The following is a 121896-nucleotide window of genomic DNA, read 5'->3' on the forward strand; positions in this document are numbered from 1 at the left end:
TGCAGCGAAATTTAGATGAAAAATGTATCAACCTCACATATCTTTGTTTTGATAAATGATATGCAACATCATCAAGCCCAAGGCAAGCCATACAATGTATGGCTTGCCTTGGGCTTGATTTACTCGTGTATCAAGGAGCAAAGGTCTATGTCACAGGCAGTATTTTCATGCCATGATTTTACACCAATTCATGAAAGCATACTTGCAGAATTTCAGATACCACCATCCGGTAAACCGGCCAAACCTACCGGTACGCCAGCCGCGCCGGGCATGCATGCTCGGTCAAACCACCATGGCGCTCGATTGTGTAGGCGCATTGATGTGGTGCAGCGAAATTTAGATGAAAAATGTATCAACCTCACATATCTTTGTTTTGATAAATGCAACGTCATAAAATCAAAGGCATCACCACTTAATATTTTAGGAAAAATACAGATATGAATGATTCATATTTTTATACATGATATTTCATGTAAAAACTTTTATAACAAAAATGTTAAAAATTAAGAAATTAAAAAGAAATCAACTCTACAAGTACATGGTTCTTTGAGTGAGGGGCGGAGCTTAAGAGCGGTCACAAAATGAGCTTGGCAAAATCGGGGTGAAATTAGGAGATTGGTTTATATGATGACAGAATTCATCCTATTTACTGAAGATTAAAAAAGATTAACAATAATTAATTAATAATTAACAATGATTTTATTTCAAAATTATTTTTGAAATGAGGTACATTTTTACGAATTTGTTAGGATATTTTTATTTTTCTATTATTTGAATGGAGTCAGAATATTTTTGTTTATCTTTAATTTGCTAGTATTCTCTGAGGCCCGAATTCACAAAGGTGAAAACCCACGGTTGAGTCCATGGTTTATGTAGATTTCCTGTATAAAATGACGCCTGTTACCGTGGATATTTGAGCTATTTTATTCATGAGTCCACTGTTTGTATTCATGACATGCATACCAAATTGTTCGCGCACTTCAATTGTGTGCGCGTATCGATTGGACCTTCCTAACAGCAACACTGATATGTTTGTTGCCCTCTACGTTCGTTGGAATAAACTTAAAATGGGGCAACTGGCTATTTCATCTCCGCGACGTTAATTTCTAAGTAAATTAAATTTCTATGTATTTCTATGTAAATTAATTCCAAATGTTGGCATGAAAATGAAGAAAAATTTAGAACAACACCTCATCATTATTCATCTACAATCAGGAAATATTTCTTAAGACTTTTCTTGACTAATATTGTCTTTGAAATGATGCTTGAAAAGATGCGATATAGACTTCGAAAAAAATAGATGAGAGTATTGTTTGAAATCAATAAATTGACGCAATATCACTCATTTGCTACACCTCCTGGCGGATCGGATGTCCATTGGTTGAGTTACATGAGAGAGCTATAAAAGCGCGTTTCTAATTGGATAAACTGTAGGTTTGACTTACAGAGATAAAGTGAAGATAAAATTGTGTTTAGAATACCAATTTGGAGAGATTTTAAGGGTATTTTACCTCATTGATTTAACGGAGATAAACTATTTTATTTTATCTAAGATAAAATGGATCTCAGAATACCACCCCACAGTGGCATACCGTGGATCAAGGCTTCGGGGAGGGACACCAGCTAAATTTATGAGTCGCTAAGTTGCTAAGTATACTGACCTAAGAGACTTCTTAAGGGCAGTGCCATTAAACAGATATATGTATGTCACTGATCAAATAATGCGAGCGCGAAGTGCGAGCTGAAAAAATGTTGATATTCTGACCTAAAAATGGACATTATAACAAAATTTGTGTAATCATTGTAATTTTTGCAACTGTCTCGCTAAACAAGCAATGTGAGCGCGAGCTGATATTCACCCAAAACAGGGACATTAAATGACTATATTTGAGGAATCCATTAAGAGTATACATATCTCACCAAGGTCATCTAATGCGAGTGCCAAGCGCTTGTTGATTTTGTTAGAATTACATCTAAACACATGAAACACTTGTAGTCATAGTAATCATGATTAACATACGCATCTCACTAATCAAATATTGCGAGCGCAAAGCGCGAGCTGAAAATATAGGAAATTCAGACCTAGAGAGGGGCATTCTAGGGCTTGTTTGTAGGAATTCATTAAGACCATACGTATTTCACTAATCAAATGATGCGAGCGCGAAACGCGAGTTGAAATTTTTTGATATTCAGATTAGAAAAAGGGGCAGTCATGAAGAACAGACGTATATTACCAATCCACTATTGCTAATGTAAGCACGAACAGGAAATGTTTAATATTAAGACCTTAAAATGGGGCATTCACTTTAAGTAGTCGTGAAAAAGAAGCATATGTCACTACATAAAACAATAATAACTAGAAGTGCGATGAATATTTGGTGTATATTGACTTGAAAACGGGAGGTTTTAGTACAATTATAATAGCAGAATTATTCATGTCGTTAAACAGCAAATGTGAGCACCAGGAACAATGGAGACATAGGCAAAGAGCAAATTATGTTTCATAAAGTTATGAAACAAATATTTATTATGTTACATAACATAATTATTATATGATATAACATTATAATGAGAGCAATAATATCTTCTTTCCCACAATGTTTCTCTTCCTTTCTTGTTGTTTTTCTCCTTTTCACCCTTCTTTTTTTTCGGGGGGGGGGGGGCAGCAGGCCCTCTCCCCATGCCCCCGTGGTAATTACGCCACTGCCACCCCAGACTTTTAGAAAGCGATGTCCAGGATTTTTTTTTAATCCTAAATTTAAAACCGAATTGCTTTATGCTCAATATAAGCATCTGCGAACACACGAGTAATTGAATACCTGTAAACAATACGGCTTTAAACACACACAAAAAAACACATTATTTTCTCAACTCAGAACTATCCAGTGCCTCCTTATTTGCCATTCAAACATTTTATCTAAGATCACTGACTTGGTTGTATTGCCATTGGTTAAAATAAACATATTAAGTTACATCCATACGCCTTGTTGGCTATTTAAGGTCATATGTACCTATACTCCCCTTGCTACATATCATATGAAGTGTATACCAGAGAGACATTTCACATATATGGTTCACCCGTAGATAATATTGACTGAGTTTTAGGGAGAAACCACATGGATTGCCAAAATAGCCTCGTATTTGCCCGATTCGTGCTAATTGGAATAAAACCAGGAAATAAAATCAAGGACGAGGGGATATTTTAGCAGGTTTGTCCAAATTCATACGCCGGGTATCCTACCTGGGCCATAATGACGAATTTTGTGTCATTAGACAGGCAAAATTTGTATTTGTTACCTCCTAAATGCCGATTCCAGGTAATAGTTGAAATAAATGTATCATAACTTCAATTACAGATACGAAAAAGAAATGTCCTACACGAGATAATTGTAAGACACCCTCATTTTTGGTATATCTGACGCCTTTGAGGGATAAGACAGGTCACTTGGCGGACAACAGTACCTGAATTTCAAAAAGAAAAAAAAACATCTTGAAAATAGATGCAATGTCTGCTATATATCAATTTGTTTTATTGAATAATGACACATCCCTGCTGCTTCAAAATACAGCTTAAATTTCGAAATTTGATTGTCATGAGTTTTAAAACTTTGATTTGCGTAATAATTCATTAATTTTGCAATCATAAAACGTAGGAATGTCACTGAATAACATAAGGAAAGGTCGAAACGACAAAAGTATCTTATCTACTGATTTTGAAAATGAAATAATTTAGGCGCTATTTAATCCCCTTGTGGAGAACTTTTTTTGTTTGCATTTTCTCTAGAACATGCTTTAAATACCCATAATTTCTTGAACAATTAGATTAAACTTAGACAGGTTTTTTTTCACCCAGGGGGTAAGACTTTGATTATGACACATTGAACCCATTGCCTTATCATCTTCTGATAAACGACCTCATGAACACCTTGTCATTGGTGGTTCAGTGGTAGAATACACGCCTCATGAACGTGAAGTCACTGGTTCGATCCCAGGCCGAGTAATACCAACGACATTCTGAGGATGGAACTTCTATCTTCTTGTCAGGCATCAGCATGTGAAATATAAAGGCTAATATTAACATGTTATTTTATGCAGGGCTTTCTGTCAGAACAGCTTTCAGATGAAGTTGCTACCCTGAGTAAACCAAGTAGTATTATTGATATCATCGTCATTACAAACTATGCTTTCTAGTTGAAATAATCTGCGACCATGCACTGCAGTCCAACCATGGACCTACCAGCAAATGGTCCAACCAACAAACGAGAATCTGAATCGACCTATGGCATGTATGGAATGTCACAGGAAATATCGTTTCTACCGGTGTAACTGCCGCGTAACCCTTGAAGAGCTGTGGCGTAAAGTGGTTCAGACTCTCGCCTCGAAAACAGGTCTAGGGTGCTTTAGCAAGGCGTTTATCCACACTTTGCTACACTTGGCCCAGGTGCTAAATGGGTACCCGGTTGGATGTGAAAATTATTGTATCTTGCTTGTCCAGTATTGTGTGTGCCTCATACTATAGGCAACTGACTGGAATACTCTTTAGGGAGTGGATGATGTGCATACAATGTGCGCTGGAATGACTAATTGAATTCGATGACTGAACTTTGTATCTGTAAGGAAATAAACAAACGTCGATGTATCAAGTGCTATATACATGTAGAATATTATTATTATTATTATAATTATTATTATCATCATCATTTGTTATTATCTATCAAGATTAAACATAAGAATGAGAATTTTATATCCTTATCTGGTGCTCAAATAATATCAATTATTCTGTTTCCTGAAGCGATGTAGGCTTAAGTCTGCGAATGTATCATTATAAATTATGAATATTTCTGTGAAACATCTGTAAAATTCAAGAATGATGAAATAACAAGAATTAAAGTACTACTGGACTATAAATACATTAGCCATAGATATTTTTGTTGCATAACAGCGCAGATTATGCTAAGGAAAAGTGAATTTGGAATAGTATGAAGGTGTGTTTATTTCTGATAGTTTAGGGGTGAGAGTAAGATCTATAAATATCCCAATGCCCATGAATGTTATCAAGATGATGAGCCCATTATCACAAAATACAGCGCTATAAACGTTTAAAGATGAAAATTATTGTTTCACACATGCCATTTAAATCATTCTCAGCAGATTTGCTCGTCTGCTGACGAACCCTGATTGTATTTGTTTAAGACATAACCTTTGCTCATTTTTTTTTCATAATACTCTTAAATATTGATAACCATCATCGCCATATTTATGCAAGCCAATCTTTAAACCCATTTCTTTATCATTTTGGCCTGTATCATCGTAATTATCTCCCTATTTAGCAAACTTGTGCATGTACAAGACGCGATCTTTGACTTGTGAGTATTTGCATTATTATCTTTGAAAATTGTTTTCCATAATCATCCAAATTACCAAACTCTTCTCCTCCTTGTACAAAGGCGTACCTTACCACCTGCCTGATAACGGCCTCTGATAAAAACAAAACTTTTGTCCTCAATAAATTCCGTTGCTCCTATTATAGTTTTAGTAATACTGTAAACAGGTATATCTGTTCATTGAATGTTGCACGTGAGTCCGATTCTCTCTCCGTCTTACGAAAATATTTATCACTACAATGTTATTTATATATTTTCTTTGCGACAAATTGGACAAATATCAAAGGAAACGTATCTCGGTGTTTTAATAAGTGAGGAAACACGGATTTATTTTGGAAGTTAAAGGAAATAATGGTCCTTGGAGACTAGTTGCTCACTTAAGGAGCTCTATGACCGATGGAGTCATCCAAACTACTATCAATGTAAAACTCTATATACATATAACTTTATTTTGTGAAAAGGTGCAATAATTTTACAGTGGTTTCTTGGACCTCAATAGAGGGTATTGTTTAGAAAGTCTTACATCCAGAACTTCAATCAAAATTGTGTAATGGCACGATGAAGATGCCTTCGACGATAAGTTGTCTCATCTATCTGGCCTTCTCGTTGTCCATGATCAAAGCCGATAGTAGCGTACCGGACTTTGACTGTGACTTCGAGGCGAGCTTCTGTGGCTGGGTTGTGGATCAAGCAGGTGATATCCAATGGACAAGGCTCTCAGGACCAACGCCTACTCCAGATACTGGACCATCATCCGACCATACATCAGGCAAAGGTAGGATAATCTAGATACAAATCTTGGGATGCTTTATGAGGGTTTATAAGTTACACAACTAAAATAGGGAATTACTAAGGTATTATTACGTCTCGTCTCTTTGTCACGACGGGCACTTGACAATTTATTTTTTAAACTCTCTGTAATATCCCCGATAGAGGTAAGCTCTACGTTGGAATTCAGTTAGCAGTGCACATACAGGTAGTATATAGCGTGTAAACACTGGCTAACCACCCGCCCCCCCGTTGAGAAGCAAAATTAAAATTTTTAATTAAAAAACATAGTTAAACAGAAGTCTCCCCCCCCCCCCTCTTTGAAAGTAAAGACTTTTTGAGGGGAGCGGCGGTTAAATCCATTTTTTCTTTCCTTTTTTGTTTTTGCTTGTCAAATTTTTCATCGGAAAAATGTGTCCCTTTTTGAAAATCCTGAGTCTGCAAGGATGTCTTATATGCAAAGCGTCCTGTGTGCAAGGTAGACGACTCCTTTATCTATTCCGAAGAGAGGTTACTTTTTTAGTCCAAACGTCGTGAGAATGCACTCGATGGAGAAGTGTAGGATCTTCCGTTTCCGCATGCCGGGAGGGGGTTTTCTACATGTGTGTGTGTGTGTGATAATTGGTATTTTATCATAACCAAGAACTTTCAGACAACATTCAAACCCAACACTTAACTCAGTCTTCCAATTTCATTGTAATCAACCCCAAATTATTTATTGCACAGAGATCTTTAAGACACCGTGGTCCCGATTTATAGAACTCTCTACCAGAGTTTATAATGATGCTCCTCTCTTTAATCACTTAAAGCGAACGTTAAATAAATGTTATTATCAGAATATTTGAAATAAATATTGTCCATGTACTTGTTTTTTTTATTTTATGACGAAAAATTTCCCCTTCGAGTTAATCATTACCATTAACTCCACCATCATCAACATCAATTTCCTGGCCATCATCTTCACCATTGTTTCCGTCATCCTCATCGTTATCATCTCTATGTTTATCATCCAAATTCTGAACAGTTAGTGCACAAGAACCCAATCAAATCAATTTCGAAGTCGGTAATTTAACAAATAAAAGGCGTGTTTAATTAATTTATTTCAAATCATGACCGTGTTAGGGCACTCACGTCCATGTAATATTGCTGTGAATCGGAATAGTGACATTCACTTTTGAGAATAATGCCAAATAATATAATCTATACCCCAAAACTAGTACAGCAACAAAAAAATCAATATCATTCCATAATCACATGTTATGTAAGAAAATAACCAAATGTCAAGAAGGTATAATAACTGAGTAATGTGTTAGATAGACATCAATCTTCAAATCGTTTTTAAACAATATTTGTTTTATTAATTTGTGTGTTATTTAGTAAAGCTAATAGGGCATTGTATATATTCAAAGTCAGGAGGAAATAATTTAGACGCCTTAATGATGTTAATAAATAATAACCAATAAGGATAAAATATTTTCGATATTGCTTTTCAGAACGTTAGAAAACACCAAAATTAAGATAAAAATCACGGTGACTTTGTCACTTAAAAATCACTCGTAATTATGTTACCCTTTCTCAAAGGCTACATATTACTTTTTAAAAATATGACTACAGCGCCTTCAAAATTTTACTCGCGTTAAGATCTTACGAGGCATTACTTCACTGGCGTTCCGATAAGAGGGGGAGGGGATGGCCACACCTAATGCTCACCAACATAACAAAGAATAATAATAATATACTAATCTATATAGCGCAGAAACTATGTGCATATATTCTACTGCGCTGCAATTTAGAGCTGGTGAAATGCTTGAAAAACAAAATTAGAAAAAGGGGGTGAAGAAATGTATGGGAGATATTTGAACAGATAGGTTTTCAATTTAAGTTTGAACGTTTCTATTAATGGACAGGATCTCACAACATACGGCAAACCATTCCATAACTTTGGGGCTGCACAGGCAAAAGTGCGATCTCCCAAAGTTATCTTTGTATTACGAGCGGGGATGTGAAGGAGCAAATTATCATTAGAACTACGCAGGTTGTGAGAGTGTCTTTGAACTTTTCTTTGTAAAAGCTCAGAAATGTAACTGGGGGCTTGACCACTTAGTGCCTTGTATACAATTAGAAAAATCTTGAAAGAAATTCGTTGGCGAACTGGAAGCCAGTGCGGATCTTTCAAGACAGGGGTAATCCTTGAAAATCTAGATTGACTACAAATCAGCCGTGCACATGCATTCTGTACTCGCTGAAGACGCCCAATTTGAGATGAGGGGAGCCCATACAACAAACTGTTACAATAATCTACCTTACTAATAATGCGTGCATGGACAATCGTTTTCATGCTTACATTGTCAAATTATTTTCGTATACGTCTGAGGTTGTATATCATATGAAATGAAGATTTGCACACATTGGTAATATGTGCTTCCATATTCAATTGCGAATCCAAAAATACTCCAAGATTTCTTACATTAGAATTTGGTTCTATGACTGAACTGCCAACTGATATCCCGTCAAAATCTAGCTTATTCAGTTGTTTAGATGTGCCGATAACTAGTAATTCTGTTTTAGTGTCATTTAGCATAAGTTTGTTATGCAGCATCCATTCACGTATGTAACCAACACAATCTTCTAGAAGAGAGATGCTCTGCTGCTGAGCAAGCAGGTCTGGCGTAAAAGAACGGAGAAAAGGAAAAGGGAAAGGATGTTTGTTGATGAATATTCATGAAAATGTTTTTTCCCCAAAAAAAGGTCGTCGTTTGTGTTTGTTCGTTACCGCCATCCGCCAAACAGCCAGAGCCTGCCCCTCAAAGCGTTTGGCTCATTATGCATGTTATGTCATTGCATTACTTTACCTATTTAATTGTTATTGTAGATTGATCATATAAAAATAATGCCTTTGTCTGATTAATTAATTGACAATTATTATTGATTAAACTTTTTTGTTCAGAGGTCTGATATTAAGATTTATATTGATCATGAAAAAGCACTTAAAAACTGACAAAAAAGCACCCCAATAAATCGCATCAAGTGCAGACAAAATTCAGCAAGGTCATCAAACAATAGAAGAAAACAAGGCGTTGACAACTTTTTTTTATTGAACTTTGCAACTCATTTATTTATTTAGTTTTACATTGTGAATGAGAAGGATTGCTTTTATATAAAAGAGATTTATGTATATATATTTTTATTTTTTAGACCATTTTTTGTTATTTACGTAGAACCTTCCCTTGCGACTTATCGATAATTTTGGGGTGGCTGGCTCTCTCTCTCTCTCTCTATATATATATATAGTTTGATCTCAGCTTTAAAGGGCGCTATATATCAATTGAATCATTATTAATATGACTTTTTCTTACTTTTGCTGAATGAAGAGAGCCTATTTGATATGCTTATTTTTCCGATTTTAAAACCTCAATATAGGATACTATATTTACACTGAAACCGGTGATATGGACTATGGAGCAACGGCGACCTTGACGTCTCCATCTATTCCTCCACTGGGAGTGGATGGTGCTTGCGTGACGTTTTGGTATCACATGCTCGGTAGCTACATAGGAACATTGACGGTGTACAATCCAGTTAATAATGAACGCTGGAAGAAAACGGGTAACCAAGGTAATATGTGGCTGCAGGGAAATGTCTGGTTAGAACCGTCCCCTTCAGATACCCAGGTAAAACATCGTCATTTCATCATTTTTTTTTCAATATACGAATTCAGGTTGGCAAGAAGTGTGTGTGTGTGTGTGTGTATTTGAGTTGTTTTCAGGTATCAATCACATATAATTATTTACGTCTGCACTGACCTTTTAACGTCACCATCCGAAAGACGTGACCAGGGCTCGAACCTCTGCATCAATTTGTAACTTCCCCACAGCTTGGATCACAGGCACGGGCCACAACGCCCAGATGATCCTTATTTAGCCTTTGCCCCAGGCACTCGGTGCTCTTATTAATTCCCGAAAGCAGACAGTACCGGGTCATTTCTTTACATATTAGCGCATTAGCTTTTGCTAAATATATCTGGGTTTTTTTCTGGAGTGAATAATACTAATGGAGTGAAACACCGCTGACAAATATCAGTACACATCTTTCGTTTTGTCAATGTAACTGATCAATAGAATAGTTCCGATGATAAAAATCGCCTAAATTAAGTTTTCATTAAATAATCAACATCTTCAAGTTACTGTAAATAATTATTTGATTTTAATTACAAATTTATAACTTTGCTCCTTTACTGTACCTTTGAACGCATTTGGACTGGCGGATCGATCGGCTGCTAATATTGTAACGCATTCTACCCCTTTTTCTGTTTGCTTTTAAATTATGATTAAAAAAAAACCAAGGTTTATAGAACTGTATTATACATGGTATACATATTTCCGTATCTATTTTTCTTACATGATACTTGGATAATGTTTCAACAGGTTTACATCAAGTCTATGATTGGTGGAGACTACTACTCTGACATCGCTATTGATGACGTCATGATCCAAAACGGCCTAAAATGCGAAGACGCATGTAAGTTTGTCATATTTCATTTGTTCACACAATTTTTAAAGTAATCATATTTTTCCCCTTTATGATTATGTCCTTTATTTTCTTTACTTCTTTTTACTGCTCCGTTAGCTTCATTTTTATCATTGATGCTGGCGCATTACAAATGTCAAAATCATTATTTGAACTCATTCGTTTCCGTTCCAACTGAATTTGGACGGAGTTTATTCGAACAAGGAAAAGGTTTCTTTTTTTTAATAAAAAAGGTGTAAAAATATAATAAAGTATTAAAAAATACATGAATGGAACCCTACTACAAATGCAGAAAATATTTTTCTTTTATATATATTGAGAGCAAGACTAAAATTCTGAAGATAGAAATGCTTGGTTATAATTATCAATCACACTATTAGACGCTCTGAATCCGTGCTGTCTTCTTGACCTTCAATAATTTGTATTGTGATAAGCCTTTTCATAGCTCGGTATTTACCCGCACAATTAAGATAAGAAAATTAGACAATGTTGACAGAGTGAGTTTACGATACGAATCTCATGCTGATAATATCAGCATAATGCTAATTTTACAGATTCATAGTGTCATACTCTTCATAGTTAAAGAGTTTCCGCCGAACGGATTTTAAAATAGGGGGGGGGGGGCTGACCGTGCAAAAAAAATCACAATCATATGTTAATTTTTTACGTTTTTGCACACGGTTTTGGAAACAAATGGGGAAGCAGAAGTCTCCCCTTCCCCGCTTCCGCGGCACCTAGTAAAAAGATGACATTGAAAAAAAGGGAGGCGCACACTTGTACTTTAACGGCAAAGACCAATCGCATCAGATGTATAAAATTTAGTGGCACTAAAATCTCTCTTTAATATCATTCTATAATATTTACCAATATAATTTTTTGGTTCATAAAATTGTTGATATATTCATAAAAACACAAGACAAGTATCAGACGCTATAACTTTCTTTTTGTTTCTTAGAATCAATGCAATTAATAACTTGCGCAAGATTTGAACTCATTCTAAGCATCTTTATGTTTGTTTGAAATGCGTTAAATAAGAAGTTCAAGTTCAAGTTCAAGTTTATTTTCCATTTCCATTATCAACATTACAAGCAAATACAAATCAAACATACATTATAAATATAGACAAAAACAAATGAAATGTGATAACAATGATTACAAATCAATTAGAAGTTACAAAATATTTGTAAAATAGTTTTAACAGAATCTGATATGGAAATGAGGGGATCCACTAAAAAGCATTGCTTGTAGAGCGTGGATCCCCTAAGAAAGTATATCAAACATTTGAGAAATTGGACTCATTCGCAGGTGTAAATACAATAAGTTAAAATAGAATATTTGAAGTAATAAGATGGTGAGTGATAGCGAGAAATGATAAAAAGATGACAGAGATACAGGAAGAATTTATGTGAAACGTCGAGAAATAACCGAAAAAATCTTGAACGAGAAAAAAATCATAGAAAGTATTTACAAATCAATATATTTAATTTCTTGGTAGAATATGTCTAAATGTTCTTTGCGTAACGATATGGTTGCAGTTCCAAAACATCAAACAATTTTTTTCAAACTGATGAATCCTCTGATGCTGTGTTAAAATATTTTTTTCTCGAAAATCACGCCATGTTAAGCTCATAATGGATCATGTTTACGGGAGTTTCAACGTTTTCACCTGGTGAGGTAATATTTGAAATAGTTTTCGGGGTTTCAAACTTAGTCAGTCTGTGTGGTGGCGGTGGGGGGGGGGGCTGATTTAAATAAACATGAATATGTACTTACCCATACACAATTGTCATCGTGACTTGCATTTTGTCAATGTGAATGATTGAAACGTTCACTTATCGCCCACCGATTAGATAAACAATATCAATGTTCCTTATTTATATATAAATATTAATATTGGGTTCAGAATACGGGCCATTGTGATTTGGGACCTGAAATTAGATCCAATCGTTTGTAAATTCGTTCATAACTTTACGAACAACTTCATGAAAGACATCCCAGTGATTGACACCAGTTTATCATTATAAATTTGCAACCCTTTCTAATAAAAGCACAATCCATCCCTGGTCTGACTTGACAGGCGCGGATCCCGGGGGCACGTTCCCCCCCCCCCCACTTGAGAAGCAAAATTACAATTTGCAACGTAAAAATGCCATTAAAACATGTTGAAGACCTTTTTGGGGGCTTGTCGAATATTTATGTCACGGAATATGTGTTTGAAAACCTTTCTTTCTTGGGGGGGGGGGGGCTTGCCCCCATTGGCCTCCGGAGAAAAAATTGCCCCCCCCCCCTTTGGATAATCCTGGGTCCGCCTCTGTGACTTACCGTAGGCCTATTTTTGTTTGATTTCAGCACCTGGTCCCAATGATTGTGATTTTGAGATCGATCTCTGTTCGTGGCACCAGGAGATTAGCAGGGATGATATAGATTGGGATCGAGTATCGAACGCAATCAACCCCAATCCTTTAGGACCACCGGCTGACCATACACGGGGAGATGAAACAGGTAAATAGTAATAATAATAATAATAATGACAATAATGATAATAATAATAATAATCATCATCATAATAATAATAATAATAATAATACAAATAATGTTAATATTAATGACAATAATAATAATATCAATAATGATAATAATAATAATGATAATGATAATAATAATAGTGATAATAAAATAATAATAATAATGACAATAATAATAATAATAATGACAATAATAATAATAATAATAATTCAAATAATAATAATAACAATAATAATAATGATAATGATAATAATGATAATAATAATAATGATAATAATAATAATACAAATAATAATAATAATAGGAATTTATGTAGCGCCATTTATCACAAATATTCTATTCCGAGGCGCGTTGTTATTATTATCATTATCCCGGCTTTAGCTCGAGCTGCCTTTCAGCGCTCATGCATTCAAGGAATTAATCCTGCCGGGTACCCATTCCATTCACCTGGGTCGAGCATGTCGAGTGCAGCACAATGTGGATATATTCCTTGCTGAAGGAAATTACGCCATGGCGTGGATTCGCACCCAAGCCCCTCTGTTTCAAATTCAGAAGACTTTGATGATGTCACATTTCCACTTTCCTTTTTTTATGTTATTACACAAAATCATATTTTTTCGTTATTTGATACTCGTGTGATTAATATGTCTCCCTTATAATGAAATAAGTTGCAGTAATAAATATCTAATGCACTAAATTAGTTGTCAATCCAATTTTTCTAGTTCTTGGAGGAAAAAAATGAATAAACCTAATTTCATATAATAAAATACAACAGAACAAGTGGAGATGTGACATCCAGGATGTCAAATTGTGCGGGAGCGGGGAGCACCGCTCCCAGGAAGCAACAGAAGTTTGAGGAAATTGTGCCTTCATGATAAAAAATAAAAATCGGAAAATGGAGATTTAAAAAAAAGAAGAGGAAAAAGAAGGAGAGGAAGAGGAAAAGAAAGAAAAGAGGAAGGCAAGAAAGGGGAAGAGGAGGAGGAGGAAAAAAGAAGAAAAGAGAAAAAAGTGCCATATTTTCATTCATTTAGTTACATCTAGACTAGCTTGCAAAACGTAGCAGAGTAATTCAGTAATACTGAGCCTGGAATGGGCCAGAAGTGCATTACTGTGATAATGTTGTGAGAAAAGCCTTGGATAGACACTTCGGAAAAAGCTGGCACTTTGTCAGGTCTCACCCTGTGAAACTTTATAGAGTATCAGAAGCTGTTGATCACATCCAGACTCAACATCCAAAGTTCCCCATGATGTGTTAGCAGGCCTTATGTGCTAGTTACCGCCTACATGATATAACACGCACTGTAAGTTCCTAAGGACCATGTAAACTCTACCAGTGCAAAATAAGTATTCTTAGTCTGTAAGTTGTAACAACACAGAAGTTGTATGATGTTAGAGATAAGCATTAGCAAGCAGTACACAATATATACGATTACAACTGTACAAAATTGCAAGGTCTATTTAAGCATAAAGCAGTACAGAATAAATACTGTAAGTTTGTATCAGTAAGAAGTCCTAACGTCCAGGCTGGAAAGGTGTATTGTACCTCTAGGTCTATCAAAACGACCCAACTCCATCATTAAACTAATAGTTTCTGATTGGGAATGGATCTTTCATCCATTTAGATGCTCAATTATATGCACTACCTGTAACAGTACAACCATGTGAATATGTAACTCATGTTGTATCTTTCCTCACAATGCGCAAAAATGTAGACATTTCAGAATAATGTTGATTATGAAAAATCAACCACAAGTGGTTGTTTTTTACCAGCTGATTGAGGAAACTTTGAGCTTCAAAACTTGCTCCTGAGGAAGAAAAAACAATTTGACGCCCTGGTGACATCATCAGCCAACCTAATGAATATTCATGACGACTGCTTTTACAAAATATTACTAAATTTTAAAATTCAATAACTTTGCTATTTTTGACGAAATTTTCGGCATGTTGGTCAGTGAATTCTACTCTATTTATTAACTTATGGATATTGTCAGCCTGGACCACCCCTTTAAACAAATGACTGTGGGTCCAATCTACAGTGGAAAAGTGTAATTCCAGTGAACACGTGATTCGATTGTATCTTATTTTTATTGAGTGTACTAAAGAAAACTAAATCACTCAACATCTATTCACAGGTTATTACATGATGGTGGCCGAGTCAACCAACTTTGATGAAGAAAGAGCGAGACTGGTATCCAATACTATTCAGAACACTGATGACTTAGGCGCGTGTATGGAGTTTTGGTATCACATGGATAATACATATGATATAGTGTTGAAGGTCCTTAAATGGATCATGGGTCCAAGCGATGACCAGGAAGTAAAATGGCAGAAGGAGGAGTCACGTGGTCCTGGGTGGCATCAGGTCTACATACACTTTACGGAGAAACAATTATACACGGTATTTATTATATTTTGTTTGTAACTGCTTTAAGGGGGACGTTCACACTGACAAACAAAATGTTGTAAAAGTAGCAGGAAAAATGATAAAAAATATTGCCGAAGTTTTGATAAAAAAATTCATCAAAAAATTAAAACCTATTAGAATTTCAATTATTTGATTTGTGACGTCATATTCGAGCAGCATTCCTACATACCAAATGGTGAAAAGTCAATGAAATGTCATTTTCTCACTAAATTGAAAATGGTTTTAATTGTAACTTTTGCATATCAATGGGCAAATCATTTCACACCCGATCATGAATGGAAAACAAATTGAGTTATCAGGAATCATACACAATTTGAAATTCATGCATTTAATATTACATGTACATATTGTGGGGCAGCTGCTCGTTTATGACGTCACAAATCCAAACCTTTAAACTTTAATAGCTTTCTTACTCTTTAACGGATTTTCCTCTAACCTTCACCAATATTTTTAAGTATTTTTTTTGCTATTTTTACAACAAAGTTTTCTTCAGGGTGAACTTCCCCTTTAAGATCATTTGATGTCGGAAGCGAAAAATTGCCATTATCGAATAACGAACTACATTAATGATGAACACTAAAATGCTCTAACCTGAAGATTCTAGTTTCCACGGTCTATCGGCTTAGTATTTCTTAAGAAATAGTCTTAAATATTTGAAATTAGGTATTAACGGAAATGGGTTGCGTTGCACCTCTTCACATCTATGATATGATCACGTGATGTAATGAGGACGGAATCGTTATAACCTGCGTTTCTGTGTAAAAAAATGTGACTATTGTTTTTGAAATAGTACTATGCATACTTAGAAATGATTTGCAAAAAAGAGACTGACCTACAGACTGAGTGCTCACCAAACGGAAACCGTATTTGTGTGATTTATTTGGTTTTAACCTATTTGGCTTTGATTGCCTAGTCGGTCAAAAACGCTACTTATGGGCTGTAAACGTGCAGAGTTAATGGTGAAAAGTACGCAAAATATCCATCATGATAAAGAACGTTGGTATTACAAATAAGTTTAAAGAGCCACATTGAGATTTCATTAATCCCATCAGGACATGATTAAGTTATTTTGTTAATAATCGTTCCTAGAATTTATAGTTTTCAGGTAAGAGACACGAAGGTATTACTATATTGTGTCGTCTTATTGTAATTCCGTCCCTTGAGAAATGCATTATTTTTTTTTGGGGGGGAGTAGATAAATTCTGCTAAAATTACACTTTTCATTTCCCTTTTCTTTTATATTAACATTTTTGGTGAAGGGGTCAGGTTCGATGGGGCAGCCCAGCGTTGATATTGTTGATGCGAAGAGTAAGATATTGTGCTACGCCTACTATGTGGCACACGGATAGGGCTGTATAATGAGGTAACTACATTTGGTAACAAATAATCAATGTTGATATTATTATCATTATAACTCCACCTTGTCATCGACCATGCAGGTATTCTAAGATCGAAGTCGATCATGAGGTCGTGAGCAAGTTCAAGAACCCCTGCATGAAACAACAAAATATTCATTCTTAAATTATATGAACGAAATAAAAACTTTTAGATCTACTTTAAGCAATTGTCATACATACAATTTTAACCTGACCACTGCAGATAACCTTTGAAGCAACTAGAGATTTTGTCAGCGACGGGGCAGTTGCAATTGATGACATCACTCTTAACGACGGGATATGCCCTATGCCAAGTGAGTAAAAGCATATTTTCTAACGGATAATTTCAATCTAAAGTAGGGCCTTATTGAATATGGTGTCATTTTCCTAGCTATTATGGATTAAATTACCACTTACCATGCTTTGCCAACGTTTTATCATGGTCATCGGTATAAATTGATGTCAATATCTTCATCATTTCTCAAATTTTAATTCATGGCCTTTGTAACAATAATAATGATGATAATAATAATAATGTAGGTATATTTACCCTGAGAAGACACTTCAGTTGTGAAAAATGTTCTCCCAGCGGGCCATGCTATTATTATTCCCCTGGCTTCCATGATAGTAGCAATACTCTAGGCCTACATATACCATGTATTTCCAATAGATAAATGTGATTTTGAGAATGGTGACTGCAATTATTCCCCTGGTGCTGGGACAGACTTCTTTTGGACTGTGGTACAGGCAAACTCGGGCGACCCTGTGCCCTCAAAGGATGTGTCATACAACAGTGGTGCAGGTAAATAAGTATTGTCCCCTTTGGTTTACAGATGGATTTGGCGACCGAAAATGCTAACGATCATTTCGGAAAGGGTAAAAGAGAAATGAAAATAAGTGATTTTTGTTATTATTCTGCTTTTTGATTCTGTGACTGTTATATTATGTCACAACTTTTGACTGCTGTATCAAAAGTGCCAAAACTTTACCCGTACGCCATGTCTGCTAACAGATGGGATGTAGGGCTGGGCAGGTCGCTTGTCCCACCTACCGTCTCCCCCCCCAAAAAAAAAAATAATAAAAATAGAACCCACGAATAAAAACAAAATGAAAATAAATTAAGAATAGAAGTGAAACATATAACATAATTTTTTTAAATCTACGTCTAAATCTTCAACACAGCTGGATCTTTAAAACAGAAATGTTGAGATTTTGGCACGATACTCCAAATCTATCCACCTAAAAATGTTTTGCTCATCAGTAACTGGTGTGTTTTCATTATATATTGCCGTCCCGGATGAGAGGCCGGGGTTTATGGAAACCTTGACGTTATTTTCACGTTATTACACGCGATCTAAAATTATTACGTGAATAAGAGTTCTCCATGTACATGATGTAGCTCACTTTTCTGTTCTAATCCCTCATCTTACCAGGTCATATGATTTTTGCTGACATGTCATCAGTCCAGTCAAACGACCAGTTGGGGATAGTTGAGACAGGTTTGCTAGATCCTACAGACGATAACGGTAGATGTTTTCAGTTCTGGTACCATCTTGGGACAAGCCGAGTGGCCATTCTAAAGGTAAGCTTCCAGAGGGTTGGTTATACACTACACAGTAAAAAAAATATACAACGCTGTTTACTATATGAACCTTATAGTAATAGTTTAAACAGTTTAAACACAGCAAAAACTGTGGTGTTTACCGGTGTACACAGAGGACCACACAAGTTGTGTTAAATTGGTGGTGTTAGTTTTACAACTATAGGTGTTATTACAACACCTATGGTTCTTACATTTACACTCTTTGGTGTTATGTTCAATCTTTAGGGTGTAATTTTAGCACCGCAGGGTGTGGTCCTCTATTAACACCAATTGGTGTCAGTTTCAACACCACAGTTTTTACAGTTAACAATTGTTTAGATCTTGTTTAGATGACTGTTTAAACGGTGAAACAAATACTGTAAGGTTCATGTAGTTAACAGCGTTGAATAAAATCTTAAACAGCGTTTTTACTGTGTAGGTTGATGGAAATTGTTTTCGGTAACAAAAGAAAAACCACAGAAAAAATGTGTCTGGATGTAGAAATAGATTTATAATAATAATAATAATAAACAGTTGTATAGCGGATATCCCAATTATGAATAATGTCTCTATGCCCTTCCAAAGGACTTGAATGTTATTACCCCAGCCAGACAGCCGTCGCTTAGGAGCCGAAATTACGAAGATTACAGCGCACACTCATTTCAAGGAATAAATTTCCTGCCAGGTACCCATTCAACCCACCTGGGTTGAGTGCAGCGTAATGTGATTGAATTTCTTGCTGGGATTGTGTGTAATTCAAACAATGAAATAGGAGACAATAATAAAGAAAACCACTTTTCTTTCTGTATGTATGATTGAAATGTTTTGTAAAAAAAATAACAAACATGTACGTTATATTTTGAGAGCAACAAAAGCAAATAGCATATGAGAAAAATATAGTTGTAAGATCGCCTTCAAGGAAAACCCAACGCTCATGGAGGAGGGGGTGGTATAGTTTTATAAAGTTAATTATTTTTCAAGCACTTCCTTTCTTGGTCGGACTTTTGATATGGGCGGATATTAGAATGTGGTTTGATGGGATGGACATTTCTGTTTTTATCCTTTACAGGTTTATTTGGTTACAGAAGGGGGTCAACGCACTAAACTTTGGGAAATGGATGAGGTCAGCAATCCGGATGAGTGGCATGTTCAAGAAACAAACATCATTAGTACCAGTGAAAGGATGAAGGTATTTTATTCGTATTTATGTACAAGACAAAATGTAATGTGACAACGTCTTTGAATATGTGCTGAATTTTGGAAGCCCGGTTACAGTATCGAATATATACCAAACAGTTATTCAAATTTAGCATTTTGCAGATCTCATAATTCATTTACAAGAATCTATCAAATGAAATCGGATTCTAACAAAAAAAATGTTTAAGTATGTTTCAGTCATGTACGCGCATTTTGTAATTTCGTCAGTGGATTAAGTTCGCTCTACATTCTTCTTTTTAGTTTCCTCCTCCAAGAACAGACCCCTTTCTGGTGCAATACTAGTGAACGTTTGGCGGGGACTGGTAGGCTGTATAGACTGAGTCCATCTTTGTTTATATATTTATTCGCCATTCATTTTAAATATTTTAAGAATCTTCATTAGTATTTTAGCTATCGTTTCTGCTAGAGATCATGATTATATACAGAAAAGTAGAAATTCAGATGGCTTCATTTTTTTCTGTTTACTTATTCATTTGTGGTGTATATGCATATCGACCAGATATGGCAAGACTTTATCATTGTAATGTCTTTTCTGTTTCAATTGCAATAGGTGTCTTTTGAGGCGAGCACGACTGATTATCGGCAGGTCAGTGGAATTGCCGTTGACGACGTTTACTTCAAAGATTATCCATGCCCTCTGGACCGGAGCTGTGATTTCCAGAACAGTTTCTGCACCTGGAAGAACGATCTAACCGACGGGGAAGACTGGTACAGACTTCATGGAGCGTCTCCAGACTGGCCAAATTCCGGTTCCGACGTCGACCATACCTATAACACAGATTATGGTGGGTTACATAATTCGTCCCATTTTCCTCAATAGACCAGTTTGTAGTTACTCATGGTTAATTTTGATCAAGTGACCTTTCATTTCTTTCATCATGATAGGCAGATTTCAAAGCAAGATATTACGTAAGCTTGCCTTACATAGCAGGATGAAGAGATTGAATAGACCAGGTGACTAGAATAGCACACCAATGAACACTTTATTAAGGTATTGAGTGCATTCATATTTGAATGCATATCATAGCATTTTGCATAATGTACTTGGCAAACTATGAAATACCAATCGTTCATGGACGCATAGTTGTTTTTTGTGGATGTAAATGAAAACCACTATTCAAAAGAATATATGAATAATCAACACATCAAACTTGGTGCTTATCTCATTAGATTTTAAACCACCATGTCACTTTAGTACAAATGGCATTCTTCTGATCATGCGTTGAATCTTTTGATCATGCGCAGAAAGGAACTACAAACTGGATTTGGAACCAACACTTAAAATAGTATATTTGTCACATTACAATTCCTTGCAAATATGATGTGAAGAAAGAAGATTAGGTTAATTGTTTGATATTGCTTTGCTATGATAATAATAATTAGACTCATACCGCTCCAAATACGATCTGTACAGTGCTCAAGGCGCTTTTTAAGATTCAGATTCAGATTTAGATTTATTTCCAAGAGAAACTGATACAAATTATTTTCCTACTTTATAACAAATAATTGCGATACAAATCATTGTCATTATAATCATATTCAAAAACATCCATGATAATTAAAATATAAAGATATATACAAAATATGGTGCATTTTGTAGACAAATTATAATATATGATTTAAATAGGAAAAAAGGAATCTGTGGAAATGGGAGATTCACTAAAAAGCATAGATAGTATAAAAGAAATTAAGAAGAATTCAAGAGAAATGTCAAGCACTGTTTGATGTTTGCAGGGAGGCTATTCCATAACTTGGAGTATGAGTTAATGATGCCCCCATGTTTTGGAAACTTTAGGGGTAACGAGAGAATTGGAAGAGGAGGAACGTAAGGATCTTGAAGGGGTATAACTTTTGATCAGTGAAATGAGGTACCGGGGATGAGGCTTGGACACAGTGGAAAGTTATCAACAAAATCTTGTATCTTAAATTGGCATTCAATTTAAGAAAGACTTATCCAAATGCTTTATTTGACTAAGGATCATCACTCAAATCTCACTTAGTTCATCACTTTTTAATATTTCAGCAAACTTCTTAATACCGGATAGCGTTGGTTTGTCATAAGATAGTGCGCCATGAATGCGTCACACCAGAGGCTCTTCTTAAATCGGGATAAATGCGCAATAAACTTTTATCTGCCAATTAGATTTCCGAATTTTGGCTCAAGTCCGTCTCCTAAACAGGCGTCTTGACTTTCGAGTAGCATACATATATCACATTAACTATACTTTGTTTATGAACTGTAATAGTGTAGGGACGCGGAATACAAAATATAATCGGTGCGGCATTCTCACTGGTATCTCCTTTTATTTGCCTGAGCTACATCCTAGTTCTTCTGTATTACTTTCATGGCACTGGAAACATTAACATTGATCGATTTTAAAACCCAGAGCTTTGATGTCATAAATTATTTGCTACCTGAGTCTGTGATATTTTGTAATTACGAATAAAAAAGATACCTAAAATGTTTATTTTTAAAGTGAAAAAAAGGTATCACAATACCTTGCAAATTCCATTCCATATGCTCCATTCGATTTAATAAGAGTCTTAAGGAGCAGGGTTATAGATTTCCAGTCACAGAGATATATATAGTGTGTGCTCCCATTTGAATTTGATCAATATCAGAAATGAAGATTTAACTCTGTCAGCTTTGTTCGACTAGAGTCACATACAGCAAACTGCAAAGTTCGACTCAATTCACGTTCTATTCACAAAAGACACATATTGCGTTAAAGTGATTGGCTAACATTGAGTTGACTTTTCAAATATCTGAGCAAGAAGGTAACACTTATAACCTCTGCGTGTAATATGTTACAAAAATGTAGCCCAGAAAAAACAATTCGCGTCCGGAAATCATTATTTTTTGGTGCTTCGAAAAGTGAAAAATATAAAGTAAACGGAAAAATCATCTTAATATCAACCCATACTCTTATGTGTTGAATTTTAAGTGTCTACAAGACGCCATATTACAAAATTGGGTTTTTGCCATGTATTTTCAGCTTTTCATTCTCAATAATGATTGTTTTCATCTTTTTTTCAGTTCTAATATATGCTTATACACATGTTTTATATTGGTGTGAGAATTTTTTTTTAAATCGGCTGCTCAGAAAGTTAAATATTGCCTTTAAGTCTATTTTCCAAACACATGTACACAATATTAATTGTGCATTGCATTTTAGTGTATGGACACACGGCTTTTCTTTACAATAAACCAACAAGAGCTGAATAAGTACAGTCCATGCAAAACCATTAAGATATGTACTAATAACTAGTTATACAGTGCGTATCCAAACAAAACAAGTTTACACTTTTACAAAAAATCCTGTAAAATCATACATCTGTCATATATCGTGAAGATTTTTCCGCATATTAACATTGGCACAGATCCATTTAACCAAATGACGATATAACTGTCGAAAAATATTTCCGCTTGAGTGAGCACCACTTACTTTTGAGAAGTTAGTGAAAAATGATTTGCGCAGAATTTTCAAATAGTTATGCCAATAAAAATAGACCTTAATCAAGAAGAACACGTGGAATTTAGCTAGTAAAATTAATTTGAAGATATCTTTTCTCCATTTAAACCCGTTTCCTTGCCAAAACACTTTAAAGAGTGCATTGCACCCCACCCCACTCCCCCACACACCAAGGCCATCGTGGCGATATTTGCTTTACACTGAGCTGTGATTTAGGCTTTGGCTTGATTTTCATTTTGTTACTCATTGTCAAGCTTGGGAAAGTGTGGAGAAAAATGAAAATGAAATGTAAACCCACATTAAATGATAAAACTTAGTGAAAAAATGCTGGAGATGTCTGATATAAACTTCTGTTCAGATTCACTTGTCCTCAGATCCAGCTGGCACAAAAAGGGTAAAAGTTGTGCTTATTAACTGTTGAAAGTTCAATTTGGGTGGCCAAATTGTTACAAAATGCTCGAATGTATCCGTTTTATTTCAATTGACTAAAAATGCAAGGGTAATGTATGAGACATGTTTCGCAGGGTAATTTTGATTTCGCCCTTTCCCCTTGACACAACGTAGAAACAAGCATTTCTGCGCAAACAGATTTCTGCGAGCTTTACAAAAATGGACAGTGCTTACTCAAGTGTAACATTCTGTCAAAACTTTTACTTTCATTCGATAAATGAGACCCAACTTTAAGATTATATGTGAAAAATTATCCACATTTTGTATATCTTTTAAACCCACTGCTTTTTCAAAGTGTAAACTTTTTTTGATACGCACTGTATATGTCTATGTACAAAACTCTCTTTAGGTTGCACAAAGAAATTAACGTGGTGCAGGAATGAGTTTGTCCGTGGCGGGCAGAGTATTTTTAGATGAATTATATTCATTTAAATTTAGATTTATATGTGCTGATAACCGATGTGATTAATTTTTTGTATCCAAGGTATATACATTCATGTGTATCATTGGGAGTATGATTCGAGTCCGATTACAGCCATTTTGAAATCCACTGTCTTCACTGCTGATGTCTCACGCTGCTTTGGATTCTATTACGTTCTGTTCGGTTATAATGTTGGGAGCATCGAGATTCAGGTACTTACGGATATCTCTCCAACACCATGGAGTCTGAAAACACTAGTAGGCGACTCGATCTTTGGATGGAAGCAGGCGTTGGTAGGTGGATTATTCTTATGAATTAACCCAGCGTGGAAACCCTTTATTATGATTTCTATATGTATTCAACTTTCTTTCTTCCACCACCGTGTACCGAAGGGTAAGAATGAAAGACACATTCTCTGAGGCCTCAGAAGAGTATTTCTAATAGTGCCCGGATTCGGGAAGAATGGCCTGTAGACCAGTGGCGGACCGTGAACCGAAGGAGACAAAGTAATGGAGGGGCACAACATTGTTCACAAACAATACAGTGCCCCGATCCAATGCTTGTCTCCTTCGCATACATTCGTAATTCCGAAGCTTCGTTATTCCGAAGGTTCAGATATTCTGAAGGTTCGTTATTCAGAACGTTCGCATTTCCGAAGGTACGTTAGTCCAAAAACGAAATGAGGTTCGTAATTCCGAAGTTTCGTTAATCCGAAAACGAAATGAGGTTCGTGATAATGAATGGTCGTTAGTCCGAAAACGAAATGATTGACGAACCTTATTTCGTTTTCGGACTAACGAACCTTCGGAACAACGAACCTTTTTTCGTTTTCAGATTAACGAACCTTCGGAACATCGAACCTTATCGCGTTTTCGGATTATCGAACCTTCGGAGTAACGAACCTTCGGAATAACGCCACAAATGTTGGGATTAATGAACCCTTTTACGTTTTCGGATTAACGAACATCGAGGTATAGGCAATTTACATGATTCGGAATTACGAACCTTCAGAATAAAGAACCTTCGGGTCACGGTCCGCCACTGCTGCAGATCCTTGTCCAGTGTGTCGTGCCATTCATCTGATACTATTTGTGTTGATTGCTGGTATAATTCCCATATTACTTTATGTGAGTAATATCCATCATATTTTGTTCATTTATTTTTCAATTTTTTTATTTTATTCATTCCACTTCAAAACAAATAACATAATATACGTAACAAATGTATTCATAAACATATAGGGTATCAATTATCAAATTAATTATCTAGCATAAATATTTAAATAAGGTACACTACAAAATGTGGCAAAAAAGGGGAGAAGACAATTAAAAAGCAGAGCTTGCTGAAAATTGGGCTCCCATTGGGAGAAAATATAAGTTGTTACTTTGAGCGAAAGAAATTCTGGAAACAAAATACATGTTTATTATATACACTGATATACCAACATTTACAAAGGCATCAAGGTACCAAAAAATGAAGGAGTAGAAGAAGAATGAAAATTAAAATAGTGAGATAAAATGATATGATAAAATAACATTACTTCAGGTGTCACACAAATACCATCTAATCATGGCATTGACATATAATCTCATCCAGCTTTACAAATTTTGATTAAAATTATGTTTTCGTAGGCAAAGTATTGTTCTTTGCAATACGATTATTGAAAGTACTCTGTCGGGAATTTACAATTGCGAGTTTTCGCAATTGCATCAGTTGCGGATTCTAGAACATACAAAATGCTTGAAAATGCCGATTAATTTGCAATGAACAGCTGAGCGGTCTTTGAAGAAAATTCGTTAACCGAGACAGCAAATCTTCCTTAGATTCAGAGCGGACGAAAAATTCAAATATGTCGTTTCCCCAAAAATCATGGACAAATTTTAAGAGATTTTTGACGCAGACTGCTTTGCCATGAAAGCTTTTTACAACATATTCTCTACTTCAAGAAAGCGTTTGCGTAGTGTTTGTAAAACTTCCTAGTGCTTTACAGCCGAGGGGCTCGCTGGGTGGCGCTAACATCTCTCGGCACCGTAGAGAAGCCCAAATTAAATTGATGAGGAATAAAAACTAAGTAAAGAACAATCATGTGATTTTGTTTATCGTTACATTTTAGGTTCCTATTTTACCATTCAAAGAAGCCTACTCGTACCAGATCTTATTGGTCGCACACATTGGTATTGGAGGGGATGGGGAACAGTGCGTTGATGATATAACACTCGAGGACCGTGATTGCTCTGATCTACTAGGTAAGTCTGTGCACGGCTGAGCAAGACTAGGTAAGACAGGATAAGACTTGATAACAATGTGTAAGACTGAACGAGATCTGAACTCAGACTGAGTACGGCTAGGTACGACTGAAGAAGACTAGGTGAGATGTGGTAAGACGAAGTAAGACTGCGTCACGCTGCTTAAGACTGGTTGAGGCTGAGTTAGTCCGGACAAAATTTGGTCAGACTTAATAGATCTGTGTAAGACTGGTTTAGACTACATATGTACGTGAGACTCAAACCGAGTAGTGCCGGAAAAGACTCGGTTGAGACTGAGTTAAGGCTGATGAAGACCGGGTCTTTCATGAGAAAAAAATATGACAGACACTTTAAACAAAAGTAATTATCATTTAACCCCCCTCTATCGTTCTCTTTCTTTCTCTTCAGCTCCAGAAAATCAGGGTTGCGATTTTGAAAACGACTTCTGTTTGTGGACCCAGGGGAAAAGCAGTAGTTTCAGTGGATGGATACGAGCGTCGGGAGAAATGCAAACCGACAGAAGCCCAGGATCGGATCATACATTTGGAGACGAAAGGGGTAAGTGAAAGATCGAAAACGGTTTAAGTGTCATCGTGTAACCCATGTGTTGACAAGTAGAAATGCTTTGTATATTTTCCATCAAAATGCACATTTGTCGTGTTTTATCTGGACTAACTTCCAACTGTGGGCGAGTAGTGGTTAGGTCTATTGGTTCTGATCTATCGCCTTTCACATTGAGGGTCGAGGGTTCGAATCCCTAACCAAGGCGTGTTTTCCTTCAGCAAAAAAAATACCCACTGTGTTGGACTCGACCAAGGTGGGGTGAATGGGTACTTGGTAGGATTATTTGAATGCCCTGAGCGCTGAAGTGGGGTTAATAATCACAGCGCTTTGTGCCATCATACACAAAAAAAGTTATATCCAACTATTGTTACCACTACTATTACTATCATTTTTTATGATTAGTAAGTATCATTATCAATATTATCATTATTATCGTTATTATTATCAGCATCATCATCGTTATTTCCATTGCTGTTGTAATTACTATTCTATAATATTGTCATCGTATACTTTTGTTTCATAATGGAGGATTCTACGTATACCTGGATGGCTACAACGGTGAGTGGGCACAGCTGACCTCATCACGAATGCTTCAGGCAAGCCAGGATGACGTTTGTCTTGAGTTTTGGTATCAGAGTTATGGATGGTCAAGTGGAAACAGGCTTACTGTCTATGTACAGACATCGGATGGACTTACGACTGTATGGGAAGAAACAGAGACTATGGGGCCTCACTGGACCCAGGGGCTAGCTAAGCTTCGTCAATCTGGAGAGTTTGTGGTAAGAGGCAGAAATCGCCTTTGAAACTTAGTCAAAACCAAAAACCATGTTATCCAGGGGAGCGTTTCATGAAAGGACTTGTCAGACGTTTTATCCGACAAGTTCTGTTTTATCCGACAGTTACTATAGTAACAGTGCTTCTCAACCAATCAGAATCCAGGAAAGTTGTCAGATCTGACAACTTGTCGGACGAAAATATTGATGAAACGCCCCCCTGGTCGCCATGACCATGATGACGTAGGAAGTATTGTACGCACATGGGTTTTGTGGGAGGTGTGTGTGTGTGTGTGTGTATATGTGTGTAGGACAACGCGGGGGAGCATATGTGCGTGAATGAGAATCTATGTAACAGTTTTAAATTGAGAAATCTATGTATTCATTTACTTATTTATCTGTTTATTTTATTATATTTAATTGATATTTTATCGATAAGAAATGTTAAAATAATGTGAAGGGCAGTCTGGTTCAGTTATAAAGCCTGCTTTACAAAAAAGCCCTCGATCGCCTTTGCAAAGAGAATTATAGAACATGGTAAACGATACATAAATGATACAATAATGAAAATGAAAATTAAATATAACAAAGCAACAATCTATGAATGAAAACAATAAAAAGGAGGAAGAAATAGCAGATCTCAGTTTATTTTATAATACATATTTGGCCAATTGCTATCCTCGTTTAAAATAATTGATAGAATTGGTGGATTGAACTAAAAATGGGAGTTTATTTAATAAGGAGCTTGCTTGAAAAGAGAAGGATCTCCTTCCAAATTCAGCTTTAGGGAATGGACTTTTTTAAAGGAGAGAATTTACAGCACAGCGGGTCCAGTGTTAAATGTGCGATGAGTAATTAGCGATTTTAAATAATTTGGGGCTTTTATATTCATTGGTTTGAATACCAAAACGAGTAATGATACTTACGTATTTGTTCGACAAATTGCCAATTTAGGTTTGTGCATAGTGATGTATTATAAATCCTTATTAGGATTTAATCTCACACATCTATTCTATTTTTTTGCAGAAGTTTTTCGTATTTAACAGTTTTTTTACGTTTTGCCCAGGTCATGCATGTAGTGCAACAATAATCAATATGTGGTAAAATTAAAACAGAACATAAGTTTACAAGAGTATTATGGGATGTTAAGGTTTTTTTATTTTGCGACGAATAAATTAGATTTTACGTGATATCTAAGTATTCATATTATTTTATGATTATGCCCAGTCAATGTCAGTTGTGAATCAAGTATTACCCTAATATATTTTACTTTTCTCGACACATTGCAGGTTGTTACCATTTAATCTGACCATGAATCAGTGATTCTCTAACTTTTTTGTTTCGAAAGGCATGACCAAGCTTGTCAATTTTTTTATGAATGATACTGAATATACATTCTTATTAATTTCAAACAACTTGCATATTAAATCAAAGCCATTTGTAAATTCAACTGAATAAAGTGATATTTTTAATGTTCATGAATCTTTATATAAATGTTACGTCATAAACAAAAGATCAATGGTCCTAGAACTGATTTATTTTCTAGACCTGGAGTTTGGACTAAAAACCAAGTAAGCATAATGCTGATGTGCATTTTTAAAAAATAAATACGAGATTAACAACGCACGAGCTAATACTAATAACGATACTTCCCTGAATGTACATGTACAAGATAAGTAGGCGACTCACAGAATAGTGGTGGTATTTTGTGGGAATTCTGCTGCAAATTCTTTAAGGTAGGACAAAATGCTCCATAAGACAGTTAAAGAAAAGCATCATGAACTGTGAAAGTTTCATATTAGGTTAGTATTTTCCTTCAATGGTATTTGTGAAAAGTAAAAATTGTGGAAAGTATAACTGTGTGTTGTTGAAATAAAGCTAACTCCAAAATAAGTTACTTTCCAATTCACCGGAAAACTGAAGTTCGAAGAGGTGTAGATCGAAGGCGAATGACCACCAACTGGACCGAGACGCGAGATGAGTGTCCGCGAAAAGTTCGGGGCAGTGATAGCTGAGCGATGAACGGCGTGAAGCGCTCAGGTCAAACAGTTTTTATCACCGCGAAAGTGAAGTCCAAGTATATTTCACAAATTCCGGTAGATTAAATTAAATAAACATATCGCGTTTCTTGATCGCGAAAATGAGCTCATAAAATAATACGTAACTAAAGGTCCGACATGAAAATGCAATGTATCCGAAAATGATATTCCGTGAGTAAATTAATATCCAAAATAAGGCAGTAGAAAAGGACCGCGTGGGTAGTACAGAGGTTGACTAGCTAACTCCTCAAAACGTGCGAGAAGCATGAAGTGTACATGACGAGTTCGCAAGGAGAAGTGAAGAAATTACTTCCATGAAAATTAACCACGAGATCGTTCCAAATGATGATTAGTATATCCAAAGTTTCTTGACCTGGACAAATCATGATGATTGGTCACTTGAATATAAACATTGCCGGATTGGCTATCTAAAACAGCGAGGCACGCCCCAAGACTTGGAATGCGGCGCGCAAACTTGACAATAAGAAAATATGCGACTCTTGCGTGAAGTTTACGAGGTACACATGTTCGCGGTTAGCCAAAGGAATTTGGCCATTGTATTTACAGATTAAGACGAAATAAAATGTAGACGGAAATTTACATTTGGGTCAAAACAAATGCAAGTCGCTACAAAATAATCACTACAATCTTTAAAGCGGCCAAGCGATGAACAAAATTTCGACAACAACAAAACAATATATTTTCTAAATTAATATATTTTTTTTCTTTTCGTAACATTTATTATGTAGACTGACATCAAGGTTATTGACTTTGCTGGCAGTGACCTTAGAATTGAATTAAGTGACTTATTTCATGACGATGTTTTTTCTCTCTCTCTCTGTTTCTCTCTCTCTTTTCTCTTCCTAAAAAAATCCCTCAAAAGGTTATTTTCGAAGGCGTTCATGGCAAAGGCTACGATGGGGTACTAGTCTTAGATGACATCGATTTCACAATTGGTGAATGTAAGATACCAAGTAAGTTAAAACTGCCCTGCTAGATACGCATACATTCGTAATTCCGAAGCTTCGTTATTCCGAAGGTTCGGATATTCCGAAGGTTCGTTTTTCTCTAAGGTTCGTTAGTCCGAAAACGAAATGAGGTTCGTAATTCCGAAGATTCGTTTGTCCGAAAACGAAGTGAGGTTCGTAAATCCGAAGGTTCGTTAATCCGAAAACGAAATGAGGCTCGTAATTCCGAAGGTTCGTTAGTCAGAATATAAAATGGATAACGAAGCTTATTTCGTTTTTGGACTAACGAACCTTCGAAACAACGAACCTTATTTCGCGTTCGGATTATCGAACCTTCCGAATAACGAACCTTCGGAATAAGGCCACAAATGTTCGGATTAACGAACCCTTTTACGTTTTCGGATTAACGAACATCGAGGTATAGGCTAAATAGACCACAGTCTCACACATTGTGATCACTGTGTGTTCACATAGAGGACTACGTGGACAGATTAGCTACACTGTTGAATGCTCAAATTCAGCAGTGTGATGAATTTTTCACACTTTGAACACCTCGACAGTGTGTCTGCTCACAGCGTGTTCACGTGGTTGACTATTTGAATATGTGATTCACACCGATAAAATACACGGATTAAACAGTGTGATCGTGATATCACACTGTACCACACTGTGACAAACACTGTGAGCCAAACTGCAGGACACTGTGTTCTTTTCAGTTTGGTGGAAACAAAATACTATGCCTAATGGAGCATTTGTTTTTTGTTCAAGACATTAAAGGTAACTGCCACTTTTGGTAACGATATCAAAATGAGTTCGTACAGAATTCAATGAAATGACCACCAAAGTGTCTGTTTGTATAAATAAAACATATGTGCCAAAGGATTATGGAAGAAATTGCGTAATTGCTGAGAAATCAGCAAATAAGCACAGGATTCGGGTCAAGCGTCGGCCCGACATTCACAGCAATAATAATACACTGTCCAACGTGCGCTTATCTGTCGTTCTAACACGAGCAGGTTGGTGATCTTCGGTGTGACCATTTTTCAGCGTAGATTTCAAGATTTCACAAAATTCAGTTTATGTAACTGTACCAGATATAGTGAAAATTAAGCCTTGTTTTACAGACTTTCTCGTGAAATCAGTGTCTACTGCAACTACTGGCATTTCTCTTTAAGTTATCGTTCGTAACATAGAAACGTACGTCTAACAGCCAATATAAGAAGAAAGGGCGTGTCTGTCATTTTATTTCATTTATATGCACTACTTGGGACAGGTGAAACAATTTGGCTCGTGGTTGAATGGTGAACAGAGTTAATGTCATAGTCTTTGGATATGGGCAATTCTTCTTGGAGAAAAAACTCCAGATTTCCTTTTACAGTTAAATAGTTTTATTTGAAACAGAAGTTAATTACAAAATATTTATAGCACACAACATTTACCTTGTTATGTTCACTTTTTGATCTTATTCGGGCAAATATTAATTAAGAGGCTATTTCGAACTCAGGGATATATATATAGACTTATCTTATTAGTAAGAGTAATTCGATTTGTATGGAAAGTACGCATTAACGGTTGAATATCAAGATCCCTTGCCCAAAGTCGAAAAAAATAAAGACGCGTTTGGTCGATTGGATCTTAATTTTGATATCATAAAAAGAAGAATATTTACTTCCACGTGTGCCTTTCATCACATTATACGTTTGCTAGCTTCTCGAATGACTCGTCTTTGCATCTTCCTGAAAGATTAGTTATCTTGTTATCAAATTATCAGGGTTCTGTCCGCTGAGCATTATATGCAGTGTATTGTTACTGAGGGTGATGTGACAATTTAGCACGCCAGTAACAACACAGTAATCTTCTTTGGCCAGGCCCAAGGCAGACATTATACAATATTTCATAGATAAAGCAGTTCAACATTGTGACTTTGAGGTCTACGAACAAGGATCACTACCCCCCCCCCCGAAAAAAGGAATGAATAAATAAACTAACAAAACAAATACACTTTGTATCTCTTTCTGTGTGGGTGTGTGTGTGTAAGCCATAATCGTCACATTGAAGTTCGATGTACATCAGAATAGTCCTGTTTCAACAATTATAACCTTTTTGATACTTACTATTTCATATCATTTACAGATTACTGCGGATTCGAAAATGGTCAATGTGGCTTCAATCAATCGCCGAGTGATGCGTTGCTATGGCAACTTTCCTCCTCCGATTCCAGTTCATCCCAAGTCATACCGCCTTATGATTCAACTTTTCAGCTACCTTTGGGTAAGAAGTGAACACAGCTCTTCTTTTCGTCATTCCACAATTTAAATTCTGGTTCCATGACGGGGCAGCAAAGGCATGAGTGATTGTTATAAACTCTTCTACATGATGATTGTGATGATGTTGATGATGATGTCGACGATGATGATGGTGGTGGTGATGATGCTGATATTGATGATGCTGATTATGACGATGATGATCTTTTTGATGATGTTGATGATGATGATAATGATGGTGATGATGATAATGAGGGTGATGATACTGGTGATGGTGATGATGGGGATGATGATGATGATGACGATTATGATGATGGGTTCTTATATAGCACAAGTATCTACCTTTGCTTAGTGCTCATGGCGCTTGGTAAAACAAAATACAAAATGATTCTCACATTTTATTGACATATAGTCCCTTTTTATTGGTCTAGATACTGTAACATTTTTCTTCTCAATATTGCATTTTTCATATTAAACATTTTTTTGCAATATTCAGTTGGAACAAAGTCCACACCCCTTGTCATTATTTCCTGCTGAGTCTTAATGCGAATATTGTTTTTTAAAATGTATAATTGCATTATTCAACATTTTCAGTTGTATTGTAAATCTTGCGATGAAACACTACAATAGTATACATCATTTGACCCCCCCCCCCTGGCCCTGGGGGATGGGGTGGACACGTGACTGATGAAGCGCAAGGATATGTCCCCAGAACTTCAAATAAATCCGTTTTATGTCATTTTTTTCAACTCCATTTTATTTCCTTTTCCAGGGCATTTTATGTTTTTAGATCTAACTGATGTTCAAAATGTAAACCAATTTGGGTTATTAGAGTCCGGTGTGTATTCCCAAGGGCTAAACCCCGATCGTTGCCTTACAGTATGGATGTATATGTACACTTCCTTGGATATTGACCTTACGGTAAGTCCAACTTATTTGTTGTTGTCGTTTTTTAAAGCAGATATGTGTGAAGGATATTTATTTTTGAAAATGAATTTTTCTAAATAGTAAAAAATTCGTTGTTTGGTAAATGTACGAAATTGCACAATATACACTGTTAAACTGAAGTGCTAACTTAGCACTTCCAAAGCTTCTATAGTGACTGCACTACGAGTGCTGATTTTCTCATTTAAATTTGAACTAGAAAAACAGCACTCGTAGTGTAGTCACTATACAAGCACTGTAAGTGCCAAATTAGCACTTCATTTTTTTCAGTGAACGAATTAGTTAATGCGTGTAATAGCATGTTAGCGCTTATACGATTAAGCCTAAAACATGATAAAGTGAATGACAAGGACAAGTGAATGACAAGGACAAAGAGGTTACCTGAATTAATCTAATACTTTTTATTATGATAGTAAATGGATGAGTGAGTAAGGTGTGGGCCCAGGAACTCTGACAGGAATAATTCTGAAAGCTACATGTAATTGCCCGCTTGTGGGGGCTTGTGTGTTTGCTTGTGATTGAACGTGGGATATCATGTATGTGGTTTTTTGCGATCTGGTAACTAACTACATGAAGTACATGTATTTCTTAAAATAGTAAGTAGTCTTATGGGTTAGTTTTGTTCATGGTATTGGTGTGGGTGTTAAAATGAATCAGGGAGGATTCCGTTTTTAGACTTGTACAAGTTGAAGTATACATGTATGCAGTATTTGAGTATTCAAAAAAAAATGTTATATGACATGGTTAGTGTGTGCGCGTGTGATTATTGATGAAAATGTGTTCATTGGTTTAAAGGTACCCAAACTTTCCATAATCTTACATTTTTTAATAATAGGTAAGCCAAGTAGGTGTTCCTTCGGGTAGCGCCAAGGTTATTCTATCCTATTCTGGGGTAGATCTACCGCATGAGTGGCTCGTGTCTCAGATCCAACTGTCGGTCGATGAAAACTTCAAGGTATTTTTTTTTCTTGTATGCAAATAAACATACTCTTCAAACTATTAAAACAAGTGGCAGGAAATGAAGAACAGAAAGACACATTTCGTGAAAATAATATTAAGCACGCATCTGCTTTGTTCAGTACGGACCCTTTTCCTTTGATTTTTCCGTTTTTGCGTGATGCGCTAATACCCTAACGGTATGTGCTTTTAGAAAAAAAATATAGCTAATAATAATACTAATTTGCATTTACATTGCGCTTTATCAATCTATATACTACTGCTCATAGCGCTTCACAGTTTTTATAACCCGGTCACTGGACTCATAGCGTTTCAAGCAGCCTGTTAGGCGCATACTTGCTAAACCAACCACAATGACGGTTGTTTCCTACCGGTACCCAATCAGCCCCTGAGACAGGGTGGCAAAGTGTGGACTGACGCCTTGCCAAAGGAGGCTAGGCAATGGTGGGATTCGAACATTCAGATTCTGATTACAAGGCGATAGTCAGAACGCTACACCGTGGCGCTTATACACTAGGGCTTGGTTCGGTACCACCCCCCCCCCCCCCTCTTTGATAAATACTATAATAATTAAAAGATGAATGAATAAATAAGAAAATATATAATGATGAAATAATGAATATATAAATTAACAAAAATAAATTGAAATAAATAAATACACTAAATTAATCGAAAGTAAAGACATAACTGAATACAATTGCAGAGGTTGAGTATATACTATGAATATTCTTTAGCAGTTAAGATCTCATTTTTGAAATATCGACAATCAAGGTTAAAAAGCCCATTTGGGGGAACCACCAAGTAATGTTCTTTTATAAGACTGTACCACTTTTATTTCAATTGTCACATTGCCATTCATCCTTCCTTAGATCACATTCCTCGTGAAGAGTCTTGACATATTCAGCGATGGATCAGTAAGCCTTGACGATTTTAAAGTAGAAGATGGACCCTGTCCGGTACCGGGTACTTGCGATTTCGAAGATGGGTTCTGCCTGTGGAAGAATGAGGTTGATATGGATGATTTTGATTGGATACTCTATAGAGGATTACAAGGTACTGGGGCGGACAGCGGACCTTATGGAGATCATACGAAGGCAAACCAAGAGGGTAAGTGTGTGCGTTTGAGTTTTGTCAGAGTTGTATCAGTCAGTAAATATTTTTTACGTCTGGGACCGACCTTTAACGTCACCATCTAAAAGACGTGACCAGGGCTAGAACCTCGAACCTCTGCATCAATTTCTAGCTTCCCCACTGCTTGGATTACAGGCGCACGCCACAACGCCCAGTTGTGGATAAGGGTCAGACGGGCCTAACTACAACTGGCAGGCCAAAGATATATATTCTTTCGAGCCAACCCATTGCTCTTTTTTTATTTGATGTTGCTGATTGACAAAAATGAATGAATATGATTGACAAACTAACACTGATTCTAGGGAAGGTACCCTTTTTACAAAATCGGAACGATATATCACTACTTTGGAACTATTTCTTTACTGGCGGAAGAATTGGGGCCATTTTACTCTCTCAAGTGATGAATTTGTTGTTGTTCTAGCTTATACGGCGCGTATCATTCAGCAGTGAATATTTGATCCTGTCAGGTGTAGTCTTTACAAATTCCGATTTATTTTTAAAATGAGCCGGTCGAGGTATCCTTTTCTAGTCAGATATGGAATGTCAGACATTCTGTCCACTGGTAGTAAACATTCAACCTTCGAATTTCCTTCTTTTTTTTTAAAGTGCCACTTTAACACACGAGTCTATGGAAAATGAATTAGGCCTGCGATACCTAAGGGATATACCGTCACTTTCACTTTGGCTTAGATAAAGGTACACTTATGTAGCTGCGGCAAACAATAATTATTTAATGACAATGATCGGTACCATGAACTCGGGCTTGAATTAACCCCTGGTTTAAAGTTGTGGTTTAACTATGGGGAGCCAATTGGTGCAAAAATCGCTAACAGTACACATTCAATTTATTAACTCATATGACACCCAAATTTTTCATAATTATCTGGGAATGATAACTAAAGTTCTTTTCTTCATTGTGAAAGCAAAAGGAAACAAAATAACAAGCATAGGAAATATACAACATAAACATAATTTTTTAACTTTTGCCCACATCCCCCCCCCCATGATTTTAGCACGGAGTTAGACCGTGGTGTAATTTAAACCTAACTTCAAAATACGGGCCAATGTCTTAATATCGAGGTTAAGAGTCAATATATTATTATAGATCTAGATCCAGTACATGAACATAAACTTATTATTGTGGAGTCGTGAAATCTAAACTGAAAACCGATAAATCGGATGATTAATAATACATAAAATATGTTTGGGAAAGTCTTCTAATATTGCTTGAAAATAAACCCCCTGACATTTGATGGAATTCTGTTATTGTTTTGTTCATTTATCGAAACATTTTCTCTACAGATATTTGGTGTATGTTTCTTATTGATAAAAACAAAACACTTGGATGGTCTTTTAATTGGATTCTGCTGCGGGCCCATCTTTTCAGTTCAGTTCAGTTTGGTTTATTTCATTTCAACTCAAATCAATTTTAACAGCAAAAGAAATCATTACAAAGATATAAATGAATATGCAAGTATATACAGTATGACAATGTAGCATATATAAGTAAATATATACAATAGACACGAAAGAATATAATCATAATAATAATATTTACGATGAACTAGATAATCTGCAGACTATTCATGTTAAAGAGTTTTGCATATGATTTATTTTATTCATCTTTACTATTTAAATAAATGTTGAGGAAATGGAGGGATCCACTAAAAAGCAGGGCTTGTTGAGTGTGGATTCCTCAAAGAATAAGTTAAAAGACACGTTTGTAGGTATAAGTATAAATGCAAGAACGAGAAAAAAAAATCGTAAGAAAGCTATTGTGATGGATGGAGTACGGAAATGATGGATGAAAGTGAAAAGATAGATAACCGAGAAGAAAGACTGGTGCACCTGTGTGGATGAAAGAGAATGAAGGGGGGGGGGGGGGAAATGAGGGTGATGGCAGATGAAAGGGAAGGACATAGAGGAAAGAAGAGAGAGAGAAAGAGAGAAGTTGGGTCCTGAGCGCTCAATTTGGACTTACTCTATAAGATTCGAGAATGTGCTTTTTTAGCTTGATTTTAAAACAGTTCAGACTAACGGAGTTAATGATGTCGTGACTGAGTGTATTCCAGTATTTAGGACCGTAAAAGGAAATTGTTTTTTGTGCGAGTTGAGTGCGGGTACGGGGAAGGTGAAAACGGAGTGATTGTCTTGTTGGGTAATTGTGAATGGCGTTATTTTTTGTAAACATGTTAATTAATATGTTTGGGAGTTCGTTTGAATTCAATTTGTACATAAATTGCCCTGTTTGAAAAAGAAATAGATCTGGAAGTTTTAAAATATTGGACTTGTAAAATAAATTGTTAGTATGAGAACGATGAGGAGCATTATGTATAATTCTTATAATGTTCTTTTGTAAGATGAGAATTTTGTCTGTAAGATATTTGTTGGCGTTACCCCATGCATTATTGAATGTCATTTTGGAAATCGTCATTTTGGAAATCATTTTGAATGTCATTTTGGAAATCGTCATTTTGGAAATCGTTATCAGAACTTGCACTTTAATATTCTTAATATCTGGGGAAAATGATCTATGATGTGGCAAGAGATCACCTCGAAAGCACAATCATTATCCAATCCCATTCTTTCCAAAGTCATCCAAATCGTCTTACAGATAAAGAACTCAATGATGAAACTCTATAAGGATAAATTAAGTTTTGGGGCGGGGCTCTATTCTTTCTTTTTTTTCATTTAGCTAAAAAAATATTCACCTGTTTGTGAACCTGTTTAATCTTATTCATTCATGTTTTATCGGTTGATTAATTAATTCTTTTGTGTATTTGTGTATTGTTGATTAACCTTTATTGGGGCACATTTATTATCATAAGGGGGGGGGGTCTACCTTAATACAAACACCTTTAGCAATAATATAATCTTCGTCTGTTCGTCTTTTTTTTAATCCCCATATTGTTGGAAGTGGTAATATTTTTTTCACCTGATTGCTAAGAAAGCAAAACTACGTGTAAGCAACAACCAGTGGACCGGCGATTTAAGGTTCTTTTCGAGGGACCTGGTAATGAGGATTCAAATGCCTCACCAAAGGGCACCAGGGCACCGATAGGGAATCCGAAACCCCCGCTCTACCGACTGAGCTATTGCGGCTCCTCAAATTGGAATATTCATACTCATCGATCTCTCTATCTCTTTCCAGGCGTTTATGCAATAATTTCCCCACCGGGACACTCTGTACAGGATTATGCAATTCTCAAGTCGCCGGAATTCCTGGCGGACTCCACCCAATGTTTGAAGTTTTACACCTACCTAAACGACGAGCTTACGGGTAGGTTGGACGTTCAAGTCCTGCCAAGCACGGATACAGTTGGTGAAGTTGTCTTATCCCTTGAGGGGAAGCAAGGACCTTCTTGGAAAGAATCATTGGTGGGTCCATTTTCGAATTATAATTTCATTTTCCCTGAACAAAAGATACAAGGTACTTTGTATGAACAGGTTTTTCCCATAACTCATTGTCGATATGTCACGATGCACTCAGCATAAATTCTGCTTGCAGATTTGCTACCACGAATGTTATTTTTTGAAATATTATCAATACTTTTACCTTTGGAAATATGTTGAATCGAGTGAGTGAAGTAGGTTATCTTTTAATGAAAATAATAACATAGGGTATTTACATTGCGCACATATCCACTTTGCTAGGTGCTCAAAGCGCTCCTATGTTACCCGGTTAGGCTAGGCGTTCATAGCACACACAGCATTTTAAGGAATTACTTCCTACCGGTACCCATATACCTATTACATGCCACCTGGGTTGAGTGCAGCACATTGTGGATCAGTTTCTTGCTGAAAGAAATTATGCCATGGCTAGGATTCGAGCCCACGACCCTCTGTTTCAAAGTCCGAAGACTTATCCACTGGGCCACAACGCTCCGCATGCAACAAATGCAATATTTAATGCCAATCCAGTTATGTATGACAGATAATACACCCTGGTCATGCTGGTAGGGAGAGATTTTGAGATTGGGGTGTGGGTTAGGGTGAACATGCAATAAAATAAAACTTTACTGTCATTTTTTAACGACTTGTTACTGTATGGCTACAGAAGGGGGGGGGGTGTTGAAGCGTCCCTTAACCGTCTATCGTAGGAAAGCTGATAGAACCTTGTATCTTAATTTTTTTAGTGACAGCTCAGAATAAGTTAGATTTCAGAGTTAGAAAAGAAAACGAGAATAGAAAACTTCGTTTGCCTAGAAAGAGTTCTTCAAATGAAAATTAGAAGGAGACTGCTCCTACACAATATGAGACCCCAAATTGCTATAGTTCTTAAGTACATCCTCCTCTGAGCTAACCTCAAAATCTCAACGAAAAAAAGAAAGAAAGGTTTTAACAGCCAACCAGCGATATGTTAATGAACGCGTTCTTGCTTTTTTTATGGTGAAAAAATACTGCAGACATTGATTGATTTCATACTGACTGGAAATTCCTGGCAAGAACGACATTGCCCCCTATTTGGTGATTGATATTTTTTTTCTCAAAACACTAACAAATAATTATAATTTCTTGTTATGTCGTTTTAGGTTACTTTAAATGTTACCGGCACAGAGGCGTACGTTATCCTTTTCAACGCAAGTGTTGGGGCTGTTGATGCTAACGCTAACATCGCCATCGATGACATTGCTTTTTACCCCGGAGAGTGTACAGGACTTACAGGTAATTCGAAGAGTTATCTCTCTCAATTCTTTAGTTAAAGTGCACCATACACTTTTAATAAAGAATTGAGGGCGATTTCTTTTAAGGAAAAGAAAAAGAATAGAAGGAAGCTATTTTTGGTCATTAAAGGAAAGCAAACAATCTAAGACAAAGAGATAAGTCTTTTAAATTGATTTTCCGAAACCGGAGCTGCAATCGACTGAGCAACGCCATATCCTCATTAAAATGAATAATCAGCTTTGATTGGAAGAATAGAAATATTTCATTCGTTTTTCGTGGCATGTCCAAGAATTGAGTATATGAATTTAAAAAGGCTCAAGTCCAAAAAAAGGTCGTTTCGAAAAAAAAAATGGATATTGTTTTCCGATTTGGGCAATTCAAGTAAATTTAGCCAAATGACATCAGAGAACATCATGAAACAAATTTATGTGTACATTTTTTATACACATTAATATTCACGTTACCTGTGGTTGGGGCCTTTTGCCTTGTGGACTTGGGTCATTCTTACATTCATATACATGGTAGACGTCTGTAGTAAGGGGTATTAATGAGAGAGGGCGCTGTGATATTAATGTAAGAAAAGCCCAAGTCCTTCGTTCTTTATTTTGAAATTTCTGAGATGATTTCAGATTTATCATTTATACACAAATGAGTCATTGTATATGGAACAATTTTCCATATTTTACTCAATTTCGTCAAAAAATGTACCGGGGTCGTTCTTATATCCAGATACTCAACATATTTTCTTATCGGGTATTTCATTTCATTCTTTGCAGACGTTTGTCATTTCACATCGGGATTTTGTGACTGGATGCAAGAAGATGAAATCGATGAATTTGATTGGTTGGTTGGCTCTGGTGCTGACACTCGCTACGGAAACAATAAAGAGCTTCCTGACCACTCATTCGGAACCGTTCAAGGTAAATGATATTAACCCTCTGATGGAGGCCATGTAATGCTTGAAAAGTATACACCAATTTCTGTGTAGACTACTAGACTGTAGACTTTTTTTCTTGGGGGGTTCTGGCTTTTGCTAATTATTGATATGTTGCAATCATCGTTTATGTCAGTGTAATAACATATTGTAGTTTTGTTTAATTTATATTCAACATTTGTTACGAAAATTCATTGATCTGTTTGTATTACAATGGATATGTTTTGTTACTTTGAATTTATTTTGAAAAAACAATGTTGAACGGAAATAAATAAATCTAAATCTTAATCTGTCTCAATTATGATGAAATGCTGTTACTTCGGTTCATAACAATTCGACAACGCTTCCTAAAAGATGTTTTTCGTTAGCAGTCAGAATTGATCAGAATCGATCAATAATTATTGATATGGATCAATAATCACAATCTATCAATTCAAAATATCAATAATAAACGTAAATAAATTCTTCTATTATGGTTTTAATTGTCTGCAGGTGGATACGCCTACATTGATATGCGAGATGCGAGGAACCAACTGGGTGATAGAGCCAGACTGGTCAGCTGGGAAAGGTCTTCTCCAAGAGATGCCCAGGCTGAATGTCTTACGTTCTGGTATCACCAAGATGCGGAAGCCGTGTCCCTTAATATATACATGCAGTGGGTTGATAATGGAACAACATACATCACTGACGACCCGCTCTGGTCGACCATCGGTAACAAAGGGGATCATTGGTGGTTTGGAGGGGCGACTCTCATTAGCAAATTTCCGTATCAGGTAATTAATGCCTTTATACGGAGAGGGCGCAATCGTAATGGTAGCCCTCCTGTTTTTATTTTTGTCACTCAGTACCTATTTGAAAAGATCGTAAACCTTGCATTTTTTAGTACTTCATAAAAGCCCTTGTTCAATTTTAGGAGCATAATATTGATAATAATTATGCCTGCTTATATAGCGCTTGACACTATGTCAGAAGTCTCTAAGCGCTCTACAGTATATGCAGCATAATTACCTTGGCTTAATTAATTTAGCAGTGCAGCTGTTATGCGCCCTGCGTTTCAAGTAATAAATTCCTTCCAGGTATCCATTTACCTCACCTGGGTTAAGTGCAGCACATGGTGGATCAATTTCTTGCTGAAGGAAATTACGCCATGGTTGGGATTCGAACCCACGATCCTCTGTTTCAGAGTCCGGAGACTAATCCACTGGGCCACGACGCTCCACAGTTGATGCAGTTACATGCGAAAATGGAAATTGAATTTAAAAGAATTTTGTATTTGGAAGATTAACCTGAAATAGTTCGTTGCGGACAAAAGGTGGCAAATATTGACTCTACTTGAAAAGCATTGATAAAAGGGTATATTTCAACCTTTCCTTACATAATACATTGCGATCAAACTTGCAATGATCACATAACCCCTTAAAAACGAAAATCTAGCTCCGATCGTTACGAACCCTATTTTCAAAATATATATACATATACACATATACATATATATAATATTATTATTCATAGTAAAATCTGAGATAGAAATACTCCGATAATTGATCATGCGCCTACATGTAGCACCCCTTGTGCAGCGAGAAATCCAAAAAGATTACTGTAGTCAGTATGGTGAATCAAGGAGCGTGTATCGTGTATTTTAATGACAGTTATGCGATCATTCCTGGATAGTAATTATACTTGCTTATATAGCACTTAATACTTTGTCAGAAGTCTTTAAGCGCTCTACAGTATGCAGCATAATTACCCTGGCTTTAGCAGTGCAGCTGTTACGCGCGCTGCGTTTCAATGAATAAATTCCTGTCAGGTACCAATTTACCTTACCTGGGTTGAGTGCAGCACATTGTGGGTACCTGATCGAATTATTATTTCCAAGGTAACGAAATGGGAGAGAGAGAGAGAGAGAGATATATATAAAAAAATAAAAAATGTTTATTGCAGATATTCACAAGTGGAGCCCATTTCATAAAAAAACCCAGCTATTATATCTTTGTAGTTATGGTAACTCCCATAGGAGTCTTAATTGTGATAGGAAGCTGAGCCCAATTATAATTGAAGTTCCCGTAATGACAATATTGACCTTCCTTGTACGTCTTTATGAAACGGGCCCATAATTGCAATAGTGGAGACATATTAGATGGCATGCAGTCAGGGATCCATCATCTCTCCTTTTCTACTTGCATTAATATTTAACTGTTTTCTTTATACACTGTAGGCTGTCATTGAGGGTAAGATGGGAGCGGGAGACACCGGTGGATTAACAATAGATGATGTTGAATTCAGGACAGGACCTTGTGATCCGAAAGGTAACTCTCTGTCGACATTATGTTTATATTATGTTAATTATCAAAATAAAATAGAACTGTCAGCCTCCGATATTACCAAAGGCTGCATAAATATACAATCGAACTTCGTAATTGTAACAATATTGTGACCTACAAATCTTAACTAAAGACACATGTTTTCCATCAAACTGGAAAATGTATGACTAATTGGAGAGCTAGCGCCTTTGAATATTTGTTTACAGATAAAGGGCGCAATACAAATGATGTTCGTCATCATCATCGTTATCATTCATTGCATGCTTTGAAATTTAGACTAAGATGAACTAAAGATGAATGCATGCCAAAAATACTTGAATACTGAGTTTTGTGTGTGTGTGGTATAATTCCACTGGCTACAAGGGACCAGAGCCGTCGATCCGGGGGGGGGGGGTAAACATATCTACCCCATACACACACAATATCAGAAATCTAGATTGAGATACACAACCCGTTCTTTATTTAAAATCGTGCTCAAAATGTCCGCTTTTAAGATTGGAATATAAAAGTTTTCAGCTCGCCCTTCGCGCTCGCATCATTTATGTAGCAAAAATCCATACTAATCATAATTGAATAGGTATAAGTAGGAATAAGTAGAATGTTTTCAGCTCTAAACCTGAAAATAAATCCTTAGCAGGCGCGTACGCAGGATTTTTGAAAGGGGGGGGGGTTTCGAGCTGATTTTTTTTTTAAATCTCTCGCCCAGTCTCTAAAGAGTGATGAGAAGGGGGGGGGGTGTTAATTTTTTTTCTTTTTTTTCAGCGCTGCAAATAAGACAATAACATTTAAGTGGGGATGGGTATGTAACCGTGCGGTCATGACCCGCGAGCGAGCAGAAATGTTCTCGTTTTTGCGTTGAAAACATAACCTTTTTGTCAATAGTTTGTTGGTATCATAGTCGATGCTAGATGTCCATCGGATCGTAGCACTCATGATATGGCCAACCGCGTAGCCAGGATTTCTTTTTGGAGGGGGCGGTAAATGCACGCGAAGCGTGCCAACACTTAAAGAGCGCGCGAAGCGCGCTCCCTTGGGGATGGGTGGAGGGAGGGGGAGTTTCCCCCTCCCGCGCGAAGCGCGAAGCTTTTAGTGTTTCATAAATTAAAATGAAAAGGAGCCGTTTCTCTTGTCTCTAGTACCTCCAATTCGGTTGACTATATTGCGATTTTGAACCTTGTTTTCAAAACTAATTGTAAACGCACAAAAGAGGTATACAATGGAGGAAGTTAAAATGATAATAACTCCGCGCGAAGCGCGGAAGCTAAAGTGATTTATCAATTTTTCTTGCCGTGAAAAAGGTCCCGAGAAAAGGGTATTCTCAAAGATATATTGAAACTTTCTTTGGAAAGATCAGATTTGATTACAAACAATTTAGCATCAGTGCATATTTTTAACTCGCAAAACAGAGGAGAAGATTGGTAGAGGAAGATATTCCTCCCCGCGATGAGCAATGAAACTCTGAAATTTCAAAGGGCGGACGTTTCATCAAATGTAGATATCTGTAATACCCAATCGTCTCTAATTCAATTGATTTTCTAAGATTATTGAACTTCATTACCAGGAAAATAGTGCGCATAAAGTTGAAACTTCTGTGATTTATTGAAATTATCTATCTATATAATAAAGGATGATTATTTTTTTTGACTTATCCTGAAGCGCTTCATTTTGAATATAAAGAAACTTAAGTGTCATTCAAAATTTCAAACTGAGGGCGCAAAACAGGACAGGAGATGAATGTATACAGGGAAATGACATGAATTTTAATACAATTTGATAAAAAATATTGTACTTTTTTATTTAATACGACACGAATTCCATACCTTCCTCTTTTTAAATTAGGAACCTGTTTGCCCCCAAATTATGGTTGTTTATAGTAATGAGCTGAAAAGCGGGAGAAGCTGACTTTATGGAGGTGACGGCAGAAACTGATATAAAGATTTTACCCGCTCGGAGCCGACCAGACCAGAAGTTGCGCGATCAATTGAAAAAAAAGATAACTTCATACATTTACTTCGGCCTAACCTTACTCAAATTCATGCCCTAATGTATACAATTTTAACTTTAACTGGCAAGAAGCACATAGCTGAGGTGGAAAAACAGGGTTAGAGAAAAGGTGGGGAAACAATGGAGAACTTCAATATTGTCATTTAACCGCGCGCAGCGCGGAAGCAAAATTCATATATGAATTTAAAGCAAGAAGAGTGAAGGAGTTTCTCTTTTGAGAAAAAAATAAAGAATAAATAGAAAAAACACAAAGCTACCTTTCTTCCCTTTCCTTCCTTCCCTTTTCCTTTTCTCCTCTCCTTTTTTCCCTTCTTTTTTTTCTTTTTGGGGACGTTTGGGGGGGGGGGGGCGACCGCCCCCCTGGCTACGCGCCTGGATATGGCCTTGATCAGAACACTAGAAACTTGAGAAATGTCATGAATAATTACGAGCGAGCGGAGCAAGCGAGCCGAAATGTTTGCGTTTTTCCGTCAAAACATACAATTCTTCTCAATAGCTTGTTGGTAATGATTACATATTAGTTGATGATACATGTCCTTCTGCTCGTAAGTCTCATGATATGGCCTTGATCAAGAGACTAGAAACTTAAGAAATTTCATAAATGATTACGAGCGAGCGGAGTGAGCGAGCCGAAATTTTCGCGTTTTCCCGTCAAAACATACATTTCTTGTCAATAGTTTGTTAGTAAATCAAGTATTAGTCGATGCTACATGTCCTTCTATTCGTAACACTCATAATACGGCCTTGAACAGGAGACTAGAAACTTATGGAATTTCATAAATTATTACGAGCGAGCGGAGCGAGCTAACCGACATTTTAGCGTTTTCCGTCACTTTGGTTTTCATATTGTTAAAACATATTTTGTAAGAAAACGTATGTCTTTGTTTTGGTTCACTTGTATTCATAAGTATACATCATGATAATCATGTATGGCCTTGTTAATGGCGATACCGTGATCATGTCGGCGACATGCCTAAATAAGAGATATAATAAAATGGAAAGAGCGAAGCGAGCGGAAATTTTTTCTGTGTTTTTCGTCGGAAACATGAGATTCTGTTCATTATTGCTGTCATATACATTATTTTGTAGGGAACTGTCCGTAACCAGACCAAGGAGTTATCAGGCTCTTGCCCGATAACTCCTTGACCAGACCGACCTCTGGGGAGACAAGCAAAAAAAAAGGAAACGAAAGGGGGGGGGGTTGAACCCGAACCCCCCCCCTTGCGTACGCGCCTGCTTCTTAGACTTGAAATAATCATTTGTTGGATATATATCTTGTTCTTCATTAAAAAGCGTCTATTAAACTCATTTTTTTCAGATCGAAAATGAGGTCAAAATGTAATTTGTGTTTTCTTGAAAATGTATACTTTTGCATGCGCACATGCGTGCTAAGTCCCTTCTTGAATGAAGCGGACGAAATTATCTCTTCCAGTTGAAAAGTCAACTTGGAAAGATAAAAACTTATAACGCATCTCGCCGATATGTAACCATTTTATAAGTCGACTTTGCAAGATAAAGGATCTCGCCATTTTTACATAATACTATGGTCTGTCTGGCAATATAACGTATCACCATGCCAACGTGCATTTTTTATGGTCGAATTGGCAAGACAAAATATATCGTTGATAGAATGTGATACGTTGCTTCGCAAAGTCGACATTGGACAACTAAAAACGGGTACAACAATGATTAGGGAAGAATGAAACTGATGAATATTCAAGTCATGCATTGGCCAATGGTGAAAGATAACTAAAAGGTCAAGTCCACCCCAGTAAAATGCTGACTTGAATAAATAGAGAAAAATCAAACAAGCATAGTGCTGAAAATTTCATCAAAATTGGATGTAAATTTTGGATGTTGTGCTGCACTCGACCCAGGTGAGGTGAATGGGTACCCGGCAGGATCAATTCCTTGAATGCATGAGCGCTGAGAGGCAGCTCGAGCTAAAGCCGGGGTAATAATAATAACAATGCGCCTCGGAATAGAAAATTTCTAGATAGATGGCGCTATATAAATGCCTATTATTATTATTATTATTAAAAAAAGAAAGTTATGACATTTAAGTTTCGCTGATTTTCATAAAAAACAGTGATATGCACAAATAGGTGAGTCAGTCGATGACGTCTATCACTCTCTATTTCTTTTTTTCTGTTTTGTTTTTTTATTGTTTGAAAAATACAATATTTCGTTTCTTATAGATTTGACAATAAGGACCAACTTGACTGAATCATATAGTATTGAACAATGCTATTTCGACATATTCAGGAAGGAAATAATCGTTGTATCACTTGCCAATGAGGAGAAAATTATAACATTTCATATGCTATATAATAAAATACAAAGGAAATAGTTAGTGGGTAAAATAATATTCTCTTCATTTGCATACCAGCCAAGATGTGCATATAATTGTTTTGTGAAATTAAGCATAAGTTTAAAATGTCATAACTTTCTTATTTTACATCCGATTTCGATGAAATTTTCAGTGTTATGCTTGTTGGATTTTTCCCTTTTTATTTAAATGATTTTTTTGTTGGGGTGGACTTGTCCTGTAAGTAAAAACACACAAAAGGATTTAACCTTTTTTAGCCGTATCGTACTTCAGCAGTTTGCTCGCAGAGTTATCTACATGTAACTCACTGAGTTTATATAACTGCTCGGTGAATTCAACAATACCTCATTTTTGTGTTGTTGGCAGCTAGTGCATAATTTTATGTCCTGACAAAGCAAGATTCTGTCCTTTATTGATATTTTGTTTAAAACATTCTACACACTTTCCAATCTTAAGAATGAATACCTACGCCCTTTTTCCGGGAACAAAAATACACAATCATCTGTTTCCGGAGAAAAGACGCTAGTTTTCGGAGAAAGACCACACCGCGAAAGTCGACATGCAACATGTTATAAGTCATTTTGACAAAACAACATTAGTCTCTATGTCAACATAATTTTTTCGATAGTCTACGGCACATCAGCATAATAAGGTTATTAAGTCGGCATGCAAGATAGAGTATATGACCTCTCGTTCACTCAATGGCATTTTAAAGGTTCCGAAGCAAGCCGAACGCAATGAACAATCCAATTATATTTGATACATTAACTCGTTTTTTTTTCGCTTTGCAGGTCACTGCAATTTTGATCATGACATGTGTTCTTGGAGGAACGCTGCTGATGATGGTATTGACGATGATGAGATTGCTTGGAGACGAGCTTCAGGAAGTACTGAATCAACAGGCACAGGCCCGACCAATGATCACACCCGAGGAACAAAAGAAGGTAAGCCAGCTGGTCACTCTTACCGCGTTTACACGCTGCATCGGCTCGCTCGTCAGACCGCGAGCCAATGCAGAATCCACTTTTTTGTTGTGTGCAAACGCAATGAACTTGCATCGACTCTCGGTGCGGAATCGGCAATCTGCACCACCAAGGTTTTCATTATTTTTTTCAATTTATTATTTTTCATTTTCAACAGAAGAACAAAGTAATGTGATCAAAATAGTAACAATGAACTTATACAGATAAAATAAATTCAGGCAAGTACAGTATTTGATATTTATCTATAAAACGAAGCAAAACAGAATATATATAAGCAAATATCATAACCATTTTAAAATAAAAATTCTGTGAAAATAGAGGGATCCACTAAAAAGCAGTGCTTGTATTGTATGGACCCCTCTAAATAATTATTTTAGAATTGCCTACGAAGACAGACAAGTTTACAAAACAGAGAACAGCAGAACAAAGAACAAGAAACAATCAAACAATTGAAGCACACACAAAGGATATGAAAATAAAAATGAAAAGAGATAAAGAAAGATAACAGAGATAATACAGCAGGATAATTATACAAAAAAAAATAAGTTAAGGAGGCATGAAAAGGTAGTAGGTTCAGAACCGTGAGCTAATGCAGAATCGGCTATTTTTCTACCTGTAAACAGAAAGCCGATTCTGCATCTGAAATTGACTTGCATTTCATTTTCTTTCCATTATGACGTACTTGTAAGGGCACGGATCTGGACAGCGTTGTCTTTATGACGTATAATGTTGGTGCGCGGATCATTTCAGGTTTTGCAACGCGAGCCGATTCTGCACCGCGAGCTGCGACAGCGTTTCGATTCCCACTTGGTGCGCTAGTGCCCTTTGGTAAGGCATTATCCTCAGGAAGGGGTGGTATTCTGAGGTCATTTTATCTTTAAAATATTTTATTTTATCTCTTAAAATGAAATTGGTATTCTGAGATGAGATTTTATCTCTCAGATAAAATTTTAGATTTTATCTTGTGTATAAATTTTATCTTGCGTATCTACAAATGATACGCAACAGAACAATGCCTGCGTACACATACCCATCGCGTATCTCGCCATTGCAACGCAGATGATGTGCTTGCGCCCATGTTACTTTGAAGAAAAGATAAAATAAACTTAAAAGAGGTTAGAGGCTATTTTATCTCTGCGTCGTTGATTTCACCAGTATTCATTATGAAAAATACGAGACATTTGGCTTCCTCCTGCTCGTACGCACGGGCGTCCGTCGATATAACACATTATATTTTTATGAAAATATGCACCCTTTTTCTTAAAAGTTGATGGAGAGGGGGAAAAATTAATCGTCTCAAGTCGGGGTATTCAGTAATGAGTACAGGAGAAACTATATTTCACTGATTTTTATGATTCATTCCATTTGATTAACTCATCTATTCGTGTTTTGGGGCTAATCTTTCCCTTACGCATTGCTTTTTGGCAGAAGTTCTATGGAAAATGCACCTTTTTCACACAAACTTTGAGACACTCTGTATTCATTCCCCCATTGCTCGAGAATGAACGGGCAGTTAACGACGGGGTGAAAGATTTATTGAAGAATGGAGTGTATATTTCACGAAAATGAAAGCCATTACCCCATTGGATGTTAGATCAATACGTGTTTTTTAGATGAAGTTAGTTGTCGAATAGGCTCTCCTGGCATTTGAGGTCTCTATCGGTGACGTCACTCAGGATCGTCATGCCTGAACCATTGGCCGGGCAGGGGTCGCAATGGTAGTATGATTTATGCATAATGCACTCGATATATACAATAATCTTGTCCTCCCGTTTAAATGAATGTGAAACTCATATAATTTTCACCAGAGCATTCAACAGGAGTACTGTAGTACACATTTCTTTGTTATAAGTGAATTAAAGTCCCTCCAGTGAGTTTGATCACCCCTATTTAGAAAATGTATCACCCCTAAGTTGTAACACAGTCAGCTGTTTGCACTCAGGGTCACTCCGTGACCTGTGTGTGCGTTCAAGAGTTGTACACGATTTTCTGTCTCATTTAGGCAGAAATCTTTCATAATGCTAGGTAAATTAACCCCAAATGGTGACATGAAAATGATGAAAATTATATACTTATTGAGAATAACACCTTAACGTTGTTCCTGTACAATCAGAGAGTATTTCATAAGACTTTTCTTTACTATTATTGTCTTTGAAATGATGTTTGAAAAGATGCGATATAGACTTCGAAAAAAGATGAGAGTATTGTCCCTTTTGTTAAAAAGAAATCTCCGTAAAGACGCGCAAGCGTATAGTGCAAGCGTATTTGAAGTCAATAAATTGACGCAATCTGGCCCCTTTGCCACACCTCCTGGCGGAATGGATTTTAATTGGTTGAGTGATATGAGAGAGCTATAAAAGCGTGTTTCTAATTGGGTATTGATTAAAATATAGGTGTGTCTTACAGAGATAAAGATAAAATGGTTCTCAGGATACCAATTCGGAGAGATTTTAAGGGTATTTTATCTCACTGATTTTAACGGAGATAAAATATTTTATCTTATCTGAGATAAAATGGATCTCAGAATACCACCCCAGGTCCTTCGGATAGGACCTTAAGCCGTCGGTCATCTGTTTGGTTGCTTAAAAACATTCATGCTTTCTTAGCAATCAGGTAAACACATCACCACCAATCATATAGGCCAATACATCGCATTATCGTGTACTTATTAGCGGTGCCTATACTTCAAATATCTAATATTCTACAATTAGGGTTTTGAAGGTTTTAAGGATAATCATTGAAGTTTAATTACAAGATGTATGATTTTATGTTCTTATTTAAGCAAATAGTATTTGTAAATGATATTCATTCAAGGATATTCAACAAATTCGAAATATTATACTTTAATAAATGACGTGAATATTTACGTGGTACGGATTTAAGTATCTAGTAATGTTCCAATATCTAAGAAATAGTGATATCACCATGTTCAAAATTACATACTTAAGGAAATTCCAACTATTTTTTTTTTAATTTATCATGAATCCAAAGCTACAACCCGTATAATACGGTTTGGCTCTTAAACGTTGTAACTGACTCATCGTTCATTTCGATTTATCGATCCTTTTCTATATCGCTGTAGGATTTTATATGTACGTTGACGGCACGTTCACCTTTCCTTGGAGCATATCTACATTGTATAGCGAGATATTTGACAAGATGACCGCTGGCAGTGGTTGCTTCTCATTCTGGTATCATTGGCTAAAATCAACTGTCGTCAGTAAGAACTGAACATTTTACCAATTTATATTGTATTTTTAATTCATTTATTTTGTGGCCAAGAAATGATCACTAAAAATGGTAAATCATTTCAATCTGAAGAATTCTTGGTTATTTTTTTTTAAGTTATTTGATCTTTGATTCTATATAATTAAATAGAAGTATGATGGTGGGCCCCAAGTCTGCGCACCTAACAATTTGAGTTAAAATTTAACATGAATTTCTTCTTATTTCACAATATCTTTAAGTTGATAATGTTCCTTACATCATAATGAGTTAGTGTGCCAAATATCTCATAAAAATTTGAAAGAAATATATGATTTTCTTAGATAAAACCTCGGGCATTCATTTTCAGATTGAAAAAAAAAATGGTACCCCATGTCTGCGCACTCATTCACTTTGCACACGATTCGGGAATTTTGATGACAAAAGGCTGCATTTTGAGACCGTCACATGAAATGCCCTGAATTCATTATTTTTCCACCATTTTGAGTCGGATTTTTTTATGAATACCTGTCTATGCATTAAATGTGCAAAGTTTGTGTTCGTTGCGTATATTCTTTTACTAGAATCGCGCAGATATGCGGGTGCGCAGACTTGGGAGACCGCGCAGACATGGGGGAACTGACCATACCAGTAGTGGCAGTAAACACTGATTTCATGAGAAAGTCTGTAAAACCGGGCTTAATTGTCAGCATATCGTCGAGGATCTAGATCTGGTACAGTTACATAAACTGAACTTTGTGAAATCTTGAAATCTACGCTGAAAAAATGTTCACACTGAAGATCACCAACACATATAGGCACACGTGGGACAGTGTATTATTATTGCTGGAATAAAGACCCGACGGAAGTGACCGAATCCGCGCTTATTTTGCTGATTTCTCAGCAATTACACAAATTCTTCCAGAATCCTTTGGCACATATTTTTTATTCATACAAACAGACACTTGGGTGGTCATTATATTAGATTCTGTAAAAAATCATTTTGAGATCGTTACCAAAACTGGAATTTATCTTTAATCACATGTCCGCGAAAAATAACAAACAGGTTTGAAAGTCTTTACCCTTTTCTCCCTCTGTCTATATCCCCTTCCCCTACACGCAAGCATGTGCATTCGCACACATTCTCTCCCGTTTCACCATAGAACTGCGTTCCACGGAGACAAAATACGTTTAATGAAATTGGATTGAAATATGTAATTATGCTATTCCCAATGAAATATTGAGATGAAGGGAATTTGAAAAGGTTTTAAGACGGGTACGATGTGGGATGGGTCGACCATTTCCCTTATACTTATATGTCCACTGTCTGCCTCCTAGTCCGTTTGTTCCCTCGATATAAATTTTTTAAAACGCAAATCCTAGTGGATCATTTTGAAGATTTTACCTTAAATGTCGTTATCTAACAATCTGTCTTCATTTAGATGTGTATATAATCATTCGCCAGTTTAATCCATTCAGACTATATGGAGTTTGTGTGCTCTCCAACAGGTCTGATGTCAATTAAGATAAATGTTTAGATCTTGTTAGAAATCGAGATGATGACCCATTTATAATAATAATGATTACGGTATATTTACCCAGGGTTGCCTATTCAGTTCCGAAAACTCTCCCAGCGGGCCCTGCTATTATAATTTCCCAGGCTTTATCACGGCTACCTTGATCGGGTGCTCGAGCATTCGATGAATTTCTTCCTACCGGGTAACCATTCACCTCACCTGGGTCGAGTACAGCACAATGTGGATAATTTTTTTGCTGAAGGAAATTGCGCCATGGCTGGGAGTCGAACCCAAGACCCTATGTTTCAAAGTAACAGTAATTTCTAGTAACGATCTCAAAATGAGCTCGAAGAGAATCCAATAAAATGACCCCACGTGTTTTTATATATAAATACAATTATATGCCAAATGGATGTGGGAAAAAAGTAATTGGTGAGTAATTACCAAAGTATGCACAAAATTCTTTAAAAAAGTGTCGGGTATTTTTACAAAACAATATGGCTGTGGAAAAAAGTAATTGCTGAGAAATTATCAAAATAAATTCGGAATACTTAAAAATGTGTCGGGTATTTTTCCAAAACAATACTACTACGCGGTCCAAAATATCCCTTTTTTGTGTTTATCAGATTTATTGGTTTACAGCCAAAATTGTACAAATATAAGATTATATCAATGTATCAAAATTAGATCTATGGTAATATGGTGACATTTAACCTTGACTTTAAAGACTTTATCATGAAACTACTTTATATTACCTGTTACTTTACGAACAGCTTTAAAAGAACACCCCGCTGACTATTTTACCATGGGGTGAGAATCTTTTCTGGCAAAAAAAAACAGTTACAAGATTGATTTTATTGACTGTAAAGGTCAGAAAATGGCAGTGATTGGCATATTGAATTTCTTTGTGTTCCATTCCAGCAACGCCCCCGCTCACAGTATATCTCCGCCAGTACTCCCCACCAACAGTTCATGATCCTCAGGTTATGTTTGAAGCGAGCGGCGAAAGTAGTGAATTCTGGAGAAGAGGTCAGTTTGACGTTGAATCGCCAACCGATTTCCAGATTTTGTTCCAAGCAAGCTTGCCTAGCACTGATGACTTTGCTATAGACGATACAGTTCTCACCACATCACCATGCGAAGGTAACTCAGGATTCAATCAGTAGTAGTAGTAGTAGTAGTAGTAGTAGTAGTAGTAGTAGTAGTGGTAGTAGTAGTAGTAGTAGTAGTAGTAGTGGTAGTGGTAGTAGTAGTAGTAGTAGTAGTAGTAGTAGTAGTGGTAGTAGTAGTAGTAGTAGTAGTAGTAGTAGTAGTGGTAGTAGTGGTAGTAGTGGTAATAGTGGTAGTAGTAGTAGTGGTAGTGGTAGTAGTAATAGTAGTAGTAGTAGTAGTAGTAGTAGTAGTAGTAGTAGTAGTAGTAGTAGTAGTAGTAGTAATGGTGGTAGTAGTAGTAGTAGTAGTAGTAGTAGTAGTAGTAGTAGTAGTAGTAGTAGTAGTAGTGGTAGTAGTGGTAGTAGTGGTAGTGGTAGTAGTAATAGTAGTAGTAGTAGTAGTAGTAGTAGTAGTAGTAGTAGTAGTAGTAGTAGTAGTAGTAGTGGTAGTGGTAGTGGTAGTAGTAGTAGTAGTAGTAGTAGTAGTAGTAGTAGTAGTAGTAGTAGTAGTAGTGGTAGTAGTAGTAGTAGTAGTAGTAGTGGTAGTAGTAGTAGTAGTAGTAGTAGTAGTAGTAGTAGTAGTAGTAGTAGTAGTAGTAGTAATAGTGGTAGTAGTAGTAGTAGTAGTAGTAGTAGTAGTAGTGGTAGTAGTGGTAGTAGTAGTAGTAGTAGTGATAGTAGTGGTAGTAGTAGTAGTAGTAGTAGTAGTAGTAGTAGTAGTAGTAGTAGTAGTAGTAGTAGTAGTAGTGGTAGTAGTAGTAGTAGTAGTAGTAGTAGTAGTAGTAGTAGTAGTAGTAGTAGTAGTAGTGGTAGTGGTAGTAGTAGTAGTAGTAGTAGTAGTAGTAGTAGTAGTAGTGGTAGTAGTAGTAGTAGTAGTAGTGGTAGTAGTAGCAGCAGTAGTAGTAGTAGTAGTAGTAGTAGTAGTAGTAGTAGTAGTAGTAGTAGTAGTAGTAGTAGTAGTAACAGTGGTGGGAGAAGGGGGAGTGTAGAAGCAGGAGTATATAGCAATAATAGTAGAAGTAGCAGCAGCAGCAGCAGTAGTAATAGTAGTAATATTAGTACTAGTAGCAGAAGTGTTACAGTACCATTAGTAGTAGACGGAGTAGTAATCAGTACTGGCAGTACTAGTAGTAATAATCATAAGTCAAATTATATGGTTGTAGTAGTAGTGTAGTAGTAGTAGTAGTAGTAGTATTAGTAGTAGTAGTAGTAGTAGTAGATATACGAGGAGGAGTAAGAATGGAAATAAAAGTCGCAACGGAGATAGTACTCGAAACAATTGCAAGGGCAGTGGCGTTAGAAGTAGAAGTAGTAGCAGCAGTAGTAGTATTATTAGTATTTTGAGTAGAAGTATATTAGCAGTAGAAGTAGATGTAAGTAGGACTATATGCATATATAGAGAGAGCGAGGGGGGTATGTGCGCGTATTTTGTAGACAGACCTACTCAACGGTTTCAGTCAGGGTGACAATTTGGCACCCTATCTATTACATCCTAAGACTTTCATTAGATTATTTAAGAAGAAAATAAATGGAGATCAAACCTATGTAAACAAATAGGGGCCAACACAGACATTTGACTGATTTAAATTATGCTGATGATAATAGCATCGCCTACTGCTCTGTTGAAGGATGGTCAAGAACTACACGTACTCCTTGCAGTATACGTGATAGAGGATGCTCTGCAAAGTTTGACTTCTACTTAAATTCCTCAAATTCCTCAGAGTACATGAAATTCAACGAAAACCGTGCCTCAATACTGACAAGGAAAGGAGCCAAGAAGTGGATGATTTAGGTTCATACATGTGCGACTCAAGAAAATACTTTCTAGGAATGTTCTTACATGGAATAGATTAAATAAGCTGCATTTGATTTTGAAGGAAATATTTCTCTGTCAAAAATAAATATCACTGATAAGGACATGTATGAAAAACTATCCTTTGTTATGCTGGTTAAAAAACGATTATTTATTATTATTTTGTTATCTTTGTTGGCAGAGCCTAATTTGTGGGACTGTACGTTCGAGGACGGTGAATGTGGATATACACAAGTTGATGATGATGAATTTGACTGGTCACCTAAAAGTGGAGACACCTCATCAAGTCTTACAGGGCCCTCCTTTGACCACACACTAGGAACATGTACGTATTCTTCTTTCCGTACATGTGGCACAATACGTAACAACTTTAGCATACACTTTTCAGACACTTTCTGCAACGTTCAGAATCTATTGGAATTACCGTCACGTCCTATGAATAGATTAGTGGTCATTGTTGATAGTTTGAGGACGGTGTCGGCACTTCGTCCTAAGATTTGGACCACACAAAAAACAAATATTTCGTTTGTCCAGAGTCACGAACAACAATGTTGGATCGAATCATTGATTTTCGACAAATGCTGCTTTATTATGAAGGGCTCTTGAAAAAAAAATCTGCGCGGTAAAAAGCGATTCCGAAATGATTATTAAGATGACTTATTGTCTAATAGGTCATGTATGTAGGCATGCCGTGTGGACACCGTGAAACAAACTTTATGACCCTGTATTCTGTTCAGCAATGATGTCACCTTTGTTTAATTATTTGTTCGAGGGGTGGGGATGACATGGATAGTGAGACTAAAGAAGTTAGTGAATGAAGTAAAGTGATGACATCATCACTTATTGTTTTAATTATAACTTTATTATGGGGCACCTAGTAAATGATCTTCCAGTAAATCAAATGAGTTAAATCCGTAAATTTGTATTTTTTTCCCAATGACAGTTTGTTAATTGCAACCCTCAAATCCACCAACAAATTAATTTTACGATTTGTGTTGAACTTGAAAGAGTCCATCGTAAGCTTGAAACATACATGTATATCGTGCCAAATTGATCACTAATAAGCCACGCGAGTTCGAAGTAAGATGAAATTTGGTGAAGATTCAAGCAATAAGGAGAACCAGGGTTACAGCTACTGTATTTAAGGTACATGTAGAAAAAGTTCGGCGGGATCTGGAAACAATAATGAGATCCAAGATTTCAAGTTTCGGTTAAATCAAACATGAAAGATGAAATTGCCAAACAGTCTGAACGAATAGGTTTCAAAGAATATATTTCATCCTGTGTTGTCAGTACTTTTTATGTATTTCACTTTACAGTTTTGTTTTTATTTTGTACAGTCTGAAGAATGACAACTATTCCTTCAGATGAGCTTAATTGCATTGTTCCTCGTCTTTTTCAAAGACCAACTTGCTAATTTGGGGATTTGCAGGGAACCTTCTAAAGCAACATATTGTCAATTTGGGATGGCTAATTACATATATTTTGTAAAGAATTTGTTACATTTTTTACCATTCGCAATACTTTCGGCTTACATTAAAAGTCCCTGACGACATAGGCCTATCTCCTCACAAAATCAAATGGCTGCATACGGCGATGCAACATAACGATTCGACCAATGTAACCGTTAAACAGATCTTGCGTACCTAGAGCTTGACTATCAGATAATATTGAATCTGTTTCATGCTTTCAGCGAAAGGATATTACATGTATTTGGAAACGTCACAAGGACAGACAGGGAACAGCGCTAGACTTGCTAGCACCTTTGCACCTCCGGGAAAATACTGCATTAGTTTCTGGTTCCACATGTTTGGCCAGACGATTGGATCTCTAAACGTATACCTTCAAAGGAACGAGTCGGCTCTGGACCTGCCGGTCTGGACCAGAACCAGTTCTAGTGGAAATCGCTGGATGGAAGCATATGTCGATGTGGTGGACATTTATACATTTCGGGTAGGTGACCTTTGCTACATGTGCTGCCACAATCTAGGGATAAGGTTGATAGGCCTACTACTGCACCCCTGTACTTTGTTTAACGTTCAGATAAGACCAAGTATCGTCAGATACTGTCCATAAATTGTATATTGTTCTAAAATCAGTATACCTTTACTTTTGGTTTTTTTCACATCCGACGTGGTCCGATCTTTCTCTGTCGACAGTTCGCCGCCTACTAACCATTTGTTCTAATATCTATATTCTCGGACTCCAGTTCGTCTATTCGACTGGGAATAATTTCTGCAGTATCTTTCTTCATTAGAACAGAAGAAAAGAGCCTAGTTAAGATAAGAAACAGATCATTCAAATGCTATTTTGACATCTTTGACTTCCAGTAATTTTAACACAGAGTTAGAGCATGAACTAAGTTACCCCTGAATTCATTATAATGAGCGTTTTATGGTCACCACTTTTGTCCTAAGGTCGTTTACGAAGCAGTCCGTGGGAGTAGTTTTACTGGAGACATAGCAATCGATGACGTTGGTATGACGGAAGGTGAATGTCCAGGTAAGTCAATCCATGGTGATTGCAAGTCCGGTGTTGGCCTTGGTGTTGTTTTTGAAAGTTTGATTGCTTCCCCTAGGACCAAAGCCTATTCAGAGTTTGTAAAGTGATTTAAGTCACATTATTGACATCTTAACAACTAGTGAGTGACTTTTCGGGACCATCTTCGTTTTATTCTTGATGTAATAATATTATTGTGTGAAAATTGGCCTGACACCATTTCAAAAAGTTCGACACTGAAATTGAAATCTATTTAATCCATCTATTTTCATTTTTCATTATAACAAAATCGAAGCGAATTTAACCTTTAATTACATCAATCGCTTGTTAAGTTTTTACACAAAACAGAGTTTGAAACTGGCACAAGTCTTGTCATTTTTTTAATCATTTACTGATTAAAGTCAATCAGTAAAAAAAAAAACAATCACCGATGTAGTTCCCCTTTCCGCGCACTTTGCGATTTGGCCAGGAATATCAGGTAAATTCACATATTCATTTTTATAAAGGAATTTCGTGTCAAAATATGACAAAGAAAAGGTGAGACGAAATATAATGGCATAGCTTATCTGGAAAAAAAATCGCTTGCTCGCAACTTTTAACATTAGGCGGTATATCTAGCCCCTCAATTTGTTGTTGGCCTATTACTACGCCACTGTAGTTAAGTCATTTTTTCTTTGTTTTAAGATAGTGCCCTTTTTACTTGTGCCCCCCCCCCACTTTCAACTTTGCTCCGCCGCCCTTGATGTAATCATTATTTTTTATCTTTGCTTTATGCGTTTACCAGGGACTCAGGCGTGTGATTTTCAACACGATGATATATGCGGGTATCAACAGGAACTAAGCAGGGATGATTTTGATTGGAAACAAGGCTCTGGAAGTACCCTCTCAGCAGGAACAGGTCCAACAACAGATCATACGTATGGGACTACATACGGTAAGATACATATAAACATATAACAAAGTAAACATAATATTACATTTCACATGAATATCAAATCTTATCATCATAACTAATTGTAAAATTTCTCTTTAAATTTTCTTAGAATTCAATCCCTACAATCTTGTGTTAGTATTATACTTTATTTTAGAATTCATTGTATCTTGATAAATGTTTAAGTTACAAATTGATGTATTTGATCCAAAATCGATTTCAATATTTTTGTTCACATTTTTGTTGCCAGTGACACAGTTGATCTCATGCAACGTCCATCATTTTTTGTCTCACCTGCGAAGCAGAGTGAGACTATAGGCGCCGCTTTTCCGACGGCGGCGGCGACGGCGGCGGCGGCGGCGGCGTCAACATCAAATCTTAACCTGAGGTTAAGTTTTTGAAATGACATCATAACTTAGAAAGTATATGGACCTAGTTCATGAAACTTGGCCATAAGGTTAATCAAGTATTACTGAACATCCTATTAGAGTTTCATGTCACATGACCAAGGTCAAAGGTCATTTAGGGTCAATGAACTTAGACCATGTTGGAGGAATCAACATTGAAATCTTAACCTGAGGTTAAGTTTTTGAAATGTCATCATAACTTAGAAAAGATATGGACCTAGTTCATGAAACTTGGACATAAGGTTAATCAAGTATCACTGAACATCCTGCATGAGTTTCACGTCACATGACCAAGGTCAAAGGTCATTTAGGGTCAATGAACTTTGGCCGAATTGGGGATATCTGTTGAATTCCCATCATAACTTTGAAAGTTTATGGATCTGATTCATGAAACTTGGACATAATAGTAATCAAGCATCACTGAATATTTTGTGCAAGTTTCAGGTCTGATGATTAAGGTCAAAGGTCATTTAGGGTCAATGAACTTTGGCCGAATCAGGGGTATCTGTTGAATTACCATCATAACTTTGAAAGTTTATTAGTCTAGTTCATTAAACTTGGACATATGAGTAATCAGATATCACTGAACATCCTGTGCGCGTTTCAGGTCACATGACCAAGGTCAAAGGTCAATGAACTTTGGCCGAATTGGGTGTATCAGTTGAATTACCATCAAAACTTTGAAAGTTTATGGATCTGATTCATGAAACTTGTACATAAGAGTAATCAAGTATCACTGAACATTCTGTGCGAGTTTCAGGTCACATGATCAAGGTCAAAGGTCATGTAAGGTCAATGAACTTTGGCCATGTTGGGGTTTTTTGTTGAATAACCATCATATCTCTGTAAGTTTATTGGTCTAGTTCATAAAAAGTGGACATAAGAGTAACCATGTATCACTGAACATCTTGTGCGAGTTCGAGTAGTATTCAAAGTCAGCACTGCTGCTATATTGAACCGCGTGATGCAGGTGAGACGGCCAGAGGCATTCCACTTGTTATAAGTAGCTGTCATAAACTATTGCTACTCCACTGAATAATTTAAGCCATTATGTATTGTTTGAAGTCATCATTTGATTACTGTTACATTTATCGTTATCTTATATACATGAAGGGAAAAACCTTCTTCTTCTTCTTCTTCTGCTAATGTGTTGCACTTGATAGCTATAAATAATAATAAAAAAAATAGAGCTGAGCTCGGAGAAAGTTACAGAAAAACTTGACAAGGACGAAAACAGAGAACGTTACAAAGAACAAGGACACACAGGTTACTAGACAAGACAAGGAAGACAAAACAAGACATAACAGAAAGAAATAAGGAATGAAGACCCGTCAATCATATTGCGGTTCACGATTGCGACGTTTAAGTATGACGTAAAATATTTTGATTGAATTGATCGTATGCCAGTGAAACAGAAAATAGTAGACGGGTCCTTTGTAAGGGTATACAAGGAGGTAATATGTCATTTCATTGGTCATACATTTCAAGTCTCCTTTACCGAATCTCTCATCTTGGGAAAGATAAAGAAACCATGAGCAATTTGATACCTCAGCGGATGCTGTTGGCTGAATTTTATTGTTTTTGACATTTTTGTTTTAATTACTGTTTTGTTTCCCCTTGCAGGCAAGTACGTGTACATTGATTCATCTGAACAGAATCCAAGCGATAGGGCGCAGCTGTATACCAAGATAACTGATCCAGATCCAAGCGGGTTTGCGTGTTGGAAATTCTATTACCACATGAATGGTGTTGGCGTTGATACACTACGAATTCTGGTTAGCTTCAATCCATTTTTAAATAGATAATTAGGCAAAGTCTGCCCCCCCCCCCAAAAAAAAAATGTCCTTTATCTTTTGGTCGTTTTTCTTTTTTTTTTCTTTTTAACGGTAATGATTAAATATCTGGCTGAAATTAGTAATGTTTTTATAATTATTTTGATATCACTATTCTTATTGCTATCATTTAGTGGTTGAAGTAATATAAGGGGGAGGGGTTTTTGTTGTTATCAAAGTTTTTTTCTCATTGTTATTATCAGTTTAAATGTTATACTATGCTTAGCTTTGCTGTACTGTTTATCTCCGTCTACTGCTTAAGGGTAAAGCCCACCTCAGAAAAATGTTGATTTGAATCAAATGAGAAAAATCTGACAAGCACAAATCTGAAAATTTAATCCAAAACAGATGTAAAATAAGAAAGTTTTGACATTTCAAAGTTTCACTTATTTTAACAAAATAGTTATATGAACGAGCTAGTTACATCCAAATGAGAGAGTCGATGATGTCACTCACTCACTATTTCTTTTGTTTTTTTATTGTTTGAATTATACAACATTTCAATTTTTAGGAATTTGACAATTAGGGCCTCTTTGCCTGAAGCACAAAATGCTAAAATAATGGAATTCCACGTGTACTGGAATGCTCTTCACACCGCAAAACTGCAGGTCAAGAGGTGTATCACCAAGGCTAAATGTGAATATTTCACTGATGCTCTAGCTGACTGTACCCCTAAAACTGCCTTTCATGTACTGAGCAAGCTACTAAACACCAATGAAATTACTCTCCCAGTACATGATTCTCCAGGAGAATTAATTCTGCTAAATCGTCTCCAGGACGACATTTGAGTTGGAGGAATTGCCCTTGAACTTGTGAAATCTTATCTGGAGAATCGAAGTAGCCGCGTTCTTGTGTCGGGTCAGTTTTCCAGACCACATACATTGCACTACGGCATTCCGCAAGGTTCCGTCATCGGGCCACTGTTGTTTACACTCTATGTTCGTCCAATTGGAGATATCCTTCGATCTCATGATGTTTCCTTCCACATGTATGCAGATGACATTCAGATCTACACCATGTTTGTTCCAACGGATCCAGTGGCAGTTGATACTGCTATTCACAAACTTAGCTGCTGTATCACTGAAATCCATGACTGGATGAAGGCAAACAAGCTCAAACTCAATGATGCAAAGACTGAATTCTTTGTCTCTGCTTCGCCACATCATTTATCATCTGATCTCATGAAGGATGTCTGACTGACAATTAACGAGAAATCTTTCCAGCCTTGTAAGTCTGTTCGCAATGTTGGTATAACATTTGAGCCTTCTGCAAATCTCAGCCATCACGTCACCTTGGTCTGCAGAAACGTCAAGTTTCATCTTCGTAACCTCTGGAGAGTGAGACGTTTTATTGACAAGCAAACATGTCATGCTGCTGTCAGGGCTCTTGTTCTTTCCAGACTGGACTACTGAAATAGTCTCTTCAGCGTTCTTAGCCAGAAGGACTTAGACCGACTTCAGAGACTACAGAACTCTGCCGCTAGGCTTGTCTTCTCTGCTCCACTTCGGACTCACACAGAACCTCTCCGACTGGAACTCCATTGGTTGCCTGTGAGACAGAGGATAGCCTTCAAAATTTTGCTGCTAGTCTTCAAGTCGCTCAACCACAGAAGCCCGGAGTACATCGATAACATTCTCATTCGTCGTTCTCAAGTCCGTACTACTCGTTCATCTTCGTCAATCTGGCTCACTCAACGCCTTTCCAAGAGAAGTGCGGGTGAAACGTCCTTTCCTGTGATTGCTGCCAAAATATGGAATCACCTACCAGCTGCAGTGAAGATGGCCTCCTCTGTTGAACAATTCAAGAAGGCCATTAAATCCCATCTATTCTGCTAAGTGGACAATTAATTGCATGGAGTAGACCGATCATTCCGAGGTGTAAAGCAGTTGTTTTAGTGGCCAAAACAAATATGGAGTAGTGTGTGTGCAGCGCTTTGTAACCGAAAGGAAAAGGCGCTATATCAAATGACTTTTGGATTGGATTGGATACAGGGAGGAATGAAACTTCATTTCACATAACAATGAAGAGAAAATACAAATATTTCATATTTCATATAATAAAATACAAAAGAAATAGTGAGTGAGTGATGTCATCAGTTCCTCATTTGCATACCGACCGAGATGTGCATATATCTGTTTGGTGAAATGAAGCGAAACTTAAAAATGTGTTATGCTTGTTGAATTTTTCTCTTTTTATTCAAATCAAGTTTTTGTTAGGGTGGACTTGTCCTTTAAAAGCGGGGATACTATGGATTTTTCTCTTCTTACTGTGTTCGATATTTTCTTCAGTTATATTTTACTCTTCACCTACTGTTATTTTTTTCGTCTATTCATATTTCTGTATCATTCTAGTCTGACATTGATGGAACACAAACTGAACTATTAACTTTGGTTGGTAACCGTGGAAACAAATGGTTTTCAACACACGCTGAAGTTGAGGCTTTATCAAGATATCGTGTAGTATTCGAAGCATCAGTAGGCAACACCAAAGAAACAGGGGATATAGCAATCGATGATGTTGATTTCCGAGGTGGCGTCTGCGGTCATGAATGTAAGTTTTTATGTAATGTGCATGCATGTGTCTTAGATAGTCCACGGGTTTGATTCATAAATTAGCGATGACGTCACACAGTGGCCCAAGATGAATTGTTAAAAACAAATTTTTGGGAGTATTTCATTTCATGTCTATTTCGAACAATAAAATATATATTTTTCCATTGTCACGTTTATAATAATAATAATTAGACTTATATCGCGCCTAATCCACCCTGTAGAGTGCTCAAGGCGCTTTTTAGGAAATTATAGAAGAAATTAAGAAGAATTGAACAGAAATGTTTGAGGTAATTTTTGAAAGTTTCAGAAGTCAAGCACTGTTTGATGTTATGAGGGAGGCTATTCCATAGCTTCAAGGATGAGTAAACAAATGATCTTTCACCCTAGGTTTTGGAAATTTTCGGGGTAACAAGAGGATTGGAAAGGGAGGAACATATGGATCTTGAAGGGGTATAACTTTTGATCAGTGAAATAAGGTACTTGGGAGATGAGCCATGAACACAATGGAAAGTTAACAACAAAATCTTGAACATAATACGCTGTTTTACAGGGAGCCAATGTAAGGATCTTAAAATAGGAGTAATGTGAGGGCGCCTGGTGGATAGAGAAACAATGTACAAACATTATATACAATGTACAATCATTCAACGTGTATAATCTTATTTTGTTTCAGTGTCATGCACCTTTGAGAGTGATCTTTGTCTCTGGGAAAATGTTGCTTACGGGGACAGTTCAGACTGGCAACGGATCTCTGGGTTGACGGTTACAAGTACTACAGGGCCCAACGTTGACCATACTACTGCGACAGAATCAGGTACGTTTAATTGGTTTACATTATCACCGTAAAAAGGTGCCGTGGTCGAGTGGTCTAAAACACCTCACTAGACATGAGAAGGTCCGGGGTTCGATCCCCGGCCACGGCACGTAGGCCTGGGAGCAAGGCAGGTTATAATTACCAATGCTCGTTCATCCTATATAATAATAATAATAGTGTATATTTGTAAAGCGCACACACCGTCAGTAGACGCTCATCGCGCTAGCCGAGCAACAGTTCTCTTTTACAATGTGAATATTAGATTTTATAGAAATTTATATAAATACCACACAAGTACAATGTAAGAATAATAATTTCCTTTCTGCTTCATTCACCCCAACCCATCCATCAGCCCATATTATGCTATATTATGAATATAATGCTCTGTGCATTCTTGTGAACTGTGTGTGCACTTGGTCCATGTTAAGAAAAACAATACAGAGAAAATCTATGTAATCTACGCATCAAAAAGTAAGATAACATACTTGTATACTACAATATTAACGAAAATAATGTAAACTTTTAAGATGATGAAGAGGAAGATATGAAAACATAACTAGACAAAGAAATACAGTAAAGAGAACTAGATCTAAAGAACTAGCCAACCGGTGTGTTGGCTCAGTTGGTAGAGCGTCCGTCTCACAACCGGTAGGTCGGGGGTTCAAACCCCGGCCGCGTCAGACCAAAAGACGTTAAAAGATGGGAGTTGCTGCTACCCTGTTTGGCGTTCAACTATTAAAGGGATAAAGCCTCGTCGATCTGGTGCTGCACAGCGGCTGCCGGGCCCATGATCAATTGGGCAAATCAAATTTTCAGAGTATTTCATTTCATGTCTATTTCGAACAATAAATTATGGATTTTCATTTTCATCAACAAAAACAGATCAAGGAGCGAGATGAATATTGATAAGAACAAAAGCGCTCTTAATTATTTACAAAAAACAAGAACAAGATGAAACTAAAAATGATGAGGAGGAAGAGGAAACGAGAGAATGGGGGAGAAAACAACTAGAAGAAGATGAAAAAAAGAGAAAGTAAAGGCAGGAGAAGCAGGAATGGATAAAGCGGACAGTAGGAAGAAGCTGAAGAAATAGAAGAAAAACTGGAGAAATCGAAAAACGATCAGATTAAAGCGTGCGTATGACTCTTTCGTTACCCATAACTAACAAGACCTGCATTATCATGACTCCATTCTTTCATTCTAACAAATTTTCTATCTTCATTAGGTTATTATATTTATTTGGAGAGTAACTCTCTTGCACCGGGTTATGCAGCTTGGCTGACATCACCTTCGTTTAGAATGGAAGACCTCTCTGCTGCTTGTTTTACATTTTGGTATCATATGTATGGATCTACAATCGGAGAACTTAACGTTTACCTGGTCAATGAAAGAACACTTGAGGAAACCTATGTTTGGCGGCTGAACGGCCAACAAAACCCTGACCAGTATACGTGGTGGCAGGGCAAGTTAGGACTTATTGACGAGGGCGTGGTGAGTAGATGCTCTTTATTTATTTATTCATTTATTCATCTATTTATTTATTCATTTGTTTTTGTTTAAAAATTTGTTTATTTATTCATTTATTTATTTTGTATTCATTTACTGATTTATTTTGAGAGCGAATTAACATGGTCAGTGCGTTGATTTGATTTACTTGACCAAGCTGATTATTCCGGTTTATTTCGAATTCGTCTAATACCAAATGGTCCTATTGCCAACTCGTCTACTATCATTTGGTCTATCATCAATGTGTCTACTCACCACAGTGGACTACTTTTGCATTCAGTCTAATGCCATTCCGTCTAATAACCAGTTGGTCCAATAGCCATTTTTAGTCCATATACCATTTGGTCTATTTAAAATAAAGAGTTAATTGTGCCAAATAGATGAAAAGAAAATTGGTATTAGACCGATTGGTTAATTAGACGAAGTGATGATTGGACCAAATGGTTCTAAGACGAAGTGTTGATGGACGGGATGACATTGGACTAAAGAATGAAGATAGATGATGTGGCGAGTGGACGAGTTGGCAGTGGATGAATTGACAATTTACCGTATCTTCCTGATGTTTTGTTTTTTGTTGTTGTTTTTTTCTAAATATTAAATGGATGAAATTAATTGATAATCAGTCCCCTCATTATAGGGTGAAACGAAACTACAATTTTTTCATCATTATTTCGCAGCTAAATATAATACGATGCGGGTGAAGATTATATCGATGGTGAATATTTTAAAGCTGGTGGTTATTTTGGTGGAGGGAATTTTGATGGCGATGGAGACTGTACTGATGTTGGTCAGAATAATGATGCTAGTAACATTGTAGTAGTAACTGACAAATATTGTTGTGACGACTGCGATGGTGATAACAATGTTTTAACGTGTTTTTTATGTTTGTGAATGTCGATAATATTTGATATGTCACATAATATATCCTATGCCAAACAATGATTCAAACTGAAGGTTCATGCATTCCATGAGGTATTTATTTTAAAGGCATTATTGGTATCCTTAAAGAAAACCAAAACCCAAGAAGAGAAACAATCCTGATGGAAAGAATAAAATGAGAGTAACAATTTAAAAAAGTTTCATCAAAATCGGTTATGAAACAAGCAAGTTATGGACGATTAAATAGTCTTGTACTTACTATGTGGATCCTCAAATTGGCAAACGTGCTTCAAAATGGCTGATTTTGTCGACAACTCTCCATTTGTTTTGTACACATATTTTCAGATTTTCCTCTTTTTTTTACATATTTCCCTTTATCTCCTCCGGACCTTGACATATATGATGTAGATTATACTTTCCCATGACAAATGTTGTGCTCAGAAGGAGACAAGATGCAATTTGAAAGATAATGAGGAAAATCTGAAAAGTTGTGTGCAAAACAAATGGCGAGTTGTCCACAAAATCAGCCATTTTGAAGCACGTTTGCTAATTTGAGGATACCCATAGAAAGTACAAGTGTTTTCCAACTCCCTTATCTTGCTTATTTCACAACTGATTTTGATGAAACTTTTTTTTTTTCATTGTTCCTCTCAATTGACTCTTTCCAATAAGATTACTTCTCTTCTTGGGTTTTGGTTTCCTTCAATCGTGTTATATCGGCCATTCGTGAGGAATTCCAACCAGTTGCTGAATTCTCATTTATTGTTTTTCCTCCATTTTCCCCCCACAGACAACACCAGTTCCTTCTTTAGGAGATTCCTACGTGGTAAGTATCAGCCTTAAAGCATGTGCCGCGCTTTTTTTAAGGAAATCTTTTTCAAATGTGCACTTTCATGACAGGTTCACGCAATCCCCCTCCCCAATTTAATGCCAGTGGTGACATGTGATAATTTGGCGATGGAAATCCCATGTCGGTCTTTGATGAGGAGATGAGAGGCGTGTTTATGAGTTTTTGCTGAAACACTGAAACACTGAAATAAAAAGAACAACCAAAAAACACTCTCTCATCGTGGGTAATAGATGCATTTGCCGCCTGATGAACTGCAATTTCATCTCGAAAATATTTTACATTGCCATTATAGGTGATGTCATACGCAATGAAAGAGTTGTTTAAGTTCAGACAACGTAGTTCACTGCCATATGTGCCATATTTGCCATGTTTGTAGCATTAGGATCAAATGGATTTGAAAACAAATATGGTGTGCATGTACAATATGTTTCGACTGTCAATGATCCCAAACTTTTCTTTCTTTTTTTTACACTTCTGCATTTGTTTCTGCCTCCCCAATTTTTCGTTTTTGAGAAGGGGAGGGGGGGTCAAATACTGAAGAAAGGGGGAAGATAGCTTCCCTACATTGTCACCAATTCATATACAGATTATGTTTCTTATATATGTTTATCTTATTTTAGATCAAGTTTGAGGCTGTCCTCGGCTACTTCAATTATGGAGACATTGCTATTGATGATTTGGATGTTGAAACTGAGGCATGCACAGGTAATCGATAATTTGATTATTTTTTCGTCTTTCATCGTTGTTTTTGTCCATCTACACAGATTCCGTTTCATTTTTATGTATGCATATTAAAGATTGGCTTTAAACTTGGTTTAGAATACATCTAGGACTTACTAAGCTCTGATAAAAAAGGATCAATAGTCAAAAGGTGCAGAGATCAGTATATGAATTTAATTATTTCGTTATAGCTGACAAAAAAGGATATTTTGAAGGATAATTTAGTACAGAGGCGCAACTGGAAAAAAGACATATCTCTCCTTGAAGGGAGGTAAAAATATTAAGGTTCCTCTGCTAGTCCAATAAGATGAATCCTAGCTGGACCATTGACGTATTTTTGTGATGAATTAATCGATTAGACAAATCATCAGAGGTGCCCTAAAGAGTAACGATGAAATATTAACAGTCACCACGTTTTCATGGATTTTTACACTTCATAAGAAAATGGAAGGTGCATATTAATGGACCTATAATACCCTGCTTGATAAAAGGGAATATGACACAATAGACGTGTGATTTATTGTCCTCTTATTTCAGTATATCCCACATCAGCTGAACCATCGTTACAAGAATCAGCGAGCTGTGATTTCGAAGTGAATAGATGTGGCTGGTTTGATGTTGATGACGATCGCCTGGACTGGCTAAGATACCGAGGCCAGACCCCAACGCCTAACACCGGACCTTTCAAGGATCATACAACCGGAAACGGTAAGGGAAAGACCTTGCTTAGTCCTACACATTCCACAACATCAATTGGACCTGGGACCCTTTTCATTAAGGCTTTACTATAATGGCAACTACCATGGTTACAGGGCTCAGCAGCCAGTCGTAAGCAAGGTCTATGGCAGTTGCTATAATGACAAAGCTGCAACAGTTTCAAGTCCACGGGCCCTAGGTGGCTGTTTCATAAAGATGTTCGGAAATTATGAACGACTTTACGAACGAGTGGCGATCTTATCTTGTCGGAAATCAGGTACACCAAACTTTCATTGGTGTTTATTTAATTCCAGAAAAGATCACCAGTCGTTCATAAAGTCAGTCGCAGCTTAAGACCATCTTTAGGAAACACCCACCTGTAATGACAAGAATAATAATGAAATAATAGTAATAATAATAAATGCAGGAATGGGATATTAATATTGAGCACTTTCAAATTCTTGTTGACCAACAATATAAGAAATAAATGGGAGAAGCTAAACATGTAAGAAAGACGATGATGAGGGAGAGAGAGAGTTGTGGCACTTCAACTTTCCATCTGTTATAAATATTTTTACCTTCATTCCAGGAAGCCCTTAATGAATATTCCAATAATATCCTAGCTATTTTCTTCTCTTCTTTTGCAGGATTCTATTTATTTTTCGAGTCTACTTCAGGACAGCAGGGATACAGTGCCGGTGTCAGATCACCAGTAATCCCTAGTGCCCAAGGTGCGTGTTTCAGCTTCTGGCTCTACATGTATGGCCAAACGATGGGACAACTGGAGGTACGTACTCAACTGAAAATTCCACAGTGCGCCACTGCGTATCCACAATGTGTTCACATTAAGTTAGTAGTGTGTTCACAGTGCGTAAACAATGTGTCCCCAGTCTGTCGGTAGTGTGTGTTAGCATTGTGTTTAGGCTAGTGCGTTCATGCTCTGTTTGCATCACACTGTGAAGTGTTCACGGTGTGTCTACCTGTGTTCATATTTTAGGAAACACGGTCTGTCTGCACTTTATTTTCACTCTTTTTTCCACTTTGTGTTCAGAGTAGTGGGTTAAAATTGTGTTTTTATCGAATTTACATTACATTGAAGTTTTATTTTACAGAGTCCCATATTTTGATCTATGGTTTAAATTAAAGCATGCCTTTACGTTTTGGTTTAACTATGGAGAGCCATTGGGAACACAAATTGGAATGATGTTCTTATAGATCAAAATGTTGAAAACGCTTTTGAAAATTTCTTCAGTAAATTTATGCAGCTCTATGATGAGCATGTTCCACTAGTTGAATATACATGTAAGAAGAATAACTACAATAAATTTCCACGTATGCCATGGATAACTAATTCAATATTAAAGTCTATCAAACAGAAAAAAACAAATTATACTATCAATATAAAAAGAGAAGTTCTGATTCAAATAAAAGAAAATATGCTAATTATAGAAACATCCTTGCCTCTTTATTACGTACTACTAAGAAGCAATATTATTCTGATCGTTTTCAGATGACCTTCAAAAATATAAAAAGTACTTGGAAAGTAATCAGAAGTATATTTAAATCGCCCATAAAATCTCTCAATATTAAATGTATAAATGTAAATGGTTGTTCGGTGAAAGACAGGCAAACTATTGTAGAAAAGTTTAATGATTTCTTTTGCAATGTTGGGCTGAAACTTCAGGAGTCTATCCCTAGATGTCAGATGAAGAACTTTCGTGATTTCATGCAAGAGACGAATACAGAAAGCCTGTTTTTACTGCCAACAAATGAACTTGAATTGTTGGGACTTGTGACCTCGCTGAAAGGCAATAAGAGTCCTGGGTTTGATGGTATTAGAAATGAGCTGATTAAAGATATTGTGCATGGTATTGTGAGTCCCCTTGTACACATTTTCAATTTATCTTTCACATCTGGCATTGTGCCAAGACAAATGAAAATTGCTAAAGTGGTGCCAATTTTTAAAAAGGGTGATCCTCAAACAGTCAGTAATTATAGACCTATTTCATTATTGACATCTTTCTCAAAAATTTTGGAAAAACTTGTATACAATAGAACAGTAACCTTTTTCAAAAAGACTGAAATACTTTCAAAATACCAGTTTGGGTTTCGTGAAAAACATACCACTACTCATGCTATACTGCACTTCATTGATAAAGTGGCTCGATCTTTAGATAACCATCACCACACGATAGGCATTTTCTTGGACTTTTCAAAGGCTTTTGATACGGTTGATCATGAAATTCTAATAAGTAAACTAGAGTATTATGGAGTTAGGGGCATAGCTCTTAGTTGGTTCAGGAGTTACTTAACTGACAGAAAACAATATGTATCATTATATGGAACCGACTCAAGTTATCAAACCATGTCGTGTGGAGTCCCTCAGGGATCTCTTCTTGGCCCTCTCCTCTTCATACTGTATATAAATGATTTTAGTCTGTCATCTGATGTTTTGTCATTCATTTTCTTTGCTGATGATTCGAGTTTATTTTTTTCTCATAAAGATCCCAATACCTTGTCAGCAACAGTTAACATCGAACTAGAAAAAGTAGTCCAGTGGATCCATGCAAACAAGTTGTCTTTGAATATTCAGAAAACTAACTATATGCTATTTAGTAATTCTCTGTCAGTCTTACCACAAGGTTTATTATTTGGCAATGTTGACATTATGAGGGTAAGATCCACTAAGTTCCTTGGATTGCAAATTGATGAGAAGCTGACATGGGTGTCTCATTGCAACAATGTATGTAAAGTCATGTCAAAAAATACTGGTGTTATTTACAAATTGCGTTCTTTTGTACCAAAAGAAACTTTGCTTATTCTATATTCTACTCTAGTTTTACCTTATCTTAATTACGGAGTGTTGGCATGGGGCAAGTCACAGAGGACACAATTAGAAAAGATACTTATTGCACAGAAAAGGGCAATTCGAATTATTTTTCATGCTAGTTATCGTGCTCATACTAATGTTTTGTTTCACAGTAATAAACTGTTGAAGATAGAGGATATCTATCGTTTGCAGTTAGGCTCAATCATGTATGATTTTGAAAATGGTACTCTTCCAAATGCATTGGCTCAACTATTCATTAAAAACTGTCAAATTCATAATCACAACACAAGACAAGCAGCTGCTCTTCATATACCACGGGTAAGAACTACTTTTGCTCTGAATACATTATCCGTTACTGGTCCCAAATTTTGGAACACACTACCCACTGAAGTAACTCATTCTGTCAGTGTGTCGGTCTTTAAACATAAGTTGAAATTACATTTGCTGAAAGGTTATGCTGAAACTCTTCAAAATATTTAGTGTAAAATAGATTACTTATTATAATCCCTCGTTTGTTTTTGTTGTACACCTCTTTTTCCTCTCCTCTTTTAGCATTTATCTTATAAACTGCTTTATACCTATTGGCCCCATGTAATCCCCTCTCTTTGTCTTCCCTGTATACACCTTTTTTTCCTCGTTTCATAATTCCTCTCTTATCGTTCCCTATGTCTTTTCATTCTGTATATAAATTCATATATATCCTCACTCTTTTCTTCTTTTGCTAATTTCTCTTTGTATTTCCTTCTTTCCCTTTCTTTCCATTATGTAGATTTAGATGTGTAGTCCTACTAAAGTATGTAAAATATCTATACACATACACTTATCGTATCCTAACTGGGGACCTTGTCTTGACAAGCCTAGCTTTTTTAAGGTCTCCTCTTTCTTTCAGAAATGTGAAATTTTGTGTTACTTTTGTCTCCGTAATCCTACTGGGTATGATTTATGTTAACAACCTCAAAGTATGTTTATACGCTGACAATCCATTTTTTATCTTGCTATTTATTTTATTATCATTTGTTATGTAACTACCATGTATGAATGTTTTTGTGAAAGGAAGAAATAAATGAACTATGAACTATCAACAAATCTCTAATAGTACATTTTCAATTTATTAACTCTTATGACACTCAAATAGTGTTAAACTGTTTCAGAATGATTACTGGAATATTTTCTTCATTATGAAAGCAAAGAAAAACAAAATAGTAAATATAAGAAATGTTCAATAGGCCTATAAGGAGATTTTTTTCTAGGTTTTGGCTTCCCAAGATTTTTTGCACAGAGTTGGACCAAGGTCGAAGGTGTATTCAATGTATTCACAGTGCGACACGCAATTCGAAAATCCGCATACCTTGGAGCAGTGTGAATTGCCTATTCTCATAGTCAACTGTGTGAACACAATTTGAAAAGAAACATCAAAAATATCGAAATTTCCTCAGTGGATAGTCAATAATCACAGTATCTTTCAGTTAATCACTTTAACAATGTGAATCGGATTTTAACAAAGGGAACCGGACAAACACACGAATAACACTCGCGATGTGGGGGAAATTCGCAGTGTGAAAGTATATCTCGGCCTGTTTTTTTTTCTATTCTAACTCTGACAACCACATATTAACTGTCTTCTATGTTATCCTTGACATTTGTTGTTAGATTATGAATAAAGTATTCAGGTAGCTTACATTTAAATTGTGATATGATAAACTGCAATAGTTACGAGTCTGTGTCATTTTTTCTCCAAGCTCTTGTTATCCAGTGCCGACGGGACAGGAGAGCTTCCTCTATGGCGGCAAGATGGAACGCTACAGAACGAATGGGTGTACAGACAAATAGATCTCACAGTCGATTATGACTTCCGGGTAAATACAAATGATACATCGTATTTGGCGCTGTGTTTGATTGAATTGTTGCGTCAGTGGCGAAGGTGTGGTAGTGTGTGTGTGCAGTGCTATGTAAATGGAACAAAAAGGGTACATCAGAAGGTTTTTTAAAAAAATGTTTGTATTAAGTAAAGAGTGACCTTAAGAACGACTGGTGATCCTTTCTTGTGGTAAATGATTTTCACCATTTAATGTACATTGGTGATTATTTGGTGCAAAAGAAAAGTTCCCCAGTACTTCTTTAAATCCCTCTTAACTTACAAACAGCTTTGTGAAACACCACCAGGTGTCAGTTGGATTTGATTTTAATGTAGAGTAAGAACATGCATACACAAAAGTAAATGTAACTCCTATGGATATTTTTTTTCTTGTACGTATTGCGGTTATCCCCAGTACCAGCTCACGAAAGCGAGCGGATTTTTTTATTTTAAAGCTTGTGTATAGTTTTGGTAAATCCACAAAAATGCACCTATCACTATTCCAATTCATTGCTAGCTAATATGAATGCATATGCCCTATAACAGTTATGATGTGGAGGATAATATAATTTTTAATATAAAAATCATTTTTTTGGGTATGTTTTTAGATTTCAGAAGCTAGGTCATAGTTGCTTTTGATTCGCATCATTTTCTAGGTCTTCCTATTATTGAATTTGACAAAAGTTCCTCGGAAATAACCATTTGAAAAAAAAAATATCAGCTGTTATCAATTGAAGTTTATCATGAAATATAGACAATGTTTGCATTGAAACAAACATCACCTGCCTCTTAATTAGGCAATAATATCTATTTCATACTAATATCAATACATTAATGTTGCACTGGAATTAAAAATCTCTTTCTGCACTGTCAACGAAAGGGTAAGGATCACTGAATATGTGTATTGATTAGCCCCAAACCCTATAAATATAAAATGTTATAGCATTATTCCTTATGGAAGCCATGCATGACAAATTTGACATGCGTGTTTCTAACCTCTTTATGTTCGTTTCAGTTTATTTTCAACGCGTATCGTGGTTCCAGTGGGTACGGCGATATTGCCATTGATGATCTATCTTTTGACGATACATCGGTTTGCCCCCACCTTCGTAAGTACTTAACTCTTAGACCAGGGTGTTTATAGTTGCTGCAAATAATGATTCGTGATTAAATATTTGAAATCATGCCTAATTATTACATATAGTATTTGATCTTTCAACTCGTTCTAAATATTATTTATGATACGGTCTATAATCATATAATCTAAGATGAAAATGCCCGCAGTAAGGATCACCATTACAGATTCAGACATTTCGGGGAGGTTATTATTGTTTGGAAAATAACATACATTTTAAACTAGAAAATCAGCACTCGTAGTGCAGTTACTATACAAGCACTGTAAACGCTAAATTAGCACTTCATTTTTTACAGTGTAGTATATATTTAATCATCTCTTCTACCTTCTACTAATTCGTTAGAGGAGTGTTCCTTCGAGACGGATTATTGCGGCTGGTTACAGGAGACTGTTCAAGATGACTTTGATTGGAAGAGAACTCGAGGAAAAGATAATTCGGATATCCCAATTGATAGTACAACTGGGGTCAACACAGGTATCTTAACTCTCTCCTTTTCCCTTTCTCCGTTTGCTACGTTTTGTCTCTCTCTGTTTTATTTTTGTCTTATTTCCTTCTCTCTCCCCTATATACATGCATTTTTCATCCCCTATATCTCTCCAACCTCTGACCCCCTCCCCATCACCCCTCTCTCACACTGCTCTTTTTCCCCTCTCCCTCTTTTCATTCTACTTATTTTTCTTTTCCTTCAGAATTCTTCCTCCTTCTTGCACTGTGTTTATCCGAAGTTTCACCTTCTTGTGTAATCAAGAGTATCGAGACTATTTTACTGTCAGTCAAGAATTCTGAATGCATTATAGGTGTATATATTTGAGCTATGTAAACAAGAGTAGAAGTAATAATCGCATGAAATACTTAGACATTTGCAATATTCATATCGATGGGAACCAACTATTTTATACTACTTCTAAGAGCAATGATTCATGGTAAAAAAAAATATTATTTAGTATGACATATGCACTGACACAGCTCTTAAGTTGTCTCTTACAATACATTTACTTTCTTAATGATGTTCTTGAACACCTTATAATGATATTCTTTAAGCACTAGAGTTATTGATAATATTATTTGAAACACTTGTTGGAAGGGTACTACGCTTGGCTTGACACCACGACAAACACTATTGGCGGCCAGACTGCTATCCTATTGACATGACTCTTAGTTGTTTCATATAGTACAACTATTTCTATAATGATGACGTTCTTTAAGCAAAAGAGTGATGAATAATATTATTTAATATCTTTTGTATCTGCCTTGCGATAGGGTACTACGCTTGGCTAGACACCACAACGAACACTATTGACGGCCAGACTGCTATCCTATTCAGCCCGACTTACACCCTGACATCAATTCCTCATTGTCTTCGGTTTTGGTATTACCATGATGGAGTTGGCGCCCTCACCGTTCATTCTCGCCAATCTGGAACCTATTCAGATCCATTATGGGCTGCACCCCCTGAAGGTGTTACGGGCTGGAGGTTCGGAAGCAGTACGGTGACCGACGCCAATAGTTTTCAGGTACGGTCGTCTGGGATAGCGTTTTATCAACATTTTCGTCCGACAAGTGGTTAAGTCTGGCATCTTTCCTTGAGAATGATTGGCTGAGAGTCATTGTTACCATGGTAACTGTAAAAAAAAACAGTAAATGACGATTAAAGCGTCTGACAAATCCTTTCATGAAACACTCCCCAGATGTTCGTGAGTTAAGAGGAAATTTAGGAACGATTTTCACATGAAATAGCTTTTTCGTACAAAAAATAATTATTTCAATTGTTGAGGATTTTCTGTGTCATAAAAAATTCCGGCTAATTTGAATTTATATATCATCCATTTCATCCCAATAATAAGTGTATTTAAGGCTCTATTATACTTACTGGAAGTAATTCCAAATAGAGCGCTTGATATTTTGACTTGCGTTTAAACTCACCTTTTCCTGATCACATATAAGCAGAGGGTGATATTCGTGGGTTTATTGGCAGATTGCTGGAGGTTGTAAGGAACAATCAATTGATGATAATTGCATTGTAGAGGTGATGTGGCTTAGTGGATAAGTCTCCGGACTGTGAACCACAAGGTCCGGGGTTCAAATCCCATCACAGCAGTAGCGTCCTTTGGCAAGGCGTTTATCTACATTTGCCACTCTCGACCAAGGTGTAGTAAATGGGTACCCAGTAGGAAGGAATTCCTTGAATGCTTGATGCGCCCGATCAGGGTAGCCGTGCTAAAGCCGGGGGGAATAGTATGCAGCGCTTAGAAACATTTGTATTAAGCGCTATATAAAAATTTGCATATTATTATTATTGTTGAATTGTCCTTTCCCTATACAGGCTGCTTTTAAGGGCACCGTAGGTTCCAGCCCAGGATCCAAAATGGCGCTTGATGAAGTTCGGATAGACATAGGGGCATGTCTGCCACTAGGTAGGTATCGCTTGTCAAGTCTTAGTGATTGTAGGGTTTTATATTAAAAAGGCAGTCACACACACTGTAAAAACTGTGGTGTTAAAACTGACAACAATTGGTGTTAATAGAGGACCACACCCTGAGGTGTTAAAATAACACCCTTGAGATTAAACATTACACCAAACAGTTTAAATGTTACAACCATAGGTGTTGTAATAAGACCTATGGGTGTAAAATTAACACCACCAATTTAACACCGGTGTAAAATAACTGGTGTGATCCTCTATGTACACCGGTTAGCACCAAAGTTTTTGCTGTGCAGTTTCGTATGGAAGCACGTTTCTGTTTCTGTTTGTGGTAACTCCCGTAGGAACTCGGCAGGACAGCATTTAGCTGGTAAACGCCAAGCTGGTATATAACCAATTACCAATGAAACATTTTACGTCTAAGTTAATCAGTCATAGTGGCTGACGTTATAGACGACAGATATCACTCTCGGGCCTTTTTAACAAAGTGGAGACAGTGGGAGATTTGGGATTCGAACTCACAACCTTGCAATTATGAGTCCAATGCTCTAACCACTGGACCACACGACCCTCGGAAAGTCATACGGAGAGTCAAATATGGGTTTCGATTAAGCTGATTTGCGCTTTGTATCAAATCGAATTCGGAATACTAAGAGGTTTCTTATGAATATTTTTGTCCTGTGAAATAGGTATTCCAGATTTTTGAATTAAGTACACAAGTTTATTTCACTTTGAAAACCTTAGGGACACATATCTTAGCGCCCTGCTTTTCCCGCTGCATTTCAAAATGTGTTAATAAGAACAATATTTCTGAATTTACTCTGGATAGCCATTGCATCTCCTATAAAATGGACTTCCATCGGGCTATTCATAACATGATGGCAAAACAGTGTGGACGAATGTCCCATTTTTAGAGTCTGTGTTATGACTCGGCCGGGAATCAACCACTGCGCCATCATATCCGGTCAAAGCGCGCGTAAAATAGGGCGTACCTTGACAATGATGAAAAAACACGATTTGTATTGATGAAAGTCTTGGATTAATCCTATGCATATAAGGTGAAAATAAACATCGGACAAGACCCTGTATCTGACGACAATTTTCCATGTTAAACTAAATTTGACCAAGAGTGGGATTTAGGTAGTTGTTTTGTTTATAATTTATACTCCTTTAATTATTTTAAGAAAATAACGGTTGTTCGTGTCTAACGATACGAACTACGTTGTATTAAACAAAGCAGGCTTACGTGATATCTTATTTAGTCTACATGTGCTATTTTCCTTAGAGAAGATTTTACCTCTTTCAATGTAGTAACACTATATTCAACCATTTATTAAACCGAACATTGCATATTACAGGATATTGCACGTTCGAGGAGCCTATATGTGATTGGTTCAATGTTGAATATGACGATTTTGACTGGACTTTACTTACCGGTAGTACACCAAGCAGTGGTACAGGGCCGGTCAATGACCATACACTTGGTACCCCACTAGGTAAGTATAGATTATTTTAAACAAAATCATTATGGGAGCAGGTTGTTCACTCACGCTGCAAATAGAAAGGAAAAAAATTAGGTTACTTTAAAAGATGCAATTTTTACGTTGTTTTAACAACTTTTTAACTCACATTTTTTTTTTCTGTTTTAACAGAAAAAAAAGATTCAAAACAAAAGCAGCTGATAATTTTCCATATGTCTTTTTTTTATATCTATTGTGCCCAATAAATGCATGCAAAGCATACGAATGAAATTTCACCCGCATTAGTTATCCAAGACAATCAATTAAAATCCTGGCTTATTCAAAACAAAATTTCTTAATTTTTTTTATTAAGGTAATAACTTTATAAATTCTCCTTTATAGCAAAGTATGACATTCGAGTGTCATATTTTATTTGCTGATCATATATCTATGGAGTCATTTATATGGGGGTTTTTATTGGCACTTATTTCAACATTTCAATGACAAAAGGAAACAAATTTAGTGTTTTGGCTTTTTTTGGTTCGTTTTTGAAATAACATTAAAATAAACAAACATGTTCCGTCATCACGATGAAAACACATAACTTTATCATAATGGAAAACATTTCTACTTCGTATTTTCTTAACATGACCTGCGGAAAACAATGTGAAAACACCTTTATCGTGAGAAATCTGTGCATTTCAACAGTCTGAATCACATATCCACATACAGTCGACGATGTGAACACACTGAGAACTGTCACACTGTCGATGTGTCCACAGTGTGAAAATATCATCACACTGTTGAATTTGAGCATTATACCAGTGTGAAAAACATTTTCTCAAAACCACACTGTGCTCAGACTCTTTGACACATTGTTCTGTACAGCACGGATAATCAATAAAAGTGTTGGACACCGCTATATTAGGCAAAGAGCTTGGATGAAATGGTGGCCTTGAATGGACAGAGGGGGCTGGACCAGAATAAAGTGCAATAAGCTTTATTATTCTCTGTTATAGGACCAAAGCTATGGAATCAACTGTCTATCCAATTACGCCAAATTTCATCAACAGAAACATTTAAGTCCCAGTTGAAAACTTATTTAATCTCCCATTAACAGTTTAATATTGTGTTTATTCAGGAGATTCAAATTCTATTCGTGTTTGTTTTCTATTCGTGTTTGTTTCCTATTGCTGTAGTGTTTTGTGTTTATTTTCCTTGAAGCGCTATGAGCACCGAAAGGTGGACCTGTGCGCTATATAAGTAGCCACCATTTTCATCATTATTATTATTATTCTACGAGTCGGTGCTGCAAGTTACATACTCAGATGGCCCATTGTACCTGATGGAGATAATGGCATCTGATTCAGGGATGTCGACATATACTTTATGTTCCCCTAAATGTGACGAAAGGGGTTAGGGGTGCCTCACGTGTTTCATGGCTTTGTATTCGAACAAATTCGTCCACCATTATACGTAGTATGCATTGTGATGCACGGCTGAGACACGTCAGTATGCATCCGCTGATTTATCTGAATGTCATACGACCGACATTCATCCAATCAGGGGAGTGTTTCATGAAAGGACTTGTCAGACTTTTTATCCGACAAGTCCTGTCTTATCCGACAGTTACTATGGTAACATTGCCTCTCAGCCAATCATATTCAAGGAAAATTGCCAGATTTGACAACTTGTCGTTCGAAAATGTTGATGAAACGCTCCCCAGGTGGCAAGAATCTAGAGGGGTTTTGTATTAAAAATATGTACTGTATTCTTTTCTTGTTATAGGTCATTACATTTATATAGAATCAACCAACTCTCACAGTGACTACCAGGCGATATATGAGTCGGTTGGCTTCCCTCCAAAAATCGATGGATGTTTCTCGTTTTGGTATCACATGTATGGGAAGGGTAAGTTTACCAAGAGTCAACCACTGCTGAAATTCTGTTTGAAAAAAAAACATCTTTGTTAATATTCTCTTATGGTTCATGTACAATTTGGCAATTCCATAGAATTACGGTTTTGCGACATCTGTGCCCTGGCTTAAAAAGACTTGCAATTGATCCGATCAATCGTAACTATTGAGAGCCAGCAAATGTATAAAATGCATGTTTTCTCCAAAAAAGGGTGATGTGAATGTATATCCATGAATTCATTGATTTCTTGACAGTTCGGGGTGTTCTCCTATGTTTATAAATGACATTTTGCACATTTCCTGCAGAAAAAAATATGACACTGATGGATTCCCGTAGAGTCACGATTGATTGGGCTCTGATCATCATGTGTAATATGATCATCAAATTGTTCACTGTTTACCAAACAATTCCCCCATTTCTTCTTTGGCATGACCATTGTACATGTGCAAGAATTGATATGTTGAGTCGAAATGAAACAATTGTTTGTTTTTTGCTATCTTGACTTGTATTTATCCCATGCGACTCTGTAATTCTGTTTGTGGGGGTTAGTGGTTACGGCTCTTGTCTTTCAATCAGAGTGACGTGGGTTCGATTCCCAGCCATTGGGTCTTAAATTTAGCAAGAAATTTACCTAAACTTCGCTGCACTCGATCCAATGCACCCTAAACAATTCACCCAATAATACTGGTAAAATGGGAACGTGGTACGTGGACTTAGTTCATGAAACTGTTAAGTCAGTATTACTGAGCATCCTGCATGAGTTTCACGTCACATGATTAAGGTCAAAGGTCATTAATGGTCAATGAACTTTGGCCAGATGGGGGTATTTGTTGAATTACCATCATATATCTGTAAGTATAGTGGTCTAGTTCATAAAACTTAGACACAGGAGTCGCCAAGTATCACTGAACATCTCATACGAGTTACAGGTCACATGACCAAAGTCAAAGTTCATTCAAGGTCATTGAACTTTGGCCATTTTAGAGGAAATTATTAGATTGCTGTCATAACTTTCAAACTTTATAGATATAGTGTATAAAATATGGATATAGGGGTAATCAAGTATCACTGAAAAGTTTTAGGTCACATGATCAAGGTCAAATGTCAATGAACGTAGTATTGTATCATGATATGAATTGTGTTTTTTGTAAATAATTATATTATAGACGTTTTCAAAGGCTGCACTGCTTCTATATTAAATCGCGTGATGCAGGTGAGACTGCCAGAGGCATTCCACTTGTTATGTCAAAGAGATGTCAAATTGTCCGGTACGACGAAACATGAATCGCTCAATACGAAATGATTTAAAAAATCATTCAAGACCAACGGAAATCATTTGTATTACCATTTATGTACAGAACTAGGAAATCTAAATGTTTATACGGAAGAGTTGTCATCTGGCAAACGAGATCTCATTTGGAGTAAGGAAGGGGATCAAGGAACAGCTTGGATACCAGCGAAGGTTGATACATCTGTGGGTGTCTATCACAAGATATTCTTCCAAGCGATCGACCATTCTAACCAAGGAAGCTATACTGGCGATATTGCCCTGGATGATTTAGAATATTTGGATCATGACTGTAAATATGTCCGTAAGTAATTAAATATTCAATTCGATTTGATTCAGGTTTATTTTTAAAGAGCTGTCTTCGTTTTAGAAACAAAGTGAATGCCATATTTTACAAGATCTCTCTTTTCAAAAAGATACGGGACAATTTTAAAGCAATGTACTGATAAAACTGTTTAGTAACGAAAGAAGGGTACATCAATTTAATTATTTGTGATAAACTCCGAAAAAACACGACCAGCTCAAATAGTTTTATAATTGATTACACAATAAGCAGGAATGTGGCCTGCATAAATTAGAACTTTTTTTACAGTTACGATCGTTTTCGAATAAAAATCTAGGTATTTCGTATCTATAATGTGTGTTTCAAAAAGAAATGTAAAGCAATTTTCAAGGGCTGATAGTCCCGGGAGTATTGAATATCATACTTAAAATATACTAATATGAAATAGGAACAATTCGGCTATTATCCATACCCTACTTGCACCTCTTTCACAACTCATGACCCAACTTAATTGATAATGAAGACCTCAGGTACGAACTACATTTTCCTTAGTTTTGATAAGCACTGTAAGGCTGAGGTAATTTTCCATCGGTACGTACGAGGTTTTGTGGATTCTCGAAGGTGGGCTACTTAGCCCACGGGCTAACACGCCTCGTTTGACGTCACTAGCCCATGAAGGCTAAAGTTTGCATTTGTTGAAGCTAGGCCAAGCTAGATAGCCCATGGGCAAGATTTGGTCTGGGCTAAGTTAGACAACATTCTTGAGAATTGATCAATAAAGGCTGCTAATTTGTCTGCCTCTTAGGATTTTGATCTTAACGTTTTACCCCTACAGCACCCCCTACCACCCCTCCTACCATACCATCAGTTACTATTACACCCCTCCCGTGGGATTGCACCTTCGAAGGGGGTACAACATGTACCTGGACCCAAGGAACTAACGATGATTTTGATTGGACTATTCAAAATGGTAGCACACCGACTATTGGATCAGGCCCTTCGGCCGATCACACAACTCAAACTCCATACGGTAAGAATTTATTCAATGATGTTGCACCCGTGTCATGAATTCAATTAAAGCCATCATTGCATATACACTGTAAAAACTGCGGTGTTAAAACTGACACCAATTGATGTTAAGAGAGGATCACACCCTGAGGTGTTAAAATTACACCCTAGAGATCAAACGTAACACCAAAGAGTGTAAATGTAATAACGAAAGGTGTTGTAATAACACCTGTAGGTGTACAACTAACAGCACCTATTTAACAACGGTGTAAAATAACTGGTGTGGTTCTCTATGTACACCGCTAACACCACAGTTTTTGCTGTGTATGTCGATATGGTAAAGATGAAAACAAGAAACCTTTCATTAAAGACCTTTAGGAATTGAACAAAGTATGATAATGTGTTGCTTATATATAGCCGACACCAATAAATCAATTGCATTAGATTTTTTAAAGAAGATTTCACAGTTTATATAGAGGTTTTTGCCATTTAAATGCAGCCATTTATCTACAATTGTGTTAAAAATTAATGAACCTCTTCACAAAATTTACTTATTCATGCCGTGTGTTCAATGAAAAAAAAAGCTTGTGAGCCCAGAGAAACAGACGTGATTTAATGTAATATTTTATCACCTGAAATCTCAATTATATATCTAAAACATGGCAGAATTTGATGACTCTAAAATATGTTTATTTTCCAGCAGAGTTCCCTTACTTTTGAGTACCAATTTATTGGTCGGGAAGTTATGTTCTATGTACCATGTAACAGAATCAACGTTTGCAGAAGGATGAAAATGTGTGACAATATATTGTTTCATATTCCATCGAAACCCCGACAATATCAAAGAACATGTTGTTGCAGATTTTAAATAATATCTGAATTTTAGAGGGATTTCATTCCAAAATGAAAGGTAAAAGAATGATCTGTATTAACTTAAAATAGGAGTACTTTAATGACTTTAAACACATATTATTCGAACGCTATGAAGACTCATTTGGCTATGTTTAAAGTATTTACAATAAATAAAGAAATGAAATAATAACAATGATAGTAATAATACATAAATGAAAAAATAGATAAATAGAAAATAATAAATACATGAACAAAATGAAATAGCACAGACAAAAAACTTAGATTTCAATGGGGTTTTACCACTTACATGTACATATCATTAATTCGGATTCCGGCATTACTGACGTTAGTTAATGCATCGATCATTGAGAAAACTTGGCAAAGTTGTTCTTTTCGTAACGCAACATTTATTTCCCAATGGCAAACAATTGGTTTGATAAACTACCAAGAGATTAAAAATGTTTGCGACTGCCATAGCCAAATATCAACTAAAAATCATTGCTCGAAAGAAGCCGCCCCCATCCCCCCCAAAAAAAAAAATTGTAATGTCGGTGAAATCGAAATCAATGGCGAATACATGGCAGGCAGGCATGAGGGTACAGGACCCGACACATTTTCCGCAATCAATTAGACATTGTAGTTTCAGAATTAAAAGAAAACGAAAAAAAGTGGAAAAGATAATTTTGTATTTCAGAATATCTTGTCAAAATGGATCAGAATTAGATGTTGATTTTGCTATTAAGTCATATTTTACGCTTTGCCATATGTCTGGGGCCTGTTTCAATATTTCACCCATTACTAAACCACACACTGATATTGCTCATATAAATTTTTTCAGGTAAATATGCATTGATTGATGCCATGTCAGGCAATGCAGAAGATGTAGCTCGTCTGTACAGTGATGACCTACCAGTAGGAACTCAAATGTGTCTTACATTCTGGTATCATATGTACGGCGCACATGTTGGATCACTAAATGTTGGCTATGGAAACACTGATGGAAACGAAGGTAGGTAATGTACATAATATCATTTGGTATATTTCCATTGCCTGATGTGGTTGATTTATGAATGTGTTTTCTGTGATTTCCAAGCTCAGTGAGAAAATTGATATTGCATTTGAATCAATTTAATGAAAAATGGAAACGTATCCACAGTGAACATGCCAATATGGAGTTCTACGAAATCGTTAAAACAAATGTACGATTACTTTTCTGCGAAAATTTCATTATTCAATTTAGACAATATTCTTTTGGGGCAATATTGACTTGCGCACGTAAAGTGAGTTTGTGTACTTACTTCAATGGTAAGTCGTGGTCTAGTGGTTGTGACTCACGAGTTTCAATCAGCAGGTTATGGGTTGGAATCCCAGCCATAGTGTATTTTCCCACATTGTGCTCCTCTCCACCCAGATTCCTTGAATGCACTGAGCGCTGGGCTAGCTTTATCGGTGCGCCTAGAAAAAATTATTTCTGATAGATTGGGCTATATACATGTAAATGCATGACTTTAATGATTATTCTTTTGTGTTTATTATTATTATTGCTTTCATTATTCTATTATTATTTGCGTCATTGCTATTATAATTACTATCATTATCATTGTTATCATCATAATTATCATTATCATGAATTTTTAATCAGTACATTTTTAGATCTATCAAAAGCTTTTGATTGTATTAATTTTAATATTTTATTCCATAAATTGTATTTTTATGGAATTAGAGGGACTCCATTGTTATTATTGACAAGTTATTTATTGAATCGTAAGCAATATGTGAGCATTGGCAATAATTCATCAGCATATAGCAATATACAAATGGGTGTACCTCAGGGATCTAATCTAGGCCCATTATTATTTTAATGTATATAAATGACTTGCCAAGTGTTAGCAGTATTTTATCATTTATTCTTTTTGCTGACGACACAACAATATTTTTATCTGGTAATGATCCTTTTAATATGAATTTTATATTAAATACTGAAATAGCCAAAATTCAACGATGGTTTCTTGCCAATAAACTTTTTATTAATTTCGAAAAAACAAATTATGTTATTTTTAAAACACACAAGTAAAATTCTTAGGAGTAATTCTTGACGAAAATATGACATGGAAATATCACATAGATTACATTTGTAAAAAGATTTCAAGAGTAATCGGAGTATTGAACAGAGTAAAAAAAAAATTACCACTACGCATCCTTGTAAATATATATAATACCTTGATCTTGCCACATTTGAATTATTGTCTTATTATCTGGGGTTGCTGTGCCTCATATTTATTCCAAAGGATATATGTGATTCAAAAACGTGCAATAAGGGTAATAACAAATTCATTTTTTAGAGCTCATACACAGATTTTATTTTTAAGCTAAAAAATGTAAAGCTAAATGAACTTTATGAATCGCAAATTATTTTATTCATGTACCAATATTTCAATTTAAATTCTACTTTTCCATCTTGTTTTAATAGGTTTTTTATATTTAATAGCAGTATAAATAATTATGTAACGAGAAATTCAAACACATTATACACCTGTATATACCGTTCTTTCGTTATACGCTTTCTAAATCTACAATTCGTTATAAAGGGCCAAACTTGTGGAATAATTTACCCGATACTTTAAAGTCATCTGTTACATTCTCATCATCGAAACGTAGATTGAAACACAACCAACTGTCTACGTATAATAAATAATTCCAACTGCCTATCTAATGTGTGTGTGTTTGTGGGGGGGGGTCGATGTCAATATGTTCGAGTATTGTTTGTTTTGTTTTTGGCCGCTATTCTATTTGTGTTTTTATTCGTATAATGTAGTAATCAAGGGAGTCGGCTTGACAGGTCAATGGCCTTTCTGACTTCCTACATCCGCTGCATTTTATTTCCATTTCTTTTATATTTCTACCATTTTTATTTTCGTATTATTGCTTATATTGTAATTTAAATTCTTTTTACTCCTTTGTTGTATATTTGTATATAGGCCTATGTTTGTATGTTTTTTAAGGATGTCAAATAAATGAATTGAAATTGAATTGAATTATTATCATAAAAATAGGTGATGCATAGATTAAACCGGTCACATTCAATTTAGTTTGAAACTAGACTGGATTTATTATAAACCTACCTGGAAAATGCAGCTTACCATTAACATGATTACTTTAACTGTTGAATTGCGGATACTTAAACCGCTCGATTCAAACGCTGTCATGTTTTTCTCAGACTTATTCATACTCCAATCTTGTTTTCTAGAGGGAACAGTGATTTGGACGAAATCGGGAACACAGGGTTACGACTGGAATCTGGGACGAGTGGCCATCATTGCCAGAGAAACAAACCCAAAGGTTTATATAGAGGGAGTATCAGCCGCTGGTTACCATGGTGACATTGCAATCGATGACATCATCATGGTCTATGGATCTTGTCCGGCTTTGTGTAAGTTCATCAAATTCTGGTATGTTCGAATGTGATTTGCTTCCCTTGTTCAAACTTTCTGCATCCGATGTTTTATTTCTGTTTTTTTTCTTTTCATGCCAGTTTGGTCCGTGATTTATTCAGACCGTGTAGACCCTTGAATTTTTCGGATCAAAGACTCTACCGTTGATTTGTACATGTACTTGCCAGGTTTAATGCATTAAAGAGGGACGTATGAACATATTTTGAAATACTTGTAGAAATCGTAGAATGTTATAAGGCGGTTTAAGGCTGTGGAAACAATACTAACGGTGTCATAGCAAAAAAAAAGATCGACCTATCGAGTTTTTCCTTAACTTAGAAGTGCTATATGATGCGAGATGGTATTGCATCCACTGTAACATGTCATGTTTCTTTATGATATATTTTGTTTTCTGAGTGGAGCTGATCCACTTGGCATAATGACAACAAATAAATAACAGTAACAATTATAATAATAAATATATGAAAATAATAATAGTATATTTTAATAATAAACAAGAAGAGGGACAGTGATCAATATGCGCATGCAGCACGACTCAATACAAAATGCCTCCCTGTCCACTGTTTTAAAAAGACTGTCAAACAGCTGATGATAGGAAAATTTCTATTGACAACGTAACACCGGCTCCATGTAAAACGCTTATGTTAATGCTTATTTAAACATTGATGTAGACGTGTTTATTATTCATGATTGGGCTTTATTCCAGAGTAAAGGGGTAGAGGGACAAACGAAAAGTGCAGTGGTAACCAGTTATTCCCGAGCTGATTGTGTCTGCTCGATTTTTGTTGATTTCCAGTATTCTGTGACTTCCAACCCGACGATGCGTGCGGATTTATCAATTCGGATACTGATGAACTGGACTGGACTAGAGACCGTGGTTTAACATCAGTTTCCACTGGACCTCAGCTTGACCATACATACGGAACGGCAGAAGGTACGTCTATATTCCTTGGAGCCTTTGACCAACAAGCTCTGCTTTTACCTTTGGCTCCCCATATCCACACCTCACTTTTTCTTTCTCTGTCATTATATTACAACCATTTACAAGAATGCATTTTAGTCCTTTTTTTTCTATTGGTATATTAAGTACACTTTTCATATTCTACGATATTTATTTATATGCTTACCTAAAATAATTTGTATTGTATAATATTATTGTTTGTCTTGTATAATATCATTGTTTTACTGAGTTGGTGACATTGTTAAAAATGTGGTATGTTTGATATGAATAAAACCTTAAACCTTGATTTGTATTCATATGAACCTGTATTAACGCTGGAATGCTCCCCAGGGAGTGAAGGATGTGCATATTGTGTAGGGGAAGGCGGGGTAAGTTGAGCATAGGGGCAAGTTGAGCCACCACCCCCAGGCCAATAATGAATGAGTCGGACATTGTGGTGGTGTCATGTATTGATGACCCATTACATAACCCTTTACCCAACCATATTGTTTTCGATTTTGAAATAAAATGTTATTTTTTAGAGGGAAAAATACAAATTTCAGCCAAAAAGATCAGGACTTCTTAGTTACCCACACATGTCTTGAAAAATAATAAAGAAAGAACAGCAATATTGGTAGTCCAGGTATGGATCTTCATTCTTGTCATAGTCTTTTACATATTGGATGCATAAGAAATGTGTGGATGTGAACATATCGCATTAAGGTAGGGCTAGGGTACTTTGAGCCAGCCAGCATGGGGCAATTTGAGCCATAGTAATTCGTATGATAATGTACATGTATAATAATAAAAAAACATTGAATTTCCATTGATGAAGGCAGAAAGGTACAATTCACACGACAGTTCTTGTACTTTTAGTGGATGTATGTAATTTGTATTTTCATTCAGGGTATTATATGCGAATAAAGACCGGACAGCGCACTAGAATAAATGATATGGGAAGACTGTGGACCCCTGAGTATCCAGCACCACTGAGCGGATTCAGATGCGCTGAATTCTGGTTCGTTATGAGTGGTAAGTAACAACCTTTTTAAGATCATACAAACTAAGATAGTAATAAGCCTGTTCACCGTTTTAAACTGCCCATTAAGCAGAAAAGGGTCATTTTATCACATGCAAGCTAAAGAGCAATAAATAGAGTCTTCATCATCACTGGTATTTGGCAGTTGCCTAAACAATAGTCAAATGTGCCAAAGGCAGACAATGTACCAAAGGCAGACAATAAAACAGATCTCCAAAATTATCCCTGATGTACTATTCTAGTCACCAGTAAAGCTTACGCAACATCTATATTTGAAAATGATTGGCTTCTCCTAATGACAATTCACAAAGGTCATTTTAGAAAAAAAGTTCATCATTAGCCTAATCGTATCAGTCTAATGAGACTAGGGGCTGATCCAGCCCCCCCCCCCCCTTCGACATTTTTTAAGATATATCCGCAGCTCGATTTTGTTTGTTCTTACCGTACGTCGCTCGCTGTCTTTATAATTTGAAGTCCCGCTCAACTTTGGAGATAGTCGTACGCGGTTCCAAAATCACGCAACACTTCGTTAGTGCATGTCAGACCCTAAACTGCCCCAAAACGTGAATTCGTCTACATATCTAGAGCAAATTGTGTTTTTGTCCAAATTCATGAATGTGTCACTATTTTTGTCTCATCTGCATAGCAGAGTTACACAACAGGCGCCGCTTTTCCGACGGCGGTGGCGTCAACATCAACAGCATTGAACACGTTTCGTCGACTAAATTGCTTGTGTTGAAACCCTCTCTCAACTAAACATAGAGAAAGAGAGAGAGAGAATTAGAGAGTGGGGGTTGTGAAGTCAGTCATATTTATTTTTATTATTGACGCCCCTGAAATGAAAATCTAAACATTTTTCACATAACATAAATTTATATACCTGTTTTATTTTGCAGATGTGTTTGGTGAATTTTCCCTCGAAGCTGTGTATCTGGATGAGAATAATTACATTATACCAAGTGGAATAAAAGGAATATACTCGGTAATGTGTTTTATTCTATTAATGACTTTCCAGATATATCAGAATTATACATATGATTTTGTGTATTCTCTTTTAGAATGATTACATCTGCTTATTCATTAGAAATATATGTTTTGTCGCCATAAGAATCCTTCTATTCTTTTTTTTGGGGGGGAGGCGATTGGGTTAACTATAAATGGAAATAAGAACCACACAATATTGGATGTTCATATTTTCAGGATATATGCAGTAATAATACCAGAATAAACATGTACAGTCGTATTTCTACGACTGTAGAACGTATTTGCACGGGCTCTCAGTTATTGCGATTGTGTTACGCTTTCACATGTGTGGCACGATAACCTCAGAGGGCATAGGGTATTGTTAAGTTTCGGAGGTTAGCTTTTATATTTGTCTCCACGTAAAAATTTTCCGTCGAAGAACTGTCGCGGGGCAATTGTCGCGGAATCCACACAAGCCATGAACTTTCCCAAAATACAGATGAAATTATTAAAAATTACCTTGTGACAAGAACAAAGATAACTAGCACAAGCTTTGTCGGGAGCTGGCCCTTAACAAAGCAATTGCTCTGATAACAGACCGCATGAAAGAGTCCCAGTTCTTAAATTAAAAGGCGTGTCAATAAGTCAGTTCGTAGTTCTCTCTGCGCACAGGGCGTCGATCCGTTTTTCAGATTGGGGGGGGGCAAAATCATTAACGTTCCAAAGGCGCTCGATCGTACAAAACACCCACCCACACACATATAGTATGTACATATATATATATATAAACATGTGTATATATATGACTCATGAGACACAGACACGTATCTCACCAGCAAATTAATGCGAGCGCGAAGCGCGAGCTAATTTTTTTAGTATACTGACAGGAAAAGCGTGCCTGTTTAGGACTGATTGATTGATTTTATTTGTCAGGTAACTGTGAACAAGTACATGAAAATATGAACAGTAGTGTATACCTTGACAGGATTGCCCATGAAAGCCGAGATGACTTATTTTCAATGGGGTCCTTATATCAGTAATTGACATGCAACAGTGTACATCTATGAAAAAACACCTATAGAAATCTACAAACTACATCAATTAAGTCTAGACCACTAAATTTACACGAAAAATTGTAAAACTTAATATATAAAAAGACAAAAACAAATAAGTTTGCCATGAAAACCATTTTCGCAAAATGTGATTAAAATAAATGTATAAAGGTTGAGTAAACGATCATTACTTCTAGGTTACATATAAAAATTATACTATAATCAGTTTTTAAGTAGCGCTAAATGCATCGTAACTAATACAAGATTCATGAATCGTAAAACCTAAGATATAAAAAAGAACACATAAGTTTGACATCAAACTTTAAAGCAAACAACAAAAGATGATGAAACAATGTAAGACAAGTTGATTAAATAAATCATAACTAAATAGTTATATATAAGACTACATGATACACATGAAATTAGAAAGAATATTTAACATTACAGAGTGGGGACATTTTTTAAGTGTTGTTTCAATACTCTTTTAAATTGTGTAAAAGTCTTAACCGATTTAACATGATTAGGGAGGGAATTCCAAAAATGTATACCATTATAATCAAATGTGTTGCCAATTTGACCTTTTCTCATAGGTACAACAAAGTTAAACAGACTATTTCTTGTTTCATGCCCGTGAATATTAGATGACCGTGTAAAGTTTTTTGATATGTAATGATATTCGTTTGAATAGAAAATTTTATGAACATGGTGAAGTATAAGTTGTTGCGACCTCAAGTCTATGCGAAGAAGGCCAGCTTTTTCGATTTCATTCTTCCCAACATGTGTTCTTGGGTGTAAGCAAGTAATAAATCTAACAATCTTATTTTGAATAATTCTAAACTTTTTTTGATCAACCTTTCCAAGACTGCAGTACCATGCTGCATTAGCATAATCAAATAAACACTGTATTAATGAAAAGCTTAAAATGCGTCTGGATTTCGTATTCATGCAATTTTGATACCGGTATAGAAATTTCAAGCGAGCATTAGCTTTTTTGACAATAGAGTCAACCATAGATGTACATGAGAGATCACTATTTAATATCAGGCCTAAATACTTCACGGAATTCTGTCTCTTAATTAATTGATTGTTATAGTATATATTGAAATCATCTGTATGCTTAGACCTAGCCCGCGAACAAAACAAAATACTTTCGGTCTTACCAACATGTAAGCTAAGCTTATTATCTGTCATCCATTTAACACAATTTGATAATTCTAAGCTAAGTTTTTCACCGATCAGCTTAGGACTTGTATCAGAATAGAGTAAAACACTGTCGTCTGCATATAAAAGTAATTTACTTTCATTAACACAAATATCATTGATATAGCACATAAAAAGAATGGGACCTAATATGCTCCCCTGAGGAACTCCACACTTTATAGGCATAGAATATGAGAGTACATTTTGCATGGATACCACTTGGCGGCGATTTGTCAAGTAAGACCTAAACCAATTCAAACATGCTAAATTCAAACCCATCACTTCTAATTTCTTTAAGAGTATTTCATGATTAACCGTATCGAATGCTTTTTGTAAGTCAAGAAGAACCATTCCAACATAACGGCCTTCGGAAATTTCATTCCTAACAAAATCCAACAAGTGAATTAAACATGTTTCAGTAGAATAACCATTCCTAAAACCAGACTGAAATTCATAAATGATTTTGTATTCTTTAAAGCATTTCTGTTACTATTGTTATTACTGTTTGTAGTAACTCATAATGAGGATACATATGTACGAGTGCCGAGAGTGAGCTGAAATTTCGTTATATTCTGACCTGAAAACTTGATATTGTAAGCGTTTCTGGTACCAATTATTAAGATTTGTATCTAAAAGAAGAATAGATGCGAGCGCGGAGCGCGAGCTGAAAATTTTGATATTTCGATCTGAAAAAATGACATGGACGTTTTTGACAAAGAGCAAGATATAATCATATCCAAGAAAAGATGATTGCTTATCGGAGCAGGAGTTCTTTTGAGGCTTATAACTGAAAACGGGACATTTACATTCACCTATTTAATCATGAAAAGTATGGGTTTTTGCTACAGAAATGATGCGAGCGCGAAGCGCGAGCTGAAAATTTTTGTATTCCAATCTGAAAAGCGGACATTTTGAGCACGATTTTAAATAAAGAACGAGTTGTGTATTTCCATCTCGCTTGCTGAACATTACAATCTTGTTTTTTTAATGCATATCCGGAATTATTGGGGGGGGGGCAAAATGATATGTTTGCCCCCCAATATTTTCATTGGTGGGGCGATCGACCCCCCCCCCCCCCAGGATCGACGCCTCTGTCTGCGCATGATCAGAGGATGGTTATTTGTACCAAAATGACATAGGGGGTTAAAACCTTATGAGCTAAGCACCGATTTTGATGTCTTGATTATTCATATATTCTTTTGAATTGTGTTTTTCATTTATATCCAAAAACAACAATTCGTCCACGTACGACTGGTATTTCACAGTTTGCCAAGTACATTGTGCAACATTCTATGATATGCATTCAAAGTAAGATATAGCAAGTCAAATATCGCTAAATATCAAAAGGAAGACATCTTATCAGTGTCACATGGAGACTCAAATAATAAAGATTCAACACATGCCATTTACCATAATGAACAATCATCAGGGTTTATTTAGCACAATTAGCATTAAGTGAATATATTGTCTCACTATCCATACATTATATACCTCACTCCAACAATGATGGGATTAGGCCCTGAATTAGCCTATCTATCCTTCACCATTTGGAATATAACTCTAGTACCTGTAGGAATGTTTAGATATCACTTGAGTACATAATTATTTCTCATACCATCCTGCACTGTTAGTCAACTTTCAATTCGAATATCATAAGTTCTCTACACCCTTACTAATCATAGTGAGTTGTGACGGACACCAGAACTGTGTCGAGTTTGAACTCCTACAAACAACTTCCACAATCAGCTTCTACAATATGTTCAGTGCACGAACTCAATACATAGGCCTACTGGGCTACTCGCCATTCAACAATGAAAACATCGACAAAAACACATGTCTTTTCTGAAAATCAGTTTAGGTTTTCTTCACAAGATTGCCATCCTTTCTCTGTATAACAGTTTCATTTCAAGCATTATCTCGCTTTGATACAGCTCACCAGTTCAACGATTGATGACAGTCGGCCTGCAAATCGAAGGTTTGGAACTGCTGTGCGGTGACTTTACTTCGATGTAGTTCAAACCGCCAACTCAGTCATCCAGATTGTGTATTTCGTCCTAAGTCCCAAGATCACGTGCCATCGATGGCTTGAGTTTTACAGGCTTGAAAAAGGTGTTAAGTTACACTGATGTAACAGGCTAACTCTTCTGCCTTTGGATTATAAAAATAGGTAGCTCTTGCATAATCTTAGCAAGTTCAGGAAGAAAAGTAAAACAAATTATCTTCAACTGTGTTTTTCAGAGCAGCCAAATTCGACTCTCCCTTCCTCATGGCGTTCAAGTTGAGGTGTGTCCACTCTCTGTACACCAGCAAGCCACATACAATGTATAAAACCCAATTAAGTGCATTGCTATGTCTCCTATTCAAAAGCCAAAATGCTAAACCAAGACAGGTATGTCTTGCACGGCTGAATAACTCCTCACCATCAATGGCACACTCAATAGATTCTCTCTCTCTCTCTCTCTCTCACTGACTTTGATTCAAAGATATTGCATTTTCAACGTGACATTTCACTCCCCTTCCAAGAAAATGCATATCTCTTGAAAGTAAATTTCTGACATTTTTTTTTTTGTTAATTTTGTTTTCTGGTTGTGTTAAACAAAAAAAAATTATATATATATATACACATATCAATCTCATTCACAGCAATTACTTTTATTTGCTAATCTTTCTCACTTTTTTTTTGTTCTTTTACTCTGCGCGGCTCAAAAAATCAGCTCCAACGTTTTCGACGCCTTTGATTGCTTCAATGCGAAAACGGTATGGTTGTAGCGCAAGTGCCCAGCGCATGATTCTGCCATTCGCCACTTTTGCGCTTTGCATATAAGCTAGAGGGTGGTGATCTGTTTCGAGTACGAATTCTTTGCCATATAGGTAGGTTTCAAACTTTTTAATGGCCCATACGATTCCTAGACATTCCCGTTCGATAACAGAATATGCTCTCTCTCTTGGGAGCAGCTTTCGACTTGCATAAGCCACTGGAAACTTCTCATTTTCCTCTGTCTGTAGAAGAACTGCGCCCAATCCAGAATCTGAGGCATCTGTTCTGAGAATAAAATTCTTACTCAAATCTGGAAGATGTAATATGGGAGGGTTGGCCAACTTTGTCTTCAGTGCGTGGAAGGCATTCTCTTGACTTGTCTCCCATCTGATGATATTTGGTTCCAGCTTCTTGGTCTTATCTGTAAGGGGAACAGCAATAGCAGCATAATTAGGAATGAATTTTCGATAGTAATTCATCATACCGAGAAAGGATCTAAGTTGTTTCTTAGTCTTTGGCTGTTTCACCTCTTGTATGGCTGTTACTTTCTCAGGTCGCGGTGCAACTTGTCCATGTCCAATTACATGTCCAAGGAACTCCACACTTTCATGACCAATATAACACTTACTTGGCCTGGCAGTCAACTTGGCGGCTCTAATCCTCGACAACAGCTCAGTGAGAGTTTCCAAATGTTGTTGCCAAGACGTTGAATAGACGAGGATGTCATCTATATAGTTTAGCGCACCTTCTAAACCATCAAGGAGTTTTCTCATGATGCGACTAAATGAGGCAGGGGCATTAACCAATCCAAAGGGCATTACCCTGAACTGGAAGAGACCGTCTGGTGTTATGAAAGCAGTAAGGGATTTAGACTCTGACTCCATAGGAATTTGCCAATAACCTTTACTTAGATCAACTTTGGTAAAGTACTTGCCTTTTGCGATTCTTGTAAAGAGCTCTTCCTGGTCAGGAACTGGTTCTGCATCAAACTTGGTAACTTTATTCAGCTTACGAAAATCAACACAAAACCTATTTGTACCATCCGGCTTTTTAACGATCACTATGGGTGATGCATATGGACTGTTTGAGGGTTCAATAACATTGAGTGACAGCATTGTTTTAACCTCCTTCTTTACTGTATCTCTGAGGGCATGAGGAATTGGGTATGGTTTACCTTTCGGCAACTCTCGTTGTTTTAACTCAATGGTGTGTTGGCCAAGTGAAGTACAACCAGGGATATCAGTGAGTATGTCTTGGAATTCTGTCAAAAGAGCTTTCACTTGATTGGTTTGAGAAGGAAGGAGTTTTTCATTAATCTTAACATCTTCTGCAGATTCCGTGGCTCCTATAGGATAAGGTTGAAGGAGAGAAGTGTTAGACATGTATTCCTGATTTTCTGAGGTGGTATCAGAGGAAAGGTTTTCATCCTCAATCACAGCAGCACAGACATTGACTGTGTCTTCGTTACTGAGGGCACTTACCTCTTCTCGGGGATAGTATTTCTTTAGCAAGTTGATGTGAAAGATCTTTGATTTCCCACTGAGATCAATGCGATAATCTGTGGTACTCACTTTATCGACCACCAGAAATGGGCCCTTCCATTGTAATAGAAGTTTATTTCTATCGGTAGGGAGTAAAAGAAGGACTTGGTCACCTACCTGAAACTCTCGATGCTTGGCGTTTCGGTTGTAGTACCTTTCATATCTAGTTGACGACTTCTGTAGTTCTTCGTGGGCATTGCGACATGTTTCATCTAATCTATTTTTTAGATCAAGAACATATTGGTAAGTTGTTTTTGTTTCTGCTGTATCAACTTCCCCTGTCCACAATTCACGAAGTATTGCTATGGGGCCTCTGACCTTTCTCCCATATAGGAGCTCGAAGGGGGAGTATCCCATGCTCTCTTGAGGGGCTTCTCGAACTGCAAAGAGAAGGGGTTCAATATAACGGTCCCAGTTAGTAGGGTTTTCTGCACACATTCTTTTGAGCATTTGTTTAAGTGTGCCATTGAACCTTTCAACGAGACCGTTCGCTGCGGGGTGATACGGGGATGTTGTGAATTGTTTGACAGATAACAGTTTACTTACTTGCTTCATGACTTCGGAGGTAAACTGAGATCCCTGGTCTGTTAGCATTTCTTTTGGGATTCCTACACGAGTAAAGATACTCACTAATGCCTCTGCTACTCGTTCTGCTTCAATATTTTGCAATGGGATGGCCTCTGGGTACCTGGTGGCATAATCAATAACGGTAAGTATGTATCTATTCTTCTGTTCAGTTACCGGGTGAATTGGGCCCACGATGTCTACGGCAATCCTCTCGAATGGTACCTCAATGAGAGGCATCTTACCAAGGGGTACTTTCGGAACTCTACCTTTTGAAATGGTTCTTTGACATACATCGCATGACCTGCAAAATCTAGTTATGTCTGTTGTAATACCAGGCCAGAAAAAATTGGTAAGTACCTTTTGAAGTGTTTTCTTTGCACCTTGATGTCCTCCAAGCAGAGCCTCGTGGGCAATTTGCATGACCTGTCTACGATATGGTTTAGGGACGACGATTTGAGTGAAAATGTGACCTTCTTCAACCTTGGGTGAATGAAATTTACGATGCAATATGTCATTGTGGAAATAAAAAGATGAAGTGCCATTATGGCGAGTTACCTTTTCATCTTGACTGCTGGCCAATTCTCTAGCACGGTTCAATGTGGGATCCTCTTGCTGGGCAGTCTTCAGCATCTGTGGGGTGACAATATTCTCAAATGGCTTGGGAGTCTTTAATGCCCGGTATGGCTTCTCTCGGCCCCTTCGTTGAGCTCTTGTCTCCACGGCACATATTCCATGGAATTCAGGTGACCAGGATAGGTCTGGGTCATCTGCTGCTCGAACACCTGTAATATTTCCCAAAATGAGATCATATAAAGGATTTTGCATGCAAACCGCCTCAACTCTGCCTGTGAAGTAAGGGGTATCAACGTCAACAATTGCGAGGGGAAACTTCTTTACGGTACGATCAATGAGTATGCATGTTATTAATCTCCCTGTCATTTCACTTGGCTTTACGAGATTTTGTTTTACCACAACACCACTACACCCGCTATCCCTAAGAACCGATGCCTTATTAGTCCCAACAAAACCCTGTGAAACTGGCATTTTACTCATGATAAAACTCTTGCTAGTACAAGCTGCACTAAGTATAGGGAATGTATGACCACAATCGAGTTTCACGTGATCTGTACGTATTTCATCACTAGTTTCAGAGTTGGGCATTTGAATCATCATGCCATCAATACATTTGCAAGTGTATGATCCTTGAGTACTTACCTCTGAGTCATGAGGTGTCCATTCTTGGTGATTAGCTCCTGGTATGGCTGTCTCTTCTGCTGTCATCAACCCTGCTGCTTTTGTAGAGGTAAAACGGCAGTCCTTAGCGTAGTGGCCTGTTTTACGACAAAGGTAACAAAGGGGCTGCTTGGGGGCACTAGTTGGACAATTCCTTGCGAGATGACCTATTTGGTGACAATTGAAGCAAGTTTTTTGTTTGTTATTTTCTTGGAAAGATTTAGCTTGGGATGAAAGCGGCTTACCTTCGTTTCTCTTTGAGGTACCAGGCTGCATAGGCTGTCTTGGAGGAAACTGTGTTTTAAAATACCCACCTCTTGCGTCAAGGTAGTGATCTACCAGGGTTACTGTCTGTTGCATGGTTGTTGGTTGTCGTTCCTTCAGGAAGATTACAAGATCTCGATGACAGCCTTCAATGTACTGACCTCTAAGAATTAGGTCCTTGAGATCCTGAAATGTCAATTTGATACCTGCAAGTTCAATCCACCTATCAAGGTAGTTTTCCATTCGGGTAGCATATTGATGTCCCGTCTCTCCTGTGCGCGGTTTTCCTGTAACAAATTTTGATCTAAATCCATCTTCAGTTAAGTGAAATCTTTTCAAAAGGGCATTCTTCAATATTTTGAAGTTGTTTCCATCATCACAAGACAACTGAGTAAATACCTCTAACGCACTACCTGTAAGCAAAGTACTCAGATTTATGGCCCAGTCAGTTTCAGGCCAATTTTGACTTTTGGCATATCTTTCAAACCTTTGGAGGTAAGAATCAATGTCATCCCTCTCTTCATAGAAAGTAGGCAGTTTCGGCGCTTTCGCTTTGTTAGCTACAACCTGTGAAAGGTTCATTTCAGAACCATTACTTTCGCGGGCAGTGCGCTTTTCGCGTTCTATCTCTAGCTGTAGCTCTGCCACTTCCTTTTCTCTCCTTTTCAATTCGAGCTGTTCTGCTCTCTCATCTCTTGCTCTTTTCTGTTCCGCCGTCACAAATGACTTTAAATCGTTCCCACTCAATCCAAACTTTTCCCCTACTTCAATCAACTTACTCAAATCCATGTTATGCCTGTTATATACGCTCTCTGACTTTACATAGGTTACTATTATCAAAATTAAAATTTGCGAGAGGTCCCTGAACTTTTTTGAGAACATTGTAAGAATCTAAAACCATGTGACCATAAATGGCATTTTATGTCTCCCGGACAAGCCCCCAGAAATGTCACATGGAGACTCAAATAATAAAGATTCAACACATGCCATTTACCATAATGAACAATCATCAGGGTTTATTTAGCACAATTAGCATTAAGTGAATATATTGTCTCACTATCCATACATTATATACCTCACTCCAACAATGATGGGATTAGGCCCTGAATTAGCCTATCTATCCTTCACCATTTGGAATATAACTCTAGTACCTGTAGGAATGTTTAGATATCACTTGAGTACATAATTATTTCTCATACCATCCTGCACTGTTAGTCAACTTTCAATTCGAATATCATAAGTTCTCTACACCCTTACTAATCATAGTGAGTTGTGACGGACACCAGAACTGTGTCGAGTTTGAACTCCTACAAACAACTTCCACAATCAGCTTCTACAATATGTTCAGTGCACGAACTCAATACATAGGCCTACTGGGCTACTCGCCATTCAACAATGAAAACATCGACAAAAACACATGTCTTTTCTGAAAATCAGTTTAGGTTTTCTTCACAAGATTGCCATCCTTTCTCTGTATAACAGTTTCATTTCAAGCATTATCTCGCTTTGATACAGCTCACCAGTTCAACGATTGATGACAGTCGGCCTGCAAATCGAAGGTTTGGAACTGCTGTGCGGTGACTTTACTTCGATGTAGTTCAAACCGCCAACTCAGTCATCCAGATTGTGTATTTCGTCCTAAGTCCCAAGATCACGTGCCATCTACATTTTGAGAATGCACATAACATATTCTCTAGTATGCATTCATTTATTTTATACACGTGCAGAATACAAATGACATACATAACTTCATATTCAGTTAACAATTACTGACATGCATTGTCTTTAACATTATATGAAGCATTATTTGCTGATTTTAGTACATTTCAAGTTCGAATTGTTACAAATCAAATACAATACTCTACCATGGTCTAGCACAGTTCAGCCATGTCTTTAAAGCATTTGAAAATAACTTAATTATAGTAGCTGAATTACAAAAGTTTCATTCGCTTACCGATGGCTTGAGTTTCACAGGCTTGAAAAAAGTGTTAAGTTACACTGATGTAACAGGCTAACTCTTCTGCCTTTGGATTATAAAAATAGGTAGCTCTTGCATAATCTTAGCAAGTTCAGGAAGAAAAGTAAAACAAATTATCTTCAACTGTGTTTTTCAGAGCAGCCAAATTCGACTCTCCCTTCCTCATGGCGTTCAAGTTGAGGTGTGTCCACTCTCTGTACACCAGCAAGCCACATACAATGTATAAAACCCAATTAAGTGCATTGCTATGTCTCCTATTCAAAAGCCAAAATGCTAAACCAAGACAGGTATGTCTTGCACGGCTGAATAACTCCTCACCATCAATGGCACACTCAATAGATTCTCTCTCTCTCTCTCTCTCTCACTGACTTTGATTCAAAGATATTGCATTTTCAACGTGACAATCAGGCAAACCTTATCTCGTTTGATTTATCTAGGATCCAACGACTGGTTTTTGGCGTAGAGCATCATTGGAGGTCCCCTCTGATCGTAGGAATATGTTTGCGTTTACCTTGATCGTCCAAGATGAAATCTCAGGAGCCTTTGTGGCTATAGATGACTTCAATGCAAGGAACAGTCAATGTGGCAGTCAGCTAGGTATATATTCTAATAATAATACATAAGATTTATATAGCGCACTTTCCATCTTGATAGGATGCTCAAGGCGCTTCAGACCTGAACAACAAAATCTACATATACATGTCTTAATAATAAGCTAGTGTCTATCAATAAACACTTTTATACAAGTATGTTTTCAGGTTGCCCTTGAAGGTGGTCGCTGAAGTCTGGGTTTTCAAACTGTGTGGGAGAGAATTCCACAGGCTAGTTTCTGCATGAGCAAAGGCCCGCTTCCCGGATGATTTCCTAGCAACTGGAATTTGGAAGAAATTAGATGATGAGGATCGTAAATTTCTTGAGGGTGAAACATTTTAAGAGCGGTATCAAATTAAATTCCATAATCCAAATATAATATTTAGGTCCTGAATCTATATAAGGCAAGTCTATAATACTCCGTTTCTGTAATGTAGAGCGTTTCTATTGTACAACCTAAATTTGAAATATGTAGGAGTCGTCGTGGTCTAGTGGCTGTGACTCTCGTCTTTAAATCTGGGGGACGCGAAATCGATTCCTAACCATGGAGTGTTTTCCTTCAGCAAAGAAAACAAATTTTCCAAACGGTGCTGCACGTAACCAGTGGCTACTCTAGATAAAATTATTAACGTTATTATCAGTATTATCATTATTTTTATTATTATCATTGCTAAAAAAATACACACATAATATGACCGAAATATAGTTTTTTTGTTCTTTTTTTCGAAGTCCACATATCCTAGGCCAACCTTATGTTTAATGGGCTATACCGCTACAATATAAACAACCAAATACTGATTTTTCTGTAAATTGAATTGCTTCTTGTTTGATTTTGAATAAAATCTTTCTATGAAATAAAACAAATGATATAGCAAGTTGTCATCAAAACAATCGCAATGGTCATAGAAATTGGCCTACCTATATGTCGTTTTAATCTACCATAAATGTGTTCAGGTTCGTGTGATTTCGAAGTGGATACATGTGACTGGACGAACACACAGATGGGTGATGAGTCAGACTGGCGAAGGTATAGTGGTTCTACGGACAATGTTGGAAGTGGTCCAGACTTTGACCATACCACCGGCACCCCTTCAGGGTGGTACATGTACATGAATGCCTTCTTTGGCGGCCAAGGAACCAGGGCTAGACTAGAGTCTGCCAGCCTCTATCCCCCAGACGACTTCGTCTGCTTCAGTCTCTGGTATCATATGGCATGCCAGGGTGACAGCAAGAATACACTAACGGTGAGTGGTTGAGATGACACCCTATCATGATAAACAACTCTTAAAATTCAGTTTCCATGCAGGATAAATGACTTTCTATTCGGTTATTTCCAATCCTCACCCCCCCCCCCCTCCCTCTCTCTTCCTCTCTCTTCTTTGCTCAGTTCTTCAGATATTCTTAAATGTTTTGATTCCGCCATTGCTTGTTTTTTTAATAAACCATCGTATAATTATGCATTTTTCCCTTAATTGGACATCGCTTTCAAGATGATCCTCTCCTGTGTATATATATATATATATATATAATAAACACAAGTTCACCAGGTTGACTGGAGGTTCATCAAATAAATTTGATAGTATATATATATATATATAGGCAAAGTGTGTTCTTGCTCTATAATTCATGCAAGTCTGATGCCAAGAACTTTGCAGTCATTGTGAATCTGTTTACAATTGGTAATTATTTGTGAAGTTGGTCCTGTTAAACTGATAAATTCAGTCCCCATTTCAACGTGGTATCACGAGACCTATGTATGGTATCTATCCGTAGGTGGCCTGGGAAACACCAGCTCTAACCCACGTGGTATGGTCTTTTACTGGAGTATCAGGAGATGAATGGAGTTATAGGCAAATCAGCTTCGTGGTTACTGAAGAATATAGGGTAAGTCCTGTGCATAGAGCACGGAAGCAATACTTTCACTTTGTGATGGTTTGACCAAGGAGATTTAAGAGATGTTGTCGAAACGAAATGCAAATTGTTTCATGTAGCTTCGAGTTTCTAAAGAAATAGAAAAGAATACACATGTGCACTGTAGTCTTTGGTGACAGATCTGTGATGCCGCCTGCTTCATGGGGAAAACTGAAAAGTGATTTGTGGCGAAATTGAAATTAATTGCTTTATTTAATTCATGCAATGCTATTTTAGTTATTTTTGATGATGATGTATATATTAATATTGCACTGACTTAATTCTTGTGACCAAACTGTATTTCACTCATTTGTATTTTGTTGGAAATGATATGAATGAAATGAAATGAAAATATTTCAGATGATGATCGAAGGACTACTAACCGGAACAGAATTCTGTGACATTGCCATCGATGACCTGTATCTATTCAATGGTGCTTGTAGTGCTGATACTACCCCTCCACCACCATTCACCTGCCTAACAGGAGATGAGAAGGTAGATGCAAGTAAGGTCTGTGACATGAGATCAGATTGTACCGATGGGTCTGATGAAACAAATTGCGGTGAGCATCTTTTATTTTTAGTAGACTTCTCCTGACTACCCCTCATTGTTCTGCGGCTGCTGCTTCGCCTTCATCATCTTCTTGTTTTCATTTTTTTCTTCTTCTAATTCTTCGTTTTTTATTCTCCATCTTCACTCTTAAAAATCCTGGTTAACATACTGTCCACGCAACGGTGGGTTAAAGCTTTATCCGATTATTGGTAGTTTTAGGCCAATAACATGAATAATGTGTGCTTTGGGTGAAAACTACACAGTATGAATTGAAAACTAGTGAACGTTGGCTGAACCTATGTGGCCCAACATTTTAAGAGTGTTATTTTTATCTCCTCCTCCTACTCCTCCTCTTCTTCTTCTGTTTCTTATTCTGTTACTACTAATACTACTACTACTAATACTACTACTACTACCACTGCTTCTTCTTCTTGTTCTTCTTCTTGTCCTTCTTCTCCTTTTTCTTCTTTTTCTTTTTCTTCTTTTTCATTTTTTTCTTGGTATTATTATTTATATTGCTCTGATTCTCATCCTTCTTTTCATCTTGTTCTGCTCCTATTCTTTATTTTCTTGTTTTATCATTTCTAATTCTTACAATTCGTACGATGTTTATCTATTTATCTCTTAGGAATATGTACATTCGAGGAGGATCAATGCGGATATACCAGTGATCCGGCAGGCATGTTTCCGTGGATAAGGCAAGGGGGCGGAGTCTCCACAACACCTCCTCCCACCCTCTTTCTTCCTCCTGCAGACTCTGACGGCCCTAGTGGAACATACATGATTGTGGATAACACTGCGATTCCAGTTGTGGGCGGAGCCTATCCCAGGCTCCTCAGTCCCTGGATACAGGAGGCGGGGTCTAGCTGCGTCATGCAGTTCTCGTACTACCTTTCGTCAAACGGTAAATGATAATGATTGTGACAATCATAAGATGACATGTTTTGGAGATTTAAGACCATTCTATGCCAAGTATTAAGAGTAAGAAAATATTATTTGAAAGTAACGAAAGATATGATATTCGGAAAAATGATAATTTTATTTTCCTTTGCATGGCAGTATAACCAACATATCCTTTCAGCTTTATCATTTTTGTTATCTTAGAAAAAATAAAGCTAGGTGATTATTTCGATGGTATCAATGGCAAATCATTGTCATGTTAATACTGATCATGAAAATATTGTAACAGCGTGAATAACCAGAACCATATATGATAATAGCAATAATAATATTACTAACAGCAGCAACAGAGGATTCAAGTTTAAAGTTGTTGTTACAACATCAATCTACTGTAAGTAATGGCAATATTGGTATCGATTATACAAAAATATGACCAATTAATTTGCCAATTACAGCTAATGATGACTAGTCCATCGACCAATCAATTTTATGATGATGCAATTACAAAGATTACTTCATTATGTTGTACATTTCATATAAAACAAATATGTAAACATTTTTCGCCCAGGCATTCACAAAACTACCCAAACTCATCACCTCTGGAAAAGTACCAGTTAGAACTGTTCTTAAGGGTACTTCGTGTGTATATTTCATGCTAATGCCCTTGATGGCGTGTGTTATTTCTATCCCAGACTATATCGCCGTATCGTACACGACCTCACCCATTGAGGATACCATCATGTATCGGACTTCTATGAGGGGATACTGGCATCAAGGAATATTTAATGTTGGCAGAATCATGAACCCCTTCCAGGTAGGTCTTTCGAATAAAAACACACAATATCAGTGTGTTCACAGTGTAACCCAATTGAAAGTCTGCCACAGTGTGCTGACCTCGTAACATGCTATTGCACATCACCTTCACCAAAGTGAGATTTGAAGACTTTAACAGTGTGAATTACATATTCATGTATATGAACACACTTAACTCATTTTCACACAGTGTGTTCATTGTGTGGACCACAATCGGAAATCGCCTTCACACAAGTGAGATCTGAGCAGTGTTAATCACAGTATGAACATATACCTCTAGGTGAACACACTGAACAGTGTTCGACAGCGTGTTCACAGTTTGGTACACAAATGGATATCGCCTTCACACTAGTGAGATTTGAGCAAGTTACCAGTGTGGATCACATTATTAACAGATCCGTCTAGGCGAACACAGTGTTCTGGTGCGTGTTCAGTTTGGTACTCCGATAGAAATGGCCTTCACGCATGTAAGATTTTAGTAAGTTACCAGTGTGGATCACATTATTAACATATCCCTCTTGGTGAATGCACTGAACACAGTATTCTACTGCGTATTCACATTTTGCTACACAAATGGAAATCGCCTTTATACATGTGAGATTTGAACAAGTCATCAGTGTGAATGAAATTATTCAAACAGTTTGAAATCGCCTTCACACAATTGAGGACACAGTCTACTATGTGAACGCACTGAACTCTATGTTACAAGGTGTGTTCAAAGTGTGTCACGTGAGCATGTTAACGTTGTAAATCACAACACATTTTCATAACACAATGTGAACACACACATTGCATGGGTATGGACGGTGTGAAATTATCTTAATATTGGTAAAGTGTGAACCACTAGTTCATATAGTGCTCTAACACACTGTAGACACTAACACTGTGCGGGTGTCCACAGGAGGAAATTATTTTTGCATTCGTAGACTGCACATATTGACCACATGCATGTATCCTTATGCATTCCCTATGTGATCAATATTTTTAGACTCTGCGTTATTCTAAGCTAGTCAATTTTAGTTCATGATCATTATGATTTTATTCTCAAATTAACCTTCATCTTCATTGCTGAACTTTTATAAGACTTGCACTTGCTATTTTAAACTATTTGAAGACTTTGGCAGCTCAGATTTTAGGACCGATAAGTCATGGTTAATTAATATTACAACTAGCCTAACTGATTGGAGCCAGAGTAGTTACCACTGACATGTGAAGATCAGGTGATTGCGCTATCGTGAATCGTCGAGTGGTTTAGGGCGCCTGACTATACATGGAAATTTCGGGGTTCGATTCCCGACCGCGGCACCCATACATGTACCCATGAGCAATGTATAAAATTGGCGATTCTCTTTTATCTTGCATTCAAATAAATGGAAATGTTATACGCATTCTTGGTAACTAATTGCGCACTTGTTAAAAAAAAATCACCAGATCTCGGGACCTGGGGCCCGTAACACAAAACTTAGCAATGATCGTAGAACATTATTCTACGATTGATTCCATTGACTACAATGTACAATCAATCATGAAAATCAAACATGCGATCAATCTTTATGCTTTGTGTTACGGGACCCAGATCTTAAAGGACAATGAAACCTTTGGAACAAATAGGCTTGTGTAGAAACAGAAAAATCAAAGAATAAGAATAAAGAAAGTTTGAGAAAAATTGGACAAATAGTGAGAAAGTTATGAGGATTTGAATATTGCAATCACTAATGCTATGGAGATCCTCACATTGGCAATGCGACAAGGATGTGTGATGTCACTGATGAACAACTTTCCCTTTGGTGGACTATAAAATATGATGATACAAACTCTTTATCCATGATGTATTCTTTAAAAATATGTATTACATGACCTCATGTAGACAGAACACATGATTTATGGATAGATGTGATAAAAGAGGCATGTCTAGTAAAATATATACTAAAGTAATGGGGAGAGTTTTTCACAAGTGACATCACACATCTTTGTCGCATTGCCAATTTGCTATCTCCATAGCATTAGTGATCGCAATATTCAAATGCTCATAACTTTCTCATTATTTGTCCGATTTTTCTCAAACTTTTATTGATCCGTTTCTTTGATTTTTCTGTTTTCACACAAGCTATCCTGTTCCAATGGTTTCATTCTCCTTTAAACATGAGTGATCGCTAATTAGCGCGAATAAATCCAAATGTTTTGGTGTGCATGTAGAAGAAATTCATATTTATTGATAATCACCATCCTGATGAACTCTATTCCAGATTAACATAATAGGTTTACCTGGAGTGGGCGGACTAGGTAGTATCATAGCAGTCAGCGATGTTCTTCTGTCCAACTGTGGATTCCGTGAAGCCGAGGAATCCTGTGGAGTTGGTGAATTCACCTGTACGAACAGGGCGTGTGTCGACATGGACCGAGTCTGTAACTTTGCTGATGACTGCGGTGATTACTCGGACGAAATGCATTGTGGTAAGTTTTTGAGTGTAAGTTTTTGAGTGTAAGTTTTGAAACGGCCTATCAAGATCACCATTGCATGCTCATTTCTGATCAGTTATGTCAGTAGAATGACTACGATGACCAATCAGAATGGCTCGTTCAAACTAGCCAGTGAAATCTTATCTTTGTGCTACATCTTTGCTGTTGACTGCGGTGATTACTCGGACGACATGCACTGTGGTAAGTTTTGAGTGATTGCTATGACCCTTAATCCTTACGCTACAGTCACTTCGGATGAACCCAAAATAATTTGGGTCAATTACACAAAGTTATCGATTAATCGATAAAATGAAATGGCGTGTCGAGATCATCATTGCATGCGCATTTTGCTAAGGTCCAATCAGAATCGCTCTTTCATATTAGCCATTGAAAGCTTAATTTTGTGTTACGGGGCCCTTGGGTCAGTTTCGCCGTTATGACTACAACAAAACCGGTTCAAACATTGCCAGGGTCCCATTGCACAGAAGTTAGCAATTAATCGCACGCTTAATTTTCAGGATTGATTTGACATTGTAGTCAATGGAATCGATTGTAGAAAAAAATGTTCTAGGATATTTGCTCAGCTTTATGTTACGGACCACAGGTAGACCCAGTTGTCACTTCAAACCTGCACAGATTATTAGAGGGCGTTATTTGCAAAAAAATGTCAAAATATGTAGCCGTGGGACAGATATGCCGACATTTTCCTTATAAAAAAAAATTGGCAAGCCAAACAAAAAATGTTATCCAGTACTAAAATTGGCACAGGTTCATATGTCGGACTATTTAAAGGGTATTTTTAGAGAGAAAAAAATTAGGGCACTTCAGGTGACCTATACATTGAAAAACTATTAAAGCTAGATGTTTTTGGAAACCGAAGAAACAAGTATTGTCGCTTTTTGAAGAGTTAAAACACTGATAATTTATTATCCGCTTTTGATGAAATTAAGCTGTTAGTATTATTGCATTCCGTCTTTTTTAAAACCAAATTAAAGACTTAGGAAGCATTATTGAAATTGTGAATTGACACATTTTCACTGAGGCCTGTGAGAAATGTATCTTGATGTCATATATTAAAGATATACCTAGTTCCCTTTGCAAATAAACCCTTTTTAAAATATCTTTTAACAGACGATGAGAAGTATACAGCTAGATGTGACTTCCAGTCCAATCTATGTTCCTACACGCACTTACCTGGGGATTATCTGTGGATCAGAACGTCAGGAGCAACCACGGTCGACAAGCAGTACGCCCCCACACGAGATCATTCGTCCAACTCCGCAGGGGGTCATTACCTTCTCGCGGATGCATTGGGATCATCACCGGGTGATGTTGCTCGCATTGCGTCACCGACTTTCATTCGCACAGGGCTCACATCCACTTGTAAGGTGGGTATTCACCAACGACAATAATAATTTCCCATTTAACATTTCTTTCCGAAGGCTTCGCATTATTCACATTATGACAGGATAAAATGCAGGTGACGAATCTGAAATCACGCCTTGTAACGAGTGCCCCATAGAATCATAAAGAATTTTTTCCTAAATACGACTGGGAAAATAAAATTTCCAAAAAATGCGCTAATATGAATAATGCGCACCATACAAGCTAAAGCTACAACAGGAAAGAAAAAAAAACACACTTCCAAAGCAGGGCAAGTTATACCCAATATTCAAATGAAACAGTTAAAATCCCTCAATAATAATGATAATAAAATTCCTGATTTAACAGGCCGCCTAAGTCTAGCAAAAAAGAAAAAACGTTTACAAAAAAAAGCAAATAATAGAACTAGATAGGAGCAATTTTGAAAAAAAAGTGAGAGAATAAAGCAAAAGTTTGATGCATTTACCTAGGGTAATTTCAAATTTACCGCAAACATGATGGCATTGATGATGCCATTTTCATATGGGATAGGTACTCTCTAGTAAAATGTCAGAAAATAAAGAACCTTATTAAGGATCTTGGGCTCATAAATGATATGTGATCAATTAGCTAATATCAACCACTAATAAACTGTTTTTTAATTCATATGATTGCATTGGGGCATCTACTGGCCGAGTAAATTGCGTCAGAGAGCCGGAAGAGTGTGATTAAATACGTTTCTCTTTATATCTAATATTATCATTGTTCCTTAGATTCGTTTCTTCTTCTTTGGTAACGGACCTGACACTGGGATTATCAACATCTACACTCGGTCGTCAGATGGCGGACCTCTTGACCGTCTGGACGCGCTCTCTAATTTTGCCACGGATAGTTTTACTTATTACGACGAGGATTTGGCCATTTTAGATGATTTTCAGGTTGGTAAACTGACTGATGCAAACTAAGTACAAAAATACTCCTAGTACTGACTTGTGGGCCTACAAAGGGCAGAGTCACTTATTATTATATACAGTCAATATTGGTTAACCATTTTTGGCCCTAAACGTCCACGGTGGAATAAATACGATGCCACGACTATATAAGGGCGCCATTTTCTTATTTTATCTGAGGCATGCTTACCCCTGCAATTTTCCCTTTAAAAAAGTTTACCAATACCACTTTTATCCAAATCATTTTACTGGAGGCCTTACGCTTACTTGAAAAATGTAGACCAATTCTTGATAATATTAAAGTTGTCCCACAGTTGGATTCGATACATGGAATTTCGGCTGCAGAGATCGTAAACCAAGATCAAGACACATCCACTCCTATAGTAGGCATGGCCGTTAACTTGCTTTCATTGTCATTTCTTATTCTTTTCTTTTGTCTGAAGTCAGTCCCCTACATCACTTGGTAATGTGATATAAAACTTAATGTTCACTGAACAACACCATCTTCAGGTGATTTTTTCAAGTCTCATAGAGTGGATGGATTAAATGGGATAAAAAGCTATTTCAACTTTGGCTGCCATAAAAATACATCAACATTGTTTCATTAATCGTTGATAAAGGTATTTTAATCTCATTTTCTGACATTCTGAATCCCATTAGGTTGTAATCGAAGCGGTAGCTGGCAGCGGCCGTAACGGAGCCATTGCTATAGATGATATCAGCTTCATAAACTGTCAGCTTTCGAATAATCCACTTCCGGGTGGGAGCACACCAGCCCCGCCAACCACTCCCACCCCTTGCCCTATACCCTCCGACTACCAATGCGGTGATGGTCAGTGTATCCCCCCGGATCAAGTCTGTGATTTCATCGTGCAATGTAGCAATGGACGAGATGAGCAAAATTGCGGTAAGATTTTAAATTGTGTTTGAGTTTTTTTTCAGTTAATCGTTTAGGTCGACAAGGTCGCCAAATTTTACCATCAAATATGTATTACTTACAACATAGTTCTTTGCGGCGTATTATTAATAATTTTATTTATGACGCAATCCCTTTTCCAGCTGTAATTTTATTTAATGTAATTTAGTTCGGTTTGAAGGCTTGTTTCATGGTTGGGAAGTTGTCCTACGGGTACAATCTTATTTGAAGAAGAATCTCCTTGAACCTCCCCGATCTTGACTGTAATACAATAAATTAATATTAAGTTTATACAAACACGACATTAAAAACCTTCACGCCAATCGAGTAATCATCCACACTTTGATTTCAACCATTCTATCGGGACAGAAATATAAACAGAACTATTGAACTCATTTTGCTGGTAATCTTAACTCTAGTTTAATTTAAATTCTGTTCTGAGGGTGTGGTTTCAAATGTGACAGCTATAGTTAGAGTATTAGTTGAACACTTTAAATCTGATTCATCATTTTATTCTGCAATCAAATCGTTCACAAACATCCACTATTCACTATTATAGATTTATTATGCCATGGTGAACGAATAAGATGGAATGTTCACAGAATTTCAACGTTTTTTTGAATCCTCGTGACTTTAGTTTTGGCTTTTAGACCATGGTAGAAGTTGAACTGGGCTTCACACTAAAATTCATTCTCTTCAGAGTGTCGGTGACAAATGTACAATATAGAATTTAGAATATGCTAATTAGTTGATTAACATTTCTCCACAAAATATTTTGTATTAGGTGCTTGTGAGTTTGATGATTTGCAGACGTGTGGGTCCGAAAACTTTGGGTGGCGTTTAAGAGAAGCTGGTTCCGACATTGATTATCTTCCGACTGATCACTTCAATAACGCTTCAGGTAGGCAAAGAATGATCATCATTGTATTTGTTGGAGTGTGAATGCGAACGTGTGTTTACGCATGCGTGTGGGAGGCGTGGGTAAAAGAGGGAACGAAAATAGTCATTTATGGTGGTTGGCGTGGATCTGTGACTTTACTTTTTATCATAACAGTTTGTACTTTCCAATCAATTGGTCCTATGTGATGATGCACAGCATTTCTATAGCGCCGTATATCTGTCGAAGACATTCAAAGGCGCATTTTTGGAGGAGCCAGCCAATCAGGGTCGCCTAGAAGGGCGCGCGCACAGAACTGTGACCCGCGGGTCTCTCTCTACCAGCGGCTGCTAAAAGGTTCATATACAGCATACCACAAGTTTTTATGTCATCTAAGTGGTATACACCTCTTCCTAGCTAGCTAGTACTGCGCTTGGATTCTCTCAGTAGCATCCCTTTGTTGTCTCGCTACCCTAAGTACACTGTAAAAATGAAGTGTTAATTCAGCACTTACAGTGCTTGCTTTATAGCGACTGCACTACGAGTGCGGATTTTTTAGTTCAGATTTACACTAGAAAATCAGCACTCGTGGAGCAGTCACTATACAAGCACTTGAAGTGCTGAATTAACACTTCATTTTTTTGTCTCACCTGCATAGCAGAGTGAGACTATAGGCGCCGCTTTTCCGACGGCGGCGGCGTCAACATCAAATCTTAACCTAAGGTTAAGTTTTTGAAATGACATCATAACTTAGAAAGTATATGGACCTAGTTCATGAAACTCGGCCATAAGGTTAATCAAGTATTACTAAACATCCTACCTGAGCTTCATGTCACATGACCAAGGTCAAAGGTCATTTAGGGTCAATGAACATAGACCATGTTGGGGGATCAACATCAAAATCTTAACCTGAGGTTAAGTTTTTGAAATATCATTACTTAGAAATTATATGAACCTAGTTCATAAAATTTGAACATAAGGTCAATCAAGAATCACCGAACATCCTGCATGAGTTTCACGTCACATGACCAAGGTCAAAGGTCATTTAGGGTCAATGAACTTTGGCCGTTTTGGGGGGTATCTGTTGAATTACCATCATAACTTTGACAGTTTATGGATCTGATTCATGAAACTTGGACATAATAGTAATCAAGTACCACTGAACATCCTGGGGGGCATTTCATCAAACAATTAGTCAGTGGTTTTCTCCGACTAATTGTGATTTTCACCGACAATTTTGCTATCACCGACTAAATTCCATTTCATGAAAATTTGTCGGTGATTTTCTCCGACAAATTATTGGAAACCACCAACTAATTTTGTCGGTGGCCTTCACCTACTGACAAAACTCATTTTTCACCGACTAATCAGCCTTTTGAGGGCCTTCGCAGCTAAAATTGATCAATTATAGTTGATTTTTGATATAACATTTGAATAAATCGCTCACTGTTCATTTCATTAAGAAAATTCAAAGAAAAGATATTTATCTTTAGTCAATAACAAATAAAAAGTAGACATTTCAAGAATCATATTTTCATCTTTAGAACTATATTTTCATAAATATTAATCGATACATAGGAAACATCTTCATATGTACACATTTTTTCACACATAATTTTCTTCAACCTGAATAAATAATTGTGCATTTTTGTCTCACCTGCATAGCAGAGTGAGACTATACGCGCCGCTTTTCCGACGGCTGCGGCGTCAACATCAAATCTTTACCTGAGGTTAAGTTTTTGAAATGTCATCATAACTTAGAAAATATATGGACCTAGTTCATGAAACTTAGCCATAAGGTTAATCAAGTATTACTGAACATCCTCTTAAAGTTTCATGTCACATGATTGAAGTCAAAGGTCATTTAGGGTCAATGAACTTAGACCATGTTGGAGGAATCAACATCGAAATCTTAACCTGAGGTTAAGTTTTTGAAATGTCATCATAACTTAGAAAATATATGGACCTAGTTCATGAAACTTGGACATAAGGTTAATCAAGTATCACTGAACATCCTGCATGAGTTTCACGTCACATGACCAAGGTCAAAGGTCATTTAGGGTCAATGAACTTTGGCCGAATTGGGGGTATCTGTTGAATTCCCATCATAACTTTGAATATTTATGGATCTGATTCATGAAACTTGGACATAATAGTAATCAAGCATGATTAAGGTCAAATGTCATTAAGGGTCAATGAACTTTGGCCGAATCGGGGGTATCTGTTGAATTACCATCATAACTTTGAAAGTTTATTGGTCTAGTTCGTTAAACTTGGACATTAGAGTAATCAAGTATCACTGAACATCCTGTGCGCATTTCAGGTCACATGACCAAGGTCAAAGGTCAATGAACTTTGGCCGAATTGGGTGTATCTGTTGAATTACCATCATAACTTTAAAATTTTATGGATCTGATTCATGAAACTTGTACATAAGAGTAATCAAGTATCACTGAACATCCTGTGCGAGTTTCAGGTCACATGATCAAGGTCAAAGTTCATGTAAGGTAAATGAACTTTGGCCATGTTGGGGATTTTTGTTGAATAACCATCATATCTCTGTAAGTTTATTGGTCTAGTTCATAAAAAGTGGACATAAGAGTAACCATGTATCACTGAACATCTTGTGCGAGTTAGAGTAGTTTTCAAAGTCAGCACTGCTGCTATATTGAACGGCGTGATGCAGGTGAGACGGCCAGAGGCATTCCACTTGTTTACAGTATACATTGATTATAAACAGCTTCAACAATGAAACTCTGCATCCTAACTATCACACTGGTTCCTTGAAGCAAATGAAGCAAACCTCTCTAACAAACTCAGTTTACGTACCCTAAATACCATCGCCTCCCCTAAAAGCCAAACACTGCAAAAACGCCGGTGTTAATTTAACCACAGCACGGTATCTGTATTGGTCCACATAAGACAGGTGTTGAAACAACACCTGTTAAGAATCAAACCGGTATTGGTTCAACACTAATTGGTGTTGCTTAAATGCCAGATTGGTGTTGGCCCATCGCCAAACCGGTGTTGTTTCAACACGTCTCTGATGTGGACTGATACAGATGCAAGGCAAGCGTTAAATCAACACCAGCGCTTCTGCAGTGTACCATCAGTCCATGCCAACCTTGTCCCTTCTGTCAAACACATCCCCTTCCTCCACCTCTGCCCATCCTTAGCCCTTTTCCCAAACCCTCGAAACCATTTTCTCTCTGAACCTTAACAAAAAAACCTGCATCCGACCCTAACTATGTTACTATCTACCCTAGATTTTGATGAATTCAGAGGAATTCAGGAATTTGGTGTCATTTCTTCATAGATCCGGGTTTTTATCTAGAGAGCATCTACGGCTACAACACGTTAACAACCCCTCTGATTGGTCCCCCTGGGTCTGCATGCCAGGTTCAGTTCTATTACTATATGAGCGATGCAACAAGTCAATTAGAACTGCGGTTACGCGTAGAAGATGGACCCCAACTCTTTGTGGTGAGGGGTACGGAGAATCCTGGTACGTGGGAGTATGGAGTTGCATTTGTAGGAGAGTTCGATGAAAAGATTAAGGTACTAGTTTGTGCTTCCTCCTTTCTTTGTTTTGTACTCTTTCTTTTGCCCCTATGCCCCAAACTCCCTCCCATGGGCAGAAATCTCAGGGGGACGCGTCCCCCCCCCCCCCTACTCAAAATTGTAGGGGGACACAATACCGAATGTCCCCTACTATTTTTGGTCTTTTGTGATGAAAATAAATCCATCATTGAAAATCGAGCTAAAGCATGTATTTTGGACAAAATATGATCTTTCATTTGGGTTGATAACCTTTTTTTTTTGTTTTCCAGCCCCTTGTCCCCCTACCTTTTGTGAGAGATTTCCGCCCCTGCCCACTCCCCTACTTTCGTTTACTCTAAAGGAATTTTGATATAATATTCCTCTTTCCTTTGCGTCTAGTCATCTTTATCTCTCTCTCTCTCTTCCTCTGTCTCTGCCAATCTGCATTCAAGAAAAATATGCCATCACTGGATTATGCTTTCCGGCAGGTATCCCCCGCCTCTTTATCTCTTTCTCTCTCTCTCCGAAGTCACTTTGAATAAATAAATGATTTTTGACGTTTCATGTTTTGTTTGTAACATAAAAGTGTATACTGATTGAGGATTTTGAAACGAGACTTCAATTGTAGATTTCACCAGTGTGGCCCCATCAGGTCCCCGTAACACAAAGGTTGAAGATTATACAAAACAGTCGTTTTATTCATTTTTATTCAAACCACCTATATGTAGCTGTTACAAAAAACGTTAAAACGACTGTTTTCGACTCGCCGTACGGCCGCCGTAGAGCAAATGTGACCAAGGTATTAATCGCTAGATGATCAAGACCATCGCTGCATGCACATTTTGCTCAGTAGATTGACCGGGAACCAATCAGAATTGTTCTTTCAAATAAGCGATTAATCGCTAACCTTTGTGTAATTGGGCCTTAATATTATGACATGAATATTTTTTCTCCATTCTTTCCCTTTTCCCCCCACTCTTATGCACCAGTTTACCAGTTTATTATGCCTTTCTTTGTTACCTGTTTGACCCACCTCTCACTAATTCTCTTGTTATTCATCTCTTCCTCACACCCTCTATCACTGTTTTGTTCCAGATCCTGTTTGATGTTGCCTGCCTCATATCTTAATCCCTCTCGGCTTGAGGTCTTTCTTTGGCCTTACTTACACTAACTTCCCTTTGTGTCTGCATACTCCTTTTCTTTCATCCCCTTCATTAACCTGATTGGTCATCTCTTCTCACTAATGCCCCTTTTGTCTCCTTGTTTCTAGCGTTGCTGTTGAATGTCTGTGGTCTATATTATGGTTGTTCCACTTTATATGTTTGTCATTTTGCCTCCGAAGAAGATTCTGCTAGGATCGAAAGCTTAGGCCCCTTTTGACTCTCTACATGAATATTTTGTTTCCTCTCTCCAGATAAGCTTTGATCATGTGTACCTGTTTGCTGTTGAAGGACTGGGCTTTACAATGGCTCTTGATGGGATCAGCTATCTCCAATGCCTTGGAAACACCTCCGTTTCACCAGGTACTTACTCCTTATCTGATCTTTATCAATAAATATGCATACACAAAAATGGAGATTATCATTAATAACATCACATTACATCTGGCTTCCTTCTATTTTCAAAAAGTTGGGGGATAATTTACTTTTGCATTCCCCACTTTGTGGAATAGCCTTCCTAAAGACATAAAAAATGTACCTTTGTCGAAACTTTCTAAATCTTCTCAAACCTTTTTTAACTCTTAGCTTTTTATGAGCCTTGAGCACTCTACAGAGTGGACCTGGCGCTTTATAAGTCACATTATTATTATATCAAAGTTTAAGAAATGAGAAAAAATATTACGCATTCAGGAATGGACCGTAATAATCACGATAATACTAAGAATTTATGTTTTGGCGGGACCATATATCGTCTTGACATAATCGGAGAGGTTTGTGCTTGGTTTTTACCATGCTTTCATTTTTAACCTCACTCGTTGTTTATTTTCTCTCAACTGCATATGAGTAGTGAGAAAAGAATTCACGATGTTTCTACTGGAAAATGCGTGTTCTTTAGATGGTTAAATAGGTCAGTGTTTGGTTTTTACCCTGCCATCCTTTTTATTCACGCCGATTGTTTATTTTCTTCTGATAAGATACACGTTAAAGGAAAAAAGAATTTCCGATGTTTGACGGAAACGAATGTGTTCTTGAGATGGTTGAATTGGTTCATTCTTAGTATTTACCATGCTTTCATTTGTATTCTTGCATGGTTTTTTTTTTTAAACTAGATATAAGCTGTACCTTTGAAGATGGTCTATGCGGTTACATGCAAGGTTCGTCTCCAGATGAAGATGATTTTGATTGGGTCAGAGCAAGAGGCGAAACAGATTCTTCTCATACCGGACCTCGCTTTGATCATACTTCCGGCACAGGTCAGTTTTGGTCCCATTTACAGAAAATTAAAACGTGAAAATGATTAGTAATGATACTACTACTAATAATAACGTCATATTTTAGCGTGGGTAAACACGCCATGGCAATCGAACACACTTTCTTCATATTGAAAGATGAGTCTTAACCACTAATGATGATAATAATGATTGTGATAACACTGATCTCAATGCAATAAAGATAATTACAACAGTAAGAATATCAATAATGATAGTAATACTAATAATACTTACGACATAAATATTAACTTACATTATAAATATATGTCATATATTATGACTATAATGTTTATAATTATATAATTACAATAACAATAAAATGATGACAAAAATCATTATTCAAATTAGAATTCCTGATCAGTAGTTTATAAAGAAAATAATACAAAACATACAGAGTACATGTACATTCATGGCAATATCATCTGAGAAGAAACACAGTGTACAAAACATGAATTATTACTTTTTTAGCGACAATCATTTGTAATATAATGTATGTTGAAGTAGTTGGAGTCCATACAAAGGACAGGTTGTATAATATTTTTTTTGCAGCCCCTCTAACGAAATCAGACTTTACTTCAAGTACTTTAGTTTATCTTTAAGCATGAAAGGAGCGTATCACTGTTGCAAACTTCTTATCTATCTGGTTGTAGGTTACTATATGTATATCGAAGCAGATGGCCCAGCTGACGGTCAGAAAGCAATTCTTAAATCCCACCCACAGCGAGCTACCAATGGAAACGGTGTTTGCCTGACATGGTATTATCACATGTATGGACCTGATGTAGACAGATTCAATGTCTACATTCAACAGGGTAGTCTGGCCACGCCCATTTTCAAACGGCAAGGCACCCAGGGTAACCAGTGGAAATACGCGCAATGGACTGTGACGTCAAACATCGCATGGGGGGGTCAGTAACTACCTTTATACCAATTTATTTATACCCTTTGATTTTATTAATACGGAAGTCATGTATTTAATAAATGGAATGCATGACCTTCAATGCGATAAAGTTAGTGCATAGGAAATCTGGTAGAAATATCAATATAACCTTCATTACAGTTTCAAGTATCAAAATGATTGGACCTTTAAAATTATTTTCACCTTTTAAAGTAAAATTTTACAATTTGATAAAATAAGGAGCATGAAACAAACCTTGCACTGAACCATGTTTACATATTTTTTACTTAGATTATAACTCATTTAATCATGACAGTCAGATAGTAGGATATCGATAACCATGACGGCGATGATAAAAAATTGAAGCTACATTCAAATATAGTGATAATGACGCTGGTTATAATACTAAAAATAACAACTAATAAATAACTTTTATCGTCAGATATAGGTCAGACTGTTAAAACAATTGCTGATTGCCATTATCACCCAGGATTTAGCCTTTTTGTTACAAGGGATGGTGTTCCACCAGTAAATAAAAGTGTTTCCGATTCGATATCGCTGTTCTTTACCGCGATTGTTCAGGTCACATTTGAAGCATATCGAGGACTTGGTGCTGCCGGAGACATAGCTATCGATGACGTCATTGTTGAAAATCGCGCATGCTCTGCACACCGTAAGCCATGTTTTTTTTTCTTCTTCATTTCTCTTGGCTATCTCATTTCCCACGTTATCATTTATTCTAGTTTTAAGAACCTAAAGGTGAATACATGGGGAAAAAATAGAACATTGTTATATCTTCAAGTCAAAAATTCTTAAAAGTATGTTTTTAAGAGTCCTGCTACTCTTTCTTTTTCGGGTTTTTTTTTCCGTTTGATAATGCCATCTACCTTTCACCTTGAAGGGGAATGAAACCTTTGGAACAAGTAGGCTTGTGTCAAAATAGAAAACTTAAAGAATAAGAACAAAGAAAGTTTGAGGAAAATCGGACAAATAATGAGAAAGTTATAAGC

General features: G+C 36.8%; 5 protein-coding genes and 1 long non-coding RNA gene across 6 annotated transcripts; all 6 read left to right on the forward strand.

Moving 5' to 3' along the window:
- Positions 1-5683: 5683 nt before the first annotated feature.
- On the forward strand, positions 5684-10062 carry LOC121417838 (MAM and LDL-receptor class A domain-containing protein 1-like). The gene is made up of 3 exons (XM_041611569.1): positions 5684-6159; positions 9573-9823; positions 10027-10062. Exons 1-3 carry the CDS (start codon positions 5943-5945, stop codon positions 10060-10062), a joined length of 504 nt encoding a protein of 167 aa, XP_041467503.1. The 5' UTR covers positions 5684-5942.
- A 523-nt stretch (positions 10063-10585) lies between these two features.
- On the forward strand, positions 10586-18066 carry LOC121416657 (MAM and LDL-receptor class A domain-containing protein 1-like). Its single transcript, XM_041610138.1, has 5 exons — positions 10586-10670; positions 13029-13181; positions 15341-15606; positions 17233-17323; positions 17680-18066. Exons 1-5 carry the CDS (start codon positions 10592-10594, stop codon positions 17817-17819), a joined length of 729 nt encoding a protein of 242 aa, XP_041466072.1. The 5' UTR covers positions 10586-10591; the 3' UTR covers positions 17820-18066.
- Positions 18067-27691: 9625 nt separating this feature from the next.
- Positions 27692-33001, forward strand: LOC121416658. The gene is made up of 3 exons (XR_005970226.1): positions 27692-27742; positions 30659-30749; positions 32877-33001. It is a non-coding gene; the product is annotated as an uncharacterized LOC121416658 (long non-coding RNA).
- Positions 33002-49102: 16101 nt separating this feature from the next.
- Positions 49103-66895, forward strand: LOC121417839 (MAM and LDL-receptor class A domain-containing protein 1-like). Its single transcript, XM_041611570.1, has 12 exons — positions 49103-49237; positions 49966-50104; positions 52359-52496; positions 54919-55140; positions 57143-57286; positions 58655-58914; positions 59379-59463; positions 60245-60394; positions 62422-62573; positions 64982-65180; positions 65856-65996; positions 66879-66895. Exons 1-12 carry the CDS (start codon positions 49103-49105, stop codon positions 66893-66895), a joined length of 1782 nt encoding a protein of 593 aa, XP_041467504.1.
- Positions 66896-67337: 442 nt separating this feature from the next.
- LOC121417840 (MAM and LDL-receptor class A domain-containing protein 1-like) lies at positions 67338-96341 on the forward strand. The gene is made up of 20 exons (XM_041611572.1): positions 67338-67487; positions 69172-69207; positions 69852-69936; positions 70489-70659; positions 71295-71434; positions 75217-75333; positions 76348-76441; positions 76811-76942; positions 77729-77982; positions 78792-78882; positions 80249-80386; positions 82139-82261; positions 83626-83859; positions 84674-84868; positions 86537-86707; positions 88946-89128; positions 89947-90084; positions 90997-91122; positions 92026-92111; positions 96276-96341. Exons 1-20 carry the CDS (start codon positions 67338-67340, stop codon positions 96339-96341), a joined length of 2730 nt encoding a protein of 909 aa, XP_041467506.1.
- Positions 96342-104385: 8044 nt separating this feature from the next.
- On the forward strand, positions 104386-120904 carry LOC121417841 (MAM and LDL-receptor class A domain-containing protein 1-like). Its single transcript, XM_041611573.1, has 14 exons — positions 104386-104520; positions 105050-105160; positions 105548-105749; positions 106368-106643; positions 107332-107453; positions 109699-109906; positions 111044-111300; positions 112048-112212; positions 112885-113131; positions 113925-114041; positions 117334-117575; positions 118972-119080; positions 119827-119970; positions 120639-120904. Exons 1-14 carry the CDS (start codon positions 104386-104388, stop codon positions 120902-120904), a joined length of 2601 nt encoding a protein of 866 aa, XP_041467507.1.
- The last annotated feature ends 992 nt before the right edge of the window (positions 120905-121896 follow it).

Source organism: Lytechinus variegatus, chromosome 6 (genome assembly GCF_018143015.1).
Source record: "Lytechinus variegatus isolate NC3 chromosome 6, Lvar_3.0, whole genome shotgun sequence".
Lineage (NCBI taxonomy): Eukaryota > Metazoa > Echinodermata > Echinoidea > Temnopleuroida > Toxopneustidae > Lytechinus > Lytechinus variegatus.

Excerpts from the sequence above, each read along its gene's own strand:
- LOC121417838 (XM_041611569.1), top strand. The coding sequence starts at position 5,943 with ATGAAGATGCCTTCGACGATAAGTTGTCTCATCTATCTGGCCTTCTCG. Across the intron at positions 6,160-9,572 it reads CGACCATACATCAGGCAAAG|GATACTATATTTACACTGAA; the intron begins GTAGGATAATCT and ends ACCTCAATATAG. Across the intron at positions 9,824-10,026 it reads CGTCCCCTTCAGATACCCAG|CTTGGATCACAGGCACGGGC; the intron begins GTAAAACATCGT and ends ACTTCCCCACAG.
- LOC121416657 (XM_041610138.1), top strand. The coding sequence starts at position 10,592 with ATGATTGGTGGAGACTACTACTCTGACATCGCTATTGATGACGTCATG. Across the intron at positions 13,182-15,340 it reads TACACGGGGAGATGAAACAG|GTTATTACATGATGGTGGCC; the intron begins GTAAATAGTAAT and ends ATCTATTCACAG. Across the intron at positions 17,324-17,679 it reads CGGGATATGCCCTATGCCAA|ATAAATGTGATTTTGAGAAT; the intron begins GTGAGTAAAAGC and ends TATTTCCAATAG.
- LOC121417840 (XM_041611572.1), top strand. The coding sequence starts at position 67,338 with ATGTATGGATCTACAATCGGAGAACTTAACGTTTACCTGGTCAATGAA. Across the intron at positions 69,208-69,851 it reads CTTTAGGAGATTCCTACGTG|ATCAAGTTTGAGGCTGTCCT; the intron begins GTAAGTATCAGC and ends ATCTTATTTTAG. Across the intron at positions 75,334-76,347 it reads CAGTCGATTATGACTTCCGG|TTTATTTTCAACGCGTATCG; the intron begins GTAAATACAAAT and ends TGTTCGTTTCAG.
- LOC121417839 (XM_041611570.1), top strand. The coding sequence starts at position 49,103 with ATGACATGTGTTCTTGGAGGAACGCTGCTGATGATGGTATTGACGATG. Across the intron at positions 52,497-54,918 it reads GCTAAAATCAACTGTCGTCA|CAACGCCCCCGCTCACAGTA; the intron begins GTAAGAACTGAA and ends GTTCCATTCCAG. Across the intron at positions 65,181-65,855 it reads TGGCGTCTGCGGTCATGAAT|TGTCATGCACCTTTGAGAGT; the intron begins GTAAGTTTTTAT and ends ATTTTGTTTCAG.
- LOC121417841 (XM_041611573.1), top strand. The coding sequence starts at position 104,386 with ATGAATGCCTTCTTTGGCGGCCAAGGAACCAGGGCTAGACTAGAGTCT. Across the intron at positions 109,907-111,043 it reads CTCGGACGAAATGCATTGTG|ACGATGAGAAGTATACAGCT; the intron begins GTAAGTTTTTGA and ends ATCTTTTAACAG. Across the intron at positions 111,301-112,047 it reads GGCTCACATCCACTTGTAAG|ATTCGTTTCTTCTTCTTTGG; the intron begins GTGGGTATTCAC and ends ATTGTTCCTTAG.